Source organism: Mchenga conophoros, linkage group LG12, assembly GCF_057382185.1.
Source record: "Mchenga conophoros isolate Kocher_MC1m ecotype Shallow Benthic linkage group LG12, M_conophoros_male_GT1.1, whole genome shotgun sequence".
Lineage (NCBI taxonomy): Eukaryota > Metazoa > Chordata > Actinopteri > Cichliformes > Cichlidae > Mchenga > Mchenga conophoros.
Genome location: NC_140537.1, coordinates 20108590 through 20249434, shown reverse-complemented (window position 1 = coordinate 20249434; position 140845 = coordinate 20108590). Strand labels below are relative to the sequence as shown.

Below are 140845 nucleotides of genomic sequence, written 5' to 3'. Positions count from 1 at the left end.
TATATATATGTTAATTTACTTAGGAAAATTAAGAAAGGTTGATTGTATTTCGGTAACTGCAAGTACTGTTTTCTTTTTTTCAATAAAAATATTTTCAAAAAAAAAAAAAAAACTCAAAACAGGTACAAAAGACAACAGAAGTGCTCCAGGATGCTGGGCGCAGTGTTGAGCCTTTGTTATCTTGTGGCTACACAAGCCAGCAAGTACCAACGACCGGATTTGGTGTGTGGTAATAACAGGTAAATGAACTTTTTTTTTAAATTATTTGAATATATATATGAGTGCCTGTGTATAAATACACAAACAATACACACATGCTTTCAATTGTGTAATTTAAGTGATCTAGTAGCTCTGCTTTGGAAGTTCAGTTCATGCTAGAAATGTGTTTTGGAGTTTGTACGTGTTTTGTCTCTAGGGGCCACCGCATATATTTATATATAAACATATATAAATAAAACCACTTGTTTTTACGTTAGTAATTCCTTTTGTGCATAATTTTATATTATTGTTAATAATAAATTAATTAAAGCAACAAAACAACCTGAAGAGCCGGTTCGGAGCCGAAAGAGCCGGCTCTTTTTAGTGAGCCGAACCGAAAGAGCCTCAACCAAAAATCCTGGCCACGCCCCATCCGGTAAGATCACGCTCCAGAGCCCTATTAACGTACGGATCTAGAAAGAAGACGCTGCATTTTTAACTCTGAGGGAGATGGAGAATGAGCCTATTTCCAAAAAAAGTGGAGTGTGTTCCTTTAAGTACTATATTGTATATATTGTCAAAAACTAAAGTGTACATAGCAGTTGTTGCATCTTGTTTACTGTATCACTGACAGATAATTTCAAAGTCAAGTGAACGCTGCATTATAGTGAGATATTGTGTAATGTGAAATACTGTAAGCAAATAAATAAACTGTCTAATCCTTGCTAAACCTTTGACTCTGTTTTTTTTAATCCAACTGTTTTGCAGATGAACATAAAACATGTTGTTACTTTTAGTATTATTATTATCATCATCATCATTGTTGCACTAAATACATTTTAAATAAAGGATACTTTGATATACATTCTACTGTAAGGTTGGAAATGTGTTTTCTTCACTCTGAAATATCTTTTGAAATGCATTTTGTTTTGAAAAAAGATATTTTCAATTTCAAAAATATCTTTTTTTGAGCATCACAAATACAACATATATTTACCATATATTTGAAATATATTTTGGCCAGGAAAAATGTATTCTTTTACCGTATGGGCGTGCTGCCCCTAGTTAAAATATTATACTCATATTCTAGGAATACACGACTATTGCAGTTCTTTTTTTTTTTTTTCTTTTTTTTGCCTGTCCCATTTGGTTGTTTAGCCGTCAGAATTGTTGTCTGAAGACCAACAAGGATACCCAATGGATTTATTTTGCCAAATGGATCATCGTGGCATTGCCGTATTGGTCCATTTGATCGACCTTTGTTTTTATTATTTATTTTATTTTATTTTCAGTTGTTACAGACGGGACAGACATAAGTGAGGGATAGGAAAGGGAGAAAGAAAGAGGAAGGAAAAGAAAAACAGAAGGGGAGAGGGACAGTGAGAAGGGGGGGGGGGGGGGGGGGGGAATGAGCTGGTACATACCTGAGCGCCCAGCCCCGGACACCAAGAACCACCAATGCACCGACCCCTGAGGGCATCAGTCACCGGCAGGGAGTGTGGTGAGGGGAGATAGGCCTTGGAGGGCCTGGGAGTTCCCAGAGAGGTGGAGTCTAAGACCCGACCTGACATATAGACACAGACAAACAGGCACACACAGACACAAACATGCATTCCCACCCTCATGCACACATATACAAACACTCAGCACTCACCCAACGTAAGGATTGACATAAATGGACATGTACACACAATCACACTCCCCAAACATACTCTATACCCCGGGTCCAGGTACCCTCGCCCCCAGAGGGGAAAACAGAACCCAGACCCAAGAGATGTTACCCTTCCCCCCGAGGTGGAGGCAAGCAGACCGTCCCAGGCTCCGCAGCAGCAGGGAGGCCAATCGGACAGCCAACATCTCCTCCCAGCCCCCCCGCCCCGATAGCTAGCAGAGAACGGGGGTGTGTGAAGACCCCATACCTCCCTCCTCCCGCTCATGTGTAGTGTTGCTGCGTGTTGTTCTAAAGTGCATTTAAAACAAGGGAGAGCATGGTGCTGCTGCCAGAGAGCAGCAGGTGTTAGCACGGCCCCTCCCGAGAACCCTCAAGGTCTACATGGATTAAAAATTGAGAGGTGGGCACCGGCGCCAGAGGTAGGTTTGAGTACACAGACCGTCCACTGGACGCCGTTAACGTGCCCACCCTCAAGGCCCTATATATATGTGTGTGTTATGAGAGTGTAAGTAATGTGGATGTCTAAGTTGTGAGATAAAATTGAGGCACAGGTGGCCAGAAGGGGACCCTGGTGACACACCCGCACCCCAAGGCCCTACCTGTGTGGGTGAGTGTGGTGGAGCGGGAAGAGGGAGGTAGCCGGGGATGGGGAGGAAAAGGAGGGAGGGGAGGATCAAATCAAATCAAATCAAAATTTATTTATATAGCACATATTAAAAACAACAGTGTTGACCATAGTGCTTCACAGTCAATAAAAACATGAGACAGTTAAAACAAACAATAGAAGAGGACAACAAACAATAGGTAACAACGCAACAAGCTAAAACAGCCAACTAGACAGAATCAAAAGCCAAAGTAAAAAAATAAGTTTTAAGACGTAATTTAAAAGACTGGATAGACTCGGCAGTGCGAATATGAACGGGGAGGTTATTCCAGAGTCTGGGTGCCACGGATGCAAAGGGAGGATGCCCCTCCCTAGGGCCAGCTCCCCCGCTGACCCCAGTAGGCACCCCCGTCCTTGGACTATTGCAGTTCTTAAAGCATAGACAGACAAAATGAAAGCATTTTGCTTGTTTTTTTTAAGGGGGATGGACGTTAACATAGATATTTAGCCATAACACTACAATATATTCCCCACAAATCAAAGTCCAACATTTTCTTTATTTAGTTTTAATCAGGAACTTACTTTATTAACTTACATTACAGCAAATTTATGCATTTTGTCCACGTGTTTATTTTTCTGTTTTGCAGCTGGTCGGGAGGCTGGTGTTTATTCTCTGCTGCAATTAAACATGACTTGCGGTAAAGCTCTATGGAGAGGCTCGATGGACAAAAACATAAATATTACACATGTGGCCCAGAGAAAGAAGACTCGCGTTGTGAGTTTGCTAACCCTGTTTCCCTGCACATCAACGATTGCTGTTAAAGCAGAATTGAAGTGTACTGTTCAAACACAGGGATTTTAAGTGGCACCACAGTGGATTAAAACAAACAAACAAACATAAAAAAAAAGACATGTCGGTTTTTCCTGTGACTTTCATATTGTGGACAGTTAGAGCAAGGAATGCCAATTTCTCATGGTGAATCTTCAAAGACAGAGCAGAGTGGGTCTGCTTCAGTGGTGCATTCATCAGGTGATGAAAGCTGAACTTGTGTGAATTTCACTCTGGGTCTGTAAAAACTCAGATGAGCAATGTTCTGCCTGTAAAACATTGGTTGGTGTGTAATCCACACCAGGATTATTTATAATAAAAGCATTTTTTAAAATTGTGGATTTACTACTTTTCCTTGATTATTAAAGGACTACAACACCCAAACTAGTCATTACCTTTGCTTTAATTCTGAAATTTTGTTTTTATTATAGCGAAAGTAGTCTTCAGGAAAAGTTCTCCAGGCTTCTTGAAGGACATTCAATTCAATTCAATTCAATTCAATTCAATTCAATTCAATTCAATTCAATTCAATTTTATTTATATTGCACCAAATCACAACAACAGTCGCCTCACAGCACTTTATATTGTACAGTAGATCGTAGAATAATAGATACAGAGAAAAACCCAACAATCATATGATCCCCTATGAGCAAGCACTTTGGCGACAGCGGGAAGGAAAAACTCCCTTTTAACAGGAAGAAACCTCTGGCAGAACCAGGCTCAGGGAGGGGCGGTCATCTGCTGCGACCGGTTGGGGTGAGAAGGAAGACAGGATAAAGACATGCATTCAAAGCTCTTCTTTGGATGTTGGCTGCCTTTCCTTCCCTTCTCTGTCAAGATGATCCTACTATTCACTAATGTTGAGGTCCAGGGTTTGGGGAGGCCAATACACAACTGATAGCATTCCATAATGTGTTTTTCTATTTGAAGATGGTGGTGTTGTAAATGCTATTGTATAATTACGTTAGCACAATGGTGATAGGAAGGCCCCAACCCCGCCTTCCTAATGTGGGAGCCAACCAATAGGACCACTCCCTCCATGTCTGCGACCAGTGAGACCACAATCATCCCCATCTAACAAGGTACCGGTGATATGAGACACATATGTTGCTTTCCACTTGTATGCACAATCATACTGGGTCACAGGTGGTAAAGGGGAAGTCTAGTAAACAGGTCCCTGGTGGCAGGAAACTAAGTCCGTGGGTCAGAGGGGGCCAGCCGAGATTCAGTCTCTGAGCATGTTACATGTAGGACATTGGGTTCTGTGTTCCCTCTGTTTGGTTTCTGCCCATGTGTTCCTTCTGTTCTCTGTCTGTTACTGTGTCTCTGAGTCCAGTCTGTGCATTTCCTGTTTTATTTTGAAGGTCTGTGTCTTATGTCAGTGTGTTCAGTTTTGTGCTCTCCCTGTCTCGTCTGTGTAATCAGTGTCAGCCGTGTCTCCCAGCTGTTTCCTTTCAGTCCTGTTCACCTCTTGTATTTAGTGTCTGAGTCTTCCCCTGTTCGTCGTTGCGTCATTCTTCATTCTACTCTGTTTGTTCTGTTTGCCCGGTTTCCTGTCTGTTGCTTCCCCAGTTTAGTTAGTTTTCTGTTCAATTGGCAAACTCCCTATAAAGACGGGTGTTTTGACTCCACGTTTGTCTCTGTGAGTCCTGCTCTTGGGTGCCTGCCTGCCTTCACACAGGCATGACATTTTCTTCTTTTCTTTCTGTTATTTATCTTCCTTCGTTGAGTCTCTGTTTCCTCCTTTTCTGCTTTACAGTTTTTCACTTTTTCCTTTTTATTTGTTTCCTGTGTTTGTTCCTGCTGCTTTTATTAGATGCAAGCTCCTCTGCAGAAAGAAACACAATGTAGGACACATGTAGCTTTGAAAGATGGGTGCAACACTGACTGTCCAGCTCAGCTCAAAATTCAGTGTTTAGACATTTTTCTAGCTCTCCCATCTTCTTCTTCTTCATCCTCCTCCTCCTCCTCTCTTGGTCTCCTCCTCGAACCGCCTGGTACTGGGTTGGGGGGCAATAGCACAGGAGCATCCTGGCCATTGTCTCCATCGTCATCACTGTCATCTGTGTCACTATCAGGAACACTTTCAGTGTCGCTCTCAGATCCCTCATCTTCCCACCACCACCTCATTTCGTCCATTGGATCTTCTTCTGCTCCATTATTGTACAAGGGTCGTTCTATTTCTAGAGGTGGATTTCTTTCTCTGTAATCTCCTGCTCCCATCTCTGCTAAATGAATGACCAATGGTTGTTCTATTTGTTGGGGTGGATTTCTTTCTCTGTTATCTCCTACTCCCATCTCTGCTCCATTAATGACCAAGGGTCGTTCTATTTGTTGGGGTAGATTTCTTTCAATGTTATCGGCTACTCCCATCTCTGCTCTATTATTTTCCCAGGGTCCTGCTATTTCCTGGGGAGGATTTATTTCGATGCCTCCTACTGGAACATCAACTGCCTCCTCTTGTTGTGGCAGTTGATTATCAACTACACCAAGCAACTGATCGATTTCAAGCCAGGGGAACATCATGTGAACTGCTATAAGATTTCTCTGTTGCAGCCATTCCAAAACCAGCTCATCGACTGCTAGCCCTACACCAACATGGTTTTGTTCACCATCGTCAAGGTTTTGTGAGCCGCCTCTATCCATTTTTTGAAAACAGTCTGCTTTAATAGACTGGAGGAAACTGGTCGGTACAGCTGTCAAACTTTAGCTGATTGGTATAGAACTTTTAAAATGTCCTTGAAAAAGAGTTTAAATCGCTTTAGCAAACCGTTTAAAAACACGGAGCAAATGTGAACTAATCGCAACTGATTGCTGTGAGGAACACTGCGAACTAACGGCTATTTGAGGATTTTCAGAGATCAAAGTCAAGATTTTGATTGGTTATGCTTCGATCTGACTTTTGTGACGTCATCAAATTCGGTTCATTGTGGTGACGGTCAACGTTCTGCTGATGAAAAAATGTCGCCGGTGACTGAAACTAATAATCAGTCCGCTGTAACTGTATGCCAGGCGTTTATTAGCAGCCAACATGAACGTCCGTACACTCGTAACAGGAAGTACACATAACCCCTAGAGAGAACCACAGCGACACCTGCTGGAACTCTCCGTAACAGCAGAAACAGGAGGCAGTATGGACAAACATAACATTGCTGTTATCTACACAGGTGAAGCATTTCCCACAAAGCCTTGAATGAATTATAGTGACAGAAAGGGGCCACAAGATGGCGCCATTTTTCACGTAGTAGATACCGCCTGTTGGCTGTTTGGTTTACGTTCACACCACTCCATGAGTATTGTGCATAAAGTTTAAAGTTTTCCTCAGGCTCATGATTTTGTTTTCCTTTCTGGCTGAATTAAAATTAATTCATTTAATAAATGATGAAGAGATGAACGTCATAGATTTCCTTTGACAATTTTTGTGTTCCTACTCTTGTGACCTGTGATGGTATTTTTTTTAATGTATTTGTATTCTATTGCATTCTCAGAGTCTGGCCCAATAGGAGCGCTGAATCCCACTTTAGACTACCAATCGTCAGTCGACGGAAGTTTCGTCACCACAACAACAACATGTACCGGGACAGCAAAGCAGCCGGTAAGTCCGCTATTTTTTTATGGAAACTTGCATTTCTTTTATGTTTACGGTAAATTATAGACTCTAAGATGCTCCTGGACTTAGCTGAAATTACACGAGGCTGAATAGTTCATTCAACTCTTACTTTAGGGTAGGGCTGCTCAATTAATGGAATTTTAATCACGATTACGATCTGGGCTTTCAACGATCATTAAAAATGACTGAGCCGATTATTAGCCCCTCCCTTTACTCTCGCGCTGCTCCGTGTGGCAAATCGAGCGCACCTCTCTGCATTTCGAACACGCATCACAACAATTAGGAGGACCCGAGGGAAGCTCGGAAAGCTAAGCAGAAGTTGTTTGGAGAGGAGAGTGACTGCCGTTGGTTGAAAAGAGAGGTAAAAAAAAAAAACTTCAGTGGTGTGGAAACATTATGGGTTTGCGAAGTCAGACGTGGATCAAGTAGACATAGTGTGTAAACTTTGCTATGGTGTCATAGCTGCACCACAGAGCAACACTGCAAAGTTCACGAAACATAGATGTTTACATTTTTCATTTATTTTTTATATTGCAAACATTTGCACTGTTATCAGTATTTGCACACTATTTTATATTATTTTTTAAAGTCATTATTCAATACATTGTTATTGTTAACCCTTTAAATCCCTGTAGAACCGAGCCGCGTAAGCTAGCGCAATAATTTGTTTTGCATATGAAACTGGAGGAGTTGTACTTACATCTTATGCCATCAGCTTGTCCTCAGTCACGGTTTCCTTCCACATAAAGCTTTGCAAAAATTGCATAAAAAGCGCTTGCAGGAACAAAAACATAATATTTCAGAAACACGCTTTGCGTAACACTTCCCACATTGAAACAGACATCAGCGAAAACTGTCGCATGTCTGCCATTTCCTGTCCGAAACCGGAAATGACATCATTTTCTCGGAAAATGTAGGTTTTTACTTGTAGGCCTTAAAAGCCTATACTGGTGTTTTTATAAGTCACGTTTGACTTTTCTGAATAGTTTCTGGGATGCTTAGAACTCGAATTGCACTGCTGGAAATAGTTTATTTTGATGCACCTGCTGTTTTCTTTGCAAATTTGCATCATAGGATTGTTTTTTGTTTTTCCTGCAGTATATAAAAATTGCTATATCTCTAAAATAAAACTATGAAGACACTCAAAATAAATTTCCTGTTGTTGTAAACTATTTTTTGCAACTTTTTTGTATTTAAAGTTTTGAAGGATAAGCCTCTTAACCTTGGTAGAACCTCAAAATCCCATCCTTTCGTGAACCTCGGGACCAAAAAATGGTCCCGCCCCAAAAGTGCTCTAAAAATGTTATATATCAATATTTTTTTCTACTTTAAATTAGTCAATCTTTTAAAACTACTTCTGCTTAAAATATCCATGTCAAGTTTTAATTATATTTTCATTGTTTTAACCCTTTAAATCCCAGTTTTATTACATGAGCGCCCTGTTTTTTTAGCCCCAAAAAACAAAAAAACTAAATATTTTCCAAAAAAAACATTTGAAGTAATATTTGTTTGTTATTATAATTAGGCCTTTAGATGGACTAAAGATTGGCACCAACAGTCATTTCGATCGCCTTTTATTTTTTTTCCAGGAGCGCATTTCATAAAATGCACACTATCGACCACACCCAAAAAGTGCAATAAAAATATTAAATATTAAATTTTTTTTTCACTTTAAATTGGTCAGTCTTTTAAAACTACTTCTCCCTGAAATATTCATATAAAGTTTTAATTATATTTTCGTTGTTTTAACCCTTTAAATTACAAAAAAAAAAAAAAAAAAAAACTAAAAAACTAAATATTTTCCCAAAAAAACATTTGAAGTAATATTTGATTGTTATTATAATTAGGCCTTTAGATGGACTAAAGATTGGCACCAAGAGTCATTTCGATCGCCTTTTATTTTTTTTTTCAGGACCAGAAAATGGTCTCCAGGCGGCAAATGCTCCTCCTCTAGGCCGAAATAAGTGCATGTTGCCGGGGTAAGTCGCGACGATCACCGGGGCACGATCACCGGGGACTGCTTTTTCCAGCCCACACTCCGATACCATGTGACAACAAATACGTCATTTCCTGTTGACTAAAAAAAAAAAAGCACCCTCTCATGGTCCTAGGGACCAAAAAATGGTCCGCCCGATCAGCGGGCGAAGCCGCTGCTGCACGCCGGAAATGAGGCTTCATTTCCGGCAGGTCTGTCCAAGCAGCCCGCTGTTTTCCAGCAGAGGTCAAATGTGAAGCAAGGGCGCCACCCGGTGGACAAATAAAAAAATTACAACTCTAAGGCCTGTAGTCCAAAACGAAACCTAAGCTGGAAACCTGACGATCCCTTTGACCTTAATTTTTCTGGCGTGAAAAATAGCGTTTATAATGGGTTTCAATGGGGCACAAATCGGCCACGAGGTTCGATAGTGGATGTATGCCTTTTATTCAGCCATTTAAGCTCATTTAAAAAACTCAGACTGAAATTTTAAAATAAAATGGGAAAAAAATACATGTTTGAAAATTTGGCTATACTCCATTAAACACAGTGGAAATGGCGTGGAATTAAAAAACGGAAAGGCCACGAAATGGTCCCAGGTTCTACAGAGGGTTAAATTTCCCCAAGCAGAAATATATGTAAAAAAAACAAAAACGATTTTCAATTTTTTTGTAGTCTATTGCACTTTTTTGCAATTAATGTAATTACTATGGACTTAATGCAGACATATTATTAAAACATGGCCTATAACAGTTGTATTGATGTATAGCAACTTGAAATGCTCCCAAAAATGGCACTACAGCATGTAAAAAAAATAATATAAGCTCTGGCAGACTTGGTTCTATGGTAGGTCTTAAAGGGTTAAATAAATATCGTCAAATAATCGAGATCTCAATTTCAGTGAAAATAATCGTGATTATCATTTTTGCCATAATCGAGCAGCCCTACTTTAGGGTAAATGTTAGCTGCGCGGTAGCCAGCATCTAATGCATTACGCCCATTTCTAGTGTTTTCAAATGGCTACACCTGATGACGGCGACACTAGCAATTCGTGTTATAAATCCAGATGCCCCTGCACATCGTCAGCAGGCCGGGTGAGAAGTATGGTCTTCACCAAACCTCCACAGGAGCTGCTCAACCGAGTCGCTGCCTTCACTCAGGCACAGACGGTATCCACGCGCCTTCACGTCTGCAGTGCCCGGTGGTGCTTTCCGTGGCTCGTTACAAACGATGTGACATATATGAAGTCGTAAGTGTATCGTGTATTTAATATCGTACTAGGCAGATTTACTGCACTACCATTTACTACACATTTACCTGTGTATGGCTATTGTCAGTAAATGCTGCTCATCGTAAACTTTCTTTAAGTGTGTAACATTCACAATGATACTGTTGTTGGTAACGTGTATGATTCCAGCGTACCTGACAGGCACTATTGACTTTTTGTACACAGTTGATTATGTAAAGCCCCTCGCATTGGATTCATAATCAAGTTCACTGATTGACTGCCCTGCAGTGCTGTTTTCCTGTATTCCTGTTTCATCCACTTTAATAAAGTGTCCTGTGTTATAGTAACAGTGAGTTGTGGATTCACTTAATGAATGCCTAAGTTGGGCTTTAATCTGCCTTAGACTTACTGGTCTTCTTTGAATCAGCACCACAATAATCGTAAGGGCACTGACAAAACATGCAAGTATAAATAAATAAAATCTATTGAAAGAGAAATATGTTTGATATGTTTTTATTAAGTTGCACACAAATAGCATTCTCTGCCAACAGGCTCAGAAGACAAAACTGTATAGAAACTGTGGAGGCAAATTTCTTTTCTCTTGTATTAATCACATGTTTAATCATATCACATTAGTTATAGTAATATCACTTTCTCACTTTACGAGCACTCCCATCACCAGTTTACATGCATGTGGAATGTTAACACAGTGAGGCCATTGTAATGGGAGACGTTAAACAGATAGTGGGATGATCCTAGTGTTTCACTGGGATGCTCTCTCCACATTGCAATGTGTTTATTAAACCCACTTCATATCAAGCTCACTGGGTGTGTTGCAGGTTATTGTTAAAATTTCCATAACAAAACACAACACAGACCGGAACCACAGAAGCAATGTGTACATGCAGGTGGCAAACACAAGTTTTTGAAGTATTTGTACAACACATGCCTCTGCAACAGCTTCAGTGTTTCCTAGAATTGATTCGGAAACAATAACAAAGCTATTATCTATATGTTATGACAGTCAAATTTCCCCCAAATAGTCTTGGTTGAGGTCGAGTGACTGTGAAAGGTATATGATCACAACATTTTCATAATGAACTATTCAGTGACCCATCTTCAAATATTTAGTCACAGGACAAACATAATCTCTCATAGCATCTTTGTCATGATTTTACAACTCTTTGACCTTTGACAAGTGGACCCTAGCATGGCAGCAAAGTGCAACAATATCTCTTCGTGTACGGGTCAAGAGTTCAGGGTATGCATTTAATTTCTTGCATGTCTGTAAATGACTAGTACAATGGTATGAATAATCCTTCACATTTTACCAGTATAAAAGTAAAACAATTACATCGTCTCATCGGGGCAACCTAAAAGACTCCTTTTATGGCTAGTCTTTGCACATCATAATAACACAGAAGAGAAGAAAGCAATTCATTCTCGATTGCTGTTAATTCCAGGGGATTTTCCAACCGGTTTTGGTTATTGCATGTGCACTGATAATGCTTACTGTCCTGTCATTGTAAGCCAGTCAAAATACATAAATAACACATTGTGATCATGGTGAAGACCACAGACGGCAGTCCAGGCGTCCCGCACTTAGACTGACTCGAGCCAGTCTAAGTGCGGGACATTGTCTTAAAAAGTGGGACAAGGAATAGAAATGCTGTACAAACCCACATAAAGAGGGGCATCTGGTCACCTGGGTAGGCCTATAATAGATGTATTGGAGTCAAAACCACTGAAGGATTTTAAAAATAATTCTGTGCTGAACTGGGAAACAAAGAAGTGACTTCAGTAATGGCAACAATAGTTATTCATTTGTGTTTTAAAGGTAATACTGTTGGTTATGTGTGCGGGCACACACATCACACTGTGGACTCTGTGGAGAACAAATTGCGTTAGATATCACGAAATACGTTTAAAATTCGTTGGCATGCCAAGCAAAGAGCCCTTTAAAGTGAAATGCTGTTTATTTGCCATCTGACGATATCATGTGGAGTTGCGTCCTGCCACCTGTAGGGGCGCTGTTTTGGAAACCCCCATATGCGTCATATGCTCGTCAAATGATCGTTTGGAGGTTGATCAAAACAACCCCTTGATACCTGACCAAACAGGTTTATCCACTAAGTGGGGGATGAACAGCTGGGAAACAGCTGCTGACAGGATTACCAGGAAAAAATCGGTCTAATTTTAGTTGACTGTACTTTTTTAGTTTTAGACATGATTTACAGGGAAACAAAACAGAAAGGGCAGAACAGAGATGGGTGCACTGTGATAAGGAATTGTCATGATGACCAACAATGCGGTAACGAAATGATCCTCGGTAGAAATAAGGGTCTCAAAGTGTGCTAAGAAAAAAAAAAAGGGTGGGAATGGATGTTTGTATATGTGTGTGCCTGTATGTCTGTGTCTATATGTCAGGTTGGGTGTCAGACGCCACTTCTCTGGGGACATCTCAGGCCCTCCAAGGTTTGGAGGCCTATCTCCCCCTACCACCACTTCCCCTGCCAGTGGCGGACTCCCTCAGACATCGGTGCATTGGTGGTTCTTTGTGTCCGGGGGTGGGCGTCCAGGTACACACCGGCTCACTCCTTGGCGGCCGCTTATCGGGGCCTGGAGCCTGGGGCTCGCTCGGGCCACTTCGGAGGTGGGGTGCCCCCGGCCTCTTGGCCTGGGGCTCGGTCACTCAGGCACGGCTGGCTGCCGGCGGAGCTCACGGGCGCGTCACTGCAACCCCCCCTGGCTTCTGCTCCACGGCTGCTGAGTGAGCCCTCATCTGGGACTCTCCTCAGCTCTTTCTGGGACAGTGGCACGGCTGCCCCTCTGTTGGTCTTACTTGGTCTCTTGTGTTCTGGGGGCCTCTGGATGTCTGGAGTTTTGATCTCCTCCATACCTGCTTCATGCCCTGGAGGACGGGGCTGTGGCCCCCCCCCCCCCCCCCGCAGATCATTACATGAAGGAACCTTTTAAAAAAAAAAAACAAGCGCGTCCATGCTCACAGGTGTACACACGGGTGATCACACCCACAAACTACACCCTTTTTGGCTCCTACCTCAAAGCACACTGTGTTCTGTTGATCTTATGTGCTGCACAATAATGTTTAATATTTAGTATTTACTGTCATATTCCCATATATCATTGTGATGTTGTTTATTCTATTACTCTTGTTCTGTTCTGCTTGTTTTCTTTTTTCTTTCTCAGCAGGTGACCCAGGTGATTGATATATGCATTTTTTTCTTTTTTTCTTTTTTTTTTCTGCTCATTCTGTTGGTTTTTGTTTTTTGCCCTTCTCCCCCGTCCCTCTTCTCAGCTGTTTCTCTTTCCCTCTTTCTTTCTCCCCTTCTTTCCTCCAGTCAAGTCTGTCCCGTATTCAGTAAGCGAAAATAAAATAAACAATAAAAGGTGAATCAAATGGACCATTACGGCAAGGCTGGGATGGTCAATTTGGTAAAGTAAATCCGTTGGGCATCTTTCTTTGCCTTTAGACGACAATTCTGATGGCAAAAGAGCCAAACGGGACAGGCACAAAACCCCCCCCCCCCCCAAAAAAAAAAACCACCTTACCATTGCATCACCACCACTCTCAACCCTTCACACTAGACGGGTTGGAGCCATGCTTTCATATTTATGCCAATCCTGACTTTACCAGCTGAATATCACAGCAGACATCGAGATTCAGACCAGTTGTCCAATAAAAACTCCAGTGTTGCTGAGCCTGTGTGAACTATGATCAGGTTCCTGTTCTCAGCTGACAGGACTGACAACTCCTGCACCTCGGCTGCATACCACCTAACAGCAACAAACGTAGATCACCTTTCTTCCCCATTCTGATGTTCGGTTTCAACTTCAGCAGGCGTTACTGGCCCTACCTACATATTTAAATGCACCTATATGCAGCTTGTGATCGGAAGTTCAGATATTTTTGTTTACAAGCAGCTGAACAGATGCACCTAGTAAATTGGATAGTCAGTCTTTATCTTCCTGTTTCTCTCTCTGTTGCCTGTCAACAATAAAAAATAAAAGACTAAAGCAACTACAAAAAAATAAATAAATAAATAAATAAAAATGCTGCTATAACATTTTAAATACTTGACTGGAATTATATATATTTTAAAATTTATCTAATAAAATACATTAGTTTATATGACTGAGAGTCTCATAAACTTTAAGAATGACAGTCCCCCTTCCTCCCTTCTTGAGCTGTCACGGACACAGGAAATGCAAAGAGAGAAAAACTTCTATTGGAAACTTTATTCTCTGTAATCAGTGCAGGTAACATGTATTTGTCATGACAGAGTCCATAAAATGCTGATTTGTATGAATTACAGTTGTTCGTTGTGCCAAATGAAAACACAGATTTGCTAACTTGTTACACAACACATAATGAGAACAGTGAATAAAAAAATAAATACAAGATTAGTCAAACTTATTAAGATTCTATAGTATACATTTTTTTTCTGGTGTATGAATCATGTTAAAGTGTCCTCAGCCTCCTCTCAGACGGAAAAACATGTAGATGGTGCTGTGGTTTCTGACGTTGTAGTCCTCCAGTTTGCCACCCTGCATCTCCCGGCCTTCATGAATGAGCCTCTGCTGGCTCGCTGGCACCCTCTCTCTCCCCTCGACTCTGTTCTTGAAGTTGCTCACAGTCTCGTCGAGCCTGATGTCATAGGTGCTGGAGTGTCCCTTTTCATTTCTGAGGAACACCTGGATGGGAGCAGGCGGAGGAGGCTCGGTGACCAGCAGGGACACCTGGGAGCCGTGCTGTAAGCCGTAGTAGCTGATGGGTTTGGAGTCATCGTTGAGAGGGGTCTTCTGGCCGTTTATGAAAACCAGTTTCTGCGTCTGAGGGTTGACTTCCAGTTTCTTGTAGATTTTTATTTTCAGAGAGCCAACTGTGTCCTCTGGGTTCACGGTCAGAGTGTGGGACTCACCCAGCATGTTAATAGTTATATCCATGTTGGTTGTAGTCTGAAAGAATTCAAAATAGTCCATTAGAAAACACACACACTGGGGAAAAATGACTTTTCAGTTCTTTATCAGCTTCCTACCTTGTGATGACGTTTTCACTTCAAGTCTTCAAACGTGGAAACGTAAATGATGCTCGAGCAGCAGCTAAGTTGAAGGGCTCAGCCTTTATATACACTCTGCCTCAGCTGATCCACACCGTCACACTCACCTAAGGTTCGTTTTCCCTCTCTGCCATAACAACTTTCAGTTTCTATTGTCTAAGCATGACTTGGCTCTAATGCTGTAATTAAAAAGCCTTTCCTTCACAAAATCTAGACTTAAGAAAAATGCCTGGCCTGTGGAGTCAGTCTAAGTGCGGGACATTGTCTCAAAAAGTGGGACAAGGAATAGAAATGCTGTACAAACCCACATAAAGAGGGGCATCTGGTCACCTGGGTAGGCCTATAATAGATGTATTGGGGGTCAAAACCACTGAAGGATTTTAAAAATAATTCTGTGCTGAACTGGGAAACAAAGAAGTGACTTCAGTAATCAAAGAAGTGACTTCAGTAATGGCAACAATAGTTATTCATTTGTGTTTTAAAGGTAATACTGTTGGTTATGTGTGCAGGCACACACATCACACTGTGGACTCTGTGGAGAACAAATTGCGTTAGATATCACGAAATACGTTTAAAATTCGTTGGCATGCCAAGCAAAGAGCCCTTTAAAGTGAAATGCTGTTTATTTGCCATCTGACGATATCATGTGGAGTTGCGTCCTGCCACCTGTAGGGGCGCTGTTTTGGAAACCCCCATATGCGTCATATGCTCGTCAAATGATCGTTTGGAGGTTGATCAAAACAACCCCTTGATACCTGACCAAACAGGTTTATCCACTAAGTGGGGGATGAACAGCTGGGAAACAGCTGCTGACAGGATTACCAGGAAAAAATCGGTCTAATTTTAGTTGACTGTACTTTTTTAGACATGATTTACAGGGAAACAAAACAGAAAGGGCAGAACAGAGATGGGTGCACTGTGATAAGGGATTGTCATGGTGACCAACAATGCGGTGACGAAATGATCCTCGGTAGAAATGAGGGTCTCAAAGTGAAAAAAACCCTTACCATTACATCACCACCACTCTCAACCCTTCACACTAGACGGGTTGGAGCCATGCTTTCATATTTATGCCAATCCTGACTTTACCGGCTGAATATCACAGCAGACATCGAGATTCAGACCAGTTGTCCAATAAAAACTCCAGTGTTGCTGAGCCTGTGTGAACTATGATCAGGTTCCTGTTCTCAGCTGACAGGACTGACACCTCCTGCACCTCGGCTGCATACCACCTAACAGCAACAAACGTAGATCACATTTCTTCCCCATTCTGATGTTCGGTTTCAACTTCAGCAGGCGTTACTGGCCCTACCTACATATTTAAATGCACCTATATGCAGCTTGTGATCGGAAGTTCAGATATTTTTGTTTATAAGCAGCTGAACAGATGTACCTAGTAAATTGGATGGTCAGTCTTTATCTTCCTGTTTCTCTCTCTGTTGCCTGTCAACAATAAAAAATAAAAGACTAAAGCAACTACAAAAAAATGCTGCTATAACATTTTAAATATGGAATTATATATATTTCAAATCTGACGAAATCGCGTGGAGTTGCGTCCTGCCACCTGTAGGGGCGCTGTTTTGGAAACCCCCATATGCGTCATATGCTCGTCAAATGATCGTGTGGAGGTTGATCAAAACAACCCCTTGACACCTGACCAAACAGGTTTATCCACTAAGTCTGAGGGTCGACTGCCAGTTTCTCGTAGATTTTTATTTTCAGAGATTCAACTGTGTCCTGTGGGTTCACCCTCAGGTTAAGGAACTCACCCACCATAGTGATAGTTATATTCATTTTGACTGTAGTCTGAAAGAATTAAAAAATAGTTCTTTAAATTACACCCGAAAAAAAGAGTTTTCTGTTATTTCTCGCAGGCTCGCCCAGCTTCCTACCTTGCGATGGCTTATCGAGGCAAAACAAACGTCGGAAATCTTTAGGTAAACAATGATGCTCACACAACAGCTGATCAGCGCCCGCCCACTCACTTAAGATTCGTTTTTGAACTCTGATGTAATAACTTTCGGTTTCTAGTGTCCAAACATCACGCAGTGCTATGGTGCTTTTGGTATTTTGATCAGAGACTATCCTTCTTTATAAACAAAACAAAACAAAACACGTGTTTACGAGCAACCTACAAAGGGCGTGTTAGGTTAAGAAATATGGAAATCCCGATTTTTTTTTCAGATCTCTCTTTTGGTAACTCGGAATCAAATAAAGTATGATTCCGAATGTTCATAAAAACTATTTATGAACATTTCCTTTTCGCTTTATTCTACTGGATGTGTTGCGGATTATTTCAATACTGGAGAAAACTTCTGACTGTATATGTGCACTGAGACACACACACACACACACACACACACACACACACTGTGAAAATAAAACTGATTTGAGTCTACTTTTGATACAGACAGTTGTAACTGACCTCGGGTCAGCGGGAAGCTTGTTCCAATGACCACAGTAATGTCAGCACCCTCAGGACTCTTAATGGTGAATTCCCTTTCAGTAATGTGTATGTAAGGACTGGCTGCTGCATTCTGAACATGCTGAAGTCTTCCTACTCAGGATTTGGATAGTCTTGCCAATTCATTGGATTAAATTCTTTTATAAATGCAAATGTTAACTAGCTACTGCTAACAATACTCCAGTGTCAAACCACACTTCTGCAGCAGTGTAATATAAAGAGCCTTAGATATTAGCAATTTATTGCTGATGTAGCTCCTTTGAATTAAGGAGATTGGCATCAGCCACAATGTTTCATTTTCACTTATTAATTTATTGTTTCACAATGTTTGCTGCCAGTGATATATGCAGGAACAGACATCACATATATGATATAGTAGAGTCTGTGGGGGACTAAATTATGTAAAATTCCTACATTGTATTGATGTCACACCAGAAATGTTCTTTTTAAGATCTGAATTACATGGAAACACAACAGAATGGTCAGAACAGAAGATTGGTACTGTGGTCATAAAGGGATGGACATGGACAGCAACAGTAATTAGTTAATCTGTGGTGACTAAATGATGCAGTAATAAGGGTCTCAAAGTGTGCTAAGAAAATATCTCCCACTAAACTAGCAGTAACAGCTTGAACTGTTCATACAAGGAAACACTGATCCATGTTGTTATATCATTAACACCAAATTCTGACTCTGCTATCTGAATGTTGCAGCAGAAATAGAGACTCAGCCTTCCATTGTCTAATTTTAGTGAACATGTGTGAATTATAGCCTCAGTGTCCTGTTTTTCACAGACATGATTGATACCCGGTGTGGTCTTCTGCTGCTGTAGTCCTTCTGGCTCGATGAGCTGTGTGTTCATAGTTCTTCTGCATTAGATATTTGAGTTAATGAACAGCTGAACAGTAGCCCAGTGAGTGTTTGTATCTCTCTCTCACTCACTTAAATCACTTTTCTTCCACATTCTAATGCTCACTTTGAACTTCGGGAAGCCACCTTGACCAGATCTACAAGGTTTAAATGTAGATATTCAGTTCAATTCCATCTAATTGCTGCCGTGTGCTTAGCTGGTTCGTTATGAGCAATAATGCGCAGTCGAGTGGTGTACCTAATAATGTGGCCACTGAATATATTTCTCTTTCTCACACTCTGTAGCCTACCAGTGACTAAACACCAAATACTCTAAAATATTCAGCTTATGGTGATTTTTCAGAAAGTAAGAAGAGAATAGTTTTGCTCACATTTTTTGAAATCCTCCAAGATAAATCTTCAGGAAACATCTCGTATATAAATGTATCTAACTGTAATAAAAGCCAGATAACTGAGATAATACAACAGACTTATGTTTATTGTAAATCTGCTTAACCTGATCAATGATTTTCACATACAGAAACTATTGTGATTAACACTTAAACAGTGGACTGGAACCATCCTGCTGTTGTAACACTTGGAATACTCGACTTGGAAATTAAATATTAGATATTTTCTCTCTCTCTCTCTATGGCCTACCGATTACTAAATATCAAATGTCCAAATACTCTAAAATATTCAGTTTACGGAAATATTTTAGTATGTAACTTCTTGTTAAATTAAATTTTAAGACAAATCTTCAGGAAACAGCTTAATCTGACTACTATTGTGATTAACACTTCAACAGTGGACTGGAACCATTACATCCTGCTGTTGTAACACTTGGAATACTCGACTTGGAAATATATATGAGTGAGAGTCTCTTATAAACACTGAAACTGTGATTTTAGAACTACTTTTAATGGGACCCGTTTGTCTTGTGATCTTCACGGTATAGCTACAGCCCCCCCGGAGCTGACACAGACACAGGAAATGTTAAGACACATAAACTTCCGTTAGAAACTTTATTGTTTGTATTTAGTGCAGTTAACATGAATTTGTCATGACAGAATCCATAACACAGTGGTTTGTGTGACTTAAACACAAACTTTAACACAGAATGGTTAATGAACACAGACGGTGCAATCTGGAGGAATGTTTTTTTTTCTTCAAAATAAAAGCACTAATAAATTAAAAAAAATATATACAAGATTGGTCGATATCATTAAAATTAAATAACATGCATGGGCTTCCTGGTGTATGAATCATGTTAAATTGTCCTCAGCCTCCTCTCAGACGTAAAGTCAACTCGATGGTGCTGTGGTTTCTGACGTTGTAGTCCTCCAGTTTGCCACCCTGCATCTCCCGGCCTTGGTGAATGAGCCTCTGCTGGCTCGCTGGCACCCCCTCTCTTTTCTCGACTCTGTTCTTGAAGTTGCTCACAGTCTCGTCGAGCCTGATGTCGTAGGTGCTCGTTTGTCCCTTTTCATTTCTGAGGAACACCTGGGTCGGAGGAGGCTCGGTGACCAGCAGGGACACCTGGGAGCCGTGCTGTAAGCCGTAGTAGCTGATGGGTTTGGAGTCGTCGTTGAGAGGGGTCTTCTGGCCGTTTATGAAAACCAGCCTCTGCCTCTGGGGGTCGACTCCCAGCATGCTCTGGATTTTTATTTTCAGAGAGCCAACCGTGTCCTGTGGGTTCACCCTCACGGTGTGGGACCCACCCACCATAGTGATAATTATATCCATGTTGGCTAGTCTGAAAGAATACAAAAATAGTTCCTTATAATACAAACGCTCAGGAAATAAAAGACTTTTCAGTTATTTCTCACAGGCTTGCTCAGTTTCCTACCTTGCGATGGCTTATTGAGGCAAAACAAACTTCTCCGGAAACTTGAAGTCTTCAGTCGTGCTCAGGTAAACAATGATGCTCACACAACAGCTGAGCGGAAAGCTTCAGCTCAGCTCTTTATATACTCTCCCGCTCAGCTGATCAGCGTCCGCCCACTCACTTAAGATTCGTTTTCCATCTCTGCTGTTACAACTTTCGGTTTCTAGTCTCCAAACATCACGCTGCAGTGCTATGGTGCTTGGGGTGGTTTGATCAGAGACTATCCTTCCTTAAAAGCAAAACAAAACACAATTCGACCAACTTACAAATTAAGCCACGTGCAGCGGTCGTGCGTCAAAGGGCGTGTTCGGTTAAGAAATATGGAAATGTCGATTTTTGAGATCTCTCAGATTGAAATAAATTATGAATTTATTTCATTTTGAACACAAAGATATGCATTTTTTAAATTAACATTTCCTTTTTGCTGTATACCACTGGATTGCTAACTATCAGCAGATTACTATATCACTGGCAGATTACTAAAAATGAAAAAAACTTCTGTCTGTATAGGTGCACCGAGGCAGCAATGTTCAAGCAACAGAACTTGACCGAGAATCAGCACATTTGTAAGATTTCTTCATTGTTACTGGAGTTTATGAGAGCTATCGCTATGTTCAATGAAACTTAGCACAGAGAACTGTTCTTAGTTAATGCGGTGCATCGAATTTTTCCATAATTAAATGTTAATGGTAATTTTATTTATATGGCAAATGTCACAGCAATAAAGTCAATGTGCTTAACATAAAAGATATCATAGACATCATAGGCATCCTATGATGCCGTGATCTGAGTCTGCTTTTGAATACGCACACAGTTGTAACTGACCTCAGGTCAGCGGGAAGCTTGTTCCAATGACGACAGTAATGTCAGCACCCTCAGCACTCTTCATGGTGAATTCACTTCCAGTCATTCTGTGCTGAAATGGAAGTTATAGTGATGTCAGTACTGGGTAATGTGTATGTAAGGACTGGCTGCTGCATTCTGAACATGCTGAAGTCTTCCTACTCAGGATTTGGATAGTCTTGCCAATTTAATGTATTAAATTCTTTTATAAATGCAAATGTTAATACTGCTAACAATACTCCAGTGTTAAACCACACTTCTGCAGCAGTGTAATATAAAGAGCCTTGGATATTAGTAAATATATCCTTTGAATTAAGGAGACGGGCATCAGCCACAATATTTAATTTTGAGTTATTAATTTATTGTTTCAAAAATTTTTGCTTTCAGTGATAAATGCAGGAACACACGTCAGATCACATATATGATATAGTAGAGTCTGTGAGGGACTAAAATGTGTAAAATTCCTATAGTGTATTGAATTTTGCAGCAGAAATAGCGACTCAGTCTTATATTGTCTAATTTTAGTGAACGTGTGAACTATAGCCTCAGTGTCCTGTTTTTTACTGACAGGCTTGGACCCGGTGTGGTCTTCTGCTGCTGTAGTCCTTCTGGTTCGATGAGCTGTGTGTTCATAGTTCTTCTGCATACCTTGGTTATAAAGATGGGTTGTTTGAGTCACTGTTTCCTTCTTATCAGCTCAAAGCATGTTGATCATGTTTAAATGTAGTGACCTGCTGCTATGTGACTGGCTGTTTAGATATTTGAGTTAATGAACAGCTGAATAGGAGCCCATTGAGTGTTTGTATCTCTCTTGATCTTTCAATGTGTAGTCTATCACTGACTAAATGATTTTTCAGAAAGGACAGCAAGGAAATGTGTCAATTTTAAATGTTTATATCAGAGAATATTTTTCCGTGTTTTTCCTTAAATGGTTTAAGTTCTGTTTGCTGACTCTCTTCCATTAGACCATAGGTGTCAAACTCTGGCCCGTGGGCCAAATTTAGCCCGCAGCCTAATTACATTTGGCCCGCGAAGCCATACCAAATTACTATTAGAGCTGGCCTACTGGTATTATACAGCTAATATATATATTGTTTGGTATTAAGCTTTGCTTGTTCCATATTCCGTTTTTCAGCAAAACGTAAATGAGTCCATAAGAAAAGATTCATTCTTATATCTGGAGGAATAAATATATTTCAGTAAATATTAACGTTAGCCCACGACTTTTTTTCAGTTTTGAATTTTGGCCCACTGTGTATTTGAGTTTGACACCCCTGCATTAGACCCTGACTTAGTCTTCCAAAATCTAAGCTCTAAGTTTGTGAAATTAGTATTGTTATTATAATATTTTGTATTTAACAGGATGAACACTAGTTTAATGTCCAATAAACTTGCATAGCCAGAGACTACAGAGACTGCAGCGTGTTGTGCGCTCTGCTGAGAAGGTGATTGGCTGCAGACTCCCATCTCTGCAGGACCTGTACACCTCCAGGACACTGGGGCGTGCAGGTCGGATCTCAGCTGACCCTTCTCACCCTGGACACAGTCTGTTTGACCTGCTCCCCTCAGGCAGGAGGCTCTGGTCCATTCGCACCAGAACCTCTCGCCATAAGAACAGTTTCTTCCCCTCTGCTGTTGGACTCATGAACAATAACCATATGACTGTTCCCAGCACTAACACATGACCCTACACTGTGTTCACTGCATCATTCCATGTTTGGCACTGATCACCACCTGCACTCATGTATATATCTATCTACTTAGCACTTTTAATTCTTATTTTTATGTCTATTTAAGCGTTATATGACAGTATGTTTGCACTAAGTACCGCAGCAATTTCCTAATGTTGTAAACCTGCTCAACATTTGGCAATAAAACCCTTTCTGATTCTGATTCAGAAAAGCCTATATGGCACCAACAAACATACCATGTTTAAAATCACTTTTCTTCCACATTCTGATGCTCACTTTGAACTTCAGCAGGTCGCTTTGACCAGATCTACAAGTTTTAAATGTAGATATGCAGTTTAATTCAATCTAATTGCTGCCGTGTGTTTGGTTCATTAGTTACTAGCAATAATACACCGTTGAGCTGTGTACCTAATAATGTGGCTACTGAATATATTTCTCTTTTTCACACTCTGTAGCCTACCAGTGACTAAACACCAAATACTCTAACATATTCAGTTTATGGTGATTTTTCAGAAAGTAAGAAGAGAATAGTTTTGCTCACATTTTTTGAAATCCTCCAAGTTTGTAAAATTAAATATGAAGGTAAATCTTCAGGAAACATCTCGTATATAAATGTATCTAACTGTAATAAAAGCCAGATAACTGAGATAATACAAGAGACTGTTATGTTTATTGTAAATCTGCTTAATCTGATCAATGATTTTCACATACAGAAACTATTGTGATTAACACTTAAACAGTGGACTGGAACCATTACATCCTGCTGTTGTAACACTTGGAATACTCGACTTGGAAATTTATATGACTGAGAGTCTCTTATAAACACTGAAACTGTGATTTTAGAACTACTTTTAATGGGACCCGTTTGTCTTGTGATCTATACGACATACGGCCCCCCCTCCCCCCTTCCCCAGCTGACACAGACACAGGAAATGTTAAGACACATAAACTTCCGTTAGAAACTTTATTGTTTGTATTTAGTGCAGTTAACATGAATTTGTCATGACAGAATCCATAACACAGTGGTTTGTGTGACTTAAACACAAACTTTAACACAGAATGGTTAATGAACACAGACGGTGCAATCTGGAGGAATGTTTTTTTTCTTCAAAATAAAAGCACTAATAAATTAAAAAAATATATACAAGATTGGTCGATATCATTAAAATTAAATAACATGCATGGGCTTCCTGGTGTATGAATCATGTTAAATTGTCCTCAGCCTCCTCTCAGACGTAAAGTCAACTCGATGGTGCTGTGGTTTCTGACGTTGTAGTCCTCCAGTTTGCCACCCTGCATCTCCCGGCCTTGGTGAATGAGCCTCTGCTGGCTCGCTGGCACCCCCTCTCTTTTCTCGACTCTGTTCTTGAAGTTGCTCACAGTCTCGTCGAGCCTGATGTCGTAGGTGCTCGTTTGTCCCTTTTCATTTCTGAGGAACACCTGGGTCGGAGGAGGCTCGGTGACCAGCAGGGACACCTGGGAGCCGTGCTGTAAGCCGTAGCAGCTGATGGGTTTGGAGTCGTCGTTGAGAGTGGTCTTCTGGCCGTTTATGAAAACCAGCCTCTGCCTCTGGGGGTCGACTCCCAGCATGCTCTGGATTTTTATTTTCAGAGAGCCAACCGTGTCCTGTGGGTTCACCCTCACGGTGTGGGACCCACCCACCATAGTGATAGTTATATCCATGTTGGCTAGTCTGAAAGAATACAAAAATAGTTCCTTATAATACAAACGCTCAGGAAATAAAAGACTTTTCAGTTATTTCTCACAGGCTTGCTCAGTTTCCTACCTTGCGATGGCTTATTGAGGCAAAACAAACTTCTCCGGAAACTTGAAGTCTTCAGTCGTGCTCAGGTAAACAATGATGCTCACACAACAGCTGAGCGGAAAGTTTCAGCTCAGCTCTTTATATACTCTCCCGCTCAGCTGATCAGCGTCCGCCCACTCACTTAAGATTCGTTTTCCATCTAACAGGCTTTATAAACTGTTATAAGTTTCGGTTTCTATTCTCCAGTGCTGACTAATGGCTTACAGCATTACAGGTGTATTGATCAACACACCCCGTGACGCGTTTATGAACGTATAACCTAACAGGTTTATCAGCCAGGTAGGGGAAACACCGCTGGAAAACATCCACTGATACAAATCACAGGGAAAAGCTGCTCTCTTTTTAGCTACCTGTACTTTTTTGGGAGTGTGGATTGTATGGAATCAAAACAGAAAGGAAAATAAGCCATTATGCACTGATTAATATTGTTACAATAGATAGAGATCATCGTGTAAATCATAAATCAGGTGTGATAGAAGAAATACTTTAAATAAAGTAAAACACCTGGAGGCAAACTCCTGTTCTAGATGAGAATCAAAGTACTTGACGCATTAAAATGTCTCATGTGACTGTTATATACACTCACTCTCCGATTTATTGGGTACCCCTTGTTAGTTCCTGGTTGTACCCCTTTTGGCTTCAGAGCTGCCTTTGTAGTTCTTTGTAGCACAGACTCAAGGTTTTGGAAACACGCCGCAGAAATTTATAGTTAATGCAGTTTTGCTGGATGATTGCCTCAATGAGTAGTTGAAAAGGCATACCTAATTAAATGGCCAGTGAGAGTATGTATATTGCTCTTTCAAAAGCAGGGGTATCAAACATGTGGCCAAAGGGTCAGGACCACCCAGCAGGTGGTTCAGTTTGGTCCACTGAATGGCTTTGCATACAGGTTATTATACATTAGGTTCACTGGTGTGGCCCAGATGAGAGGAAACTGGGCTTTATGTGGCCCATGAGCCAAATTATATTTAACACTAATGACCTAGAATAAAAATCATGACAGCTTTAATCACAGGGAGAAGAAACACACAACAGTTTCTAAACAGTTACAAAAAAGTTTGAATACATGCAAATCTTAATATGTAAAGTATTTAGAACTTCCCAGTAAATGTACTGGAATTAAGAATTAATTACACACAAAACAAAAATATTCAACTACAAGAATCTCAAACTGTACTTAAGCACAGTTCATTTTATTCACTGCAGATCAAAATAATGTACTACCTTTGACCTCAGTGTCCTCATAGAGGCTAAATAAACCGTCCACTCACTATTTCCATAAAACGATACTGAAACTAAACAAAACATGGGCGGCAAATGAAAGTGAGAAACACAACTTGTACAAGTTTTTTTATTTTCCTGTTGCAGAAAAAAATGTGAAAACACACACATCACACCGTGTTTATGACTGTAGCTATGAAGGCAAGCTGGCCTCAACTTCATACACATCAAAACTCTGAGTTTTTCAGCATGGCAGTCCTCTCCTCCCCCTTAGGTAGAGGAATATTTCCTGTGGTAAGAAAACAAGCAATAGTTAAAGACCCCTGCAGGTACACAATGAATAACATAACATATTGGGTAATTTTATTAATTTCTCTACTCATTAATCCAGTCATACCATTTTTAAATCAACACTAATTGACAGAACCACAAGAAATTTGGGTTTTTATTACCTGGTGGTGCCACAAAATATTCTTCAACTGTGCTTTTTGAGAGCTGAAGCAGTTTTTCAGCACAGTCACCCTCCATCACAGCATCCTCCCTCAGGTACAAAACCCTGATTGTGCAGGGATAAAACCCAATCTTTAATCAGCATTGAAGCTAATACGTGCAAGTGAACACAGCCATTAATTTATTGACAGGTGCATACCTGACATCAACCCCAGCCATACCTGTCCTCCAAAACTGAATCCATCGGTTCAACCCCTGTTGTGTCAACGACATAAAGCTGGTCTGCAAACCGTATGGCTTTTTCCAAACAGGCCAGTCCCTGTTTGGTGCGAAAATCCACCAAAGCCAGTCGCTCCAGTTTGTCCACCAGGTCAGCAGGAATATGGGCAGGCTGTTAGATAAATGGTGTATTGCTTAGAAATGTATGGGTGACAGCTTACTTCAACCATCACTAAACTATGCCCAGTACTCTACATAATCATTGAATAAAGTCCTCAATCATTTATTCTCAGCCAACTTTATAATGACCAAATTTTTTTCATCAAGTTATTTTCCTCTTTGAAGAGTTTAGCTGTCTGTCACTGCTACACAGCTTTATCATATCCAAGCTAATTTTGTATGACATTGTTTTGATGTCATACAAAACCCTAAAGCCTCATGGCAACAAATAACTCACTGAAAAAAAAAAATTGTGGGATCTGCCCACTATCAACTAAACTGACATTAGGAAGGTGTTCAATGGCCAGTAATGGCCTAAAGATGAATGACTGAAATCTGTCAGCTAAATATCTAACATCTACTGTGGATTTCCAGACATTCAGTCATGACTGTACTATGCTGTGCTGTGCTGTGTTAAGGGGATTACCGGAGGAAGCTGTTCCTCTGGTACTGGTTCCCATGTTGCCACCTTTGGTATCTGTAGAAGAGACAACCTGGTAACAAGATTGAGCCACTGTTCAATAGAAGATGCTGCTATATTGGATATAGTGAGGGTAGCAAAAACTAAGTATATTTACTCAAATTCTGTAGTAAAGTAGTTTCTGAGATAACTGTACTTTATACCCCCACTTTCAGGGGTAAATGTTACATTTTTAATATTTATGTTGACATCTCTAGTTATTAGTTACTTTTAGTATGAAAAGGCAAGGCAGACCCTGTGACCCTCCTCATATGAAGACACTACATTTAGAATTTTCTGTGTGTAAATGAGAGGGAGACAGGTGTACCAGTGAAGCTGCAAGAAGCAGAGGTAGTGAAGGCAGATGTGTTTAAACACCTGGGGTCAACCAAAACAACGGACAGTGCACAAGTGGCAGGTGAAGAAGAGAGTGCAGGCCGGGTGAAGTGGGTGGAGACGAGTGTCAGGGGTAATTTGTGACAGGACAGCAGCAAGAGTGAAAGGGAAGCTGCTGTGATGTATGGTTTGTAGACGTTGGCACTGACAAAAAGTCAGGAGCTCAAGCTGGAGGTAGCAGAGTAGATGATGTTAAGATTATGTTTGGACCAGGATGGGCAGGATTAGAAATGAGAACAGCTGAGGTTGAGCAGTTTGGAGACCAAGTCAGAGATGCAATTCTGAGATGGTTTGGACATGTACAGAGAAGAGATAGTGGATAAACTGGACACAGGACACAAAGGGTAAGACTACAGAGAAGGTTCACATATACACCGAAAGAGAACATACAGAGGTTTGGTGTGATAGAGGAGGATGCGAAGGATAAGGTGAGATGGAGGGAGATAAACTGCCAAAAAGGGAGCAGCAGAAAGAAGAAGACAGTTCATTTTGATTAGTGGTGTTTTATACTTTGTCAAGCAATGTGGACTTTATTGTGTTATACTACAAAATATGCTCATTATCCCCATGTGAGGGGATAAAATACAAACAAACTGTAACTAACAACTTTCTGGTCCAACAGGAATTTTAGTTTATAGTTATCAGGTCCAACTAATCCCAAATAGCTAGGAGAAATTAAAATCACATCGCAAAGAAAAGATCTCTGGATCTAAAGAGCTTAAAATACTGTGCAACTTTCAAACTTTGTGACCTCTGACCTCTCATATTGACTGCGCCACCAAACAGCGGTAGCTTTCCTGCAGACTTCGCACATAAATGTTGAAATTATCAGATATATCGTCAAAAACCACGCTTAAGTTTTAATCGGCATGTCTCAATTAGAGGGGCTAACCCAGAGCCCTTCTCTAACACTTCACTTCAGCCACGTTTTAATGCTAATGCGTTGCACTTAATCAGGACTTTTACTTGTGACACATGTACTGTACCTTCTGGTTAAGTGGTTCAGAGCTGAGCAGACGCGTTGTATTTGCGCTGTGGCTCTGCGGCCAGCTGATTCTCTTGCTGTTTAGGATTGTTATTGAGTATCCATCATTGGGTAGCAGGCTAAATAACATCCGAGGGATTTTTACCGACACGCCACGGAATGTACGCGAAGCAGCGAGGCTAAACACGGACATTTTCAACACATCTAGCTGCCAGTCAGCTATGTCTAAGATGTAGTAGAAAAATTAAGCATTTCACTTCTAGTCTACTTTCACTAGGAAGGTAAGCTCCAGGATAACCTAGCTTCACATGCTATAGCTAGCCAAGGACCTGCTGTAGCTAGCAGGAAAAACGAGAGGAAGCGAGAGTTTGAAATCTGAACGTACTTCCTTGTTGGCACCGCCACACTTATTTTCTTTAGTTTATAAGGAATGAGGGTTTTAAGCCTGTTACACGTATAACACAGCTTAATAGATGCAAGGCTTAAATTATAACAATTTTAAAATACGAAAACGTATTAGACCTCAGTATAATTTTGAGTTAGCTTGCGACAGCCGTGTGTCTTCGCATCGAGCGCCCGGATAGCTCAGTCGGTAGAGCATCAGACTTTTAATCTGAGGGTCCAGGGTTCAAGTCCCTGTTCGGGCGTCAGTTTTTGTTTCCAGTTTTCAAAGTACTCAAAATACATAACGACCCTGCTGGCATAATAGCGGCGTTCTTTATCCTGTAAGGGAGCAAACGCGCTGAGAAGCTCGCTTTAAAAAATGAATGCAATGAAGCTGATTTCCACTAAGGTGTAATTCTTGACTTTAAAATCTGTATAGAGTCTCTTGACAAAATAAGTCACAATTTAGTCACCACCACAAATGTCACACCCTCAGGAAAAAAAAGAGCTCTTTCATTTGTAAAAACTTTCATGTGAAGTGAAAGTACACTTTCTTTCATTTTTAAGGGTTTTAGTATCAGGGAGTAATGAAAACTTAATTGAATCCTTAATAAGTTCTAAAGTTATCTAAGTCACAAGATGACATATTACACACTGATTCATTATTAGCCAATCAAATGCAAATCGGAAAGTGTGAGCACCTCTGTAAAAGAAGAAGCTTTGGCAGTTTGGAGCATTTAAGTGTGTTAACATAATACCAAGCAGCAAATGTTGATCTGGGAAATCAGTTAAATCAGTCTGGGAAGGGTTATAAAGCAGTTTGAAGTCAGTCATTCTATAGTGAGAAAGTTGTTGTCTTCACCAAGAGTCATCGTCCCAGCAAATTCAATGCAACTGTGCAATGTAACAAAAGGACTGAACATCTATCACTTGTTTGGAGGAGTTGAAGAAACCTCCAGAAGTCTTCTGGGTGCATTTAGTTTTTATTTTATTAAGTCCTGATACATAAAACAATTTAAGGGGTAATTTCTTTTTCACATGACTTCCTGAATCTTGATTTTTGTTTTCTTACTAATGAACAGAGCCCTGTTGGTATTTCTGCCTAATCAGCCCCCTTCACTTTGATTATATTTAGTAAAATGCACATTACAATTATGGAAAAATAATGATTCCATTTTATTTTTTATTATTAGAACATATACCATTTAATATATTGTATATATGACCTAAGTATAGAATTTGATTGTTTTACAATACACATTTAGAACTGGCCACAAAATAAAAATATCCGATTTACAAACAAAGCAGCATCCGAAAGAAAGAAATGGATGAATGAATAAATAAATACTTTGGCATAAATGTTACAATAAATTAAAACAGGCTTTCTGACAGCATTTAGCATTCACAAAGAAACACCAAGATTAAATGCAGCTCATCCCACCACACCCTTGAAACAACACTTGAAAGTTTTAGGCTTTAAATGATGAGTATACGTCTGTCGAATCTGCCAAAAAACAAAAAAATGCACTTTTAAAAATCTGCCATACGGTAACTTTCATTCTCAGCTCTCTGCTTAAACCATCCTCACACTGAATAATCATATGATCTCCGCTTTTCAGCTAAAATTAACATTTAAAACAGGCACCGGACAATACAGGACAACACAAGGAAAAAAAAATCAAGATGAGTAATCACAATTTAAAAGTTCACACTTGGTTCACTGGATAATGAAAAAAAAAAAGAAGTTAATCAATCCAAGCTTGTTTCTTTACACGAATCTCCGCTAAGACATCAATTGGTAACATAAATGTCAGATTATGATTTTACAAGATAATTTATTTCCAATAATTCAAACACGTTTTCTTCTCCCGGTACACCACAGTTAACACACATAACAAATAAAGACATACTATTTGGCAGACGAGGCAGTTCAAGAACACTGGAAACACCGTTGGCTAAACCAATAACGTGGTGTTAAAAGCTGAATTATCCTGAACACTGTGTGTGAAACGTAACTGGACTGGGTTACATTTTGGGCTCCAAGCCAGTGTCCTGAATCAGTCTGTAAAAATTACTTTTGCTTTAGGGTGTAAAGCATATTAAAAGTCTGCAGACATTCTTTCCTTCGTTAGAATAAGAGGATAACTGTATCTCTTTAATAGCTCTATCTTGTAGACGAAAAATAATCAATATAAACTATTATCACAATGTATTTTTCCCATAAATATAGTCTCTGGTTGAATTCAGTTCTGCTTTTTGGTTTGAAGTGTGCAGCTAAAACCATCTTTATCTGAAAATATTAAGTGCACTCGGACTAAAGTTGACACTTGAGGGATTTCTGAGAAAAAAAAGAAATATTTGGAAATTAAACAGCTTTACATTTGTTTTCACTTCAACGTACTGACAAATGTTAAGCGTAATATTCTCACACACCTGCTGACAACACAAACAACATCGAATAACATATAAGGATATAGTCAGTAAGGCTCATAGCAGCAAAATGATTGTAAAGGCTTCATGTATGTGTGAGAGCGTGCGTTCTTCTCTTGTGCTGCTACAGCCGGTCACACTTTGCTCGGAAGGAAAAGAAGACAAACAGCACAATCACTTGTTCTCTATCAGCATCTGCACCTTGCACACAAGATCTCTGGCCAGGGTCAAAATCTGCTTGATGTTGTGACGCTCCGCCATTTCTGAAAGGCACAAACAAGCAACAGCTTGAACATTTTTACCCGTGCAAGATTGCACAGATCGTCTCTGTAACTGTCCGTATCCGTGATGTTGTAACTTTTTGAAAACATGCTCAGAAAACTGTTTACACAGACTTTACACTCGCAGTCATCCATAACACACTCTGCATTTCATGCTCTAATTAAAAGTTTTTGTGGACATGACATTGTAAGTTCATGCTGGCAAGCAAATAATATCTCTGACTCATTTACATAATTGTATTCAGCTGCTCATAATTCAGTCTAAAGCGATTTGTACCTGAAAATGAGCCTCACTCCTCCTTAACCCTGGCTATATATTTTTTTTTTAAATTAAATTTTCACCTGAAAATATGTCAGCAACACCTACAAAACTACGAGGGCACGATGCCAGCCTTGCTCTCTGTGGATAAGACAAATCTGTGGGAGCGTTTTGAAATACAATATGAATCTTTAGTGAGCCAGAGTAGGAGTTGTAAATTATTTACTGTCAGTAAATAATGTTTTAAACCTCAAGAGGGAGCAATCCAGTCTCAAGATTCACTGTTTTAGCTGCAGAAGTTTATATTGAGCAGTGTTGCTCTGTTGTGGGACTTACTGCCCTTGCATGAATGTACATGGACAGTCTGAGGGCAGTGAAAGCCCAGCAGGCACAGAACAGAGCAGGCATCAAGGACAAAGCACTGATTAAGTCAAACATAATATGTAAAAGACAATCTCAGGTAGAGGAGGGCTGCAACAGTAACTGTAGGCAGTGTGCAACAATCTCAATAACAGTGCATATATTTGATTTGCCATTTGAATGTGTAAAAGGAGATATCAGCTGTGGCATCAGTTGATGTGTGCTGGCACTGGAATCAGCTGCTGTCACTGGGATTTTGGGCTGAGTGTAAGTTCATCGCCTGCCTGAATGTCCTGCTCCACAGAAATGGAGCAAAAACATGCTACAGCTATTTTAGTCAAAGCAGCAATCTGAGGCTCATTCACTGAATATCACGCTTGGCAACCCTCGAAAAATGATGCGTGGTTTCAAATACTGCCTGGTCCTGATACAGGGACCTGGAGGGGTGAAAAGGTTGAGTCTCTCTCCTGTTAAAACATGAGCATGAGACAAACAGGTTTTTGAAAACTGGATGGGAGAGGCTGCAATATTACAACATCTAATCTATTGTATGAGTCAGACTGTTAAAATGGTGATCTCTATATTGTAGCTGCTTCTTCAGTGTCTTTAAGATACAGAGCTAAAATTAATCTGCTGTAGTATACAGGCTGAATAGTAATACAATAACAAATAGATTAACTTTAATAAGTAAAATATCAAACATAAGGGGCAGGGATAGCTCAGTAGGTAGAGTGGTAGCCCCATGATCGGAAGGTCGGGGGTTCGACTCCACTGAACGGCTACCCTGAGGTACCCCTGAGCAAGGTACCGTCCCTACACACTGCTCCCCGGGCGCTGCACTGGCAGCTGCCCACTGCTTCACTGGGTGAATGGGTTAAATGCAGAGGAACTATTTCCCTATGGGGACTAACACGCACACTTTTAAGGCTAGAGGGCCAGAATTGGCCCAGCAAAGACTTAAATTTGGTCGACTGGACGGTTCTGGAAAATGTGAAGGAAGGCATAAATTTTCTACTCCTTGATTTTCATGAAATGCAAGGTATGGCTATGGTACCAATTTGAAAATCCTACGATGCTTCGAGTTATTGAGTTCAGAGAGTTGGATGTCCAGACTGCAATGACTGCGTGCCCGACGGGCTGATGACAATAAAAACTTTATATTTCATAATTATAGGACAGGCTGGGAAATAAGCTACTGGAGGCTTTTCTGTAATTTTACACATTTATCATGTAGAAACACTAAATGTTGAAATTGGAGTTCTTTTTCATATATTAAGACATCTCAGGGATTAAATGTTTAATTTAATGTCTTTACACTGACAGAAATGGAAGTTTCACTGTCTGGAGGATAAAAAAAAAAAAAAAATCTATCTGCAGTATTAGAACAAGGCAAAACAGAGTAATGTAATCAGAGTAGCATAATGTTAATATAAAACCTCATTAAACCAGATAGTTACTAGATTAATGTTGGTTTTGAAACTTGTTCTTGTTTTATTGTGCCAAATAGTCTTGCACAGTAATGTATATGTGAACTTCAGCTTCAAGGCTTTACCGTTGAAGAACTTAATGATGTCAGTGAAGTCCATGTTATTCTCCAGGATGATGTCCCTGTACACCTCCACCAGCGCCAGTGCAATGAAGAGGACAAAGTGACTGGAAGAGACATGCTTTGCTGCCCAGATGGTTTCCCAGACTGCAAACACGTCATCATAGACCAGCTCTGCAAGACAAAGCGCCCAAACAAAAGCTGAACTGCAGCGGCGTTCGGAGGTTTGGGTGGGAGGTGAGTTCGTGGAGCTTTCAGTGGATAGAGGAGACGATACAGATACAGCAAATACGATAATAGAAAGTACGGCTAAACTAGGGCAAACCCTCATTCTAAAGTACTGTGAATCGTAAATCCAGAACATTTAACGATCATTCATGCAAAATCTCCTCCAGCTGAATCTGCTGCTAACAAGCTGGCAGATTGTTTGGTATTTTATCCACAAGCAAGGCTTAAAGAGAGGAATCTTCTCTAATTGGTGCAAACTGTGTCAGGCTATGCTGTCACTTTACCTCGCTTGAAGTCTAGGAGAAACCAGCGGTAGCAGAAATAGAAGTGGGTGTAGTCTCCATTCTGGTGCATTAGCTCAAACAGCTCACAATCCAGGATCTATACCGAGAGACGGTCAAAGTAAATTAAATAATTATAAATAAAATTAAGACAGCAATTGTGTGAGAAAAACGTGAAGAAGAAATGGGGGTTTGTAGATGCTGTGTGACCTGGATTAGTGAGCGCATGTTTGCAAAGTGAGTGTCCATAGCTCCTCCGTGTGGAAAGTTTTGATTCATTCTCTTCATGAGTTCAGTGAAACAGCTGAAAGCCATGGCCTCTGACAGGACAGAGAGAGGAAGCGGGAGTGAAAAAATCGAGTGGGCAAACTCTTCTCTGCTGTTACATCAAATACTGTAAAAATACACCAAGTGTCAAAGAGGAGGGAAAATAAATAATGACTCAGTGTGTTGACTCACCATCATCCAGAATGACTAGAAGTGGAGCCAGCAGGTCGCACATTCCCTGCACGTAACCGATGTCAAGGTGCCTCCAGATATAGCTGTGAATATACAACCAAGAGAAGTGAACTTGACTCCACTTGGCTGCTTTTCTCTCTGAGCTGCACTAATGTCAACAGCTGTTTCCACACTCAAGTTGTAACATATAATAATCACCGTTTTTAGGACAACTACTCTGCAAAAGACTTGATCATATATTTTTCTCGGAAATTGGGGAAAAGGCGGAGATTTATTGAAATGTGGAAATACAGCATATGGAATAAAAACAGGGTTTGCACAGTTCTTACAAGCTCGCTGGACAGCATTATTCTTCAGCATAGCCTGAACTCTCTTAGGCAACCTGTGTTGTAATTTTTAAAGTAGTTTTCAGGAATAGTTCTCCAGGCTTCTTAGAAGACATTCAAGCCTTTCTTTGGATGTTTGCTGCCTTTTATTCTGTTTTCAGTATGCTCATATTCAGTATGCTTCGGATCACTGTCATGATGAAAAATGAAGCCACTGCAAATCAAATACTTTCCAGTTGGTATTTTTTTGGTGAATTACAAACTGATGGTACTTTTCTGTGTTCATGATTCCATCAGTTTTTCATAATTTCATAATTCCAGCACCACTGGCCCAACTATGAAAAGCCCTTCTACCTTGTTTTACAGAAGGCTGTAGACACTCATTGTTCTACCTCTCTCCTGACCTCCTCTGCATGTATTGATTGATATTAGGTTAGTGTTAAGGATCTTAACGAGTAAAGAAAAAATAAAAAAAAAAACATAGAAAAAACCCCCCAAAACACAAAAATATTTAACTGTTGCTCAAAAAAAAGTTCTGGCTTCTTTGGAGCAAAATATAAAGAAATGATGTGTGACTCAAGACTTTCGCACAGTACTGTATGTTCTTTCTCCAAAACGTGTTATTCTTTGTAATTAGGGCTGCTAAAACTGTATATATATATATATATATATATATATATATATATATATATATATATATATATATATATATATATATATATATATATATATATATATATATATATATATATATATATATATATATATATAGTATAAGAAGGGCTTAGAAAGGTGTAGATGAGTGGCTCATCGTGAGTGAAGGCATAAAGAAAATAAAGACGTAATCTGCTGTTTAAGAAAACGTCTTTTTTGTGTGTTTTCTTATTTTCAACTAGTTACAAGAAAGAAAAAAAAAGTTAGGCATGTACAATAGAAGCAGACATAAAAACTAGAAAATGCAACTGGAGAGAGAAAGAATGTGTAGCCTGTTAGCTCAACTGGCTATAAAAACATTTCAGATCAAAGTCATTTCTGCTGCACTGTTGGATTTTCTTTCCTTGGGTTACATCTTAGTGTTGTGATCATTTGTATTCCTGGCTTCGTAGCGTTATTGTGTCGGAAAATTGACAAAGGAAGCTCTCAATTGAATCTGAGTGAGTCATTCAGCTCTTGAAAAAAAGAACTGCCCACTGCTTTGTCTTATTGGTGTTCATCTTTTCACGGTGTTTAAATATGATCACAGTTATATATATGACGTTTATAGAGCATTTATGTAGTTTATTTAAGCCTAAACAGAGACAAATCCTCCATTCTTCTTCTATATCTTTTTCACCGCAAGAGCTCTCTTCAGGAGTAAAATGCTTAACGAATGACATCACTTTTTTCAAGATTTTGTCAAATCTTAACAGCCAATAATGACGAGAAACTCACGTTTCCTTTCCATTTTCCTTTTATTACCCTTGAGTGTTGCTCTCGGTGTTTTACCTGCACATGATGTTGCGTAGTTTCTCCAGGTTGGCAGGAGTAAAGTACCAGTAGTTTCTATCACAGCGCTGGACGTCCTTTTCAATGCGGTGCAGATTCAGTGTATACAGGTCCAAAAGTTCTTGCTGAAATAGATGAAATGATACTTATGTTTAAAACATAGTTACGGTCATTTGAGTTTATTTAATGTAAATTAATTTCATATCATATTGTCATACAGAGAAAGGACTCCCAGTTGACACTTGAGAGGTCACTTGGTTCTTTGTGTTTTCAGATGCAGCCAGAGAGTCAAAGGGAGGGTAAAGGCTCTCCATCTCCGGCTCCGACAGGTTGGACTCTGTGCCCTCTGGACTGAGCTTTCTTTGTTCCTCCTTCTGCCTGAGCTCTACGTGAGGGGGCGAGTTCTCAGAGGAAGACGAGGTTTCACAATGTCCTTTCCTGCTCCAAGGCACCATGGAAACTTTGGCTTTGGGGATCTCCTCCATTTCTATGGCTGAGGGAGACTCATCTGACTCAGTCATGATGTGAGGCTCATCTTTCTGAGTGGCACTGTAGGCTTCTCTTGCTTTCACCACTCTGGTGTCTGCTGAGAGAGTGAGATTTTCCACTTCAGGAGCCCCGGGACCTTTGAATATTTTCTCTTTCCCTCCTGTCACTAAAACCTCTTTACTCGTCTTTGATTCGTCCACTTCCTCCATCTTTTCCACATTCGCTTCTTCGGGTTTCAATGCTTTTGCCGCTTCTAGTGTCTCTAAAGATTGGTTACCTTTAATGTTCCTATCGAGGCTTTTATCTTCAAGCTTTGTCCCCGCTGCTTTAACAGCTTGTGACTCCTCGATATTATCTTTCATTTCAGGCTTTAAACTCGTCTTTTTCGTGTCTATTTTATCACCTGTTTCTGCAGCATGTTTTGAAGTTTTGGTCACATCGGAGGCTTTCTCTTTCTCCACCCTTTTGTCCTTCACTTCACCTTGCACCTGGCCGTCCTTTTCCAATGACTGACCTTCGCTCTCTCCTCCTGCAGGCTTGACAGAGCTCTGTGATGCCTGAGGGACAGCTGCAGGTCTCGGGGTTGTATCTTGTGCAGCGCTGTCCTCTGTGCTGAAGGAGCCGTCCGACAGGCCAGAGGTGATGGAGAAGTTGCGAGAGGAAGGATGTCCAGAGTCAGGAGAGCTCGTCCCGTTCTGCAGAGCTCCGTTGGGCAGCTTAGGCACCTGTTTGGTTTCTCCATTCTTGGGCTCCATCTCAATCTGGTCCACCTCCTCTACAGACTCAAACACCTGAAAGAACAAGCCAAAGGGAAGCAGGCTACTCCAGGGGAAGGGTTGGGAGGATGTAAAGAACTAGCAGGAGAGAAGGTAGCAGTGAGGAGTTTTGGTTCAAAATGCTGAGATCAAACGGACAGAGCGACAGAAATGGATGATAGAAATGCAACATTATCTTCACCATCTTTAAAAGACCAAAAGACTAATTTGACATCCAAATATTGCTGAGTTTGTGATACCTGTGTGCTGCTGCTGGAATCACTCTGCAGGCGAGCCAAACTCTGCCTGTCTGAGCTCTGGGAGGACTGTGATCGGAGAATAAAAGGCATGTGTGGGAAAAGAGTATAAAAAAAGCACAATTCAAGCTCCAAAGTGTAAAATTGGCATTAATGTTTAATTCTCCATCTTCTCTGTCATTGTACCTGGATGAATTACTAGTTTTGGTCACAACATACACTGGTCTACACCGAAGGTTACTGTGTTTTTCCTTTGAGTCTGCATGTGTACGCGTTGCTGTTTTACCTCATTGCTCACAGTTGAATCGTGATGCTTAATCTTCTGACTGTAACTGTCCATGCTTGCACCTGAGGAGCACTTCGCCAAAGCCGCAGCGTGCTGCTCCTTCTCTCGCTGGCGGACAATCTCCTCACAGCTGAGCCACTCCCCCATGGTCTGCTGGTAGCACACTCTGACCTGATCATCCACCTGCATGAAAAAGTAAAGGATGAAGGATCAGTGTTTAGGTGGAAAAGGCTTCTGGTTCAAAACCATAAGCATAGAAACTACAAACCTCCTTTCTCTCAGCCTCTGACATACCAAACTGGTAATGACCCAGCAGGAAAGGCCACACCTCTTTCCTCAGTGATGGCTCCACACCACCAAAGTACACCAGGCGCAGCAGCTCCTGCTCCTTGTAGGCCTAAAGAAACAAGACAGGCAGTTGATTAACTGCATATGTAAATAGTTCATCACTGCTTCAAAACAACACAGGTCACAGGCTGCTGGTGCTGAAATAGTTACTTCAGTGTCAACTGGTTTATTAAGAACAATCCAGTTTGCAGTGCTTGGCTAATAAACTATTCTTTTATTTTTAATTCAGACTCTCTTTGACTCCAGCAAATATAACAATGTTAAAAATAAGTTTGAGATTTATAGAGCCATTAGTCGCCTGTCATGCACACTGTCGAGAGACTAATAGTGTGAACCACTTTTTAGGAGAGGATTGATATTAATATGAAGACTGACTGAGTGATGGGGGATGCTGCTTGTGTGTGTGAACAGAAAAAAGGTAATATTAAGTTTGTGTTGCAGTAAGGGGATGTCAGAGGTGCTTACTGTGCAGTCTTTGAGGAAAGTCTGCCACACGTCTGCGGTGAGGCCTCCGGAGGCGGCACAGGGCACGTCGGGCGCCACAATGGTGTGATTTACGAGAGCTGAGAGGTGCGTACGCACTGTAGAAAGGTGACGGCAGTATGCCAGCCCTGGTTGACAATGCAGTTTGTTATTGAAGAAGCTAAAGCACGCCATAAAATATGTTTTCAAATTGAATGTGAAGGGATTTTTCAGGGTATACACTACGGCTCAGTCACAGTAGAGTAAAAATAGGACGGCAACCTCGCTGTGATGAGGAACAATCAGTGGTTGACCAGTGAACGCATTTCGTTTCTTTGCTGTTAGTGACCGGCTGCAAAGACTTGCGGCGATGCCCAGAGGTTGAGCTTGCAGCTTTTAATTGCAAAGTGATTGCACAGGTCACCGCGTAGGAGGCAAGCTGTGTCCTAACAATCGTAGACTGATTCAGTGAGTAGTTTTCTCATATGAATTTGTGATTTCTGCTGATTTATGAGTGAAGGTCGTTACGCACCGAGTGCGATGCAAAAAAGCGACATGAAATTCAGAATTGTAAGATCCAAACCTGTTGTGTAATGTATAGACATACCGAACACAAAATTCGCCCACAAAAGATGTGAAAAAATTGAAGTCAACATCGTCATGCAACCATCTTTTTCCCTAGTGTGACTGCAGCATTAAGCATTTACATACAGCCATAAAATGCCCTGGAGATGATCTGATACTTCATGTTGTCACATAGCAGCTTCAGAGGAGTCCTGCAGAAAGACACAACCCACATTAGTATGCAGAGAAAACACAGACAGCTATACACTATCATTAGACCAATTATTAAGTGCAGGTAATTCATATTCTCTCGAATATATGATAATCCTCTATCTAATGTAGAGTTCATTACTGTGTCGGGGCTGACCTTTTATAAAATGATAAACTGTTATGCTGCCATATAGAACAAATTAGCCAGCAGCCTGTCTTCTTTCCACAGCTCTCTACCATTTTATCTGCACAGCTTATCACCAATTCTCCCAACGCGTTCTCATTTCACTGAGGTAAATGTCACACAATTGTCTTCTGGGTAATTGCTGGGTTCTTGTATCTTGCTTCCATCCCCGGTTTCCTCTGTATTGCAGAGGTTGTCAGGTGCGTCAGGTGAATCGCAGCAGCCTTCAGGAGCTTCACAGTTCCCCGGTCGTAACACAGCTCTGTCTATCTTGGGGCGTGTTTTATCTCTCACCTCTCATGGTTGCACCCCTTGGGTGTCGCCGCTTCAGAGAAGCTCCCCTGAGAGCAGGAGGAACACGAGGACTTCCTGAGAGTGGGATGCCACATCTTAGCTCCCGGATCCATCAGATCTGGAGGAGTCACTGCAGCATGCACACAAACACGTGCCATCATAATCCCTTTAGAGCAGCATACTGCTGAGGCTTTCGAGAACAGTTATATTTGCACTTTGCAATATTTTTGCTGAAACACAATTATGCTGATCACTAGTGACCTGCTTATGCTCGATTCCTGTAAGAGCAAAGAAAAGGCGCACAAACAGAAGCATTTACGATACTATGATAATCGTGAGGAATGAAGCCATCGTGTTTGATTACATTAATATAGGGAGGAAGTTCAATTAAGCAAGCGCCTTTCTCAATTCGGTTGCCATGTTTGATTAGTTGTCCACTGTTCGCCTGATTAAAGGCTATTGTGTCGTGGTGCAGTAAAAGAGGTGTGAAGCATTGTGGCTTTATTGACACGGCACACCAATAAACATTTCCTGAGGCACAGGACAGGGCAGGAGGATATTAGACGCAAGGAATTAAAGCAAGGCAAAGCTGACAGATTGACAGACGAGCCAAAGTGTGACAGTGTTACAGCTGCTTCCTGTGAGTGAGGGGGATTCTTCAGGACAGCTGCAGGACTGCCTGGGTACGACCAGGGGCCCTGCTTTGGTAGGGCACTTTCCAATCGGTTGGAAGGACAGGGATGAAGTCAGACGGGGAGGATGAGTTACAGTCACTGTAACAAACAATCGGCAACATTTTTATCAAAATGCAAAGGCAGGGAGAAGCCCCTGGGCCCTGCTTATGTCTGATGACTCACCAAACTCTGACTGACTGTTTGGAAAGAGGATTCGGAAGACATAGTCCGTGGCCTCGTCCTCCTCCTTATCGGAGACCGAGTCTGAGGATCCAGATCCCTGAGGAACCCTCTTTCGTAGCTTAGGAAACACCTTTCCCTGCAACAAGAAAAATAACTAATGGCAATGACAAATATGCTGAACCGCTAAAGCCCAGAAAAGCCACCCCTGTGAAGATGAACCTGTTTAGTGTCTGTATGATTAAGCCTATTAATAGTGGCTGAACATGCGTGGGTGGTTCTCTTTCTTCAGTTCAGTTAAAGAAACATTAACAAAGCCATTCAAGGTCTAAGCAGACACTAATCCACACTCCTTCACCAGTATCTCTCCACACAATGCTTTAAAGAGGCTGTGCATCCATTTCTTTCACATCCAGATGTCTTTTCTTTATTGATTTATTGATCAGAGGAGACTGAAGCACACCCTAGCTCTTTTGTGTGGAAGAACACTAGAATAAATGATGCGTGCTGTGGGAGAGCCCTCCGTGCTGACCTTTCCCCTCTGCAACCAGAGTGGAGGATCAAGCTGGCCGTGGGGAAGGAGGCCATTCTCAAGGCAGGAGAGGAACTGGAGCAAATGACCTCCTTTAGGGAAGCGAAGTGGAGGTCTTTGGATCCCGTCTTGACTGACCAGCACTGCCGTCCCCCCACTGTCCACTACAAGGTAAACAGCAGATGTAACAGATCAACAGTAATAACCTGCAAACCCAGAGTTACAGTAGTGATACAATTTCACCCACCTTGCTGATGACAATGCAAATAAACTATCTCCTCTAGAGGGATTGTCATGGCATAGTCCCAGTAAACGCTGAAAAATATGGAGACAAAATGCTGTGACCCAGACTAGTCTAACCACAATACTAGATAACAGCGACACACAAACCCATTGTAAATATTTATGTAAATCCATTATTTTACAGCTGCCAGAAAAAAGTAGTTGGAACAATCAATTCATTTGGAGAGAGAAAACACCTCACAGGTATGACATGATTTACGAGTTCGACAGGTGTCTTTTACAGTGTCTCAGTCAATAAACCATCTGCTGGATGCCGGTGTGTGAATATCAGCCTCGTCAGATCAGCACCATTTATTCAGTGAGCCCTTGAGCAGCGCACAAACACACTGCATTATTCAGTAACAGCCAAGTGTTAGACAAACAACGCAGCGGAGAAGAAATAATGTGCTGCTTACACGTCTGTGTGGAGGCAATTTACATGCTAAGATCAATCAATCAAATCTTTTTTTTAAATATATAAGTAACAAGTTTTAATACACATGAAGAACAAATAAACATGAAGTCATTGAAAGTTATCCTCTTCACACGAGAAAAGAAACCAAACCAAATGTTGAACATTTCCTGTTTGAAAAGGAGTATTAATTCCTACCCAGCTCATCTTATATATCTGTTCACAATCTAATACAGATATATGCTATAAATAAATATGCCTGTCTAATACACAGATTCATGTTATTTTAATATATATGTTTTTATAAACAGATCTATAATTATTTAACTACACCTATACAAAAGTATTGCTTTTTTATAATAGTTACTATAGTTAAAATAATTATAATGACATATTAAAGCATGTGTTACTATAGAAGTTGGTATTATAAAAGTATTTCCAACATTTTACATAATGATTTTTACAGATAGGTAAATTTGCACCTGCGTTCATACTCCAAGTCTCCCACAGAGCCGTTCATGAGCTGATTGGGCGTCCACTTTAGTGTCATGAGTTCAGCAGTCTGGTGCAGAGACAGGTAACCTGGAATAGCCTCCATATCGTCCCTCTGAAAGAGCCACAGGGATTCAACTGAGGTTATGTTTGTAGGTAATAATAAATAAATGTAATAAATAATGCAAATTTTATCCACAGTTTACCCTGATAACACATAAAAGCAAAGCATTTATTAGTTTTGTGTGAAAAAGACAAAAAAAAAGAAGGAAGGGAAGATGTGTGCATTCACATTATATCACAGTGATGTGAGAAAAAAATCTGCTAGAGCGCTTTGATGACAACATAATATGTAGAGCAGCTTTTATCCAGGACGTCAATGTAACAGGATATACGTCAGGTTTTAAAGACTATCTCACAGCTATATAAATGCTGAAGTGAACAGAGACGGTTACCGGTTGTACGAGCACGTTGTTCTTGCCAAACAGTAGTGTCGCCCTGTTGTTCTGATGCAGCGACTCCACATATTCACGAGCTGATGGTGAGGGGGAGGGGCGCTCATCCATGCTGCTGCTGGAGTGGCGCTTCTGGATCTAGACACACACACACACACACACACACACACACACACACACACAAAATATATAAAATCAGATCAAAAACTCATGACTTACATTTATTCATTCATGTGCACCAATGCAGTTTCAGTCGTTCCCGATGTCAAAAACCAGTCTGATTTTGCTTGGAGCTAGAGCAGGGCGATATGGCCAAAAATATTTATCACGATATATATTTGAAAATTTGCGATAACGATATAACCGACGATATAATTGATGCGAGACAAAATACAACTCCACAACATTACTAGCGCAAAAAGACAACCTTCCATTTATTTTCACTTAAACAAGAAGCTGGTTTTTATGTACATTAAAGCTTTATAAAAATGTAACAGTGCAAATGCAAATTCCTTGCTGAAAGTTTAACCAAAAGGCATTTCCAGTAGAAATGGGCTGACATATCCTGAGCATAACCATGTATAATATCCACTGAAGTTAAAAAGAGGTGCTTTGCAACATTAAACTGCAGTGTGCAGTACGCATTTTTCGGACCATAAGGTGCACGGGATTATAAGGCACATTAAGCGAAACAAAGCAGTCAGATAAATCAAACTTTATTAAACTCATTCTTCTTGCTTCCTCCACTTCTGTACCATTGATTCATTAATGTTGAATTCTCTGGCAGCTGCTCTATTCCCATGTTGTTGCAGTATATTAATGACTAACCTCGTATTGTGGACGGATTATCTCAGTTGTTCTCCTGACTGAAGATTGGTCCTTTTACAGCATCCTGCCATGCGATTGCATTTGTCTCTAACCATGAGGAACCTTAACGTTAACTTTTATAAGTGGAAAAGTGTTAGTGTTCGTCCTCCAGCTTCACTGTTTATGTTATGCTAACATAGCTGTGTCGCTAGCGATCACGTAGCACATCATTATATACCAGCTAGCCCAACTTCAGTAACCCTACAAACGTCAATGCTGTTTAGTTTCCTGTCTTCATTTATGTTGGAAGTGATAGCAGAGCTGCACGTTTGATTTTTTTCAGAAATCTCTCGTCAGAACATGCAATATCATGCTTAGGTAACTAGCGAAACTAGCGAGCTAACTTCCGCTAGCTTCCTGCTAACTTCTAACTCCGTTAAATGTAATAACTTTTGTTTTCATGGATGCCTGGAAGTTAAACTTTATAGTTACACCTCGTAAAGCAGCAATGCTGATCGTTTTATTAAAGATGAAAGAATTTAGACAGTTTTTAACTCTAAGTGATGCTGCAGTGTTGTTTGACAGGAAGAATACGGAGTTTAGGACCCAGATTACTCCCAGATTTAAGAGCATCTTAGTCCGACAAATATGACAATAACAACGGCCGCTTGCATGTTCTGCAAAAAAATGTGCTTTGTTGTGTATCTGACGGACAAACACCAAACCAGTTCCACATCACTGAAGTTGCACCATTTTTACAAACCAATTCTGGTTCATCTGTTTCACTCAACAATCGGCCATGTGCGTATGAAAACAAAGGCACTGCGCATGCGCGTTTTACTCCCATTCTATCGCGATATTTCATTTTCCTATCGTTGCCTAACATTATACCGGTATTACCGTGAACGGTATAATATGGCCCAGCCCTACTTGGAGCACACAAACGCATCCGTAAGCACTGCGGCGTACAGGACAGGCCAAGTTGACCTGGTTCGCTCTTAACTTGGCAACTAAATAAATGTGATTGTCTGCAATACACTCTGTTCTTTCTCCTGGGACACACTGAGCTCCACTCATTGCAGCAATCTTAGCGAGGCCTCCAGACAGATAAACAGCATCTCAGAAGGGGACGGAACTGATAGTCTGCCGAAGCTAATATCAGCTCATATCTCAGCATAAATGGACACTATACATGTGCAGAGAAAAAACAAAAGAAGCCTGAAACTAACTCTGCTTTCACATCTGCTGAAAAATACAGCTTTTATTGTTTTGGATATGTTTACTTTAGAAATTTGCAGCAGAAAATGTAGTTTGACAGGAACAAATGATCATGAAATCTAAGTAAAACTTACATTTATGTTCTTTGGGAGCTGTAAAAGAAATACACAAGTGCAGACGCTTATAGATGGAGTGGAAATGGAAAGAGTTCATGAAAATACATTCCTTGGATTGACAATAGAGGATAAAAACACCTGGAAATCTCATACATGACATATACATAACAAAGGCTCAAGAAGCATTTCAGTACTGAGTGAACTGGACCACAAACCACTCCATGTTCTCTACTCTCCACTGGTTTTAGCATGTTTGAATTACTGTGCAGAGGTCTGGAGCTATACTTATCAATACTGCAAAAAAAAGGCCATACAGATAATCCATAATACTGATTATAGAGATCATTTAAACCCACTATTCCCAAAATCAAATAAATTTATGAATTTCACTGATCTGAGTCATCGCAATAAACAGCCTAACTCCCTGACAATATTTTGTCTGGTTTCTTTAGGGGGCACCACAGCAGCTCACCTGCCTCCATCTCCCCCTATCCCTAACATCCTCCTCTGTCAGATGATCCCTCTATATGTCCTCCTTCACTCCATCCATAAATCTTCTGTTTTCCTCCTGCCTGGAAGCTTGATATTCAACTTCTGTTTGTCCACCATTCCTCCTCTGCACATGTAAACACCATCTCAGCCTTGCTCTCAACTTTGTCTTTAAGCTGCTCAATCTGCACACCCCTCTGATGTCCTCATGACCAGGATGGATCTCAACATCTTCAGCTCTACCACCTACAGCTCAGCCCCCTGACTTTGTCAGTGCTATCGTCTGAAAACCATACTTTTGTCACAAATCACTCCTGATACTCGTCTCCATCCACTCCACCTCTGTCCACTGTCTTCTTCACCTGTCTGGTCCATTGTCAGTTGCTTTGGATGGTTGTCCCTGGATATTTAAACTCATCCACCTTCACTGTCTCACTCACACACGCCTCTACTGACATTCATTGTTCTTCTCTCCAGAGCATACCTCCACCTTTCCAAGCTCTCTTCCACCTGAACCCTACTCTCACCATGGATCACAATGTCATCTGTAAACATCATAGTCCACAGAGACTCAACAAATGACAAACAACAAATAACACTTACACACAGCGCGGGCCTCTTAGTAGGAGAATCCTGCCTGCAGAGGCCACCGTGGATACGATGTCGTTGTACTAACTCGTCAGCAGACGGGTCTGTCCAGAAGTGGTCAGCTGTCTTCATCTTTGTGTATTCCAATGCACAAGGTCCAACTGTTGAACAGTTTTGTTAAGCAACAATCTCTATGAAAATCAATCATTAAACACATTGTGTAATAAATAAAAGACAGAAGAGTGACTTCATGCATGTCCAATCATCCAGGTAAGGAAATCCCAGAAAGCTGATCCTGTTGATACGATTAACAGACTCAAGTTGCTGGGAAAGACTGAACTGAATTTATTAATCTATTTATTAATCTATCACTGGAAAGTATGAAGGTCCTTGCAATCCCTCAATACAAGCCTTCTTGTCTAGAGTGTGTATATTGTCTTGGACCTGTCAAGCAAAAATCAACTGAAAAAAAGTAATAAAACAAAAATAAAATGGCAGAAACGTTTTTTTTTTTGCTGCTGTCCTGTCTTGTTATTCAGTTCAAGGCCCCTTGGATTGATACTTGGACTCTCTTGGTTGGGGATAAGGGGACAAGCATGCAAGCATATTGATAGAGACAGGGAGCACTTCTGCCTCCAGTGAAAACAATTTTCACTGTTCACTGGTGGGAAACAACTGCGGGACTATGCCTGTGTTGCTGCACAGCAGATGTCAACAGGTTAACGTCTCAGCAGTTTAGCATTTGGTCACGAGGACAAGTTGAAAGAATATAAAGAGCAAAGAACAGTTTCCTTGCTTGGACAATGAGTAAATATAAGAAATGGTCTTGTAAAAAAGGGCAGGATAACATAACGTCCTTGTTCTGCCTACTTTTCCCTAGGTCATAATCTTAAATCTTCATGTAAATGATATTAAACCACCACTGTTGGTATAATTACCCAACAGAGATGCGAGGATGGGTCCATCTACAGGGTCCATGAGAACAGCCTCTTTTTCGTAGTATTTACTGAAAGACAAATATGAAAGGGGAATTATGCGGGAAGACAGAAATCTTGTAACTCATTTGGACAAGATGCTGTTTCCCATCTCAAATTACCTGCTGTTCTCCACCAGGTAGAGGACAATCTTGTCTAGCACCTTCTCAAAAAGAGCCGTCCGTATCCACAGGTTCTTGACTACAGGCGGGCTGAGGCTGGGCAGTCGGGGCATCTTGCGAATGCTGTCTTGACTTTGCAAGCTTTGACTTCGTCTGCAGAAGGGAAAGAGTTATAATTTTAGGAAGTAGACGTGTTTTTAAAACTCCTGAAGCAAAACCCCATCTGCATAAAACAAATACAGTGGCATAAGTAACTCATGAATAAAAATGCCTATAAACATGAATTATTTAGAAGCTTTTCATCATAAAAATAAACCCCAGCCCTTCAGAGAGACAGTCATTTGTTTTCAGTGCTTTCGCTGGAACAACAAACAGGCTTTGGTGCAAGCTTTGAAGTCTGCTGTGATGTGTGATATGAGCTGTGATGTGTGCGTCTCGCACTTTGTCTCAATGATCTGCTCGAGCTCCTGGGCCTTCCTGCACAGCTCCTCAGCTGGGGGAAAGCTTTTCCCCACCTTGGTGAAGAGTGCCGCGATCTTGTTGCTACGTAGAAAGCCTGCCGCTCGCCGCTTCAGCCCATGAAGGACACACGCCTCCACTGCAGCTGTGTGTACAAAAGCACGATGCCATTATTAGGGCACACTGATTAATAAGGTATGTCAGAAAAGCATAACAACACAGGACACGTGAATCCATCATAACAACAAAATCATCAAACCCCACAGAGAGACAGGCAAAATGTAAAGCAGAAAATGCTTCTGTGGCACAAAATTTTAAGTTTAATGTTATTTTTTTTATTATGTTAGCAAAACTCATTTGACTTTAAATAGCAGAAAATATTATTTTAGCATTTTTAAATCAGCCGGGACAGTAAAAATATAAAAAGAAAGCTCACATGTTAAGTTGTTTTACATACTTTGCTATTTACACGTCACATGGACGCACAGGCAGATTATGATGGATGGGCAGCATACTCTGCACCTAAAGCTTTCACATAAGAGTAACTTTACCTACAGCTGCATTAAATATTACCACAACTTTGATCGGCAATGACTAATGCAATTTTGACATCACCCAGAAATGTGTTTGGTAACACAAAATATTATCTTATGGGTAGCTTTTATCATTCATTCTCATTCAGCCTAGCAGTTAGCTGACAAATAATGTGGCTTGTTGCGCAGTTAATTGCACTAACAGTACCTTCAACACGTTAAATTTGGGATCCAAATTTGGTGTGAAATTGTTCTTTTGCATGTTACTTGGCAAACAATTAGCAGGCATCTGAGGATCCCCCTTGTTAATTAAGTTTGTGTTAGCTGAAATATCATCACTGGCCATTTATTTTTATACCTGGCTAGTTGATTGGACATTTATGATGTGAATCTCCCGATTCGCCACATCTCAAATGTGCACTATGCTACTGAGATGTGGGGACTGTGGAGGCCATTTGAGTCCAACTCATTGTCTTATTTAAGCAACCATTTTCAGGTGATTCGAGCTTTGTCTTCTTGCTGGGAGCAGCCATTAAATGATGGGCACACTTTGGTCATAAAGGGATGGACATGGTCAGAAACAATCCTCTGTGGTGATTAAACAACGCTTGGCTGATACTAAGGAAGCCAAAAGTGTGCCGAGAAAATATATCCCCCACACCTTCACAGCACCACTAGCCTGAACCATTGATACAAGGCAGGATGGATCCATGTCTCCACGTTGTTCATACCACTTTCTGCCCCTACCATCCGGATGCCACAGCAGGAATAGCGACTCATGAGACCATCAACCTTATTAATCTTCTTTCAATCACCTTTCTTGTGATGGTCAATCTGAATTTCAGCAGGTCATCTCGACTATGATGACTACATGGCTAAATGCACTGAGCTACTGCCATGTGATTGGTTCTCTGTTCTGTTTTAGTTTTACATATCGAAAGAGAAAACCAAGATGACCGTTCTAAAGCTCAAGTTTCTAAGCTGTACTCCACAACATAGAAGTTACTTTAATAAGTTAATACTGTGTATTTGTATAGTCTACATGTATGTACGTTCAGTGCATTTACACTGTAGAGATCTAGCATCTGTCATGTGACCTGTTTGTTTTCTTATTTGATGAATGACCATTTGCTAAACTGTTTTCCTGGTTACAATACACTATTAAATATGCCAAACCATCAGATAATCTTCCAGTTTACCCAGTAAGCGGCCCACAAGTTAAAGGCATGTGGACACACTTGCACAGTCACTTGACCGTGGCAAAGAATAAGACACCCCCCGTTCCCTTTCAGGTCTACGTGGCAGCGCCTGGAGCTGTGTTGACATTTGAGTCCTCTTTCAGGACTAATCCCGTAGCTCTGTTCACATGGGTTCAGGGGGAAGGCTGGGGTTGCCATGGCAACTCACGAGAGAGCGAGATGAGCAGAGGGAGGGAGGGCCAGCGCCGAATCATCGGCATCATGATCGTTGTCTTTCTACCATCTTCACCCCACTAAACACTGTCACTCTTTCCTTCACCCCACCCCTTTTTTATGGACTTTCTCTGTCACTGTTAAAATCTGGTTTACAAGATTTTACTCCAGCACAGCCATTAAAAGGCTCAGTTTTCCCCACCCTGAACATTTTTTGCTAATTATCCCTCACATCTTTCTAAGGGCAACATGCTGAATGTCATGACTATATTAAAAGGCCTCCAAATATACTTCATGCCCTTTACCCTTTCACCATTTCAGCTAAGTCGTCTCCGATGCCAAAGCTGAAAGCAATAAAGCTTTAAACCTCTACACTTTTGTGGAAGCTTATGTCACAATCTCTGCAGCATCACTTAAATTAAATCCTCTGCAATTACAACCAACATCTGTTGCAGAAGTACTCATAGTTTTAGAAAAAGGGAAACCTGTTACTCACTTTTTTCAATACTGGAATTTCAACTTCTTTAGTGAAGTGAATAGTTTTATCTGAACTATTTAATGCAATTACAATCACAAAAATCATGTAGTGTGAAGAAAATGAGCATCACATGCATGGATTCAGTCCCTAATGGTGAAAACAGCTAATACAGAAAATTGCCTCTAATCATCCTGTATCTGTGGCAACTGAGTGCATTAGGAGACTCTTGGCAGTGACACAGCTGAACAACACTTCGTCCAAGGCATTTGTGTTGTGGATCTCAGCAAATGAACGGGAGAGAGAGTCTGTGGGAATGAGTCAGCACGAGGTTCTAAAAAGTTATTAGCAGCCCAATTTCAGTAAGATTTGAGTTTTAAAACAGAGTTGCTAGTGAAATATTTAGAATGTGTTTGTTTTCCCCTTTATTTCTGTCACATAAATAATATCACACCACGAATGCTCGTATTAAACATCTCCAATAATGACGTAACCCCTGTTAACTTCAGCCTCCTCCTCTCTGCTCACTTTTAGGCATTTTCTTTCTACTGTGCGTGTATCCCTGATGTGGAAATCGTAGACACCTAACTCTGGCTGTAAGCTGAAAAAGAATACCCACCTGCTGATCTAACCTTCTTTTTCAGAATAGGAGTCAGTCAGAGAACAACTTTTTGGACAGTGAATGAACCGAGAAGGGTGCATTAACGGTAAACATAAGACATATGAGCATTATTTTGAACTGTCAATCATGCAAAGCTAGTCTTAGGGTCCAAGGATAATCTTTTATGTGATACTGCTGGCCTGACTGCTTATTACACTGTGCTTCTTTAAAACTGTATGGCAACAAAACAGTGTATGTGCGCTCAAAATACTTCCACTACCAACAGCAAAAGTGGAGGACACTTGTTGACAATCTTACTTTAGCTTCAGGAAGTATTTAACATGCTAACTGGTGCCTGTAGAGTCTGAGATGTAGCTCTTGGGTTTCTCTGATTACACAGCCTGACTTTGGGGGAATACCTGCTGAGAGGCCACTCCTGGGAAGATGTCTGTTTTGAATATTTTCCACTTGTGAATAATATTTCTTACTGTAGTATGATAGACTTCAAATTGTTTGGAAATAGATGAGAACCAACAGTTGTTCCTCATAAAACTGCCAAGCCCTTTGATTTTATAGAGGTGCTCACATTTGCTGATGATCATTTATTTTAATGGTACAGTGTTCAAAAGCATTTTATCTTTATTATGACATTTTTTTTTTTAAAATTCAAGTGAACAGCTTTTGCATTCCCTCTGCACTAACAGCATTTTAGCCTCTGCCTGGGCAGCTCATCACACTAGCTTGGGCTTTGGAACTTAATTGCTCCCCAGAGTTTTTTCTCCCATCTTCCACGCACTCTCACTCTCTGTATAGACCACATCTGAAAGACATGTAGTAGCAGGAGCCCCTACCCCCCAAAAAAACAACAACCCAGAGATGAGAGGGTCATCCTGCTGCTGAATTGCCACTGGTACTGGTATGACAGCAGTAGATGAAAGATGTACCTCAGACAGAACAGCAGCTATTAAATCAGGCTATTAGATGATCCAACAGATAATGTCCACAGTGCAGGCTGAGACCGTTGAAATGAAACATGAAAGCACCACCGGATACACATAAAAGGCACAACCCTGCCCCCCACAACACAACACAACACAACACAACACTGAGAGGTATTAAAGAAGTCTTTTAGCTGCACTGTAACAAAAATCTGAGCTCTGTGACAAATTATTTTCATAACCCTCCTGCAGAAAAATAAAACTACAAAAAAGAGATTTGGGGTAAGCTGATTACTGGATGGGAAGGATGTCCAACATTATTCACTTATGGTTGTTAAATAGGTTCAAGCTGTGCTGCAAATTCTTTTCCTACTATGATAATAACCCAAACAGGCTCTACACGGACATTATGAGGGAGTGAGCTTACATAAGAACCCAAAAAGGAAACAACATTGATTTCTAAATCAGCTTATTTTTGATTTCACATACCTCTAAATGAATTTCTTCAAACAATGACACTAAGAGGTAAGTCACTGTTTCTGCAGCGTCTAATTTACTTTTCCTTCTTTGATATTAGTCTGATCCAATTAGTCTGAGTAATGCAAGTGCGCAATTACAAGCCTATAGACAACACCAGTTTCTCTTTATTATCACTGGTACACCTCCTTGCACATTTTTTATACAGTAGTAGAATGATATCATTTACGCCACAGGCCTTTTTTTAATGGGATATTTTGCTTATTTAATATTTTTCCCTACTTAATTCTCTTCCCTAGTCTGAGTATTTACAGCCTCTGGGCATGTAAAATGAAGCCAGTGTGGGTGTGCCGCGTGCAGTTCCTCTAGTGGCCACACGAGGCACGCGCTAAAGTGGAAAAAAGTCAAGTCAAAGAAGTCAAAGTCAAGAATCCAATGTGAAAAAGCTTATCTTTAAATCAACAAAAGGATGTTTTTGTCTCTATAGATAGTTTTCTCCTTCACCTCTGTTAACTAGAGTCACTGAACTGGACTTCTCTGCTACATTTGTGCTGTTGGTGCTTTTGAAGCATTTTCAGTTAAATTATCTGACAAGTAATATGGCACAGACTTTTTGCTCCAGTTTTGGTGATTCAAATTTTAGTCTTTTGTTAGTCTCATCACTAATTAATTTCTCTATGTCGCAGTTGTACAGTTCATGGATGCAGCTTGCTACCCAGATTTGCTGATGACACCACCTTCTTTTCCAAATATGGCCACTGCTGGTTTATAAAACAAAAACAAACCATAACCATGGCCAAAATGCCAATGCTTGAGTCCAATGGGTGATGTCACGCTGGTGATGTCCATCTTTTAAATACAGTCTATGGTATTAACAGCTCTGTCTATCCCTTTGTTAGTTGTTATTCTGTCACATGCCTTATTTTCTGCCAGTGTTCAGCTTTATTCATGGTTTGATTCCCGGAGCTTCAGAGTAACTTTTTAATTTTTTTTACTTAACCTGTGTGTTTTGTGACATTTAAAAAAAAACCCATAAATACGCATAACTTGCTTTGTCCTGGCCTAACCAATCATCCCAAGAGTCAGAGTTTAGGTTCTAATCTGAACACCATTAGAAATTATTTATTTCCCATTAATAATGATGGTCTGTGTTACGCCATGCCTTTTCCCCCCCAACAGTCTTTGTCTTTGCACACAGCTAGTAAAAATATCACCTTTTCTGCAAGCTGAGAGTCATTTTATTCACACTTAAATCCACAAATATATCTTGTTATTGATTACAGCTCCGGTCTGAGCCAGACATCCGATGAGCGTGACCACCTGCATGTGGGCAGTGTGTTTCTCGCACTAATCATACTGCAATCCAGAAGTGTGATTTGGAGGCAAGAACAAAAACACTTGGTAAAGGACTGAACTTTAAATATCTCTTATTTGTACTGAACAATAAATATACTCTTGTGCTAAAAGTGTGTCACTGCCTGCTGTTAATGCAGTAGGCATTGACACACTCATCCACCATCCACCATCTCGCCTTGTGGAAAAACTAATTCTATAACACAGACCAATGGATAATTTCTTTGTAACAACCAAATTTTCTTTGAATGTACTGAACATCTCACTGTTATCAATAACTCTACATGAGAATATTGATTAATCTAATATTAATTAAAGAAATTAAATTCAGTTAGTGGCGTTGGAATGAGTGTAAATAGAATAGAATAATCCTTTAATTGTCCCACAAGGGGAAATTGGGTTGTAACAGCAGCAAAAAGACACATATACAAACAGAACAGAACACAGGGCATAGAACAGAAGCACTCGAAATCTTTACATATTTACATCATGGACAATAGTTACCAAAACAATACTGTACAGTTATTAAAATTAAAGTACAGATAAGTGGCAAACCCAGGTTGTTGTGTGCAAACAGAGCAGGATACTGAAAGATGTTTGAATAGTAAGAATATTTAGAATAACTTGAAAAGTACAGGTTGTGTATTGTACCTGTGCATTAAAAGTAGACATGTAACTTCCAATAAATTAGTATATATAAATTGAGAAACGTAATGTGCAAGTTATAACAGTAGCAGTTGTTTGGTTGAAAAAAGCAGAAAAAAGCAAAAAAAAAGCAAAAAGCAAAAAAGCAGAAAAAAGTGCAATGAAGTGGCTTAATGGTTAAGAGAAGTATCACTGCGATTGCTTTGTTTTTAATTTTGTCCTGTAATCAATAAATGACTTGTGAGATATAAGCAAGTATGATTTGTGTGAAGTAATTTTGAGCAAGGCATCATGTATAATTGATAATATTTTAATGGTTGAAATTAATCATGAGTTTTAGGCCACTTTTAAGAGAAACGTAAGATCAGGTTGTATAGTTCGACATTCAGAGCGAAAGATAAACAAGAGAAAGAGTTCTGAGTAACTTGACTGAAATAAGCTGACATTAAGCCGTTCCAGCATTACAGAATTACTTGGAGAGCAAAAGCTTCACAATTTGTTTGATTACTCACCACAAAAGGACACAATATGGCTGCTGTCTTCGTGGACAAATTTCCTGGTGACAGCTTCTTCCATAATCTGCTTCACCTGTCAATGACATGGCAGATGTTGGGTGACTCATTCAATAATATACCACAACAGGCAAAATTTGGTGGCACAGGAAGATAAATAGATATTTCAAATCTAATGTAATTTTGTGCATAAAAATGAGCTCAGTGATGAACTGGGGTTTGAAATTAAGGTGGGAGGGACACTGAAGAAGGAAGAATGCATGTTAAGTTGGTGGATGAGTCACCAGCTCTCATCTCAAACTACTGGGAAATGAAGGAGATATATTTGGGTGTGGAAGGAGAAAAGGGAAGGGATGGGAGTTCATCACAGACCCTTGTTTCTTACTTTTCACATCCAAATAAATCAAAGCCCAACTTGTTTTTTAAATAAGGATAGAGAGGGTCAGACATCAGAAATGGCTATTATTCAGGTTTTGTCATCTCTGGGATCTGTCCCTCTCTCTGATCACATGCCAACAGCTACAGTTAGAGCCATAAGATTTTGGACAATGACACATTTTTATAGTTGTGAACCACCACAGTGGAACTAAAAAACCAAACAAATCAATCAACAGACTGATGTGCAGACTTTCAGCTTTTAATCGAGGAGTTTAACAAAAGCATTGCATTAACTGCTTAAGAATAGCAACATGTTCTACACATACATGTTATCAAGGGAAATATGGATGAAAAGTGATTGGACATTTGTCTGACACCTGGTTTCATGACCAAGTGAGGCCTGTTGCCTCGTTATTCCACAATGCATTTAGTAGACAGATGACCCCGGGTTGACTAAACTTGCAATTGGTAGCTGTTCACTGGAACTCTCAATATGAGGTCCAAATGAGGGAGGCCATCATCAGGCTGTAACTACTGGTTACACTCAGGAAGAAGTAGGCCAGATTAGACTTTGTCAGAAAACATCTAAACCAGCCTGCACAGTTCAGAACAAATATTTGGTCAGATGAAATCAGGATGAATCAACTCATGATCTGACACCACATTATCTGTCAAACATGGTGGAGGCTTCGGCACGCACTGTATGTTTTCCAGTCGAAGCAGGTCACTACTGTTTATTGAACATGTGACTGCTGATAGAAGCAGTCTAAAAAGATGAATTCAGAAGTGTACAGGGCTATACCCTCTGCTCAGATCAGACAAATGCTGCAGAAATGAACAGACAACACTGCGCAGTGCAAATAAAGAGCAGCCAAAAGCAGACTGCAAAAGCAACCCAAGGTTTTCTCAAGGGAAATAAAATATTCTTTAATGGCCAAATCAGTCACCTGTTTCAGTCAAACAGAACATGATTGCCAAAGGCCAGAAAAACCCACAAACAAGCAACAACTGCAGTAGGTGGTTGCAGAAAAGGTATAACATAACAGTTAAAGGGAGGAAACAGAATTTGGTGATGTCCCTGTCTTTCTAGACTTCAGGTAGTCTTTGACTGCAAAGGATTTTCATCCGATTATTAAAATAATCCTCGTATTTAAAATGATGTTAGCTTGTTTAATTACTTTTGATCTTCTGAAAGTGGGGAACTGTGGGTAAAAATAGTTGTAATTCCAAACCATTTACTGCTAAGATTTTTGTTAAAGCTAAAAATCTGCATATCGATCACATAAAGATTGTATCCACTGTGGAGGTGCACAGAGGCAAAACTACAAAAAAAGGTAAGTAGTCGGATAATATAAGGCACTAACTGTATAGCCAATAGTTAAGATGATTGGGTGTATCAGCTGCTCTGGTGGCTATGGAGACATCCTACTGTGTGGGCACTGGTCTGCAATATGCATGGAAAGTATCAAGCCCTGGACACGGCCACACAGATAGCTGTAATTTCCTGTTGAAATGAGTCTGTCCACAATGACCATATTGCACTGCCAGGTTCACCCACTACACACAAAGACATTGACTTACGGACACACACACACACACACACACACACACACACACACACACACACACACACACACACACACACCTTCTCCAGCACATTAACTCTATATTTCGGTGGCATGGGCAAATATTTTCTCTGTGTGGCACTTCTGCAACTGTAAGGCAATGAAATTTACAGCGGGATCATAATATTTTCCACCAGATAAAGTTCTATCTTCAGATTGGATTTTCCACTATGGCACAATTAAATTGATTAATAATTTCATTACTAGTTTACTCACTATACATAAATGGATTATGCCACCTGTATTTTGATCTCACATTTACTGTAAGAAAACAGAGATAATTAAATCACTTCAGGTCATCCATTTGGCATTCAGATCTTTATTTAAGCAAACATGAGCTGTTAAAATATGAAGGCACACAGTACTTAAAGGCTGGCTATTATCTAACTATTACTACTGGCTATGAGGAATTTAAGTACTGCTGTTAATCAAGATGACAGTAATTTTAGCTACCTTACTGTTGATATTTATTCTAAGCATAGCATCTGACGTTTATGTTTATTGTTCATTTATAAAATGCTAATCTAGTTCTCAAACAAATGAGGTGAAAAGTGTTAACCTCTCACTTAAATTTGATTTTAAGTGAGAGGTTAACTATAATAACTGAAAAGTACTTTTTATACTTGAATAAAGTTACTCAGACATTTGGCAGTACTGGTAAGTTTATATAGTGATGTTTAATACTGTGCAAAAATCTTGAGTCACCCACCACGTCTTTATATTTTGCTTGGAAAAGGCTTTCCACAAGATTCAGGAGTATGTTTATGGGAATTTTTGACTATTCTTCTAGAAGCTGCAGGCAAGAACTATCCCAAGTATTTCATTTGTAATGACCATGAAGAATACAATATGGATGTTGTGGCAAATAGTCTCAATGAATTCTTTGTAACTGCTGGACCAAATTTAGCAAGAACAATCACTCATCCTGGGAAAGCACAGGAAAAACCCGATACACTGATTGACAGAAATCCATATTCTATGTTTCTCACAGCCGTTGATGAAAATGAAGTTCTTGAAATTGTCAAAAAATGTAAAAATCACAAATCTTTGGATTGTAATGATATTGATATGATAGTGGTTAAAAGAGTCATTGAGGCTATTATAAAACCATTTACATACATCTGTAATTTATCATTTCAAACTGGTCGATTTCCAGACAGAATGAAAAGAGCAAAAGTTATACCTCTATACAAATCTGGAAACAAACACCATTTCACAAACTACAGGCCTGTCTCTTTACTACCTCAATTCTCAAAAGTTCTTGAAAAACTGTTTAAAAACAGACTGGAAAAATTTATAGATAAACATAAACTACTCACTGAGAGTCAGTACGGATTCAGATCAAGCAGATCAACATCATCGGCACTATTAGATTCAATAGAATACATCACAAATTCCATAGACAAAAAGCAATATGTGGCTGGGTTATTCATAGACTTGACAAAGGCATTTGACACTATAGATCATGATATATTAATAAGAAAACTGGAACGTTATGGTGTCAGAGGGGTAGTTTTAGATTGGGTCCGGAGTTATTTAAGTGACAGAAAGCAGTTTGTGAAAATAAATGGTGGTTGCTCCTTATGTATGGACATTGCTTGTGGTGTACCCCAAGGGTCAGTTTTGGGTCCAAAATTCTTCAACTTGTACATTAACGACATCTGTAAAGTGTCCAAAGTATTAAAAATGGTTCTCTTTGCTGACGATACAAACATTTTTTGCTCTGGTGATGATCTGCAGAATTTATTGGAGGATATGACTAATGAAATAAGTAAAGTGAAGTTCTGGCTTGATAAAAACAAATTATCATTAAATTTGAATAAATCTAAACTGATGTTATTTGGAAATAGTAGTTTAAATACAAATGCAAAGATTCAAATAAATGGTGTTGATATTGAAAGAGTCAGTGAAAATAAATTTCTGGGGGTAATAATAGATGAAAAACTTAACTGGAGAGCTCACGTAAGATATATTCATTCCAAAGTATCACGAAGCATTGCAGTACTAAACAAGGCAAAACAGGTATTCGACAGAACATCACTTCATATTCTCTACTGTTCACTGGTTTCACCATACTTAAGCTATTGTGCAGAGGTCTGGGGCAATAACTATAAAACCACATTACATTCACTTTTTACTCTTCAAAAGAAAGCAATTCGAATCATCCACAATGCAGGTTATAGGGAACGATATAGTGAAATTCCAAACAGCACAAATTCTATTCAAAGCAAAAAATAAAGTACTGCCAGGTAATATTCAGAGTATGTTTTTTTTGAAAGAAGGAAGTTATAATTTAAGGGGTTTTTGTAACTTCAAAACAATGAAGGTACGTACTACAAGAAAAGGCTTTTGTGTTTCTGTTCATGGAGTGAAACTATGGAACAAACTGAATATGGAATTAAAGCAATGTCCAAACATAAAACTGTTCAAAAAGAGTTATAAAAATATTATCTTCTCGATCTATAAAGAAAAGGAAAATATTTAAATTAAGTGAATGTCTCTATTTAAAAACAAACAAACAAACAAAAAATTCATGATGTGATATTATAGTATATAGTATATCAGAAATCTGTTCACTATTTTTATTACAAATTATATCAGTAAGGAAGCTGACTAAATATTCACTGATAATTTATGGCAAAGGGGTGGGATTAAATAAGTGTATACTTCTTCCCACTCCCTTTCAACATGTAAATTAATCAGAATGGTTTTTTGTATGTAATTTGTATAGTATTTTTTTTCTCTCTTATTTCTTTTCTAAATGTACTTGTATATTGTTCACATGTTGAAATAAATTACCAATCAATCAATCAATCAAGCACAATGACCAAGCACAATGCAATTATTCAGATCATGTGGTGAACTCAAACACTGATGTTGGACAAGAAGGCCTAACTCGTAATCTCTGCTTTAATTCATCCCAGAGGTGTTCTTTTGGGTTGGACTCTGTGCAGGCCAGTCAAGTTCTTCCACACCAAGCTCCCTTATACATGTCTTTGTGGACCTTGCTTTGTGCACATGTGCAGTCGTGTTGGAACATCCCCAAAACCGTTCCCACAAAGTTCCACAAACATGAAATTGTCCAAAAATGTCTTGGTATGCTGAAACATTACGAGTTCCTTTAACTAGAACTAAAGGACTGAGCCAAACTCCTGAAAAACAACCCATAATCCCACTCTGCATTGTGCTTGGTGATGCAAGGCTCAGATGCAGCTGCTTGGTCATGCAAACCCATTCCATGAAGCTCTCTACACACTTCTCTTGAGCTAATCGGAAGGCCACATGAAGTTTGGAGGTCTGTAGCGATTGACTCTGCAGAAAGCTGGCAACCCCTGGGCACTATGCACCTCAGCATCCACTGACCCCGCTCTGTGATGTTACGTGGCCTTCTACTTCATGGCTGAGTTGCTGTCATTCCCAGTCACTGTCACTTTGTTATAATACCACTAACAGTTGACTGTGGAATATTTAGTAGCGAGGACTGGACTTGTTGCAGAGGTGGCATCCTATCACAATACCATGTTGGAATTCACTGACCTCCTGAGAGCGACCCATTCTTTCACAAATGTTTGTAGAAGCAGTCTGCATGCCTAGGTGTTTGATTCTATACACCTGTGGCCATGGAAGTGATTTGAACAGCTGAATTCAATGATTTGGATGGGTGAGTGAATACTTTTGGCAATATAGAGTACAACACTGCATTTCCTACCCCTATTTTTAAGACGGAGACTACAGGCACGAAAATGTAACAGATGCACAAACACTGCTAAGAAAATCTGCCAACTGAGCTCTCACTGTTTATGCAAGATGACAAATTAAATCCACAAATCTTTTTTTTTTCTAAATACTTGGACGACAAATGAACCCAGAAGCCTGGAATAAAAAAAAAGCAAAACAACTCACTAATTAGACAGCAGTCATTACTCAAACTTGGACTGTTCGCATCAGTAGCATTGTTTTCTTTAGCATCAACAGAAATGATTCACACTGCCGACACGCCAGAGAAAGTGGCAGTCACTGTGATGCACACCAGCTCCGTTAATGATTATATAAAAGCCTGCGTTCACGCAAACACACACACAAACGCTTAAAACACAGAGGGCTTTTATATGCACCAATTTTTTTTCTCAGTGCATCTGACACACAGAAAACTGACTGCTAACTTGAGGAAGCACCCTCCTCATCTCTCTCGTCTGGGCTACAGATCAGGCCTCTGAGGAATTTATATGGTAAAACGTCTAAGCACAGACAACCTACAGGTTTCTATGGAGACGTCACGAGTCTCACAGTGGATCACTTCCGCCAAAAGGACGCGCAAACATTCATTCATCTCTGAAATAAGAGGCTGAATGCGGCTCTCCGACAGCCACTATTAATATCTAGATGCGCCGTGTTGTCGTCATCTTGTTACTCTGGCATCAATAAAGCAGAAATACCACCCAGACTTTACTTTTTAAAGCAACCATATGTGCTACAATATCACCCAAGAAACAATATATTCTCACTGAGATTTAAGAAAAAACGGAAAATTTAGAGAAAAAAATGATTCATTTCATCAGCAAAGCACGATGAGTCTGCTTGAAGGCAACAGCATGAGTGATAAAGGATCTTTTGAGTATTCCAATTAACTCCTCCAAGAGCAGAGAAAGGAAATAAGAGGGAGAGAGAAAGCTCCTTGCATTAAAATCTCCATCCTACATTATTCATAATCACTAAGTCTAATGCTGAATGAAGGGAGCGCACAATGAAAAAAATAATTACTGTTATTCATGTTAATCTACGGCACATGGAGCTGCAGTTCTCTTATAAAGAGGTCCAGCTGAATCACGATTCCATTATGTGAATTACAGCTTAATACCGAATGAAAAGAGTGATCAGCTGTAAAAATGGCAGAGAATGTGATGCCACCATAAAGGTCAATATAACCAAAAGACAGCCCAAAACAGTTCCAAGGTACTCTAACCACAGGGTGGCTTTTCTAAAACGTCTTTCTGATGACGGCACCTTTACGAGGACGCTGTGGGATTTTGAAGCGCTGATTGTACAGTGTCAATATTCAGCCTTGACATGAAATAATTTTACACGACGTATCATTCGAGGTCGAGACAGGACAGCTTTAGAGGAAGCAGGGCCCTCCATTCACATAACATGGTCCAGTTTGTGCAGATTTGCCTCAACTGCCATACTAAACAGCATGAAGTACTGTAGTTCAGTTTGATTATAAGCAGTGTAGCAGCAGCGCACCTCAGCAAAGCCAGGTAATCCTATCCTATCGATTTAAAAGTGTCACTAGGGCTACTTTCAAAAAAAGAAAGGAAGATTTGGGATGTTGTGCAAAATGTAAATAAAAACAGAATGCACATTTCCAAATGTCATGAACTGACATTTTTTTCACAGAAGAACATGGAAAACATCAAATCTTTAAACTGAGACATTTTACTATTTCATATGTAATATTTGCTCATTTTGAATTGTTGTCTCTCTCCGGGTACTCCGGCCTCCTCCCACAATCCAAACACAGGCAGTTAATGGGGTTAGGTGAACTGGTGATTCAAAATTGCCCATAGGTGTGAATGTGAGTTGACTGGTTTTTTGTTTCTCTGTGTTAGCCCTGCGACAGACTGACAACCTGTCCAGGATGTAAACCACCTCTCGCCCTATGGCCGCTGGGACAGCCGCCAGCCTCCCCGTGACTCTGAATTGGCTAAACAGAAGAAAATGGATGGATGGATGTTGTCCCATTCTTGAATGACATAGCATTCTAACTGCTCAGCTGTCCTGGGCCTTCTTTGTTATATTTTTCCTTTCATGATGCATCAAATGTCTTCAAGTGGTTAAAGGTCAGGATTGTATGGAGTGCAGGAAGCAATGCTGCTGTAACAGCTGCTATGTGTGGTTTAGCATTGTCTCGGTGAAATGTGGATGGCCTTGCCTGGAAAAAAAAAAGTCATCTGGATGGAGGCATATATTCCTTTAATAAGTCACTTTTATACACCTTTCAGCATTGATGGTGCATTTTCCAGATATGCAAACTGCCAATTTCAGAAGCGCTAATGCACCCACATACCATCAGAGACGCAGGCTTTTGAACTGAGAGCTGAAAATAAATCGGATGGTCCATAAAGATTTTTACATTTTGACTTCTCTGACCACAGAAGAGTTTTCCAGTTTGCCTTAGTCTGTTTTTTTATGAGCTTTGTCCCAGAGAAGATGGCAGCATTATTATGGATTATGCTTATATACGACTTCTTCTTTGCGTCACAGAGCTGTAACCTGCATTTGTGGATGGCACGGTGAACTGTGCTCACAGACAGTGATTTCTGTAAGTGTTCCTGAGCCCCTGCAGTGACTTCCACAACAGAAATGTTCTGTTGTGGTGGTTAATGTGGTGCTGCCAGACAGCCAGAAAATCACGTGCATCCAATATTGCTTTTCATCATTGTCCCTTGCACACAGAGAGTTCTCCAGATTTTCCGATCTGTTGATGATTTTATGTATCGTATACGATGGGATATAAAGAGTCTTCACAATGTTACATTGAGGAAAATTATTCTGAAAGTTTTCCACAATTTCTTTTTGAAGATTCATGAGCTTTACCGCTCTAAAATGCTCTTTTTATATCCAATCATCTTCCTGACCTGCTGTCAGTCAAACTAATTAGTTGCAATTACCACTTACGTTTCCAGCTTTTAGTTGCCCCTGTAAAATTTTTATTTTATATTTTTTCATGAGAAAGTTTTTTTTTTTGTTTTGTAAATATAACATAGATATCTTTTCTATGTTCTACTGAAAATAATCAGATTTGCAGGTCATTACATTTTACACAGCATCCTAACTTTTTTTGGAATTGAGATGCTAGTTTTTAATGAAACAATCTCAGAAATATTAGTTTCTAATACAATAATAATATCTGATGTTTTCCCTGCATTTGTCCCTGCAAAATGAATGCATCAGCCCTGGATTAGTGCTGTAGCCACTCCATAATCTGCTTTGTATCTAGTAGCTGCTCACTACTGAGTCAGAGTCTCCGTCTTGCAACGTCTGTGAAGAACTGGTTCTTGTACAAATCCCTGAGACCAGGAGTATACGCACAAGCAATCAACACAACATGATGAAATTCACAGACCTCCACTGTGTTTGCTGCACAAACAGTTAAAGTGAAAAATCTCTATAAACAGTCAATCTCTCAGTCTATTCAGTTTGACTACCTGCAAAAGTTCTCACTTTGATTCATTTGCTTTTTTTGTCCTCAAAATGTAATTAAGCCAAGGCCAAAGCTCTATTTAGCAATTTCAAAGAAAGTACTCCGGATGTGCATAAATATTTACTAGATTCTTCCCTTGACCGCGCTCTACCTCTCCACCTAGTTTTATGAAATTCCGCTTGGTAGTTTTTGTACAATCTCGTTTATAGACAGGAGGAACTCAAGACCCAACAGTAAAAAATTAAACAGGAAACTAAATGACACAGCTCTTCAGTTTCTCTCCCTCTCTCTATTGCCCCTTCTCTCCTTTAGCAAACACAGGTGTGTATTTCTGTTTGTGTGCATGTGCACGTGCACACGTGATTTTCAAGAAGGCGGAGGGAGCAGCACGATCAGAGCGAAATGCAGCCAGACAGAGTGGGGCTCTGTATCAAAGCTGAGGCAAATAAGATTTCTTATTTAAAACAATTTTGCACCAGAAGGCAATTCAGCTGTCACAGACATCCTGCGCTCTCTGGATAATGGCCCACATCCAGGTATATTTGAGCAGACTGATGGCACAAAACCAGCTGGGCAAGGAGAGTGTGAGAACACACAGCATAGAGTCACCATATGGCACGGCCCACACTGAGTAATAAAAACCATAAACTGATGTGAAAATGGCACAGACAACAACAACAACGTCTATCTTTCCTTTCAGGGACTGAAGAAGTAGATACAGCTTTTTCAAAAATGTTATCAACAGATTTAATAGATGTAGCAAAAAAAGAAAAACCCTAAAAACCTCTGAATAAGTTTCCACTATCTCTGATTTTGGCCACTCTTCAGCTGAAAAATGTTGAAGGATGTCTCAATTTAGCTTTTATTAGACTCCTCTAAAGCCATCAGTTTCTCCTGATTGAGACATTCCTTAGTGGATTTCTATTGGGACCAGAATCTTTATCCTGCTGAAAGCTCCATTTCTGGCTCAGGTTCAGTTTTTGGATAGACTGACCCAGAACTCTGTGATATGACGCTGAATTCATAGTTGACTAAATGACTGTAGGCTGCATGAAACAAACCCAAACTATAACATTTCCATTTCCAATCAAAGTTGGAATGAGGACCTTCTCCTAAAAGATGTTTTTGTTGTGAACCAAACATATCTGCTGGGTACTTGGGCTTCCTCCCTCCATCCAGAAACAAGCATGTTGGGTTAACTGGTGATTCTAAATGGCTTTTGGCTGTGATCTAGATAAAGTGCTTTAAGTGGTTTGAATGGTGGGTGAAACTAGAAAAGCGCTACATAAGTACAACACATTACATTATTGATATTGTGGCCAAACAAACGTATGTGTATATATTTCCGTTCCTAATGATCTGGTCTTTGGTTGCTTTGTAAAACAGTAGCTTAGCTTTGATGCTATTTTTGGACAGCAAAGGCTTTTCCTGACAAAATTCCACACAGGCTACATTTCTGATTGCTCTGATTGTAGATATATGGAGTTTGACACCAGGCTCTGTAAGACCGTCAGCACGTCATGCAAAGACATTTTGGGTTTCTGAGGCTTCTTTTTGCATCTAATGTCCTGCCTGTGGGCTAAATTTGCTGGAGGGCAAAGTGAAATGTTTAACATCTAATAGTTTTCCTTGCAAATAATTCAGATATCTTTTTAAATCACTTGCCACACTCTTAGACATTCATCGGCACAGAGAACCTCAGATGTCAAAGATTTTAAAAGGACCTCCTTTACAAGCTTCCGATCACTGCCAGGATCAGTGATGCTTTTTTAATTATGAAAATGTTTTAAAGAATGTAAATTGTATGTGTCATTTGTTTGCCCATCAGCTCAGTGTGTATCCTGATCGAATATGGTAAAAAAAAGAAAGTAACACTTTCCACTCTTCTTTTTTCTTTTCAGATTCTTACATCATTAAAAATGCTGATCTTCATTAAAAAGCTGTCTGAGAATAAAGTCGCTGCTACGCTAACAAAGAGCCCCAGTGAAAGAATCTTTGAGAGGCCTTATGCACACAGAGAGCATATTTAATCATGGGAAGGGTCTGCTCTCCACAGATAAACACTGGAGAAGCAGAGGAAAACAAATCAGGCCACCGCCTCTACACTCTTCCTTTCACAACATTCAGGATGTGATGATTTAAAGGAATAAAGCCCAGTAGAGCATGAGGTAATTAGAGAGGAAAGTTAAAAAAAACATAAACACTTTTATCAAATGAAGGTTGAAAATGTCTCCATGCAACAATCAAACAGCTGTTACTGTCCCTCTTCATCTGAATATTCTTTTAGAGACCAAAACCAACAAGACTCGGAGGGTTTGGGTTATATTAGAAAGGCGTGGATGACACTGAGAAAACCTACCCTGTACAAACAAAGGGCAACAAAAACGCTTAACTGTAAAGTATACACCACTACAGGACAATGGAAACACAATAAGGTAACACACAGCAGTCTGCTAACAGACATGCACCTGTCATCTATCTCCAATACACTGGATGTGCTTTCGTTTTAGATTTCAGCTGTCAGAATGTTATCGCTCTACTGTGAATATTTCAACGTGTCTCTGTTATGATAAATCAACTTCCTGTTGGGGAGTTTTAGTTTCCTGCCAGTCCCATGTTTGGGTGGACGCAATTACGACCCCAGAAGCTTGCTGCTGATTTAAATAAGGTTGCTATGTGTGAAAGAAAGGGTGTTATTACTTTAAGGAAGCTGCTGAGATTTAATACATGTTTTAAAAAAAGGAGCAAAGTGGGGGAAAAAATGGTGCCACTCTTGTTTACCTTCAGCATCTATATGAAAGGAGGCTCTTCACAAAGGCACGGCCCATCAGTTTGGACATCTCACAACATGTTCACTTCCATCATGCTTCCACCATCAAGGCAAAGGTTTAGCCAACATGCCAATAGATACTATCTATTTTCAACCATTCCCCTCCATGACTGGTGACATGTAGGACATTTGGCTCTCGGACTTTAGAATTTCACCTGCAGTTTACTTTAATACTTACTGAGCTGAATGTAGTGTGCCTGCTTATCTTCAAGACTGTATAGGGGAGTGTTGGCGGCACAATCACCTCGACCGTTCATCATAATCTAATGAAACTCTATAACCTTACTAAGGCATTCATTTTGTGGAACAAAGGGCTTAACACTATGAACCATAAAAACATTAGCTAATCTAATAACACCTTCCTCCAAACAGATGCTCCTGCAGGTCGAGCTTTGCATCCCCGCACCAGCCTCATTAACACAGGCTTTATGTAACAGTCTAAACAGTCATTATCATGTCAGTGACATGTATGGAAGCTTTCATATACACAAAACTCATTACACACACACACACACACACACACACACACACACACACACACACACACACAGTTTGAGTCTAGAATCACCAAATGGTTTGGCAGAAGGCTGATGGTTTGCTGTGCCATAAACACAACAAACACTGGCTAAAGACAATCTGCTTCCTTCGTGCTGCTTCTCCACCCAAATAATTAGTGAGGTGCAGCACTACATCATTCATGCTGAGAACAGACCTTAACAAATTAACCAACCATAAACTGTTACTGGACTTTAATAACTATTATTAGTATTCTACTTTTTCTCCCTTACTATCAGCTTGTTTCCTGGTGTTTTTCTGGCTGAGGTACAGATGAGCACCACAGGCACACATCTGTAATCATCACCAGGAAACAGCTGACACGGTGCCAGCCAGTGTTTGTTAGGGATCACCTGGCAAGCCTCTTCGAGCACAGGCTGAACTGCAGAGCTTCATACGAACCAACATGTTTGTTTTTCCGACTCGATAACTGCTGAGCTGAAAACACCCACCTCCTTTTTGACGGTGCGCAGCAGCCGCTGACGGGTCTCTGCCTCTGAAACACAAATAAAATAAACCAAACAGCGCATCTTTACTTTCTGACACGACTCAACTTTCTCCGCGTTCCCAAACAGAGCCAAATGTTACTTAAATAAATTTAAATTAAAATGTTCTTTTGCTCCCACCTGCCATGATTGTTGCCATGGATCCTGTCTCCTGTCTGAACGCAGCACCCTCCCATCAGCTGCTTGTACAATGTGGATCACGACTCCACCTCCTCCGAGCACACGCCTCTTAAAGACACGCTGCGCTCCCTCCGGGAACGGGTCAGAACCAGGGGAGAGAAATAAATGTTCACCGAAAGACAGCTTTCTAGCCTTAAAATCGGAGTGGACTATATTATTTACGGATACAATCCGTATGGATACAACGTATTACAAACGCTCTTTAGTTACAAGAAATCTTAGCGACAATCTGACTCAAGGATAGTAAAAATAATTTGGTTTAACTGAGATTTTGGATGAAATCTATTACTGAAATTAAAACATGACTAAAACACATCAGAGCTTCGTTTTTGCGTAAATTTATCAGATGGGGAAATCTTTTGTCCTTACGCCATCTTGTGGTCAAAATGTAGAAGAACGGTTAAATTAAGATGCCAAACAAAACAAAACTAAAATTAAATTAAATTCTGGGTAAAATTATTATATAAAAATCAGTTATTAACATAATAAACAAATAAAAAAATAAAATTCATTGATTAACCGTAACTACTAAAATAATAAGTAAATAACTAACTAAATTAATGAATAAAATAAAAACAAAAGGCGCAAAAGAGAATAAAAAGAAATAAAATAAAATATATATGAAGATCCATTCTTCCCCTCATCTGTTCTACTGTAACACTCTACTGCATGTCAAACCAGATATGACTCTTCATTATTTTTCTGTAAAATTAAAAATAAAAAAAGCTTGAAAAACCGCGTCATTCTGCAACAGAAAATCCCCACAAAGAGTTATAACTCACACTGTCCAGAAGATGGCGACTGTGTAATATATATTTATACCCAGTGATTAGAAGAAAAATAACCAGCAGGTCCACGTGGATCACCATTTTTCACCTTTTATTTAAATTTTGCACTTACTTTATTTTTTTCTCATAGCATCCAACTCAGAACACATTAGAGAAACCTGCAATGTGAGTTGGAGAACCACAGTAGACTTGAGTGAACTATAGAGTGGGAGATCTTAAGGCCATGAGTCCAGCCACGCCTGGAGGACTGAGCTGTCAGGTGAATCAGGTGGTGAAAGGATGGAGTGATAACACAAGATGACAGACTGAGGGGACTGAGGGATGCAGGGTTGGGCCCCTTTCTCCCCCCATGTTGTTTTTCCTCACAAGCATCCTCTTTAACCCAGGATTCCCCGGCTGGGGTGACTCACACCTTTAGTTAATGTGAGGTAATAGGATGTCGTGTTAAGTGTCATAACAGGACTTCTGCCTGAGTAAACGGCACAGCACACCAAACTCCTCACCAGCTATCCTCTGCCTAATTAGCAATGTTTGTCTTTAGACCACAGCTCAACGCACACAAACATCAACACTCCACATTTATTTGCAGCCTTTTAGCGTAATGCTGTTCTGTATAGGAAGAAAAATGTATTTTAAAAAATGGACAGGTTCCTATGAATCACAACAAGGTGCAAGTGGACAGATCAAATAACAAATAACAGGGGTTGCAGTAAAACTTGATTTAAATACATTTTGATATAAATATACAAAACAGATGAAAAAGGTTAAATTTAGGGACTTTGTTATTTTCTAAATGACAACAACTCAAAGGATTTTTAAACCACACCAACACCAGCTTTAGAAATAACAATGCTGTGTCATACAGGCCTCTTTGCCTGTCAGCAGAGCCTCTGGCAGAAGCCAACATGCACATGTCGATGCGTGATTAGAGTCGACGTGCTCTAACAGACACCAGGGCATGTGAGGGAGGCTCCTGTCAGTCTGATGCTCTTCTGCACATGTATGCCAATGCAGATTGACAGGTTTGTATGTCTGAGAAGGCCAGTAATGTATGGTTTGTTGCTATGTTATTGGCCCTCAGGGGCCCCTACACCTCGGCTGGATAACCACAGCCTTTCCCTCCCAGCTTTTCTCCATCCTAGCTCTGACAATAATATTATCACTTGTATTATAACTTTCTCTGCCTCTCCCTCTCTGTCTATTACCCGGAGAGGTGCTAACTTGAAGGGGAAATAATCTATATTCTTCTTTGCTTCTCCTTTGATGTCCATTTAGCAGGAAAGGGCCAAAACAACAGTTATTAAACAATCCTTCTGCACAGCACGTTGCCCCAGCTTCAGGTGGGGAAGCTGGGCAGTAAACCATGTGACACCAGGCCAGACAGTGCGGCTGCAACTTGGTTCTTAAGTGACAATTTTATGATATTACTGGATGTCTCCTGTCCTATCCTGTGTCATATCCATTTCCCAAAGTAACTTCATTTGATGCACTCTCTCCGCTCACAGACCTACATGACCATGGCTCTCTGACTATCCAGTTAGTAGCCTTTTCAAACTACTCAGTGCTAAAAGCGGTAGATTTGATTACAAATTCATTTTATTAGGTTTCCCTAATCAGTGCAGTTAAGCTACTGTGATTCTATTTTGCTGTCTTCACCAAACTATATGATGCCACAGGACCAGCAAACCAAGATGGTCCAAGGTGCCGTTTATGGCTTTCTGTATTAAATCTGTGGAAGTTCAAACTGACCGATTGCACACTAGTTAAAATTACTGTTACACTGTGTCAGAAGCCTGTTGTTTGATTTAATCTTTCACTCATGTTTCAGGTATAAGATGTTGAAATCAATTTTCCTTGGCCTTTTTTTGCAAAAATAAAGACACTGATATCCCCAGAAAATGAGGATCATAATGTACCAATTCATCCAAATTCAGTCTTTATATTCTAAAGTTTGAGTTTCAGGCGGCAACAAATTCTAATTCATATTGATAAAAAGAGAAAATATGAGGTTGCAGAGTTTTGAATTTCGATGGTGTGACGTGCAAGAGATGACTTACACAGCGAAACTTCAACATTCACTTTACTGCACATCATGATGCGTTCAGGGGAAAGGAGTTTAAAAAAAATGTGAGTAAAGCTGCAATCCCATCAGTCTTTGCTGCTGGTGAAATTCAACCGTGTTCAAAAACAGGCCTCTCGCCTTTAAAGTGAGTTATCGCATTGATCAACTCTAGCATCGTCGCTTTAGAGTCTGTAAATCATCCTGGACGTTTTAGTTGAAAGACGGTTAAAAAGTGAGGGTATGATTTCTACTGACAGGTATCCCCAAGTGTAGCACCAACAACTCCTCCCACTCGACCCTGTCATCATCACAGGAGAAGCATCCTCCTCTCTGAGGAGCTGTTCCTCTGCCTGACTTTTCACAGTCCGGTGCCCCGACAGGACTCAGCGGTCATGGCCGGCAGTCTGACCCACCACAGCTCCCCGAACCCCGGCTATAGCACCAACAACGCGGTCCCGGTGCCGGTCATCACGCAGACGGAGTCCCGAGACAAATGGAGCAAAAAGATGGATTTTCTCCTGTCTGTGATTGGCTTTGCTGTGGACCTTGGGAATGTTTGGAGGTTTCCGTACATATGTTATCAAAACGGTGGCGGTAAGTAGGCTAAAGGTTTAAAAGCAGGTCGATCTATAAGTTAGGATGTGCGGACTTTGTTTGTAAAACTTGTTCTGTCCTCAAATGATTTTGATCTCACAGTTTCTGCTCGAAAAAGATGACAGCAGAAACTGTCCATGGTGCTGAAGAGAGCATCCATCCGTTAGAAACTCAATTAAAAAGTCTTTGAAATGCATTTGGTCTTTGTTTATAATTTCAAAAAATAAAAGAGCTTAACAAGTTCATATTAAGATAAGATTTTTAGGTCAGGGGACAAAAACTAGGAAAAGAATCACAGGACTATGTGGACAATTCTTTCTTTGCCTGCTCTAACAAGTGGGTCAGTTTCACTTAAATCATGCAGATTCACTCTTTAAGCTGGGATGGGAACCAAAATCAGGTTTAAGTTAGTGTTTTTGTCATTTACAAATGTCCTCAGATGTCATCTCTCCATGCAGGTGCTTTCCTTATTCCCTACATTTTGATGGCCATCTTTGGTGGTGTTCCGCTCTTCTACATGGAGCTGGCACTGGGACAGTTTCACAGAACTGGAGCCATATCAATATGGAAACACATCTGTCCCATTTTCAAAGGTGAGGCCTGAGCTGCTCGACAGATCATGTGCGGACAAAACACATTTTTTATTTGCAGCTACAAAGCTCTTTTCATTTCCTGGTGTGTTTCAGGTATAGGATACGCCATCTGCATCATCGCTCTGTATGTGTCCTTCTACTACAACACCATCATCGCCTGGGCCCTCTTCTACTTCTATTCCTCGTTCTCCAGCATCCTGCCTTGGACTAACTGCGACAATGTGTGGAACACCCCCGACTGCACCAACTATTTTGGCATGGACAACATCACCTGGACAAATGCCTCCAGGTCTCCGGCAGAGGAATTTTACACGTAAGTGCATGTAAGTGTGAGTAGCAAAAACCACATAGGTACACGGCTGTGCGGGAATCCTTGACACAGTCAAGCTGGTGGTTTTGTTTGGGAAATATGATCTTGTTGCTGAAAACGTGATGTTCCATGTTTTGTTTCAACAGGAGGAATGTTCTTGAGATCCACAAGTCATCTGGGCTGAGAGATGTTGGTGGGGTTCGCTGGCAGCTGATGCTTTGCCTTTTTCTCATTTTCACCATAGTGTACTTCAGCCTGTGGAAGGGCGTGAAGACTTCAGGGAAGGTAGTTTTTTGCTGTCGCTTTACTGCCACAACAATGGATGTTCTTTGCTTGAATCACAGATTTTATCTTAGATTTCTGGTTCTCTTACACCTTTGTTTCCAACTCTGATATATCGCCTTCCTCTGCACCAGGTAGTGTGGGTGACCGCCACATTGCCCTATATTGTGCTTTTTATCCTGCTCATTCGAGGCGCCACTCTGCCAGGAGCCTGGAGAGGTGTGGTGTTTTATCTCAAACCACAGTGGGGAAAGCTGCTGGAGACCAGTGTGAGTTGAAGCTGGGGGACCAGCTGGTTTGTTATAAATTATATAATTATTTAAAGTTAAAAACAAACAAACAAATGCTGTTAATTTAAACGATCCATAAAACCCTTGTTCTACGAGAATACGTTTTCAGTTACCTGTAGTCTCATTTGACATGTGTAAAAATTAAGTAAATAAAAGAATAATTTATTTTCACCGATGTGAGAAGAATCAATGCAGCCACTTTTTAGAGCAGCATTTTATCTATAGCAGGGTCATTTTTTTGCTAATATGAAAAAAGTGCTTATAACCTCTTAGAACTTTCACACTTAGCAGGTCCTGGTGAAATGACTCAAATAAGTTGATATTCTTGATAATTTTAACCAACACTGAGGAGAAATCCCAATGCATATTTAACTTGTTAAAATGATGACACTCAGACATGCAGCACAGCTGGATCTTCCAAATATTCATTTAATTCTACCCACTAGTCCCCTGAGAATCAGCCTGTATTTCTTTTCTATCTATCGCGCCTTCTCATCTTCCTTCTTAGCTCGCTGCTGTTGTTTGCAAAACATGTGTGAGTGCTTTGGTTAGAAGAGAATATGGATGAGATGAAATGAGATGCATAAATAAGCCACAGAGCAGGATAATAAGATGCATAATTGGTTTAGATTTTCTGCCATTAACAAAAGCCTCCCTTTCTGTCTCCCTCCCCGATATCCAACGCTGTCCTCTTCTTTTTAATGCCGAATGCGAGCTGCTCTTCAGATCTCCCTGCATACAGCTGTGTACCCACTGTACCACTGACACAACCAATCTCTGCTTGGCAAAATAAAATAAAATAAAAAAAAAAACAAGAAAAATTAGATGGTGTTTAATCAGTGACAATTTATTTTAATACTCTTAAATACCATAATAATCTACAGCATCCCAGAGCATTTTTGCCTCTGTGTTTTGTAGGTGTGGGTGGACGCTGCTGCTCAGATATTCTTTTCTCTGGGCCCAGGGTTCGGGGTCCTCTTGGCTCTTTCAAGCTACAACTCTTTCACAAACAACTGCTATCGGTAAGATCCCTCAGTGCCTGCTGACATATGAGACACTGAGTTATTGTCTGAAACTGTGGTTGTGGCTTAAATAGTAAAGACTGATGCTCTGGGTGAAATGCTGAAACCATTGCACGAGTGAAAACACATCTCCTTTTGAGCGTTGTGTTTGATTTTAATGACAAGCTTTGGAAACATTATCCCCGTAACGCCTAGTGTGTCACATTTGATACACTATTTGATACTATTTGAGTTTTTGAGACTTGAGGTTTTTGAGGTGTGATTTTCTTTTACCTCAGAAAAAAATGTGATAAATTGCACGATACAATTTTAAGCAATAAATTTCCAAAATAAAAAAATAAACCAATTTTTTTAAAAAGCTGAACATAGTGTGATACAAATTAAAACTCAAATATGTTTTTTGTATTTTAATTTCTCTTTTGTTTAACAAGAAAAAGTTAAAATGATTGGGAAAGAAATGTTTGAGAAAATATGTCATGTAAGATGCATACAATACAATGTATATACGTTTCCATAATCTCTTGATAAACAAATAAAAAAAAAAAAAAAAAAAACTCAAATATGCAAATTCCAGTTTTAATTTCTCCATGTGTAATTAATGTATTCTTTATTATCTGTTAATTGTAAGTTATTTATTCTATACTTTATAAGCAAACAGTATCTTGTCGGCTTGTTGGGTGTGTGTGAGCTAAGTGTCTCAGAAAAAGTTTTAAGAAATTTGTAAAGAAAACCAGGCGAAATGCTGAAAATGTCATTTCTGCCTCCGTCTGCAAACAGACCTGTTGTTTAAGAAAGTGTTTTTCTATAAGTAAGTTCAATGACTGCGCTGCTTCCTCCTCGGCAGCGACGCCATCGTGACCAGCTTGGTAAACTGTCTGACCAGCTTTGTGTCGGGCTTCGTCATCTTTACGGTGCTGGGCTACATGGCAGAGATGAGGCAAGTGGAGGTTGAGGATGTAGCCAGAGACAAAGGTCAGCAGGCAAAACAGTAAAACATTGTTTTAAATAAAATGTATTGTAACTATTATAATTACAGATACTCACTCCCATCTGTTCATGTTCATTTCTGTGCTTTTAAGGACCGAGCCTACTCTTCATCACCTACCCAGAGGCCATTGCAAACATGATGGGCTCGACCTTTTTCGCGATCATCTTTTTTATGATGATGATCACACTGGGACTGGACAGCACGGTACGAGATGAGAAACCTAGAAGTATTCAGTGCATGATGATTACTACCACAGATTCAAATTCATAAATTCAGTCCAATATTTCTTATTTCATGAACTTCAAACATCCTTACACTTCTCTACATGTTTCTAATGATAACAGCTGTCTCTGTGTGCTTCAGTTTGGAGGGCTGGAGGCGATCATCACTGCTGTGTTGGATGAATATCCAGATCAGTTCTATCACAGACGGGAACTTTTTGTTCTGTGCTTGGTGGTTGTCTGTTTTTTAGGCTCTCTGAGCACCCTTACCAATGTAAGTTACTCGTGTTTTATATCCTGATCAATCCCGAGAGAGCAAAAAGCATCGCCTCAATATTTTAAAACAATTACCTTCAATTATAATTAATGCTCTGGATACATTGTAGCAAATTGGAGTAGTGCTATCTACTGTCTGCTGCTCAAATGAGGGGAAATGAGTGCTGACTGATGATCAATGATTGTAAAATCTTACTGGCAGGGTGGTGCCTACGTGGTGAAGCTGCTGGAGGAGTTTGGAGTTGGAAGCTCAATTATTGCAGTGGGTTTCCTTGAGGCTATTGCAGTTTCCTGGTTCTATGGTAAAAAAAAAAAAAAGGAAAAAAAAGAAGAAATCTATTGACTAGTTTTCTGTTTCTTTTATCACCAGTATAAATTGGTGACCTATAAGGGATTGTATTATTTTTGCTGATTTCAGGAATCCATCGATTTAGCAATGACGTTCAGGCTATGCTTGGGAAAGCCCCGGGACTGTTCTGGAAAGTGTGCTGGGTTGCTATCAGTCCTGCGTTTCTGGGGGTGAGAGATACTCTGAACACCCAAAGGTTCAGTCGTAACGTCAGCGGTTATGCTGTATAAAAACGACAAGATCTTTTAGTTATCTTCACTCATTGTAAATACTTTAACACATAGTTCTTTGGGTCAAATGAGCATCATCCAGTTAAGCCACTCAGAGATCAGTGAGCTGTAGCAGACAAGGATATGAGAGAAAGCTCATTGCAGGATCAAAAGACAGCTTCAGCAGTGGCCTTTAAAGTTGAAGAGAGCAGACAGTTCAGTGCCCCCTCTGTAGATTAAATTCTTCTCTTTGTGAAGTAGCTTCCTTAAATATTTTCTAGCATGCACACAGACATATGCTGTTTGATACCCTAATCTCTTATTTGCATCCACCTATAAGGTTGTTGTCCTGATGACATTTTAGAATTAGAAATCTACACCAATAAGACTTCTTTTACATATTTTTAAATAATGGACTCAGTACAGGTCATATATTAACATATATGGAAATGCTGCGTATCCCATATCTTCTCAGTATATCATTGTGAGCTCCCTGCTGAAAGCACCACCCCTCGCACTGTTTGATTACAAGTACCCGGACTGGAGCATCATAGTCGGGTACATCGTTGGCTTATCATCCTTCATTTGGGTCCCAATCTACATGGTCTACAAGCTGGTGTGGACCCCTGGTTCCCTCAAACAGGTCGGTGGATGCGTGCAAAGTCCTGAAACTGTTTCTGATGCATTTTCTTCTAATCTAACCTCTGCTTCGTTTGCACGCGTCCCTTGTTTTCCACAGAGATTGGCCGTGTGTCTGAGGCCCGAGAGGACAATACCAGACATCCACGCTGAGAACCTCAACATGGCCACTGTACCATAGAGAGATAAACATCTCTGTGTGCTTTTAGATTGCCATTAAAACCACAGTTGTAGGTTTGTTTATGGCTGAACCTAAACATGATCTAACATTATGACTGATTACCAGTTAATGGTGTTGAACTCTCACTGCGTATGTACACTCTGTATAAAGGTAAATGCTGCTAAATTTTTAATTTTGAGAGGATTTGAGATACTCATATCTCTGCCCTATGTGTGTGTGTGTGTTTGTGTGAGAGAGAGAAACAGAAACGATAGAGAGAGAGCGATTCAGACCTGCGTCACCAGGATAGTTTAGAGTTTTCTCGTTTTGCTTTCTTGTGGTTGTACAAGTTAAGTGGTAAAATCTGTGGTCTCTTTTCATCTTATAAAGATAGATGATGCCAAGGAACATGGGAATATTTCTATATTTTATGTACGTTGTTGCTTTGCATGCTCAGCTTTACTAACAGTGGGATCATCAGTGTTGCAGTTGTAGCAGCAGTGAGGCTATCATAGTTAATCTCGGTTGAGTGAGTCATTTCGTGTTATTTACAACCAAAACCTGAGGTAAATAACAAAAGAGTGTATTACAGTGTATTTGATGTATTTTGTATTTAGACAGTAGGTCTGTAATACAGTGCTTGCATAGGATTTTAAAGGCAGCAGCTTGAAGAAGTCAAAGTTGAAAAAGTTGTTTTTTTCCCTACTAGTGTTTGCAGTGGAGGTAAGTGAGACTCTCAGACAAAGACCGTGTTAAAAGTGTAATCTTCTTATCATAACTGTGAGTGTATGTTTCACAGTTAAAGTAGACACTAATACAATATGTAAAAGAATCTCATGATTATTTTAAATGAGACTGTTGAATATTTTCTGGTCTTTGTCTGATAGCTTCATTTAACTCCAGATAGCCTATCTTGCCTTAATATGAATACATGCTATACTGTATTTGCAAAACTTGGAAAGGTTGTATTGATATCTATGGATTCTGTGCCTCTCCAGACAATATTTCCACTTTCTAATTTGAGACTGTTCAAATGTTTGTTTGCTTGTTTGTTTGTGTTTTGCATATAAATAGTAGCTCTGTTTTAGTGTTACCTTATCTGAAATGCTTTATCCTTTATTTACAATTAGGGAACGATGTGATGCCCGAGGTTGATGATTGTTCTGTGCTTTCTGTTCTCTTCGGTGTGGTTTCTGTAGACATGTGTGTGTAAATGAATTATAGCATAAATGGCGTATTTTATCGTTTGTACTCCTTTTCAATAGAACAGATTAAATGTGACAAAAGGAAGAAAAACACTGCATAAGATTTTTAAATTCCACTATTTATATCAAACACCCTGTGCTTTTCCTGAACTGTAATTTCCACATGATGATCTTCGTGTCTTTGTAATGGCTGTTGGCTGTCATTGTTCACCTCTATTAGATATTCTAATTAACAAGCTAATTTGCAACATCCACAATCCATCCACATACGGGCGAATAGAGCAGCTTAAACCTTCTGATCTCCTCAGGCCCTCACACTGACACAGACACACACACATGTACAATTTCCGCTAACGCTACCCTTCAGAGTTTTATCTGAGCACGGCTCCATCACGTCAAGGCTGACAGGTATGAAAATATACGAGAGTGGGAAGTGGTTTTGAAACATTTGATTCCCCAATGAGCTGCTGGGTGATGGACGTGCAGATCAAAGCCCTTTTGTGTCAGTGACTGCTATTGAAGTAGAGAACAGGCAAGCACAGGAGACACATAAAAGAGGCAACGCTAAATAGGTGGTTCTCTCCTGCTTGATATGGACAGCTTTAGAAACAGTATACATGGAAAGAATTACTGCATGAACACACTGTTAAACCCTCCAGTTAATGCTAATAATTCTAACAAGGGGTGAATAATAGAAATAAAGGAATAACATTCATTCATCACATGTGCAGGCAGTTAGACTTGACTGTACTCTTCTCTGACTTGTTGGTGTCCATTGTACATGGCTGTAGTTTCTAGTTGCTGATTTAACCAGTGGTGACACAAAATACATCTGACAGTTGTAAGAGATTCAACAACAAAGGGACTGATACTGGGTATTATGCTTTTCTACCACCGATTAGCATAAGCATTTTAAGCTAGCTTCTTTAGCCTACAGGTAGGCTAAAGAAGCTAAGGACTAAACCACCAACCTCCTGACTAGTAGGCAACACGTGTTATCTCCTGAGCCATCTATTTGTTGGGTTTTTGTTTAAAGACAAGAAGCAAAATCAACACAGGAGACAAAAGATAACAAACCTTAAAATTAAACAGGAAGTAAACAAAGGAGGCTGAAAAATACATGAATATTCACAAATACGAAGGCAGGAAACATAGTTAACATGGACACATGAGGACTGAACATAAAGTCAGAGACGAGGGAACACTGCAGGACAAAGACATAAACACAGAGAAACAGATAGGGAAACCACGATGATCAAAACTACTATTATACATGAAACAAATACATGAAAGAAAACACAGGATGAAAAACTGAAAGTTATCACTGGGGAGTTATAAGAAAAAAATGGACTCAAACACTCATAGATGCCACAAGAAATAAAGCTTGTAATCTACTAGAATAAGGAATGCAAAACTTCAAACACTTGTATTAACAATAAAAGGAATTAAAACTCCCAAAATAACCAAATTCCTCAGGCGGCGACCTCCCCAGCTCATTTACTTCTGATTCCATCCCCTTCCAGAGGGTCCTTTCACTTGCCTAGCCCTGATATTCACAGATGGCTGAGGTGATCCTAACTGCAGCAGATGGTCTGATGACACTTGGAGGTCTAACTGTTAAGCAACTCAACTGACTGATCATCTAATTTACTGCTGAATTAAAAAATACTTTCCACTGATTAAACTAAAATTTAATTTAATTCGGTTTCTATATTGCTAAGTCATGTCAGCTGTTATCTGAAGACACTTTGCATCGTACTGAAAAAGCTTTAAAAAACACACAATAATGATTTGATAATGATGAGTCCTTTTATATTTTTGTGTTAAGCTTAAGGTCATAACTTTATGATTTTAAATGCCTTCCATTACAATACAATTTCTGGCTTCATGCTATTATGAAATGCTGTCTTGTTGTGATAAATGTATCCAGGAAGCCTTCGATTTTACATTCAGGTCACCGTGACTGACATTTCTTAACACTCATTATGCCTTTCTAGCATGTAATCAACAGCTGTACGAGTTTGCAATGGTGTGCACTTGTCTATAAACGATGAGATTATACCCCAGTCACGCAGAGTAATTATATTAAAATATAACTTCTAGGAGCTCAACCTTTCTAACGAGCCTTCTTTGCTCTTTGACATTTCAGAAACTGAGAGTGTGAGAGACACCACACGACTGTTTTATGTTGCGGAGAAGAGAAAAGAGTTTGTACACTTTGTATTTCCACCATCCTGAAGCTTTCAGTGTCAGAGCTGCTGAGAGAGTCTACAGTTAGCTCAGCTTACTAGGCTGAGATGAATAATCTCTCAGTCTCATAGTTGAGCTGTAACCAGTCAAAGGGCTATTCCACGAAGCGTGTTCATCAAACTCAAAATTTTAAAAACAAGCTCAGAGTTGTTAATTTAATCCACTTTCGGGAGTAGGGCCTAGGGGAGACTGGGACAATATGTTCACACACAAGGCAACAAAGGGCGAGGGAGTTGGTGGGGACACAGCTGTAGACACCTACGTTACGTGTGAAAGATAAAAAGACTGAAGGAACAGAATAGGAAAGACTGTGGGGAGGATCTTCATCAATATGAAAAGCTCTCAAACGTATTAAAAACAATTCAAAGTACAAAATGCATGCGCTCCTTCGTCTTTTCCAAGACGTCCAGCTGAATTCTTTGCCGGGCCCATTCTGGACCCCGGGCCTTTTGTTTGACACCCTTGTTCTGGACAGTTTCACGATACAATAATCCAACGGCGTTAGGACCCAGATCCTATAGCGGAAGAAGAAACCCCTCGCTGTCATCCTCATCCTCCATCTCCATCCTCCACTGCTAAGATGCTGCATCTTCTCACACAAGCTGCAGTAATGTGCTTTAATGCGCTGGTTATCGCTCAGCCCGACGACTACAGGGTGGCCGAGAGAGCTTATGTGGTCCTGCAGAAGCAGAATTTAGGTGAGAACAAATGTGAGGCCTGTGGAGGGGCCGTTCAATGATCCCGACATCCAGGTGTAAGGTTCAAGGTGTTTATTTCTCTTTAGTCTCCAGCGACCACAACTATATACTGCAACAGAAACCTTTAAACCAGTGTAACCAGTTAACCCGTCGCGCTTGTCTGCCCGTTAGTCTGTTTTTATTGGCTGTGCTTGTGTTTTTGTCCTTACAGTCACACTGGGGAGTGTCCTGGCGGTGGTGCTGGTGCTGATGATCATTATGGCTGTCTGCGTCTACAAACCGCTGTCTCGTCGCTGAAATCTGGAGGACATATGAACCGAGAGACAATCCTGTTCTGTCTGCAAAGTTACACCCGCTCTGTTGCCGTAACCATGTGCAGATGGGAACCGACTGAGGGAAAAGCAGCTGCCAAAAAGCCCAGTGTGCGCAGTTAGTTTATAAACACAGATCAGGCGTAACTTTGTGAGCACTGATGGTGAATAACAGTGATTATGTCTTCATCATGGCACCTGTTGGTGAGTGTGGGCTATATTAGGGTGCAAGTAATCATTATGTCCTCAAATTTGGTGTGTTAGAAGCAGGAAAATGTGCAAGCATAGGTGTTTGAGTGAGTTTGAGGGCCACTTTGTGATAGCCAACTCTACTGAACATCTCCAGAATTGCGGGTCTCTTGGGCTCTTCCCGGTGTACGGTGGTCAGTTTCTATCAGAAGTGGTCCAAGCATGGAGGCTCACTGATGTATGTCAAGAGTAACGGCTGGCCAACTTGGCCCAATGCAACATTTTCACTAGCCCCCCCGAAGGTGCAATTTGAGCTACAGTAGCTCAAATTGCACCTTCGGGGGGGCTAGTGGAGTCCATGCTTTGATGGTTCAAGGCTGTTTTGGTAGGAAAAGAAGGACTAACGCAGTATTAGACAGGTGGCCATAATGCTATGCCTGATCAGTGTATCTTTAATGTCTTTAATTTATCTTGATCTCAGGTCAATTATTAATATAATTTAAAGTGAACACAGATACAGTGGAGATCAAACATCTGAGACTGGGCCTCATGTTTCCAGCAGAAAACTGCTTTACCACTATCACCTGTGTCATCTTCAGGTGATAGTGGCAAAAGAAACTGAATCACATTTTATGACTAGACAAAGATCGCAGATTAAAACTTTCCAGAAATTGCTCCATCTAAACCTCGCTGTTCACTGTCACTTAAAAGCAACTCCATCACAGATAAGGACATTTCTAAATAAAAAGTAGAAGAATAAAAAGTGCAGTTGAAATAACCACGCCTAGTCTGGTCTCAGAGGAGGAGCGGTGGTCTCTTGGGTTGGGTAGGTGTGTAAATGCGAGATTTGTGTCAGTAGCACAAGGGTATATGCAGAGAGAGAGAGAAGGATAACAGTGCATTAAACCCAAAGTGCTCTGGAGATGGATACTTGTACTGAGTTGATTCCACCCTGACCAAGGAGAACCACTGGTTTCATCAGAGACATCCTTCACCCTTCTGGTTTTGGAGAATATTATTACTGCTAAGGAGCCAACACACCGGGCTCGCAGGAACTACTTTAAGATGATACACATCACAAGAAACTCCTTGAATCATTTGCTATTAGCTGTTATCATTTTCAAATAGGGGGTAGATATTCTGAAATTCAGATTCATTTTTAAGGCTTTTTGGCTCCACTGCATATTAGTTTATGTAAAATTGCTTTTGTAAATAGAATGAGACAAAACTGATTTAAAATGCTCACCTAATGGCACAAGTAGTAATCTGGGCCTGTATTTTATAAAAAGAGAGCACCATGTGTTATTTATTTGGGTTTCAAAGCTGGAAATTTTGTGATTGGTTGTATTTTTTGTTTGATGAAAAGCAAAAGTTCTGCAAGCATTAAACTTTGAGATTAAAAAGTGAGAGCAAGTTATCATTGCTGTCTTTGTTTTGATCTGGTCATGACTGAACCTGATGTGCAGGATAAAATCAAACAGTAAATGGACTGGTTTTTATTTAGTGCTTTGTTACTCTGCGCACTCAAAGCACTTTCATACAGCTCGCCTCATTCACTCATTCATACAAGCACTTCTATGCTTTTTCTATGTAAGTACTTTCTATCTAAGACTCACACTCTGGTCATCAGTCCATCACAGAGTTCACACATAGAGACAGGCAACTATTCATGGTCACACACACCACATTAAAAAAAAAAAAAAAAGAAGCATGCAGTAATGGAAATAAAGTGCTTTTATTTCACAACATTTTGAAAACTGACACATTCTCTGAAACTTTCAACCTATTATAAAAAAAAACCTTACAGCTCAAATGGCGCACTGCAAAGATTTTCATTAAATTAACTAAAGCTACCATTTTCAAATTTGACTTTTCAGCAGTTTGGCAACTTGATCTTTACAGTTAGTAGCTGTTCAGCTGAAGCTTCTGATGCAGTCAGTCGCACAGACCTCTGATAAAGTGGTTGGTTGTCAGTAAAAATCATTGACAGTGGTTAATGAGTGTTACTTGGCATCACACAGCTGAGACACCTTGTTTTTCAAACTACAAAATTTTAAAGAAACTCATTTAAACAGTTTAGTCTGAGTTGCACTGCATATAAATTTTGCCACGCTTCAGCTCCACCACGTGTTATCAGAGCGAAGCAATCCTTGGCACATGCTGAAGAAAAGAAAAGGAAAAAAAAAAATCAAACCCCAACGTATGGCGCTCATGCTTGACCTCAGGGTCTGTGCTGCTATCCTTCTTCCGCACAGAGGTGTTGAGTTGTTCATGGATACAAAATGTAGACTGCCCTTTGGAACTACTGCTTCCCAGCTGCATGACTATTATAAATCCACAGACAGACTGGTCTTTGCTATTGCATTTCTGAATTGAGGTGAAGTTGCTCAGTGAGAATTTACAAAAAAAAAGAAAAAAAAGAAAAGAGAAGTCAATTTTCACCAGAAGCTCAAGACAGGAAAGGAAAGCCAACCACCCCCTTTATCCTTTTTGCAAAGAGATACTACACCATGCGGCTAATTTCAAATTTCTTTCAAAGCAACATGCTCTACTCCATCTGTAGAGAGTACATTCACAAAGTACAAGAAGACACATTTACATATGAACATCTGAATCAACCCAACAAACCTTTCCAACTTAACACTGGCATAGTGTTCTTATAGAACGATATGCTAGAGTGGTACCATATTAAAATCATTTACCTGGCTAACTTCTGTCAGTTTTACAGCTGATTAACAAAGTTATTCCAAAGCAAAGGAACAAAAACAAAACAAAACTGCTAACCCTGAGTTTTCTGCTTTTCAGTGAGTCCAATATCTTCAACCAAGTGACTATGTAGGGAGACTTTACAATGACAGCACTGCTGTGTTTGTTTGCCGGGGCCGCGAATATCACATTTGTGTGCCGACACTATATGAAGTCACCTTTGAGCAGTCAGTCAAACTTTTTTTGTTCACAGAACCACGTTACACTGACTCAACCCTCACCCGAGACAACAGTGACAGAAATACCTGCAAGTTGCCGCTGTGAGTCTGAACTGAAACAAAGAAACTGAATAAATAAAAAGTAGAACCCATCCAGAATGATCTCAAACAGTCCAGGAAAGAAGCGTGACGATGGAGACACTATACTGAGATAGAAATATACAAAAAAAAGAGTATACTCTTACCAAAATACCTTCTGAAAAATATTGGATACAGACAGTTTGATTTTGGCTGTGTAAGAATTATCTGTTGTAGAAAGAGATCTGCAGTTGCATAGTTGATGAGAGTGGTTAGGAAGGAAAACTGAGGTGTGGTGGTTGCTTTCTGGATCAGCAGAATTTGTATTATTATAATTATTATTAATATTTATATTTCCCTCTTATTCCCTTTATTTCTCTGTGAGCGAAAGCTGCAATATCCTCTCCAGCTCCTCTTCCTCTTGTTTCCTCATTCTCTCTTCTTCCTCTTGAGCTCTTGCAGAAAGCTCCATTGCTAGACGCAGGTCTGAATCAGGGCTAGAGGCAGAGGCAGAGCTGGGAGGGCTGGAGGTGTCTCTATAATCCACCAGCACCCCCTCTGGGATGCTCCTAGAAGGTCAACAGGATAAAACTGAGATTCACCTTTTTTCCTGTTGCCTTTACTGATGCTTACAGGCAGCGAGGCAGAATATCATCCTCACAGGTGGACACTGAACAGACTTAAGGTGCGCAGAATAAATATGTGATAAAGTTTGACTAAAAACACTACAAAACCAACCATGTGAATCCCTAGGCCTCCTAAGCTGCAAGCACCTTCTATTAAAACACTCAGTAACAGAGTTACTTGTAACACTGTTAATCTGTTCCTACCTGTCACTCTGGTTAATCGGCATTACATCAGCGAAGTCCCCATCAACATGATCCCAGAGCCCCTCCTACAAAAACACAAACACCAGGGGAAGTTACAGTCTTCAGCATGTGGGGAGGGGGGGGGGAAATTTGCATGAAAAAGAAGTTTGTATCAGTGACGATTGCTCTGACCTGGCCAGTGCCTTGACGAGACTCCAGGAGACTCTGATGGATGGCGTACTGTAAGAGCTCCTCATCGTTATTGGACACAGGCATGTGGCGGCTTCCCCCGCGACGGTGATAACTCGCAGGTACCTCAAACACCGAGGGACACACCTGGAAAGGAGGTGGTGCTGGGTAGGGTGGATAAAAAAAGTTTAAAATGACAATCGTGCGTTTTGTGTTTAAATATTCTGGATAAACCATCTGCTTTCCAACCTGCTGCTTCATCGTCTCCTGTGGATGTTGGTGTGGCTGCTGCTGATGTGTTCGCTTCCTCCTCAGTGCTGCATTTATTTACACTACCAAAGGTAATCTTGGCATTAAGCACATGAAACAGGGGAATCTCTGAAAGAGAGGGCCACATGAGATACCAAAGTGACAACAGAAAGGGTATCAGAGTGCTTCTGCAAATCCAAAATTTCTAGTGAAAAAAATAACAATAAATAAAAATCATAAAACTGCAAAAATACCTATTTTAACAGGAAATCCAGGAGGGAATTTCAGGGTTACAAAGTCTCGTAGTCTTGCAAAATGGGAACTCGTGCGAGCCATGAGGTCGATAATGGGGGTTACCTGCTCCACCAGGGAGAGGGGATGGTCCTCACTCATCCACAATGTTCCTTTGAATCTGCGTGAGAGGAGATTGCAGATAAAGTGAAACATTAAATTCCACAATACAACTAGGAAAATGAGTGGACTGGAGTTTAGAACACTTGAAATTACTTCTGTGTTCGAATGCTCAGTTCAATAGGACGGCCGATGTCTCGTTTCACAAGGTCAAAGTCGGGATCAAAGTATTCCTCTGGAGTGATCGCAGTGGGATTGTTGGCAGTTGCATATTCGAGAGTCAGGTCCTACAGAATGATGAAGTCGCAAAAAATAAGCAGGTGCATGGCAACAAAATGTATCACGTTTACAATAATGCTGAAGGAACAACTTACTCCTTGCGCATTTATGTGCTGCTCCACAGTCCCCAGTAGAGACTCCAGGATGTTTCTTTCACCTTTGGAAAGACCAAAAACAAAAGAAAAGCAGCCAATCAGCACTCAGATTCAGTTCTGTTATGAGTGTAAAGAAAAGTTGACTATAACAACATTCAAACCACTTCCCTGGCATTTTGAACTGGCAGCAGATTTCATGTTGTTTTGAAAGGCATCAACAATTAAACTTTATTATTACTATTATTTTATTTCGCTGACACTTTGGGTCCTTTGGGTTAGTGGATGGGGCATCCATGGATCTGCCTCAATCAGTCAGGGATACATGTCAGAGAGGACGACCCTGCCAGTGTTGGTGCTGGTGTTTAGGTGAGTGATACAAGGCAAAATAATAGCCACATTAATACTAGAGCGCTACAAAGCGAGATCAATTGGTTAGCGAGCTATGTCAAGCTTAAAGTTGGAGTTTTTGGTGTGACAAGAGCAGCTCTCGTTTTACCTGGCTAAATCACTATGGTAACTTGTGCTGAATGAATAATCTTGTGGGGCAAAGGTTATGTTTAGAGTTTCAGTTTAAAATATACCACGACTTCATTGATTCTTTTTTCTCCTCCCGAAGGGTAGGTGTATGGATTTGGTTCTTTTTTAGTATGTGTTTGTTAGCATTCTTATCAAGATACCTTTTTCTTGAGCTGATGTCATTTTGGTAAAAAAAAAAAAAAAAAAAATCAGGTCAAGGTCACACCAAGTGTGAAAAATTAATTGTAAAAACTTTATATTACCCACAATTTTTATAGATCATCTTCAAACTTCACATAAGTACCCAGGTTGCCTTCACCTTCATTCTTAGCACCAAAGGCTAAAGTTCACTGTGAAAAACGCATTCCAAGGAACCTGTCAAAATATATACTCTTAGAATATATCATGAGAGTTATATTCATATGAAAGGGCATGGAGGGAGCTATGAACCAAATACGACACGCTATGATGTCACAATGACACCATAACAGGCTGAAAACCGTGTGCTGTAATAAAGACATCATAAAACATTGAAGTTTAGTGTAGCCCTCGCCCTGCAGAAGGAGATCTCCCTGAGTGCTCTTGTTTACAGCTTGTTTTCTCTGCTGGGAGGATGGGGGAAGTTAAGTTATTAAGCCCTACCTTACTGATATAATGAAAGAAGCAAAGCTGTAAAATCACAGCAGGTCCCTTAAAATTTGCATATATTGTTTTGGCGATGCAGAAAACGTATAAGTGTTTTTATGCTTGCTTCCAATCTGCTGATAAGTCTCCTTTACACTGCAGGAATTGCAGCTGCTAGAACACACAACAAACACCAAAAATGTTTATTAAACTTAAAAAAAATAAATACAACTTTGATCCACTGACAAATTAAAGAAATTTCCATGTCTGCTTTATTTGTCTGTGCAGAGCCTGAAGCAGAAAGTCTGGCTTAACAGATCCGTTATCATCAACTAGGTTCTAGGTTTTGTGAGCCAGCTAACACAAAGAAAGCCCGGCTGTGTTGAGCTTCTTTCAAAGGATACTTAATAATTAATGCTGTCACTGATCAGTTCATTTAAACTATGTGCTGAAACCCCCCCCCAAAAGCAAACAAAAACAATATATATACTGAAATACTTAAAAACTGTACTTTTTATCCTGGCTTTCTCCTCGTCTGTAAGATGCTCCGTCCGTGTCCTGATTACCACATTTACATTGTTCACACTGAAAACCTGAGAAAATGACAAAAATACAATGTCAGGTAATAAAACCAGCACATTTTATAAACACATTCTGGTTTGATTTATAACTTCTCTATACCTTCGCTTCAAATCCATTGACTACTTCAGTTTTATCAGCTCTCCAGCCCCAAATGCCAGACTTAGTCCTGTAGGAAAAACACAAAACAAAAGACTGGTATATATCCAGAAAACATAAAACATCATAATAGAAGAGATTCATCGTTGTTCTTTAGATTCAAATACATTCACAATCCAACAGTGCAACAGCAACTACTAATGTAAGGATAGCTGAAGTAAGATGCCGTCTGTCACCTGTGTCGTCATCATCATTGTGATAACATGTCCTCTAGCTGGATGTTGAATAAACAACAAAAAAAAAAAAAGTACTAAATATAAATATTGCATTTAGATGCTACAGTTTCCAGAAGGACAGACAAGAAAAAGCTTGAATATCTCATGTAAAAATTCCATAATAACTCAATATACTGTTTAATAGAGAATCATCTACCCTGCTATTTTAACATGTTAGATTCTGGTTTGACGTGTTAATTTTGAAAAATTTAAGAATATTCCATGTAAGGCCTCAAAATATTTATTATCTTATACTACTGGAAATGTCATCCATAGATCAGAGGTGGTGATCATGAACTCTAATGGGTTACACAGTAACCTGGCTCAGGCAGTAATTCCACTGAAACAAGATGCCATGAGAAGCCAACTCTCGTGAAGTAGCATAGCTTTGGAGTTCTGTCGCAGCTTATCAAACAAATTTAGATCCTTTCCTGACATGAGGAAAAACAGGAACAAGGAGGAATAAATGCCTCTTACCTCTCAAAAGCAATATCCTTTGTGTCCAAGTAGGTGTTGACAATAGGAGTCGTCAACCTTTTTGCAACTTCCTGCTCAGCTGGCTGCATTGACTCTAACGTCACATCCTCCATTTCTTGGGATATGTTGAAGCGTTCGATGTCCACGACTTCATCATCATGGTTCACCTCCATCAGCTCTGCAAATGAATCTGCAGACACGCAGACAGGGAGTCGCTTAGACCATTTTAATCAAAACAGCAGCAAAGAAAACTCGTCTGTGTGAGGGAGTGTAAACACATGCCATCTCCTCTGAAGATGTAGCTTCTACGCCCTCTGATCCAGGTCATGTTCTCAAAGCCTAGAAGAGTAACATCCACTCGCAGCGAGGCGCCGCTTTTCCAGATGCGGCAAACATCACTCGGACAAACCCGGGACACGAGAGGAACTGCGAAACAACAGGATACAGAAACAAAAAGCATCCATACGTGAAAAACACCACTTAAGCAAACAAATACTTCACCTGCCATCAGGCAGGTATGTAGTTTTTCCTGTGTGACCTGATGAAGCCGCACAGGAAAAGTGTCAATCTTTAAAAATAGACTGCTGCTTTAAATTAAAAAAAAAAACAACTTTTGAAACCATCCCTCTTTTGCATACTGGATTTCTGATAAACTAGCTGTTTTTGCATGAACATAATACTATTTATACACTTGTCTACTTTAAAAATCTACTTGAAAAATATATATTTCCACTCACAAAAAAAAAAACAAAAAAAAACTTACTCCAACTGGTGAATTCCCATTTCATCTCCATATAGAAGTCTGGAGACTAGAAAGAGCAAAAGAAATGTTATAAATGTTTCCAGGCACACTTACAAATGATGACAAGCAAAAGGCAAAAATATATGAAGTCACACCACTCGGATCTTTGACAGCAGCTCAGGCACTCCTCCCAGGGCAGTGGAGGCTTTGAGGTAGTCTCTGCGTTGAAGCACTAACTGAACCATCTCTGGATCTCCTGTGCTGACTGCTTCCTGCAGCACTGCCCATAGAAAGTCAAGCAGAAACAAACCACTAAACCTTTTAATGCAACAGCATCCGTTTCCTGAGAAACGATTAACCATTAAAAACCTCAGCAATGAAATTAAAGACCAAAGAAACCATTTTACTGCTGTGGTAGGAGTTGATATTCTTGGATAAGTATATTTACAAGAAACCTCATCAACAGCAGATGACGGGTAGAGTTATAGACAGCAGGGATTGAAAATCAACCAACAAACCAATCCAAATCCTAGCCCTCCTTGTCTGTTATGTAGCTAGCTTCGTAACAAACCTGTCCAATTATTGGCATTTTCTTTAGTCACTTGACCGCCATGTCTCAGCAGGATTCTCACTGACTCCAGGTGCCCGAGTGATACAGCCAGGTGCAGAGGTGTTCGGCCTCTGGGATCCACAGCCTCGATGTCATTCTGAAAAATAATAAGGTGCCCGTTTAGATTAAATACTACCGAGCTGACATAACAACCTCCAAGCGATTACTATAACCAGTGCAGTCAACAACATGCAATTTGGTCATGGCTAACAATGATATAAAACTGCTGGAGTCAGTACAGAGGAATCATAATAATTGTATAGTTTGGATGTATAAGCCCAACAAGGGCTGAAAATTAGGAACAGCTATAAACTCTTTGTGCGGCACATCAGTTTCATGCTCTGTACTGGAACTATGTCAAACTGCATTGTCCATTTTAAGTAAATAAAATACACTCTCAAGCACGTATTGAGGTAATTATCGGCGTAGGGATGGGAATCTAGAGCTTATACTATTCATCGGATTATCATAAACCCCCCAAAACATCGAATCTTTTCACGACACATGGCATGTTTTTCCAAAAGTTGCAGATTGCACAACAGTGACACCAGACTCGTGATAGCGGCACTTTTTACACACCTGAGTCACATGCAAGCTTATTTCCCCCTACACTTTGTCCAAGCAGTGAAAATGAAACTGAGTTGACAGTAAAAACCAATCTGACCTATAAAGAAAATCAATAATGGCATTTGCATCAATAAACTCTTATCAATACCCATCCCTAACACTTCTTATTGTTTGAGCTACTGGATCTCTCCATTTTGAAGCTAAATAGCAATGCCGAGTTACTGTAGGTAGTGCAAAAATAAACAACAAATCTATGCATGCGAGTGATAAAACACGTACTGCTCTCTGTTAATCAGTGTATTTGAGGAATCCAGTGAAATGGGACAGAAGCTTACATTTTAACTGGAAACAAGCTACCAGTCTGTACCGGAAGACTTTTGGTTTTTTTTGTCTTTTAAAGCTTTCAAACTTATAGATGCGTAAAAAGCTGCGCTACTCAGTGTCATGTGTATGTGGCTGCCTGCGGAGCATCTGTAAACACCACTGGCCTTCTTTAACTGCCTGCCTGCGGAAATTCAGCAGCTCACTCCTGGCTTAGTCCGGCTAGCTGAGTATCGGTGCCAAAGTTACCAACCTCGCCAGTGGTTTTAACCAACCTGCGTTGATGTTAATAGCTGCTCCAGCTTCCTGTAGTCATTCTCCCACACTGCGGAATGTAGGGGAAACTTCACCCTGATGTCTTCGCTAATGTTAGCCATGGACATCTTCCTCTTTCTTTCAGTGCAACGTTAGCCACCCTCTAACAACTGGAGCCATGAGAAAAGCTGGGACAGCCACAGTAGTTACGCCAAAAAGCTTTGATCCATGCCTTTAATGTCTGACAGCAGCGTCGAAGGAATAACCAATCCGGTGACCAACTTTCCCCCCCAAGCCTTCCCCTAAATAAAACTTTTGAACAAGGAAGTGCCAGGAGTAGTTCCCAGCAACGACAGGGGTGTTCTATATAGAAACAGACTCGCAGTCCATTAAATATCGCCTGATTAAGGTAACCTAATGGTCAATTTTAAAGGAACACCTTATATACGGTTTACAAAAAATCATTTAGGCTAAAAACAAATGAAACAGCACTCGTAGTTAAAATCATCGCCTTAAAAAAATAATAGACAGTCCCAGTCTGGAATCAACCATTTAGCATGTCGACGTGGGGGTTGCAGAACCTTCATTGTTAGTACTATGACTAAATAAAGTGATTTCTATATTGTCTAACTTTGGTTCCCATATTTTGAATTCTTGAAATGTAGCGCTGCTATATCGTGCAGACATTAGCTAAACAAACCATGTAAATTCCCAGAAAGTTAATTGTCCTATTATGCCCTATAACATTGAAATGGGATTGGCAATATTACGTTTTGAGAGAGGGGGTGGATGCGGGTTAAAAATCTAAATCTGTACCGCCAGGTTATAATGTACATAACTTTTTTAAAAAATGAACTTTATTTAGAACAATAACAATGACAATCTCAAAGAGACAAGCGACATATTAAATCAATCAGAACAGAATCACATCTCCTGTACTATAATGTACATAACTACGCCTGCTAAATTTAAAGATAGTATATAACGTTGTATGTATCCGGCTTATTGTTTAAAACTTCACAAATCAATATTAATTAAAAACTCATCTGTCTCAGTTACGTTCGGTGCCTTTTTCTGCTCTACGCAGTCAAATTTTAATACATGATTTAATACACGTGACTGTTTTCACGTCTTGTATCTGGGTTGGTCACTTGCCGTTTTTGTTTTTTTAATCTAAAATTGCATCAGTGTTAAAGATGTACAAAGCGCGATTTAAAAGGCTGTCGGTAGGTGAACATGTATGGAGATTAATTTAAGACATAAAAAATACTACAGTGTACTCCAAGGTGAGTAGATCAAACTCACCTCTTTTAGGGAAAATTAAAACCCTGATTTTAATTTGTCAGGTTGTGTACCGACAAAAATGAGCTCCACAAGTATTGTGTTGTATTCATATTTCATGTTTACCCGTAGCTATAAAATTAGAGAATCGGAACAAATTTCAAGCAGGACTTATTCGTATTATTTTGAGAGGTTTATTTCCTGAGAGTCAAAACTATGGGCAAAGTAAACCACAATTATAGGTCACAGTCACAACTGCCTCTGGGATCGCGCTAGCGCTAAATGCTGCTGTCTAGAGGCAGAGGAGTAAACTACCAAGTGTGCACAGGCTAGTTAGCTAATCAGGTGGCTGCTCAGTCAGCTCACTTGCAGACGAGCGGCGTTGTAGCGGGAGGAAATGTTATCATGGTCATAACTCCAACTCTAGCAAAAAACGAAAAGGCTCGCAACGGTTAAAAGGAAGTAAGTACGATAGTTAGTTGTTGGATTGTTTTTAATTTGCTGGGTTTAGCTAACGCGGAAGGCATCTTAACGGAGTAATCAATGGTTAGCATAACGGACACAATTTCCTCTACTCAGTTTTAAAAGGCGTTTCTTCCCGAGTTGAGGATGTCTAAACGCCTGCGAAACACTGAGGTCTGCGCAGATTGCTGTGTCCCAGGTAAGTAAAACTCACACCATCTATGCAGTGTTTGTCTGTTAGCTGACATTTGGTGCTTAAGAAACACCCCAAATCCAAATAAATCCGATTAGCAGCGCTGGCAACACTTTGGTTTCTCTTTACAGTAATTTAGGGTATCCAGTTTACCTAGTTAGTATTCATATCTAACGCCATAGCTCCCTTCATGAAAGGAGTTTTTAGGGTGCCGTTTGGTTTAATAACCAACCAAAACCCTATTATAATTATATGATATGTCCCTTTTATATGCCCGTTATAAAATTAACTTTCAACTGCTGGGATTAACTGTTTCTCATGAGTAAAGTGCAATAAAAAAGGGGGCATAACAGTGGTCTTCTGGCACGATGGAACTCAGCTGAACTAAAGGTGTTAATGAGTAATGACTGTATTGTATTTCCTACTGTATTCATAAAGATTTGATTATTTAAAAAAGTCGCTGCATCATTAACCCAAATCTGCAGTCCGTGTCATCTGTAACCAGTCACTTGTAATGTAATAGAGTAAAAAAAATAGTGCTATAACTACTTATATGGCATCAGGGTACACGAGCACTCTCTAACAGAGCTTTGTTTTTCGGGACCAATGGCACCAAGCTCTGAGAGCTGAGCATACAATTGTTGTATTGTGTCTGAGGCTGTACTTACAGAAGTTCCACTTGTATAGAAATGACGTGATGCTGTTCAGCAGGCACAGGAAGCAAAACAGGATGCTGAGTGAATTGACCGTATACTCAATGCAGGAGAGATTTTATTTTTCTTCTTCTTGTGGCGACATAATGCACTGTAAATTAAGCAAAGTCTAATAATAGAAAATACATCGGTTTGTTTTGCATCATTCAGCGGAACGCAAATATTAAGAAGCTCGTCTGTCATCATGTCACTCATGTCATTAGTTAACCCTGAGCTCTCCTCAGCAGCTGCCCTGGATTGCCCCACTTTATGGCTGCTACCAGTTGTTGGGTGTGAATATTTTTAGCGTTTCAAGATGTGGTATTAAATTTAGCAGCACGTGCTGAGGAGAGCACTGAGACTCAGGAGGTCCTGAGGGACAGTTGTTAGAAAGAGATTCTGAAAACTCTGGGACCAGGAGCCACAATCTGTCCAGCGACCTCCTGCATCTGTTGCTCTTGCACTGCAGCTGCTGTTGGGATTTTTACAGCGCCTGTCCCGTCACTCTATCTGCTTGAAACTCAGTGGGCTTTAGTGTTGTATCATTTTACAGTGTTTCTAGTCTTGATGTTTGCTGTCAAGAAGAGTCTGTGCACAGATGGAAGACAACTCTGTGACTTTTGCACTGCATGAACCGTGCAAAATAGGCCAAGGTTAAGTAAACACATTTATTTTGGTCACAGAGTCATAGTACACTTTTAATTCATAGGGCAAAAAACACCACGCATTAGGTTAATATTGCAGCTCAGTTCTAAGATTATTAGTTCTTCAGGTATTTTCTTTATAGTGCTTTGAAAGAGGAAGCTGCTCTGTTAGTCTTCACTTCCTTTTTACGCAACCCATAGCTTCACCTAAATCTGCAGTCAGAAAGGCGATACATGACTATGAATGTGACCTTTTTCACAGCCTGTTTTGAGTTTGGCTTTTTCTTTTCTTTCTTTCTTGGATTGTGTTTTTCTTCATTAGATCTTAAAGCATCCACTCAGCATCTTGTGATATTATTATGTTTAATTATATAACATATAATACATTGTGATCTAGTGTCCAGAAATTTAATGAAAACGCCAACACCAACATTTTGTTAATCCCATGTGTTGAAAGCCAATGAAGATTTTTTTTTAAAATAAAATATATGAAATAACTATTTTGAAAAGCCTCAGCTATTTCTTCCAGCAGGACACTAGTTTTCAGCGAATGCCACTTGAGCAGGATTAAACAGCATATTTTTCAGGGACCTTTCTCAGCTATAGATAACTATATGTTTGTTTTCTCAGAGCGGGTCTGGGGACAGCTTTGTGCTAAGGGGTCCTCAAAATAATATGCTTTAACTCATAAAATCATGCCATAGCAATCAAAAACTAAATACCTTATACATATGGGGACTATTTACGCTATCAAAACAATCAGATTCTGTCGATTATTTCATTCTGTGGGATCTTTGGCCCAACTGAAATTCTTATGTTGTCTCGAAACTCCGATATTATCCCTTTCTGTCATGAAATCACAACTCTTTTTAGGGTGCTAGGAACCTAAAAGATAGTTGTCTTAAGCCCAATCCAGCTAAATCTGTCAGAATTATGAAGGATCCATGTAAAACGGTTACTTCTGTGCCTCTAAACATTTGAGAGCTCATTTTTGTAGGTGCGTAATGGTGTGTGTGAAGTACTGATATCACTGTGGCTTGGCTATAATTTTCAAGAGTCCTATGGCACAGAAGAATAAACTGTATTAAACTTTGGGTAAATTAGCAGTACTTGTGAGTAAGAACTATCAAATGATGTTTTTTCCTTGGACAAAAAAGCAAAATATCATAATTATTACCAAGTAAGCACCTGCCTGTAGTGGTCATCTTACAACAGCGGTAACAGGAGACTCTTTGGGTCCAGCTTGTTGTCAAAAGAGAAGCACTGAGTTGATTTGAATATGATAAAAAGAGAAAGAAAGATTAACTTCCTCGGCTTGATCAAAGTAAAACCAGTGAACTGCTCGAACTCCAAGATTATACTCTAAGTGCACAATTTATCTATCATAATTGTGACCTGGTTGTTTTCTGTTCTCGCTCAGAACCTCGCTGGGCCTCGGTGAACAGAGGCGTGTTGATCTGCGACGAGTGCTGCAGTGTACATCGGAGCCTGGGCAGACACAGCTCCCAAGTGCGCCACCTGACGCACACGCCATGGCCCCCTACGCAGCTGCAGGTAAATAATCCTCAACAGAAATATTTTGATCATTCAGCTGTTGCATGCATATTTATTCTGTTGGCTGTGAACTTGTCTTACTTGTAGTTTCTGTGCTTAGATGCTGAACTAAAGCCATTAGAACATGTTATACTTGGGTTTGGGTTAGTATTACTTCAGTTTTAAATTCAGTAGAGCTGTATGACATCAAGTGCAGCAGATCCCCTGAGGTGTATTGATTTTTGTCCAAATATAGCAAGTGCAGCACAGGAAGGGGATTTATTTATTTATTTATTTATTTATTTATTTTCCCCTCACCATTTGAAGGTCTAAATCAATATGAGAAATTATACACGATGCTTTCCTTTTTAATCTAACCTAGATGGTTCAGACATTATACAACAACGGTGCGAATTCAATTTGGGAGCACTCCCTTCTGGACCCTGCGTCTGTGACGAGTGGAAAACGCAAGGCCAACCCTCAGGACAAACTCCAGTGAGTCATAAATGTTTGGAAATGATTATGGAGTACTTTTTTGTTTTTTAATTAAAAAATGACAATGGACTCTCTTGCTGCTTTCTCATTCATAGTCTCTCAATGTCTTTTGTGTGTGTGTGTGTGTGTGTGTTTCATGGCATCCCAAAAGTCCAAACAAATCAGAGTTTATAAGAGCCAAATATCAAATGCTGGTGTTTGTCCATCGCATACCTTGCCGAGAGGATGACAGCTCAACAGCCAAGGATTTAAGCAAGGTGAGGAGAAATGGTTGGGTGCAGTGATCCACCAGGGAAAGAAAGGAAGCATGTTTTTGAACAGAGCTCTATTGTTGTGCTTTTTAAAGTCACAGTTAAATTTTTTTATTTCTTTTTTTTTTCCCCCAGCAACTTCACTCAAGCGTACGCACTGGTAATCTGGAGACTTGTTTGAGGCTGCTGACACTCGGAGCTCAAGCAAATTTCTTTCATCCTGTAAGACCTTCTGTATTTAAAAGTATCATTTCCGTGTTTTTGCATGTGTTTTTTTTTTCTGTCAAATTCTGGCTCATGTTCTGGCTTTTGTTATGTTGATCGTTGTCTTGGGCAGGAAAAGGGAAGCACTCCTTTGCATGTAGCTGCAAAGGCTGGGCAAGTATCTCAGGTTGAACTGTTGACCGTTTATGGGGCAGATCCTGGTGCTCCAGACAGCAGAGGCAAAACTCCCATTGACTGTGCAAGGCAAGCCTACGTGTTTATTATGTAAAATAATTATTTATATATAAGACAAAATATTAAGCTTAATTTGACTTTTTAAATATGGTTTTGTAGAGAAGCTGGCCACAACGACCTGGCAGACAGGCTGGTGGAAATTCAGTATGAACTAACCGATCGACTGGCGTTTTACTTGTGTGGACGAAAACCAGGTAAGCGGAGATGTGTCATTTAAAATAAATTTTTTTTAAAAAGCTGAAAAAGCAGCATTTGCTGCTGCTGGGTGAGCAGTAATGTGCAAGAACTCTTGATGTTTTTGTAAAAATAAAATAGTATTTTTGCACCAACAAAGTGATTCTAAGAGCTTCTGGCTGAAAGCTTGGCATATCCGAGCATGCTGTGCAGTGTGGACTTAATAATTTTGAGAAAACTGGACTAGTGGAGGGCAAAAGAAGAAGTGGGAGACCTAAAAACAGCAGACGAACAGTATCTAAAAGTCATATCCTCAAGAAATGTGAAACAATCCAGCACAGACCGGGACTTTTGCACAGTGCTGTAGGTGTTTTAGTGATGTGGCTCTACAGCTGATCAAATTTGCTTATGAGCTAAATACAGATTTTAAATGGTGATTAACAGAAAGTGAATACAGTTCCTGTAATTGCCCCGAAGGATTTTGGCACTTATCCAGAACTTTCGCGTTGTTCCTTTCAGATCATAAAAGCGGCCAGCACTTCATCGTTCCACAAATGGCCGACAGGTAAGAAAGCAGAAGCTGTACGTCAGTATGATGCATGTCTACCAATTAACATGCGCCTGAGTGAATGAGTTTAAGTTGAACTGAGCCAGCAGAGTGAATGCAGTGAGGCATTTAGTGATGGTTGTTTTAGTTGTGAGTCTTGTTCTGACATGAAGTTAAGCTTGCTGCAGTCTTTTAAACAGAGTGAGGGAAGTTTTCATTATTAACTCTAATTTCAAAGCAGAAAAAGAGCAGAAAAATACTTTTGCACGTCAAATGACACATGCGATCTGTTTTAACTGCTTTCATTTATTGGGATCAGGAACATGTAAGTATTACTGAAAATAAACTGCATTATAGTAGCAATAGACCTACAGACCTACGAATTTATTAAGCAATGTTCACAAACACAATTTTCTGTTTGCAGCAGTGCAGATTTATCGGAACTTGCAAAGGCAGCGAAAAAGAAACTGCAGTCTGTAAGTGTTTTCACTGTGTTTCATTTTAAATATTCTCCCCTGAAGTTTGCTCAGGTGTGATTTTTCTTTCTTTTCTATTTAATGTAGCTCAGTAATCATTTATTTGAGGAGCTGGCCATGGACGTGTATGATGAAGTGGACAGGCGAGAGACTGATGCAGGTAGAGTTTTACCCCTTACCAGAGGACTCAAATGCATCTATAGTGGTATTCACACGCACTCTTCAACACCTCCACTAGCATTGCAGCTGTACTCGTGCCTTAAACAGCACTCTGCTCATTCTCTGCAGTGTGGTTGGCAACACAGAATCACAGCACGCTGGTCACAGAGACAACTGTGGTTCCTTTCCTTCCTGTGAATCCGGAGTATTCATCGACACGAAACCAGGCAAGTCAGCTGTGCAGAACACCCCTGCAAACGTGGTTGTGTTGGTTTTCTCTCTGTTGTTACCTTAAAGGTTGTGCATTGTTTGTGTAATTTCTTTGTGTTTTTTTTTCTTTCTTTCTGTGTGTTATTTAGGGGCGGCAAAAGCTTGCAAGATTTAATGCACATGAATTTGCAACTTTGGTCATTGACATATTAAGTGAAGCAAAGCGCAGACAGCAAGGGAATCCGATAGTCAGTCCCAAAGGTCGGTGTCTTCTTGTTACTTTCTTCAAAAATCCCCCCGACACCCGAGTCTCATGAAGATACAGAGTAACAAAACAAGTTGTTTTTTTTTTTTCTTGTTTGTCCTAGACAACGTTGAACTTATCATGAAGAACGTGGCCGTCAGACACTGTAGTGATAGCCAGGACAATGACCAGCCTGACTATGATAGTGTGGCATCTGATGAGGATACAGATCAAGAGCTCCCATCAAGCAAAGGAGACAGGACCAAGGTACCCAGACAGTATTTTCACAAACTAAAACCCTGAATGAAATCTCTTTTGCATCATTCACCTCTTTGTTTTGTTTGGCATGTCTTTTACAGAGCCTGGACTCGGACCTCTCAGACGGACCCATCACTATGCAAGAATACCTGGAGGTGAAAACCGCCCTCTCTGCCTCTGAAGCAAAAATCCAGCAACTCATGAAAGCAAACAACAGTCTGAGCGATGAGCTGAGGCTCATGCAGAAAAAGGTACCCACCGCGCTCCACCCGTAAGATCACTAACATCGAGGGCCGGACTAGAAGGGGCGGGGGCACAGCGGTCAGCAGAGCACTTCTCCTGCACAGTGCGAACGCTCTCTGGTGTGGAGGCCCAGCCTGTGTTTAGTAATCACGGCCGAACCACCTGAATAGGAATGCTCTGTGGTACGATAAGGCTGCTGTGACACCCTGCTGGTCCACCCTCTGTTATGGCCAGCATGTTCAATTTTCAGAGTCTGAATGTAAACCAGAGATTTCTGTTTTGTTTTTTTTTCCTTTTTGTGTGTGTGTGTGTTTTGGTTTAACACCAAGGTCACTTTTCCCACCTAATTTATAAATTAAAGTTAAAGCCGGTCTAATGTTACTAACAAGCATGTTTGAAGAAAAAGCATGATATAATTGATGATGGTGTTTTTTTTGTTTTTGTTTTGTTTTGTTTTGTTTTTAATCCCTTTGATAACACACAGTGACTAACTGAAATTGTATGTGTGTGCCTTGCTTTGTCATATATACTGTGTTTACTGCAATGAATGTTTTTGGATGATTTCCAGCTGTTTGGGGGAACATACTTTAGCACATGTGGACTTTTTGTTTGGCTATTTTTCACAGAACACCTCACCTTATACTGTTAAACTCAACTGATGATTTAATGGGAGACATTTGAGATTTATACAGTTTTAGCTTGCTAAAACTAAACCAAATTGGAAGTTATTAAGTTACTATTTACTTATTTGGTAAAGTAAACCTGGTATAAAGTTTACCCAGGGTAAAGTAACAGTGATGTTACAATGTTGTCGTTTTACTTTTAGAGCTGATGAAGAGCATCTAGAGCATTCACGTAGCTGCACTCAGTCTGCTGTTGTTTCTCCCCCTGCAGTAAACTGTAGCACACAGCATCATTTAGATAAAGATGTAGTGGAGAAAACGTGCAGCACTGTGGCTTTTCTTGGCTTACTGTGGTTGTACCTTGTAGTTTCAAAAGTACAAATGTTTCTTATTTTGTTAGCTTTTTATATTTAAATATCAGTTCATGATCACATAAGCACAATCTTTAGCTTTATCGCTATTAATCTTCATCACAGTTTTAAAGTAGTTGTAGTATTTAAGGCCAGTGTATTCTTGATCAAATGTTGATGTTTAGAGCATCCCTGAATCCCTTTATAATTCCTGAGTCAGTCTGTTAGTGCTGTAAACCTGGAAGAAGAACCGTGGAAAGCTTTGGATTTCTGCATTGGTTAAGCTATAAAATGTGGTCCGATAATGATCTCAGTCACAGGTATAGACCAACACAATGACTCTCCACAAATGCAACAAAAATACACAAACTGTTGTATTTTTCGTTGACACCGAGTTAGCACTTACTTCAGGTTTGGGGGGGAATAAGTGAACTCTTTAATGTTATTGAACTTCCTTTACCAACCATAGTTTCTAGCGGGTGTTTCCTGTAGCTTCTTATGAGATTTGCACAACATTGAGGAATTTTGGACAGTTTCTTCGGAAGTTCATCAGGATTTCTGGAAGAACAGCCTGCATTGGGCCGTGCTACAACATCTTATCTGGGTTAAGTCAGATTCTCACGTGATCTTTGAAAAAGGTGGGGAAACAGGGTAAAGGTTTCTGAGACAACTTCACCCAAGGTGCAAGAAGAAGAGCAAACATCTGAAAAGGTTGAAGCTTTTTCAAAAACTTGAAAAACCTTGTCCTCTTTTTCAATTAGTCTGTCTCCATTGCCTTGTTAAGTCATTCAACCTCAGCCTCCAGACCCTCAGGCAGCAAAGCATTCCCAAACCATGATGCTCTCTTCACCATACTTTTTCTGTTTAATTTAAGCCAAATTGTTTTTTCATCCATGCTTTAGTAGTATTTTCCAGCTTTGTCCACCTCTAGTCCTCCTAAACCTCTATAGTCCTCCTAGATATTGTTCATAGACTGACTTGGATCACGTGACTTAAAGTACTTCTGGAGAAATCTGTGTCATAGAGGTTCACTTACTTTTTCCTGCTTATACTGGGAGGGAGTGGTTTTTTGTTTTTTTTTTGGTTTCGTCAGATTGTGTTGGTCTATAATTGTAACTTGGGTGAAGATCAGACCATGTTTATTAGTTTTTCATGCAGCAATCATGATTATTCCAAAGTGTTCACAAACCTTTCCTTGCAGCTGAATCTTTGACTTGAACTGCACCTGTGTTTCTTACCTGTACAATGATCTTTTGCTTGCTTATCTTGAGCTTTGCACTGATAGGCAAAAAGAATCCACCCAAACCAAAATTCATGTTATTCCTTTGATGCTGTTTCAGACGAGACCTTGAATTTGAATTTCCCTGCACTATAGATACTTAACTACTGGATACTGTCGTCAAGTAAACAGAATCTAAAGCTGTTTGAATATGAATGGCAATGGTTAGTAATGATTAGTGAAGGGTACTCAGCAAGACACTTTTCTATAGGAGGGGTGTTGTGATGAAAATCTATCAGAGCTTTGAGCGAGCATTCTCTCCATAGCTATGGACTTTTTTTTTTATAATTCATTCATAGTTGTGAAAACAGCTTCAGGTTTTGTATATTGGTGACGTGCCAGAAAAGAACATGTTTCAAACTCTGTATCTGGAAAGATTGGTGGTTTCTGCCAAATTATAACCTTGGCAGTAGGAGCGGCAACAATCTATCAAAATTTAAATAGATAGCAATCTAGAGAAACAGTGGCATTAAAGCGCCCCTCTTAGTGTATTACTGACATCTCTTCCAGCTGCAATCTCTGCAAAGCGAGAACACCTCTCTCAGGCGGCAGGTCACTACCAATATCTATCAGATCCCCAGCGGTACAGACTACCCTGACCCCTCCAGTCCCTCTGCCCTGAAACGCCGGCAGTCTGCACGGGCCAGTCGGCCCATGTCTATGTATGAGACCGGCTCAGGCCTGAAGCCCTATCTCCCTAAAGGGGAAACTCCCTACTCAGAGGAGGGAATCCCCACCCTTCAATCCTTCCCAACTCATGTAAGTAAGACCTGTTCCCTGCTCTCCTTTGCCATTTCCACTCAGTGACTGTCCCTCATGTCTTCATCCTGTCTGCAGACATTTTCCCCTGCCTGTGTTTGTGTCTCTCCTTACTCATTTTCCACTACGCACGTTTTATTTTGTTTTGTTTTGGTTTTTTTTTTTTTTTTAATTTTTGGCTTCTTCAAAGACTGACTCATTAAAAACCACAATGCGATGCAATGTTAGATAGAGCCAGAGCAATCGCAATATGTGTCCAGTTTAATAACACACACATCTGCAAACATCTGTTGTTAATGGGAGTGCTGCCTTTTTAATTTTTTTGCTAGACAAGACTTAGTTGTACACGCAGAAACATGCTGTCATGGTTTGTGTTGGTTTGTACTGTGTTTTTTATGTTGATAAAGTATTAAACTGCCATACAAATACTCTGTGTTTTTGTAATGCACCATACATTTACACACTCACTTTAACTGTCCATCTGCTCTGTTTGGTTTTAATCCAAGCCTGTGACTTATAGTTTCTGATATTTTTTTCCCTTTATCAGCTCGTTTCCAGGCTATTCAGTGATATTTTTTTTTAAAGCACTGTACACCGAAAGGAAACAGTGGAGCTCAGGGAATAAAAATAGGAGGATTAAGCTCCATTGCATTGTCTTTGTACTATTGATTTATCCTAAGCTAAGAAAGACTTTTATTATTTTGAATTCAGTGCTCACGGTCTTTGCACAGCTTTGCATCGACTCCAGTCCATACACAGTATTTTTTTAATATCCATTCAGCTTTTTTGTAAGTCCGTATAAACAGGTCTTTTCATTTTAAGAAATCTGTGTGTGTGTGTCTGTGTTACATTATGATTTGAACCCTGTCTTTAGACGGAAAGGGGCGCTTTTGTGACCACCTCTTCATCCCTTCCCTCATTTCCATCCACCTTGTGTTGGTCGAAGGACGACAGTGCTCAAAAGGTTAAGTACATCCTAACTCGGTCTGCGTCTCGCGGGACGCCGCAAATCTCCTCGGAGCCCAATTCTACCCGTTCATCCTCTGTTCTCCTGCTCTTTATCTGCCCTGCATGAGCCATCCTTCCATCGGCTGTCCTCACCGCCAGATACCTGCCTTCATCAGCATCATCCTCATTGTCCTACTAAACAAATGGAATTTGTGGGGTTTTGTAAAGGCAAAACCTCTGCGTCACTGCTGAGCATTGAGCAGAAATCTGTGCTTGTCATGCAGCGCTGCTTTTTTTGTGTTCTAGAAACTGGTATATGAGATGATATTAAAGTATTTTAGCAATCTATGTGAAGACAAAGGAAAGAAATTGCACATTATATATTGTTTTAGTTGGACTTTTTTTTCATTTGAAATACTCTAAGAATAAGACAAAGTTTCCTTCTGCCCTGTTTCTTACAAAATCTTAGCTACTTTGCTTTTACTTCTCTGACAACCAAACAGTGGAAATCTGTGAGTGGTTTGCAGTGTGAAGCGATTGATCATCTGCTAAGAGGACAATTTATGTAAGCATGAGATAATCCCACAATGTGCTGCATTTAGTATTGCATGCACAGAGAGGATTTTGCTCAGACTCTTGAACGCAGACTGTCAGAGTATGAACATGTTGTGTAGTACAGTGAACTTCCTGTTTTTTTTAGATGTAGCGTTGAGTGTGAATTTGCATAAAGTTAAGTCACGCTATCAGATCACAGCAAACCCTATATGGTATGAAGATAGCGTGCCTATGTTGTGTGGCATGCACCACTGAGCTCTGACTTCACATATGCAAGTGTGGGCCCTCTGGGGTTTACTTGTCTTTATTTTAGAGGAGAAAAGCTTGTGCCGCACTTGTAAAGTAACGTTTTAGGGTTTGTTGCTTTCTGTGTGGCTGTTTTCAAATGTCACATGTAAATCCAGCCTTGCTTTGGCATTTCAAGAGGTTTCATAAGGTATTAGGAAAGGTAACAAGTGTCATACTAATGCAAATAAATGATATGATCTCAGCATAATCTGCTCTACTAATGTGAAATCTTTAAACTGTAGATGTGCTTTTGCTTTACAGCTTTACTGGCTTGTTTGATTCAGTCCTCTGCATCACCTTTACTTGTTTATACTCCACTTTGATGTGGCTGTGCAGTTTCTTGTTGGCACAGCACACAGATGAGTCTTATGTTTTTGCTTTTTAGATGAAGAAAATGTATTTTCACCACAGTTGCTGCTGGGTTTTGCCGTGAGTAATACTGGATCTCTCTCATATTGTTCTTTCTTCCCTCCCAGGCTTCAAAATTGGAGAAGCAAAGCAGCATGCCAGAAAGTGACTATGACAACACGTTCAATGACTCGGAGATGGATGACTCGGGGTAAGAAAATCACCCAGAAGTCAGTGAGGCAAAGTGGTCTTCATGTACAGTTCAATAGGAAAAAACAGGTTTTTGCAGGGGGCTTGATTTGTTGTTTGGGTTTTTTTTTCACCCACTTAGCAGGTTCTGCAGGAGAGGGAGGCTGAGGAGCAGTGGCTGGCTGGGGGAGGGTAGCTCTATCCCTGAACTTGATGATTTGGAGATGGACTCTGACCCCACGCTTCCCAGCACAGAGGACGTCATCCGCAAGACCGAACAGATCACCAAGAATATCCAGGAGTTGCTGCGAGCTGCTCAGGAGAACAAACATGACAGGTCAGAATGAGATGAAAGGTTTTTGGGTTTTTTTATGAGTTCTGCAACTGATTTATATATATATATACAGTGGGGCAAAAAAGTATTTAGTCAGCCACCGATTGTGCAAGTTCCCCCACCTAAAATGATGACAGAGGTCAGTAATTTGCACCAGAGGTACACTTCAACTGTGAGAGACAGAATGTGGAAAAAAAAAATCCATGAATCCACATGGTAGGATTTGTAAAGAATTTATTCGTAAATCAGGGTGGAAAATAAGTATTTGGTCAATAACAAAAATACAACTCAATACTTTGTAACATAACCTTTGTTGGCAATAACAGAGGTCAAACGTTTACTATAGGTCTTTACCAGGTTTGCACACACAGTAGCTGGTATTTTGGCCCATTCCTCCATGCAGATCTTCTCGAGAGCAGTGATGTTTTGGGGCTGTCGCCGAGCAACACGGACTTTCAACTCCCGCCACAGATTTTCTATGGGGTTGAGGTCTGGAGACTGGCTAGGCCACTCCAGGACTTTCAAATGCTTCTTACGGAGCCACTCCTTTGTTGCCCGGGCGGTGTGTTTTGGATCATTGTCATGTTGGAAGACCCAGCCTCGTTTCATCTTCAAAGTTCTCACTGATGGAAGGAGGTTTTGGCTCAAAATCTCATGATACATGGCCCCATTCATTCTGTCCTTAACACGGATCAGTCGTCCTGTCCCCTTGGCAGAAAAACAGCCCCATAGCATGATGTTTCCACCCCCATGCTTCACAGTAGGTATGGTGTTCTTGGGATGCAACTCAGTATTCTTCTTCCTCCAAACACGACGAGTTGAGTTTATACCAAAAAGTTCTACTTTGGTTTCATCTGACCACATGACATTCTCCCAATCCTCTGCTGTATCATCCATGTGCTCTCTGGCAAACTTCAGACGGGCCTGGACATGCACTGGCTTCAGCAGCGGAACACGTCTGGCACTGCGGGATTTGATTCCCTGCCGTTGTAGTGTGTTACTGATGGTGACCTTTGTTACTTTGGTCCCAGCTCTCTGCAGGTCATTCACCAGGTCCCCCCGTGTGGTTCTGGGATCTTTGCTCACCGTTCTCATGATCATTTTGACCCCACGGGATGAGATCTTGCGTGGAGCCCCAGATCGAGGGAGATTATCAGTGGTCTTGTATGTCTTCCATTTTCTGATGATTGCTCCCACAGTTGATTTTTTCACACCAAGCTGCTTGCCTATTGTAGATTCACTCTTCCCAGTCTGGTGCAGGTCTACAATACTTTTCCTGGTGTCCTTCGAAAGCTCTTTGGTCTTGGCCATGGCGGAGTTTGGAGTCTGACTGTTTGAGGCTGTGGACAGGTGTCTTTTATACAGATGATGAGTTCAAACAGGTGCCATTCATACAGGTAACGAGTGGGGGACAGAAAAGCTTCTTACAGAAGACGTTACAGGTCTGTGAGAGCCAGAGATTTTCCTTGTTTGAGGTGACCAAATACTTATTTTCCACCCTGATTTACGAATAAATTCTTTACAAATCCTACCATGTGAATTCACGGATTTTTTTTTTCACATTCTGTCTCTCACAGTTGAAGTGTACCTCTGGTGCAAATTACTGACCTCTGTCATCATTTTAAGTGGGGGAACTTGCACAATCGGTGGCTGACTAAATACTTTTTTGCCCCACTGTATGTGTGTGTGTTTTTTTTTAAACTTTCGTTTCCTTGCTCTCATTTTAAACCTCAAGTTCCTCCTACATTCATAGCTACTCTGTTATAATTAGTTCCATGTAAGCCCTGTCATTTCCCCCTTTTTTTTGTCCTGCTCTTGTCACTCTTCCTCCTCACTCTACTTCCTCTCTGCTCCGCTGTTATCATGTTGTTTTGGTGTCGCCACCAATCACTCCTGCCATCAGACCATGTGAGCGTGAAGGTGTGCGTCGGCTCAGGCACAGCCTGGGATGTTTCAGCACTCTGGTACCCTGGGCTGAGAAGGCCCCCTCTCCCCTTCAGCCGCTCAGCCTCCGGTCCCCCGACCCCACCTCCTGGTACTCTGGCTTCTGTCCCTGCCTCCCAGGCACAGTTTTATTTTCCTCTCCCTCAGACACTTTCTTCTTCTGGTCTGCCTCACCTGCTAACAAGCTGTCTCTTTTTCTGTCATATTGTGCTGCATGCTTGAGTATGCCGAGTTTCAAACATCAATTCATTTCATGTTTTATCTTCAAGCGCTGACTTTGCTTTAGTTAGGTAAAAAAGGTAAGGTGCATCTGTGCAGTGACTTATAGCTGACAGCATATTTGTTTTTGATCTTGACGTTTTTTACTGTAGAATTAAAGTGCTGTTTACTTACAAGGTTTAAAATGTCTTTTAAATGGCATGTTTTGTAGGTAATCTGTCGATGATGATGGTGCATGGTGTGTTCTGAAAACTAAATTGCACCTCCACTTTGTGAAGTAACCTGATTGCAGTGGTGATTAGCTAATTGATCATTCGTATCACTTTTATAACCATTGTATTTGTTACTTTCAGTTTACTTTCTGACTGTGACTTCAATCTTTTCACCTCACAGCTTCATACCCTGCTCAGAAAGAATACATGTGGCTGTAACAGAAATGGCTGCCCTATTTCCTAAGGTAAATAGATTTTTTTCTTGCAAAGAATGGATCTGCTAATTGTTTGTTATTTGACACCTGGATGCACACTGCACCCCGTTTCTGAAGAGGCCTGTGAGCAGACTTTTTCTATGTTTATTAAGATCATTTAATCTTCCTCTGCAGAAGCCGCGTTCAGAGACGGTGAGAGGCTCTCTGCGCTTGTTGACCTCCAGTGCGTGCAGGCTCCAGGGCGAGTGCCGGAAGGCGGTGCCTTCGGAGGGCTGCCCAGGACCGGACATGCAGCTGGTCACCCAGCAGGTCATCCAATGTGCTTATGACATTGCCAAGGCCGCCAAGCAGCTTGTCACCATCACCACAAAGGAAAATACCAACTAACAGCACTTACAGGGCTGCAAAGAAGTCAGCATCTCAGTTTTGTTTTTATACGCATTTAGTTATTTTATTGTTTTTGTTTTTTGTATATGTGGTATATGCATGCCTTGTTTTTTAATTATTTATGAATAAGCATTGACAATATTTAAAGACAAAGTCTTGGTGTCAAGGGAAAAGTCAGAAACTTAGCCAGCTTTTGTAGAAGCACATTTTCTGATTGGGGGGGGGGGTGATATGACTTTCCAGCTAACATGCTGGGGAAATAGCTTGTTCTGTCTTTGATAATTAGAATTACAAAATATCATTAAAGAGTTAATGCCTTGCATTAGGACAAAGAGCACAGTAAATCGATATGATACTGGTCAGTGTTATCAAACCAAAGCCATGCATGGATGCTGAAAAACCATAAATGAGCCATGAAATCGTTATCATTGGATGCTATTACAAACACTCTTGTAGCAAAAGGAGCTTCCTCTAATATATTGCACTGTTTAAGCATCACTACACTGTAAAGTTTTAATATGAAAAAAGGAAGAAAAAACGAGCGTACGGTTTTGTTAGCTTCCATAAGTTGAAGACTTTACGCACATTTCAGTTTCAGTGCAATGCTGATAATGTTTGTTACACTGAGGGGAAAAAAAAGTTATTAATATGACCTGCTCCCTGCCCAAGTGTAATCCAGTCTGCAGTGCACTTACTGCAGCTATTTATGTGTGCCCATTTGTCAAGTCAATAAATGCAAGAAACACTTGTTCAGGGGCCAAGTTATCATCTTCACCAGCACCGAGATGTTGTTGCATCAAGTTAGGATTATTTGGTGTGTTTCTAATAGGCTACCCATTGCACTGTACACTACAGCCACTCTTGGTGTTAATATTTAGTGCTAGTAACCATACTGTATGTATGTCCATGTGTATTGTGCTCCGTTCTGTTGCTACTAGTTTTGTGTGTAATGTGCAACATATGGGATCCTGTAATACTGTGCTAGCCAATGTTCATCATCGCCAGGTGTTGCAGATTTCATTTTCCTTCTGAAATCTGTTCTAAGTAACGTCCATCTCTGTGCTTGCATGGAGTGCAGGGATGCGTGATGCAGCAGAAGGTGCATTTTGGGGAAATAATTATTTTCTAAATAAACTTAATTTATAACTATAACTGGTTGTGGTTTGTAAATACAAAATGCTCAAATGATTTGATTGCAACAGCTTTAATACACACAGAATAGAAAATTTATAGACATTCAAGAGCTCTAAGAGCAGAGACGAATCGATTCGAGTCCAACAAATAGAAATTAAATCAATATGGCATGACAGGAGGCACATGTGGCCTACTTTTCTTTTCTTTTTCTTTTTTTACGTTTTATCCTTTCAAAGGACAAAGTTTTCTTTTGGCTGTTAAAAAACACTAATGTACAACAAAAGTCAAATTCCACTGCAGGCCTGCTTCCACAGGATGTGTTCAAAGACTGCAATGGGTGAGAGCTTTTATTTTAACTTTAACATTGGACGTTTTTGTCCTGAATTTGGACGGAGAGTTTCTTTGTGCATCTGTCACTTTGAAATCATTTGACAACACATAATGCTTCATGCTCAGTGTTGACCAACAGCGTAATTACTGTGACAAATGGCCTTTAAGTCTTCACAGGGCTGTTTTAAAAAGCATGAAATATCCTTTAAGGCTAATTCCTAACAGAAAAAAATACAACAGCTCATGTTCGGCTTCACTTCAGTCTGGCAGGTCTCTCATGTCCAGGCTGATCGTGGCCTGCTGTGAATCTGAAAGAGATGGTTTCAAGCATATTTTAATATTAAAGAGCAATTTTAAGCTTGGAATCATGAATACGGCTGCCTCACTCTTCTTTCACCTTGTCCTGGTATCCTTTCTTGGCGATCCTCTGCATCTCAAGCCTCAGCTCCTCTTCTTGGATTCGAAGGGCTTCCCGTTCTTCCTCTTCCTCCTGTTCTTTCCTACACCGCTCCTCCCACTGCGCCTCTTGTTGCTGCTCCACCTACATAACATGAAAACAAACAACTTCACATATGATTTCTTATTTAACCTCCTAAGACCAAACTCTTTCATGGCATGCAATTTTAATTTCTCTTTGATATTTGGGCTGATTGGGACCTGATGAATGTAAAAACAAAGATTTACCAGATTTTTTTTTTTTTTTTTACCTTTTTTTGTTTCTAAGAAAAATGAGAGCCACAAATGAGGATATTCGTATAAAATTTCGATCGAACAGTAGCAGTATAATGTCCTCGTAAGTAGATATCAAGGCCCTTGTAGAGCAAAATTGAGTATTTTGGTCTTAATAACCCAAAATGTGATGTCCACATATGTGGACGCCAGGTCCTAGGAGGTTAATGCATAGTTGGGGAAATAAACCTGAGAACCCCCTCCCATAAAAAACAAAATAAAAAGTATCCAACCTGAGCATTTATCTCTTGCATCCGCGCTGTCCTTCGGCCCTCTTCTTGCTCCTTTTCCCGACGTCTGAATTTCCTCTCCCACTCAAGCTCCTTGATAAGCTCTTCTCGTCTCTTTAGAGATTCCTCCTGAGCCTCACGGTTCTTCTGTATTTTCAGCTCTATCTGCTGCTGTCTCTCCACAAGCACCTTATCAAAAAAGACAGGAAAAACCCAAAACAGGACAACTTGTATTTGAACTCACATCTTTAAGCTTTACTTCAAGTTTTACTCCAAGAGAAATTTACCTCATGCATGAGCCGTTCTCTGGCTTTCCTCTCTTTCTCCCACTGAACTTCTCGTTTCTCCCAAACATGCTGAGCTTCTTCCCTACGAACAAATGGGATGCATTGATTTGTATTCACAGAGCCGCACGTGCGCCTTTCTGGAGAGTTGAGGCTTACTAAATCTTGGCGCTCACCTGTGTAAGACTTCAAACTCAGCTTCCCTCTCACGCTCCAGTTGCAGCTGCTCTTCAATCACACGTTTCATCCAGGCTGCATCAGCGACAGCTCTTTCCCTTCTTGCAGTCTCCAGCCTCCTGTCCTCCTCCTCTCCTTCAAGCAAGGCTGCCAGGATCTTACGATCGGCCTCCTGGTGTCGTAAAAAGGATTTCAAAGAAAAGGTCTGGGGAAGTTATCTGGATGATCACACAGTAAAATCTGCAGGTAAAAAAAGTATTTACCAGTTCTTCCTGCACTTGCTGGGCTCTTCTTCTCAGCTGAGCTCGATACTGACGGATCAAGAAACGCCTAGTGCAACATGAATCCCATATGTAAAGTACCTCAGTAGATTGAAATATCATACCACTCTTTTTGTTTGGTCATCTGGAGAATAAGCTTCACATACCCGATCTCAAACTTCTTCCTCTGTTCCTCCGCCTTCCTCCTGTCCTCCTCTATCTTCTCCAGCTCCCACTGCTGCAACAGTAGAGCCTCTTGCTCCTTTTTCAGACGAGTGGCCTGTAAGAGAAAAATAAAAAATAATCTTGTTTACAAAAAAAAAAGCCTGCAAAGGTGGTTTTGCACAGAAGAAATTGTTTGCTGATGCTCTGAATACCTCTTCTTCTCTCAGCTTCAGTTCTTCCATCTGCTTGCGTAGCTCCTCCCCTCTCCTACGCTCCTCGTCTTTCCTTTTCTCCTCCGCTTGTTTGATCCTCTCCAGAGCTTCTCTTCTGGTCCTCTCGTACTCGTTTTCAAAGCGTCTCGTCTCCTCCTGGTACGCCACTTCTTTCTGCATGTTTGACAAGCTGGGTCACTTACAGTAAGTGTCAAAGCTTTCTTAATTATGCACCACCTTTGAGGGGCTGACCAGAGTAGGTTGCGGCCGTGATACTGTGCTCACAGAGTACACGAACACTGTTCAATTAAAAATAGATGTGTTACATAAAAACTTGGCCACATAAAAAGATAATGACTTGTGGGTCATATGTGTCAACACCGGCCTGAGAAGGGCTATACTATGAAGTACTGAAGCAACTTCTTCAATACTGGCTATCAAAGTTATTAAAACACTGAAATGAACATAACTGACTTTGTCTGGTGCCTGGAATGATCCACCTACCTGTTTCTTCTCAGATATCTGCTCCTGCCATTGGCTGACAATGTGATCTTTATGTAATCCTGACTCCAGCTGCAGACAGATTGAAAGAGTGAGTTGTGACAAAGCTGAGACAGAGATACTGATGACCTTGACCCTGGGTGGAAGGGATACCAGAACATTTCTTTTTCTTAAGTCAACACTGGAATCAGGTTAACAGAAAGTCATGGAATATCTGCATCACAGGCCATATAGGTTTCCAGATCAAATGGATGTCTTGACAAAAAGTGTCTGTTTCCTCTACTTGGTGAACTCTCTAGACGTATGGGGTGGTCACTAGATTCCTGAAGCCGTCAAACACTTCATCAGTGGTAACACCTCGAGGTCTGAGGTATGGGGCTCGGCAACTTGTCACATTTGCATCAATAGTTTAAACTTGCCTACCTTTCTCAGCTCTTGGTTGTTTCTCTTCCAGTGCTCCCTCAGCAGCTCCTGTGCAAGCTAGGCATGACAAAAAAAATGAACGGGGATTGCAAACTTACATGGCACAACACTGTGGTGAATATTTATGGGGCAATATTCCACCAACTTTCTTTCTTCTGTCTTCTCTTGCCGTGCGAAGCTCTTCACTTTTTTGCACCAACTGACTTGCCAACGTGCTCCTGTCGGGCACCATCTCTCGGAGCTCTGCCTCAAGTTGGTTTTGCTCCTCTTGCAGCATTACCCTGAGTCGATTCCTGCGCTGCTCCAAGCTGGCTTTCTTTTCTTCCTTCAGTCTGTCTTTATGGTATGCTGACATACTGAAAACAAAAAGAAGAAAAATGCTTGGGTAAAAAAATTAAATAAATACTAGCATTTTTGTCAACTGATGACAAAGAGCAACACAGTAAATATAATAACATAAGGCTATTTATCTATTTTTTAAACTAATTTATACAGACAAACAAATATGACATACATACATATATATATGTTGTTACACAGATTTAAAGGAAGATACACTATGGTATACTCACAATACAACAAACAACTTAACACTACTTCTCTTAGCATACCAGCATATTCTAATAGGCCAAAGAAATTCATGAAAACATTTATTTATTGTAATTTCAGTATTTATGGTATTTCCAGGATGTTCCTGGCTTTACCACATTGGATTCCTGTAGGTTTTAGATTTTAAGATTTTTCTGCTCCCAGCCTGAGATGAGACCAATCTGGCTGTTGTAAAATCGAGACTTCAACATAAAGGTTAGCCTAGTTTTGCCATAGGTAGGGAGTAGTGTCAAGTACTATCACTTTTTTTATAACACAAAACTTATATATGACATGGCGTGATTACTTACAGAGCCATCTCCGAGGGCAATAAAGGAGAAACAGGATGATAATGCTGGAGTACGTTATGGCAATCATGTAAAATTAATGACAAGAAAATGAAAGGAGGATACAAAAATAAAATCACCAAATATAAAGCAATGTGTAGTTATTTAGTTGGATTGCTTCAATATTTGTGTAACGTTTCGGAGACCGTGTGAGTGAGAGCATCTATGCTGGAGGAAGTTACCTCTGCTGGTAGGATTGACGGGAGCTCCACACCGTCTGTTTCTGGCTGCGGATGCTCTGCTCTCTGAAGTACTGAGCATGCAGCTCCCACTGCTGCCGCCACCGGGCCTCCTGCTCCCGCTGCCGGGCCAGCTGGTCGGCCAAGACCCGAGATCGACTGGGCACACGGGTCGAAAGTGTCGGCAGAGCCATGAACCTGAACAGTTAGCACAAATGAAAGCTTGATATTAAATTTGCTAAAAATAACAGTGCAGACATAGTTTCATTAGGGCATGTAGCCAGTCAGTATGCACGAATGCAGACATCACAAGTCAAAGGTCTCTTGGCCCCATCATATATTCACTAATGCTGCTTTTTTAAAGTAACTAGTTACTTAACAAATACTGACGCCGAAGACAGCTCAATATCTCCACTGTTATAGGTGATCTGCCCATGAAAAAATTATAATTTCATGGCCATAAAGAAAACAATAAGAACAAAAGACTACCAGCTCCAACTACCCGTCTGCACTCGGATATAAGGAGCGTTTAGCTACACCGATAGCAGCCACTTTACCTCTCGGTGCTACCTTGGATTGCCTCCCCTTGGCTTTTAATTAAAAAAAAAATCGACGTTTTGCTTTCAAACAAGGAAAGCTCAAATTTACTCACTACAGCTTTCCTTAGTTACCGATACATACACTTCCTAGTTACTCATACGCTACGGGATGAAGTGAAGGTCAAACTTAGTTAGCGGCGGAAAACGCGAAACGCATAATTGGAAGTTTGTTTCCGCCACTGAATTTTCTTTGTCTTTGTCGTCGTCGATAAGTCATGATTTTATGTGATTATCTCTTTGGTCAGTGTGTTGAAATTTTGTAACTTTCCTTTAAATTTTCGTTAGATATGATTCGACACATCTATCTGATACTACCACTAATACTATTACTACCACTGATATTAATAATATTAATATTAATTAGAACTTACATGAAACTAATAATTAACAATAAGAACTAGCAAACCTACTCTGCAAACTAAACTATATTTAACACAAAATGTTAAAACTAAAAAGGACTAAAATAAAATAATCTACGTAAAATACCAAACTGCGGAGTTCATGTGTGATACTATTTTGTCTGTCTCTTACAGTAAGATATTACATAGTTGTTATATGCTTGCACGAATCCCGGGATAACTATAACTAACTAACAGATAAACAGATAAATTAAGTGGAACCAAAGAGCGATATTCCACCAGACTCCATTAGTTGGCAGCAAAGCAGCACATGCGATTAAACGCAGAGGAAGACCAGTGTCAGCTGATGGAGCACATCAGGTGCTGTTTACTCTGGACTTGTTTCTTCTGTCTGGTACCGTTTATCCGCCCTCTTACCCCGGCAGGTGGCGATGGCCCGGACCTATCACTAACATGTCGATCACATGAGCTCCTCTGCAGCCAGGAGTTCAGTGTAGGTGACTTCCATGTGTGTGTAAGAGAGAGAAAGAGAGATGTGTGTGTGTGTGTGTGTGTGTGTGTGTGTGTGTGTGTGTGTGTGAATAGATCTGTCCGTGTGTGTGTGAATAGATCTGTCCGTGTGTGTGTGTGTGTGTGTGTGTGTGTGTGTGTGTGTGTGTGTGTGCGTGTGTGTGTGTGTGTGTGTAAGGGTGAGAAAGAGAGAAAGAGAGAGGTTTCTCTATGTGTGTGTGTGAGAGAGAGATTTATCTGTGTGTGTGTGTGTGTGTGTGTGTGTGTGTGTGTGTGTGTGTGTGTGTGAATAGAGAGAGAGATGTCGCTCTCTCTTTCTCTCTCTCTCTCTCTCTCTCTCTCTCTCTCTCTCTCTCTCTCTCTGTGTGTGTGTGTTCTCCTCCTCCTATCACTGTGAAGCTGCAGTGGAGGACTGACAGCCTGTTGCTATCATTTCAACAGTTAGGAGTGTATCCGGACTAAAGAGATGGCTCTGCTAATGGAGCACCAATTCAGACAGCTGCCAGCTGACAGACAAGTGGAAACAAGACCGTTTCTGGAAGCTGTGTCATACCTTCCACCATTCTTTGGTAAGTGAAGTTTCCACAGTGTAACACAGGGGAGACTACATTAATGGGACTGCAAATGAAGTTGTGAATTTTAAAAATAGATGACAGCAGGGAAAATGTATAGTTGTGGTGCTTTATGATTAACCTCTCAAAGGCTTCCAGATTAATGCCACGGACCGATCGTGCTTTATACTTCCAGGACTGTTAAACTGGTCCAGTAGGCACAAAATGTGCAGTTTACGTTAAAATTACCACCCATGCAATGGACGTGTTTTTTTCCACTGCTGTGAATCTTCATTTGGAATTTGTCTGATTATTAAACACTGAACTTGTGGTGAGGATAAATCTGTCACAACACTTCCATCTCGTTTAACAAAACGATGTTGCTCTTCCTAATGATAATCTTTTCTGGATCGTGTTTCTCTCCACCAACCTGTCCACAATCCTTTAGCATGCATAATTTACTCCACTGGCCTGGATTTTAAGTTGTGAAAATTGATTAGTACGGTGTTGAGTTCCCCATGCCCATTCACCGGTGCCGCAGTGCGCCAGGGCATCTTTGTGCGGCTTCATTCTCTATTAATATGCCAAAGTCCCTCCATTGAATTTGCCACGTGAAACCCTTGAGATGAACCAAGTCTGATGTCGATATTAGGCTCTTTCCTCCTTGTCACCATTATTCTTCCTGACCCAGAAATTTTTGAGCCAACTTTCCTACAGGCCATTACCATCCCGCACACTCATAGTACATTCACACAGGTGTCTGAAACTCTCTTCCCTAATTAGTGTCCTAATAGACTTCACTCCACTGGCACATTCACTCTCCTGTTAGTCTTGTTTCAACACACCAGTGTATTTTATTTTTATTTATATCTAAATAGAGACTTGTTATTTAACCTGTAGTAGTAAAAGTTAGTAGTAAAATGTCATCATGGCTTTGCCTCAAATCATTCTGAGTCATTTCAATTAGTAAGTTTTACTTTATGCTTGTTATTAGTAATAAATAATTAGTAGATAAATAATTAGTTTCAGAAGTCCAATATTTAGTACAAAAACCTTTTCCCCGTGGAGTGTATGGAAATTAAAGGGATCTGAAACATTAAATGATGCCATTAGTGTTGTGGCGATGCATTACACTGCATTGCACAATAGAAAAGGCTTAGTCATGGGTAGTTTCCAGTAACAGCTCAAGAGCTAAAGGCTGTCTGTTGTGTTAGCAGGTCAGCCATGAACCATGGGAGGTCCGCACTCGAGATGTCTTGTTGTTCATTATTACTATTCACTCAGCATCGCCTAATTAACAGATACCAAATGAAAACAGTGTTATGTGTCTGATACTCGCTGTCCAACAGCAGATTTTTGTCACCGCAGACATTTTGACCTGTCACTGGTGGGAAAACAAAGGAAAAACACTTTCTTAACGAATGTTCACTAAACAATCCTGCACTTTATTTATTTATAATCATAGTTGTAGAGTCAATGCTCACCTGTCACCCTACAACATACCTGCCGTGCAGCACTGATGCAGGGTGCGGTCAGAGGTTACACAGGCTTAAAACTTTTAACCAGAGGGTGCAAAAAAACCACTGGCAGTTTGCACATGCTTTTTCCATCATTTTACTAAAGCTATATCATTATTCACGAGGGGTCGCCACAGCACACAGCTCTATTTATTTGATTTGGTAGTTTTCAGTTCTTTTAAAAACCAGATGCCTGATGCAACTCCAAAGGGATTTGTGTCTGCTTTCAGAAACAAATCAGGGACGAATGTGTAAACCACTTAGATTTTTAAAGACATTACTGTTCAACAGTCTACAAGTACGGACAGGTCAAATAGCAAACATGGGATTAAGCTCTTGGGATTCCATTGTAATCTTGAAGGACAGCTATAATTAAAAAAATCTAACTTCTAAAGGGGTTGTGAGATTGTTCGTAAGTCCCCACAGATGATCCTGTGCATTCAAACTGGAGTTTAAGTCAAGTTTAATACAGATTCAAATTGAGCTTTTGTGTTAATTAGTAGGAGATGTTGATTACCTCCAAAGAGAATGTTCATCATCTCATATGAGCTCCGTAGTTTTTGTTCACATGTGTGGGGAAATAAGTTTTGACTTCTTTAATTGCGAGTCACAGCCTGTGTAAATATTCCTCCTCAGACTGCCTCGGCTCTACTATTTTCGCACCGATCAAGGCTGACATATCGGGTAACATCACAGTAAGTATGCCCCTTGACTTCTACATTGCTAATGGATGATACAATGATACAATAACTGTTTTATTTAACAGAAAATCAAGTCTGTTTATGATAGCAACCCCGGACGGTTCAAGACTCTCCAGCAGATTTTGGAGGCAGAGAAGGACATGCATGGAGGAGAATGGCCCAAAGTTGGAGCAACTTTGGCACTTATGTGGCTAAAAAGGTGTGAGAAACTCTACATTTTAGACCAGGGGTGTCAAACATAAGGCCCAGGGGCCAGAATCAGCCCAGCAAAGACTCCAAGTAGGCCCGGTGGACAATTTTCTAAAACATGAAGGAGGGCATATATTTTAAACTTTTAACTATATTTTAAAATGTTGTTTTAAAAATACTTTCAACTATCAATTTGACATCTTTTCCTGCTGATAAAGAATCCCCAACAGCCATTCATACCACGGCAAAAGTTCTGCTAGCACTCTGAGCCCAGAGTGCTAGCAGAACTTTTTCTGTAATTTTACACATTTATCATTATAAAAACTGAGATTTTCTATTGAAACAACACTTCTTCATCTTTTATTAATATATCTTAGGGACTGACTGTGTAGTTAAAAGTCCTTACATTGACAGAAAGTGGAGTTTCACTCTTCTGTCAATGCCACTTAATGTGGCCATCGATGTAAAATGAGTTTGACATCCCTGTTTTAGACTGTTGTGCTGCACTTGCTTCGTCAAGCTGAGAAAAGTCCTCGTCCATAATCACTGTGCATGTCTTCTTGTCCAAAAGGGGTCTAAAATTCATCCAAGTTTTCCTTCAGAGCCTGGTGGACGGTGAAAAGGACGAGAACAATCCAAACCTTATCCGAGTCAATGTCACCAAAGCCTATGAAATAGCACTTAAAAGATATCACGGCTGGTTTGTGCAACAACTGTTCAAGGTGCATTCAAAGTAGCTACAAAAATTTTCTTTATACAATAAATGTGTCATAAGCTCATTAGACGCGTAGGCTTGTGAGTAAAATCTGTGCTTGTTCTTATAGGCGGCTCTTTTTGCTGCTCCGTATAAGTCCGATTTCCTGAGAGCCCTCTCCAAGGGTCGGGATGTCAAGGAAGAGGACTGCTTGGAAAAAATCAGAAAATTTCTCATCAACTTCTCTGCAACTGTTGATGCTATATACGACATGTACAATAAGATGAATGCTGATCTAGACTACACAGTGTGAATGCAGGACTTCCCTGCGTTTTCCTCAGTGGGAGTGATGTAATCATTAAGTCGTTTATGTTCAGCAGCTCTGCAGTCCGCATGTTTAAAAGACAGCTCACTGTGACAGAGCATAATATTCACTTCCGGCTTTGCTGGTGAATCTTTTCCTCAATCTTATTTGATTCTGGGACGAGAAATCCAAATATAGCTATAAAGTAAATATTGTTTTTACATAACAATTGCATTTCTTTACTCTGTGTTTGAACATTCGTGTTGCATTCAGGTTTTAAATTATTGTTGGGTGTTTATATCTATTCTTATGAGTACTCAGTACACAGAAATGTGTTAGAACTATACAAAGTTAACTTAACCAGACAGGACCAAGACGTTAATGTGTGGGATATCTGATGCTGACATATTTAATCAGCCTGTAACAAGTCATCACAAAATATAAGATTAATTATGAATTAGAAAGTTTCTAATCACACGGAGGAAACAATATAAACTGGGAAACGGTTTAATTTTGCCATTATAATGGGACTGTCATAGTGTCATGCTACCTTTAAGCAATATCTCTCTAACACAGGGCTCTATGGTAGTTACACTGAAGTGACTACAGAGAGAGAAGAATCCATATGTTTCAGCTTATCCACCAAACACTGTCTGTGATTGGAGTTAAACTTAATCATTACCTGCACTACAACCAGCAATCACTATCATGACTTCCAGTATTTAGGGCTCCTCTCTCTATTCCTGCTCTACGTGAACATTCTCTATTGCACACACCTGTTTGTGCCTTAAGCTGGAGGTGCAGCTCATTTAAGCGACTGTGTCAGCTTTTCTGTGTTTGATTGTTTTTATTGTTTTATACGTCCGTCACTATTAAAGGCAAAGTCTGCCTAACATATACTTAGCTGCTATGCTAAGTTGTGCTGTCTTTCTAAAGCAGTGCTTCATCAATGTTTCTCATTCTAAAGGTGCTTTTTACCCTTTAAGCATAATTTTAAAAAGCTTTTTCATTCCAGTTTTTGACATCTCTAAAGGAGTAATTTCAAGTAAATGTCAAATGATTGATGAGTGTGGTGTGTCTTCTTGCATTATGTTGCAGTGTGTGTACTGTACAAGAAAACGAATATTGTTCTTTCATATTATGTATTAAAAAAATGACAATTTGTGTGATTATCAATGAAATTATTTGTCTTCTTTAATTTGTTCCCTATCATTGTGTAATTAATGTGTGTAATTAATGTGTGTAATTAATGTGTGTAATTAATGTGTATTGTTCAACCCCCATTTCTTTATATTTTGCTTCTAAGAAGCCAGACTTTCTTGTCATTTTTTAAAAGGAGGCCTTGAGCAATAGTTCTCCACGCTTTCAGAAGGTCTTTCAAAGTTTCTCTTTAACCATTGGCTGATTTTTCACTCATTTTCAGTCCAGTCCTTGCACCGTATCATTTTCAAAGGAGTGCTTTTGTTTGCTAAACCACTTAACACTGACCTATGACCTATTTATGCATAAAAAAGACACCCGACACAAGGGATGAGCCAGTGTTGTCGCTCCACCTAAAAGACAACTTGGGAAAGAAACTATCTTAAATTCTATCTTTAGGAACTTGTCTACTACCAGCCTGTCACAAAACATATAATTTCTCCCTATTTCTTTAGCTGAATTGCTGAAAAATGCCAACGCTAACACAGTTTGATAGGCATGAAATAGTATTTTTGCACCAATAATGTGATCTCAGGGGAAGGGTGGCTGTCAAATAGGCATTGTTAAGGAAGAGAAACAGAGAGCCAAAATTACACAAGAACTGGAATGAAAATCAGTGGCAACAGGTTTCATGGAGTGACGAATCTAAATGTGACATTTTTAGTTACAGTAACAGAATCAACTTACTTGGATTTCCTCACCGGGATTTTTTTTTAACATGGATTAAGATACAGGGAAGCTTGGCTTTCCAGGTCATGTTGAAGAAAAAGATGGCCATTCCAAATGCTGACTTTCAAACTCATTAGAATTTTATAACCTCAGTTTTTGCCTTATATACTGTGTTTCCACGTTTAATGTTTATACTAAATCGCTGCACTTGTTTCCAATTTTTCTAGCAAAATATAAAAGAAATGAAGGGTGGCTCAAATTTTGTACTATACTAGTAATGAAATACTTTTTGATAGTAATCTTCTCTGTGACCACCAACGACAGTTTTGTTTGTCAATATTTTTACAATAAGACATCTCTATTTTTACAGCAATCTCAGTGCTTGGGCTAACCTTAAATGCTAAAGCTTTTTTACATTATGTGGGGGTCAGTGATAAACTATACACAGTGAAGCAGCTTTAAAAGCAGTAAATCACAACATCAAAAGAAGTGGCTCTTTGTTTTGATAACTGCTCAGACATTCTTATTCTTTTGTATAGCGCCTCATGTTCCTTTTATTGGTCTTGCCACACCCTCCTCATAGGAATTTAGTAAACTCTTCTCCGCTCCATTGTGCGAGTTTGAAGAGTGGAATAGAGTGTCAGAATCTGACAAACTGCTGCTGTGTGAAGGTATGTTGTTTCAGCAGTGCATTCATGTGTTTTTGGCACAGAAAACCAGGTTAACAATTAACTTAACTTTCAATCTCTGCTTTGGTTTAGCATAAAATTAGATGCCTTCAAAATAAAATGAAAATTCCAGAATAGTGTGGTGCAAAAGAAAACAAGTGCAGTGATTTATTGAACTGTGTGCAAATATTCATGGAAATACAGCATATAAGGCAAAAAGCAGACTTTGCACAATTCTATCAAATTTACATTTTTCATCATTGACATGCTGAAAATTGAAGCTGTTGCCAATCAGATGCTTTCCAGATGGTTTTGCAGGGTGGATCAAAGTCTGACTGCACTTTTTTGCTTTCATAATTCATCAGTTTTGACAAGATTACAACATCCCGGCCTGAAACGCACCAAGTTTTTCTGTGTTTTACAGATGGGTGTAGACACTGTTGCACCTCTCTCCCCTGACCTCCTCTGTACATTCTGACAACGATGATTTGAACCAAAAATTTCACATTGAAATTCAGTACTCCATAAGTCCTACCCAGTCCAGTTCTTGTATGATTTGGCATACCTTAGCCTTTTTCTCTCTCTTTCCCTTCCATAAGAATGGTTTCTTGACAGCCACCCTTTCACTGAGACCACCTTGTTAATGCAAAAATACTATTTTGTGCCTGTCAAACTGTGTTATCTTGACATTTTCAATAGATTCAGCTGAGTAAATCAGCACAAATTATATGTTTTGTGACAGGCTGCTATTAACAAAGAGACTAAAGATAGAATTTAAAATAGTTTCTTTCCTAAGCTGTCAAACAAAACACTGGTTGATCCCTTGAGTTAGGTGTCTTTTTATGCATGGAAGGGTCATAGGTCAGTGTTAAGTGGCTTAACAAACAAAAAGCATACTGTACCTGTGAAAATGATATGGTGCAAGGACTGGACTCAAAAAGCATCCAATGTCCAAAGCATTTTTTTAAAAAGACTTTCAGAAAGCCTGGAGAACTATTGCTCAAAACTACTTTTAAAAAATGACATGAATTCTGGCTCCATTCTTTATATTTTTGCTCACTGTAACCAAAATATAAAGAATGACTCCTGACTTTTGCACAGTAATGTTGATATGACAGAATGAGAGGTACTGTAGACATAAAACAAACAAACAAGGAAACAGATAACGTCAGCTCGGAACTGTTGTTTATGGCGGTACAAGAAGAGGAGAAAATTCCTGGTGCACCATAGTGGCTTGTAATGGCATGTAAATTGTGCTCAGGTGTCTTTGTAATTCCAGGAAAAATCCGGAGACTTCAGTGAAGTCAGCCTCGAGCGGCATTGGAGTCAACACCTGGCGGCCACACGTGGTACTTCACCTCAAAACTTCCGTGTTGGCTCCTGCTTTGAGGCAAGGATGTGGTCACTTTGTCCCACCCAAAGTTTGTGAAAGCGGCCGTTGTTCTGTGAGACTTTAGGGCAACTGTTTTAGGTAATTCACTTTCATCTGGATGCCTGGAGTTGCATTAAAGCAGAAGATGCATTCAAGGAGCGCACACTAGATCAGAGAAAACACGTCCAAACGTTCTATGGGATAAAGTTACGGAGCAGGCTGTAAACATTTCTAAGAAAATGAAAACTGGATTTACTGGTTAGAGGAAGGTAAGGAATATGCCATACTCTTTAACGGCTTCTTCTGCTAAAGAAATTAAAAAATATATATATTTCACTGTATCTGTGTTAGCTGAATAATTAATGAGAGTTGCGCACAAACTTTTTTTTTATAATAATACCTTAGTATAGAAAAAGTGATATGAATTTGTATGTTCATTATTCTTCTTATTAGTTTTCATCATAATTTATTTTTAACGTCGTTTTTGTGCTTTTAAAAATATAAAAATATTTTCCCGTGTTCTTTTATTTTCTCACTTATGAATAAATATAAAAGAGATGTTTGTATTTTTTACGCTATTATCTTTCGAACTCTTAAAATGTATTTCAACTAACGACTTACTCAAAATCATAATTCTAATCTTGTTCTTTTGCTTGCTCTTCTTTCCTGCGCTCGTTTGGCACAGTCCTCACGCTCTGTGGCTCTGGATAATGTCACGTTAGCTCTGGCAAAGCAGGAAATCCCACATCCCTGAGGGGACCCTCAGTGTCACTCACACTGAGAAACTTTTAAAAATGAATTTCTACTTCTCGACCCCATTAATGGATGATATGAGCCTTGGATCAACTTGATGTTTTATGATCCCATCCTATCACTAAACCCTTAGTAAAGCAGTCTTTGCTCTTCGTGTTTCAGTCTTCTAATAATCAGGGGCAGCCTTTTGTTATGCCTGTCTTTTTACCATCAAATGCCCACTGAGGTGTAAAGGCATGATAATCCAGTGTGTCAAAAGGGGCTGTGAGTCATTTCTCCTGCTTCAGTGGGACCCCAGGTTTCTTGTTTGTATTGCTTCTTTTACAGCAGAGTTTGGCTTAGATTGGTTGGCTGTCTTGAGCAAATTCATAAAGACCTGTTTTTTTTTTTTAAAGTCCATGCTGCACAAAGTGTGAGAGTATGCTGCAGCTGTACTGTGTGTGTGCATGTGTTTTGCATAGAGATACTATAATACAGTTGTGGTCAAAAGTTTACATACACTTGTAAAGAATATAATATAATGGCTCTACCGAGTGTCCCATTATTTCTAAAACTCTGATTTTTCTCTGATAGAGTGATTGGAAGAGATACTTCTTTGTCACAAAAAACATTCATGAAGTTTGGTTCTTTAATGACCCTATTATGGGTTAACAGAAAAACGTGATCACATCTGCTGGGTCAAAAATATACATACAGCAGTGCTAATATTTGGTTACATGTCCCTTAGCCATTTTCACTTCAATTAGGCGCTTTTGGTAGCTATCCACAAGCTTCTGGTTGAATCTTTGACCACTCCTCTTGACAGAATTGGTGCAGTTCAGTTAAATTTGATGGCTTTCTGACATGGACTTGTTTCTTCAGCATTGTCCACGTTTTCAATGGGGTTTAAGTCAGGACTTTGAGAAGGCCATTCTAAAACCCTTATTCTAGCCTGATTTAGCCATTCCTTTACCACTTTTGATGTGTGTTTGGGGTCATTGTCCTGTTGGAACACCCAACTGCGCCCAAGACCCAACCTTCATGCTGATGATTTTAGGTTATGTTGAAGAATGTGAAGGTAATCCTCCTTCTTCATTGTCCCATTTACTCTCTGTAAATCACCAGTTCCATTGGCAGCAAAACAGCCCCACAGCATAATACTCCCACCACCATGCTTGATTGTAGGCATGGTGTTCTTGGGGTCAAAGGCCTCACCTTTTCTCCTCCAAACATATCGCTGAGCATTGTGGCCAAAAAGCTCGATTTTTCTTTCGTCTGACCACAGAACTTTCCTCCAGAAGGTCTTATCTTTGTCCATGTGATCAGCAGCAAACTTCAGTCGAGCCTTAAGGTGCCACTTATGGAGCAAGGGCTTCCTTCTTGCACGGCAGCCTCTCAGTCCATGGAGATGCAAAACACGTTTAACTGTGGACAATGACACCTGTGTTCCAGCAGCTTCTAATTCTTGGCAGATCTGCTTTTTGGTGATTCTTGGTTGACTCTTCATCCTCCTGACCAATTTTCTCTCAGCAGCAGGTGATAGCTTGTGTTCTCTTCCTGATCTTGGCAGTGATGAAACAGTGCCATGCACTTTATACTTACAAACAATTGTTTGCACTGTTGCTCTTGGGACATGCAGCTGCTTTGAAATGGCCCCAAGTGAATTTCCTGACTTGTTCAAGTCAATAATTCACTTTTTCAGATCCATGCTGAGCTCCTTTGACTTTCCCATTGTAGCATTTGTGGGCGTTTGTATCCAATGAGCCCTATTTAACCTGTCTAAGAGAAGTCACCAGCTGTAGTCACTCATAATCACTCACAAGAAGTTAAGAGGCCACGCTATGAAGCTCAGTTCACTGACAACTTTCTAAGTCATCAAAATTGCTAATTCATGTTGCTGTATGTATATTTTTGACCCAGCAGATGTGATCACTTTTTTCTGTTAACCCATAATAAAGTCATTAAAGAACCAAACTTCATGAATGTTTTTTGTGACAAAGAAGTATCTGTTCCAATCACTCTATCAGAGAAAAATCAGAGTTTTGGAAATAACGGGACACTCAGTAGATCCATTATTTAATATTCTTTACAAGTGTATGTAAACTTTTGACCACAACTGTATACGCATCTGTAATAGGAAAACATTCAGAGCATTCATTTACTAAATGTCCCGTGTTAAACAGGAAGGTGGTGTGATTCTGCCTTCTAGAGAAAACACGCTCAACCGACCAATGGGAGTCAAGACTCGTACTGATGTTGGCATTGCTCCTTTTTTAAAGTTTTCCATACATTCCTCTTCTAAACACAGACACTCTTGTTGTATCACTAGGGACATACCGATGTTTCGTCTGTGCTCTTGTGCCACTGTTTCACTTGATGCTTACTTTTCTTTGCTCTGCACAGCGCCCACATGCTTCAGCATCATTTCCAGTTTCCCCCCGAAGAGGAATTTGGCACATCATTGTGATAAAAGGGATGAATGAGGTACAGAGCACTCCTAAATGCATGATGTTAAATCTACTTTACGCTTTAAATGTGGATTTCAAGTGCCACTGTGGTAATTGCAGTCTTAATACATCTTCTCTTTAGTCAGAATAATGTGTTGCTGAGTGCAGTTTGCTCATCATATTGTCTAATGTTAAAAGCACTGCTGTGCAGCGTTAAATAAAACTGGCATATTACAGTTTAATTTAACCCTGCACAGCAAATGCCATATAAAGTATTTAATCTGGGTTTTTTTTTTAATGTATTGATCAGTATCTTGGGATTTTTACCAACTTGTTTTTTAAAATTGCATGTCTAATACCATTTCATACAGACAGCATATAAATGGGAGTCACTGACGCCTTTCTAAGGCTTTTACCCTTCAGCAAGCAGCTTTGCGATGGTGACCACTGGAGACTGTGCTTGTGTCTTATATCCTCCTTCCTAATGTGACCTCAGAAAATGGTCAGGTCCACTATAATTAAATACAGCTCAGCTCTCTCTCTTGTAATAGTAAGCAAGAGCTTGAAATAAAATAATAGTAATAATGAAATGACCAAAGATCCTTATCAAATATTCTAGCTGGGACTTTCTTTATTAATATATTAGAAAAAGTTATTTTTCTACATAAATAAACAGATTTAATATTTATCTTTTTGTTTTAAACAAGACCTTTGTGACATTTAAAGAACCTGCTGCTTCCTCACAATATTTTTATCATTTGTATTCCAGGGGCGATCTGCTATCTTCAAAAGGCGGCACCTTGCCTTGCCCAAGGCCAACACCATCAGCTCTGAACCAACCAGAGACACTCTCTCGGTGGATTTGGGAGACAGTGAGGCTGCTCAGCCTGAGGGTGATGGAGCCTTCCCTTTATCTGAGCTCTCACACCTGTTCGAGAGCCAGGATGGATCCCCAGCAACTCAGGACTCGAGTCAGGAGTCAATTCTGGAGCCGGCCCAGCCGGGCCACCCCGCAGACAGCAGACAGTACCTACGGATGAAGTTCCACGGTGCTTTCAAGAAGGGCATATCCAACCCGATGGACCTCCTGGAATCCACCATATATGAGTCAAATGTGGTTCCTGCTCCCAAGAAAGCACCCATGGACTCACTCTTTGACTATGGCACCTACGGAAGCTCAAGCAACCAGAAGAGACGCAGAAAGAAGCTCCCAAGAGGGTGAGAGAAAAGATCTAAGCTGTTCTCAAACTGCAACATTTGTGTGCTTCCAGGAAACATGGAAAATGATTCAAATGATTCAAACATCTCGCCTTAGGCGTTTACCTTTCTGTCGTTAAAATATACTGGATTTTTATCCGTGGACAAAAGGGCTAGTTTGGAAAAGTTTTGTCATTAAAAACAAAATCCTCCCACATTGGCCACTCTGCAGACAGAGGTGTGCCACATGAAGTGGTGCAGTTTGAACACATAGAGACGCACTGTGTGTGAAGCACAGTCCCTAAAAGCCAACAGAGAGCATGTTGTTGTTTCCCCTGCAGCCGCTGAGGTAATATTAAGGCTGCTGTCTGTTCCTGGCTGCCCTACCTGCCCCATACGCACAGAGGTCTATTTATTGGAGCAGTGAAGGCTGTTTGATTGCTTATATAGTTTGTAAGTAAAAAAAAAATCTTAATGTTCTATCAGTGAAATATTAAAAATTCACTGGTTCACAGGGAGTTCCTGCTCTTGTTGGATCATCAGTTCAGTTGGAACATGTAACGCAACGTAAATCCTGTTTCTGTGTCATCTCAGTAAAACAGAGGCATCCTGTGACGAGAGCCAGAGCTCTGATCCTCCAAAAGTCGTGAAAGTATTCAACCGCTGGCTTCTCTTCGACTGTGTGTCACGTGGAGACCCCGCGGAACTCGAGGGCCTGTTGCAGTACCTGCAAAGTAACAACAAGAGGTTAACCGATGAGGAATTCAGAGGTACGTTTTAAGATGCAGTTGATTCATATTTGTTTCCTACTCTTTCTAATGTTTTTGGGGTTTTTTTAAGTTTTGTCAGCTCTGCGCTCAGCTTTGTCCTCCGGCTCCTTTGACCTTTTGCACTTCCTCGCCTCTCCCTGTCTCTATCTGGTTTTGACTCTGACAATATTAAGAGGAAAAGGTGGAATGACGTTAGAGTCTTTGTGTGACCCAGTGCAAAGCTTCCTGTGTGTGTCTGAGGAGCTTTATGTCAGGCAGCACAGAGAAATCACAGCAAACTGTGGCCTCTGTGAGAGAGTTTAAATAGTGCTTTATTTTTAGGCTCAGAATCTCATAATAGCTTGTTTAAAAGGGCTTGTTTGACCCCTGTCTTTAACAGCCTGTTACTGTAAATCCCAAATACTGATTTATTTCCCAAAACTTGGGCTAATTTATCGTGTACATGTTCTGGGGTGTACTACAGCACATCTGATAGGATTGGGGTAGCCTTGGATGCTGGAGGCCTAAAGGGGTATTGGAAGCTTTTGTATCACACTTAGATTAGATTAAATAAAGAAATAAAATCCCTTTCTAAACAAAATATGTCTGGATTAAAGTCTTTTCTTTTTCTTTCTGGTAAACTTTTTTCTTTCTACCAGAGCCATACACAGGTAAGACATGTCTGCCAAAAGCTTTGATGAACCTTTATGGCCGTCAGAACAACACCATCCCAGTGCTGGTGGACATAGCAGAGAAGAATGGGAGTCTCAGAGAGTTCATAAATACGCCCTTCAGGGACGTCTACTACAGAGGTATGAAAATAATCCCAAAACGACCACATGCAGTTGCAGAAAATGCATTTGTGCTTTAAATTAATGTGAATTTTGCGGTTAGTATATAGGGCTGCTGTCCCTTCTTCTTGCCCTGAGTTACAGCTGGCAGGGGAAAATGTGTTTATAGTTAATATGTTTGCAATGTCTTGGAACCCTGAATTGGAGAAATGGTGAAGTAAACAACAACTGTTTACAGTCCAGACACCATTTGTTTGGCTTTCACTCCTTACACTGTTAGCTGTGAGACAGTAGCACCTTGTGACAAAAAATGAGTTGTTAGGTCACTCAGTGTAACCTCTGAGCTTTTACTCCTTTTTGCACTTTTGGGAAATATTGTAGAAGACAGTTACTAAAACTTTGAGCTCCTGAAAACCTGTCCACAAACCCAACCCTTACTCCACATTGATTTAATTAACACAAAGCAGTGGTATGACATAACGTAATATTTCTTCTGCTGGGTTCGGTGGCGTTCTCAGGCCAGACAGCGCTCCACATTGCCATCGAACGACGCTGTAAGCAGTATGTGAAGCTGCTGGTGGAAAAGGGAGCTGACGTTCATGCCCAGGCGAGGGGACGCTTCTTCCAGCCCAAAGACGAGGGTGGTTACTTCTACTTTGGTAAAGACCTTTGTAAGCACATAAAAACTTATGTGCTTCTGTTTTTCTACTTTTAGCGCACCTATTCCCAGTCCCAGTCAGCCACACATACAGAGTCCTGGAAATGCATATAATCTTTATATAATTGGGAGGTTTGTTTGAGGTTTGTATGACTTCACCGGTCACATTTTCAATTTCCACTCTCACTGCTTTGCTCATAAGCGGTTATTCAGCTTTTTTACAATGCAGAATTCACATCAGCGCAACGCAGGAGCTGCCAAGATCAAGTAGTTAACGCATGGAGTATTTTTCTGGCAAATAAACAGCTGTTTCCATGGAGAAATGAAGTGACATTTTGGCAGAGCCAATACACTCAGGGTACTGCTGTGGTCCAGCGGTGAGCTCCACCTTTACCTCTACCCAGATTTTTTTGACATATTGAGGAGCTTTCATTAGTCACGCTCTGAAAACACATGAAAAGACGAACCTTATGTCAGCTGTTCAAGGACTGCATCCAGTGAAAGGTGTCTGTGTCCTGCATTTGAGAAATGTAAACATCCTCTGCTGGTGCAAAGCACCTCATTGACCTGCTAACAGCAGTAGGGGAACTACATCAGAGCCGGTAAAGTAAACCCAACACTGCCCTCTGCTGGGTAATGTTCAGATTTTACTAAGGGACAGCATATAACAGGTTTGACATCAGCTGTGTGAAGTACCCAGAAAAAAATGTCTTTATATACATGTTATCATTTTTAATTGCAATCGAACAATATAAATGATGCACATTGTTTTTCTCCTAAAACGTCAAAAGACAAGTAGATTTGCTACATTATGGGCTCTATTTTTACTTTTATTTAAAAATTTTATTGTATTTTTTACCCAAACCAAATTTAAAAATTGTCTGTATGGTCACAATCGAGCATCACACTCCTTACTCATCAAACAGGGGATGATTTCTATTTGCACTTAGCATGGCTGTCATTCCCAAATCCCAGCGTGTCCGGGCACAGTGTGAGTAATTTGCTGCGGAGCTTTGCAGTGAGGTGTACAGGAACCTGGCAGGGCTGATGGCTAATGGGATTTAGACTCACGCTAACACTCTGCATGCACCCGTGCAAATCCATGAAGAGGAGCGTTTCTATGCGGGGTGACAAAGTAATCTGTCACCCATGGCAACGGCTCATTTTCAGCAGCTGCTTTTGGCACTCTGGCCCCATTGCGCCCCTCCCTCAAACAACTGCTAATTGTGCTGTTTTCATAGGGGGGATTTAAGTCAGATCTTTGATCCATGTTTTGTATGCTTTGCAGGGACATACAGACACCAGCTACAGTTCCTAATTAACCCTCCTGTTGGTTTGCTTATTTTTAATCTGAAATGCAGCTTTCCTAATAATCTCCTGTGATTTCAGAATTAAGTGAACACACACACACTCTGTCTGTTTGCCCAGGTGAGCTGCCTCTCTCTCTGGCTGCCTGCACGAACCAGCCTGACATAGTGCACTACCTGACGGAGAATCCACACAAGAAAGCTGACCTGCGACGCCAGGATTCACGTGGAAACACGGTGCTGCACGCGCTGGTGCACATTGCAGACAACACCAAGGACAACACGCGTTTCCTCACAAAGATGTATGACCTGCTGCTAATCAAGACTGCCAAGCTTTACCCAGACTGCAACCTGGAGACAGTGCCGAACAATGATGGCATGTCGCCTCTCATGATGGCTGCCAGATTGGGCAAGATAGGGGTAGATAAAATGTTTTAAGCATCATTTTCACTTATTATAGAAAGTCCAGATCAAAGATGCTTAGGCCACCTTGTTCATGTTCCTCCAGATTTTTCAACACATTATCCGACGTGAGATCAAAGACGAGGAAGTTCGTCATCTGTCCCGTAAGTTTAAGGACTGGGCCTATGGTCCAGTGTACTCCTCCCTCTATGATCTCTCTTCACTGGATACATGTGGCGAGGAGCCATCTGTGCTGGAAATCCTTGTCTACACCAGTCACAATGAGGTAAACAAAGACAGTATTTTCTTAGTTTTTTTCTTTCAAAACTTGAAATTAAGGTTTTTGAGCCCACCGTTTGATTATTAAAACATCTAAACTAAGCATAAAAAATACACGGGAAACCTGGCACATTGTATACATATACAAATATCAGGATTTATTTATGTTTTTATGTTTTCATCACATCTATTAGCATCATGTTTTTGGTCCTCTGTTGTCAGAACCGCCATGAGATGCTGGCAGTGGAGCCCATCAATGAGCTGTTGAGGGCCAAATGGAAAAGGTTTGCTGCTGTCACTTTTTACATCAGTGTGTTCTCCTACCTCATCACCATGATCATATTCACCCTGGTGGCTTATTACCAACCAACAGATGGAAAGGTAGGTGTGAAATGACTGAAAATGACTTTTCAAGACACCACTTGAATATTCTCATTTATCATTGCAGGGATTTAATTTTATGTTCTGTCTCATGTATAAAATACAATGTATCCTCTGCTATAGCAGCAATTTTATGTCCCATATTTGCTCAGTTCTGCACTAACAGGAGTTCAGTGCTCTACATTATAAGAATATTTACTTTTTTGGGGGTGCGGAGGATCTGCTTCCCTGCCAAGAGGCAGATAAGGAGATTGATGGCATTCTCATATCTTTACAATAAATATTAAGCTACAGGCAGCTGACAGTTATCTTTATTTAGCATAAGCAGGAGGGAAACAGTGAGCATACCTCTATCCAAACTTTGAAATGTGAAACTCCAGAGTAAAATGTGACAAATTGAAATCTTACGGGGGATTACATGCTAATACTAAACTAAGATAAAAGCTGCAGGCTTGGGGTTTATTCTGATAGATATAAGATTGATAGCAATCTTCTCATCCAACTCTCAGCGAGGAAGTGAAGCCACATAGGCCTCCAAAAAGATAAACTAATCCTTTAATTTTTGGTCATAGTCACTTTTTTCCTTATAAACATTCTGCATATGATGCTTTTCTTGTGTGTTTTGCTAAGATGTTCAGATGTTCTTCCTTCCAGCCTCCATACCCACGTACCACATCGTCTGACTACTGGCGGATGGCCGGGGAGATTGTCACACTGGCATCAGGAATCTTCTTCTTCCTCACAAATGTTAGTGTGTGCCCTCCGACCTCTTGTTATATTCTGACCATCGCTTGGTTGATGCTTTCTCCCAGTCTCTTTCAGCCTGTTCAGCAGTGTTGTTGTCACTGTGGAAATGTTTCTCTCACTTTTTTTTTCTTTTTGCAGATTAAGGACCTCTTCCTGAAAAAGTGCCCTGGGGTGAAGTCTTTATTTATTGATGGATCCTTTCAACTGCTGTAGTAAGTCTCCATCCTCTGTACTCACAGGCTCTGATCCTCACCTCCGCTATATCGTTTGCTGGCTTTTACCCGAGGCAAATTTCGCATCCTTTTAATTGAGTCATCTAATTAATTTGTCAGCCTCCTCGCTGGCATGTTTTATATTTTAAATCTTTAATTAAACCCATGATCCAAACACAGAGCAGAGGATGTCGAGCATCCTCTCTGAACTGTGTTGATTTAGATCATTAGCCGTGATGTATACATTCTGTTAAAATGCCAAATGCCAGCAGTCGTATCTTCCTGCCATCATCCCTACTTCAGTATTACACAATTCACCAGTGATACTGGTTTACTGACAAAGTTATTCTCTGTCCTCTCTAGCTTCATCTACTCTGTATTGATCATAGTCACAGCTGCTCTCTACCTGTCTGGCATTAAGGCCTACGTCTCTGTCATGGTGTTTGCACTCGCCCTGGGCTGGATGAACACACTTTACTTCACCAGGGGCCTGAAGCTCACGGGCACCTACAGCATCATGATACAAAAGGTTAGACTGTGAAAATGGACAGCTAATTAAAAAAATGCAAGACATCCAAAGGCTTGTGTGTGTCTTAACATTTGTTTTCTTCTTAGATTCTTATCAAGGACCTTTTCAGGTTTCTGCTGGTGTATGTGCTCTTCATGATCGGTTTTGCATCAGGTAAGCTACCGGGACAACAGCACCTTGAAAAAAATTATACAATCGTCACACTTTTAGTAACTGCTTTCAATCCTTATGATAATCACACATTCTGCTGGCTGTAGCATCATATTTATAATAATCAGACTGGTAGAACTTGCCTCTCAGGTTAATGTTCATGTAAGTGCTCACAGACTCTTAGCCAACCTGCCTTTTGTTTCCATCCCACAGCCTTGGTATCTCTGCTGACAGTGTGCCCAGTGTGTAACGGTAGTTGCCCAACCGACCAAACAACCTACCCTGCATGCAGGGACAATAACACTTTCAGCACTTTCCTTCTGGACCTCTTCAAGCTCACCATTGGGATGGGAGACCTGGACATGATCTACAGTGCACAGGATCCAGTCGTCTTTCTCATCCTGTTAGTTACTTACATCATTCTCACCTTCGTGCTGCTACTCAACATGTTGATCGCTTTGATGGGGGAGACAGTGGGTCAGGTCTCCAAGGAGAGCAAAAAAATCTGGAAGCTTCAGGTGAGTCAGTTGTTTGCGGAAGCCGACGAAAAACGAGGCTCATTTAAACATATAATTTAACTGGAAAAGAAATGAAAGCCTTATAACTGCCAGCAGGGGGCGACGCTTCTGCTAGCATAAACGAGTTTGATTACATAGAAGCCAATGAGAAAATAAACTTCCTGCACTCTGGATTTTTGACTTTCCTAACACATTTGTGGTCTCAGTGTCTACTGACAAGTTTTATTTTAAAGAGCATGATGATTATTTAAAATTATAGAACCATAACTTACTGTAATACAAAGCACCTCTGTCTGTGTCTTTCTTCTTTTTATTTTGTCTGCCCGCTCCTCCTACATGATCAACCAGACTTGAGCACAGGTGCATCTTAGGCCCCTGAAGGTTCTTATCTAACTCAGCTATTAGCACAGCATCATGTTGCCCAGTATCTGCCTAGCAACAGACTAAAATGCTTTCATTTCCCCCGTTTTTTTTTAATTTCTTTCTGTTTGGACTACTGTAGCTCACTTTATGTGGGGGTCAGTCAGTCGTTGCTCTCACGTCTGCAGCTGGTTCAAAATCCCGCAGCACAACTCATAACAGGAACTTGTAAAAGAGAACACGTAACAAAGTACTGAGATCCAGGAGGAAGCTCAGAGCCTTTTCTATTGTTGCTCCTAAATTATGGAAAAACTTGCCCTTGCACATTAGAGCGGCCCCTTCACTGTCCACTTTTAAAACATGTCTTAAAACCCATTTTTTATTCTTTGGCTTTTGACCGTAGTGAGACTTAGTTGTTTTTTTTTTTGTTTTTTGTTTTTTAAATTAAACCGTTTATTAACTAACTAGTTAATTATTTTACCTTTTTTCTTCTTTAATTTGGCTTTTATTTTTATCTAATGTAATTGTATTATTTAGTAATTTAGTACAGCACTTTGTGTCAGCTGTGGTTGTTTTTAAAGTGCTTTATAAATAAAGATGATGATGATGATAAAATAACCTGTTTTAGCATTTAGGCACCTATAACACCTTATATGACCATTGTATCATTTTTCATTTCACCAAACTAATGTCATATTTAAATCCAGAAAATGGTGTATATTATTACACCATCACTTTACTTGGCAACCACCTAGCAACAAGCTCACACCTGTTTTTTGGCTTTAATGTACCTACAACACTTGATGAAAGCACTGAATCGTATTAAATTCACACAGTAACGTCTCATTCATATCCAGAGAAGTTGAATTATACATGCATAACAACCACCTAACAACGGCCTAAAATGACCCATGTTTAGTGTATGAACACCTGCCACCCGTATTTGGTTACTTTCCTCGTTGTGATTAAACATATCAGTATGCCAACAGCACAAACGGATAAAACGACACGGTAGCATGGGCATACACTGGTGGAGTCAAATAGATGACAGAGTTCAGAATATGACTATGTTGTGATTAAGAGGGCTGCAGCATCCCTCAAACGTGTCAGTGAGATCAGGCTGCAGTTCATCCTGTGGAAATCTTCAGTTTGTGAAGCATATAGTTGCCAAAGATTTATTCTCTAGACATAATGATAATAACATGTACAAATTTTTTATGGCAAACTATCAAGAACTTCTTGATATTTATTTATACATAAAACAGGGACAATAGATATTAACATTGCTTTAAACAAAAATGCAGCTGATGCAGGAGTTCGCTAGTTTGCAGACCTTGTCCCTGGTTAGACACAATATGTCAATACAAATATAACTCAAAAAGCAGCAAATAATAATAATATTGATAATAATAACAGACAGCATCTACTACAAGTAAATCCAGCATTTAAGAACAATTAACAGTGATAGAAGACCCATTTCTGGGATCCCAAATGTACTTTTTTTAGGCTATAATTTTACCTTTACTTTAAAACTTATGAGATCAGTTCATGTTGTTATTTTTGGTGGCAAAGTGCTCCAAATCTGTGAGTATTTAACTGTAAACGAGCACTGACAAAATGTTGTGTTATATTTCCCTAATTTACAACCACCAGTAATTAAGCTGCCCTTGTGGTTACAGCTTTACTGCTGAATTTCAAAATCTGCTTTGTTATGATAGTTTCTGTTTACTTCAAATATTTTTCATAATTTGTACTCCCAGTGGGCAACGACTATCTTGGACATCGAGCGCTCGTTCCCGGTCTGTCTTCGCAAGTCTTTTCGAGTTGGAGAGATGGTGACGGTGGGGAAGAACTATGATGGCACATCTGATCGGCGCTGGTGTTTCAGGTGATCTGTCTGATTCGTAATCTGTGCCACTCAACAGCGCCGGCGCTACAACTAAGAAATCTCATTGCTAATGGGGTCCTTTTATGTAATCAGGGTGGACGAGGTTAACTGGTGTCACTGGAATCAGAACCTGGCGATAATTAACGAGGATCCGGGAAAGAGTGATACCATCCAAGCCAACGGGTTGCAGCAGGGCGTTAGAGCTTTGAGGAGAGGTGAGAGATTCTCGTTGCATTCTCGTGGTTAAATAAAAAGACAGATACAATGTACACTCATCTGGACCACACATTCATTTAATCTTCCTTGTTATCGGCCTTAGATCGCTGGTCCACAGTGGTCCCGCGGGCGGTGGAGTTGAGCAAAGGCTCTCAGTCTCATGATCTCGCGGTGGAGATGGAGCTGCTGTCACCCAGGCACTGATTCCCGCAGATGATGAGTGCTGTCCTTGTGATGAGGAGACAGCAGAAAGCCATCAGCATCAGTGAAATCACTCTGCAGGGAACGATTTGGCCAATAAGTGTACTAATTTGCACGCGTCTCCTGTGCCTTTTGTTCAGAAAAGCTGTCGCGAATATAAAAGCAGCACACTCTGTGTAACAGGACAGACGACATGCAGAGACACTGGATAAAGAATTGCCGAGTTAAAGACATTAAATGCTGTTAGAAACTAACCCTGAGACCAAAAAAGGATAACAAAAAATGTGTTTTGTAAGCAGGGAGCTGTAATTTGTTTTGTCACATAAGAATGGAAAATCTCAAAAAAATGTACTGTACCTCCACTTTTCAGACATCAGTGTCAGAATACTCAGGGATATAAGAAAGCGAGAATATTTCAGCATTTACAGTGCCGTATACTTTCGAAAACACAATCGTAGCAGGCTAGCAGAAGCATAATTACAATATTATTGCATTTTTTGTGATAGTAATAAAACTTTGCACCTATATTTACAATAAGAGATACTTCTTTATGAAAACATATCAATAAATATTTATAGACTTATAGAATAGAACTTTTTCACTTTTAATTTTCTTACTGTGTTTTGCAAAGTCCTCCCCCGTGTGTTCTTAATTACGCTCCACATGCTGATTTAAATGTTCATTTTCTAAAGTGTAGGGGAGCAGTGTCTGCAAAGAGGACACATCTATTATAGAAAGTCTATTTCTTTCCATTTTTATATGATATTAATTAAATAGTTTCCAAACTTTGACAATCTCAGGCTAGGAATTCCAGCTTAGGCAGACACAGCCGTCATTTGGACTGAAACACTATTTACATTATTACACGTATACAGAGACATTATTCTGAACATGGTGGGCATGATGAGCAGGTTATAGTTGTCAAGCAAGTATGCAAATGGGAGACAATAGCCTTCCGTGTTCTTTTGCAGCTGGGGTATTTGCATAATCAACTCTCAGTCCCTCCATTATGTACTTCCCCTTATTTGCTGCAGTGTTTTCATTGCAATTGGCTCCTTGCCCTATATAGCTTGTTTTTAAAAACACTGCTTGTTTGTGTTACTGCATTACACAACAGCTGATGGGCTGTACATTTCATTTTCACTTATTCATTACTGTTAAAAGTCACATTATGTTTACATTTCCAATCTATGACTGTTCATTTTTATACTGTTTGTACGTTGCTGCACAGAACAGTAAACACTGACTGTGTTTTATATGTTGTTTGTCTTTTGGGTGCTTTTTCTACAGAAAATACTTTCCAGTTAGGTTTTGAATGATTAAAAATCCATGTTGCTATTTTACTCCCAAAGGTAAATAAAACCTGACATTAGACCACAGTGAGTGAGACGACGGTCTAATGTGGTTTAATCCATCTGAGGAAATGCTGAAAGGATTCCTTTTCTTCTGTGCCAATAATTGCTATCAGTTTATGACTTCTGTTGTTTAGTTTGCATTTAATAATAGTCCCCAGCCACTTTATTAGTTACACCTTGCCAGTACCTGATTGGACCTCTTATGTCTTCAGAACTGCCTTAATTTTTAATGCGCAGTTTCAACAAGGTAATCTTCAGAGATTTTGGTCCATGTTGATATGATAGCATCACACAGCTGCTGCAGATTTGCCAGCCGCACATCCATGATGCAAATCTCCCAAAGGTTCTCTATTACATTGAGATCTGGTGACTGTGGAGGCAGTCAGTAGCATAGTGAGCTCATTATAATCCTCAAGAAACCAGTTTGAAATGATTTGAACTTCATGACATGGTGCGTTATCTCGCCGGAAGCAACCATTAGAAGATGGGTACACTTTGGTCATAGAGGGATACAGATGGTCAGCAACAATACCAAGGTAAATTGTGAGGTTTGAACAATGATAAGGAGTTCAAAGCATGCCAAGAATATATCCCCACCCCATTACATCACCAGCATCAGCATGAACCATTGATACAAGGCAGGATGGAGCCACGTGTTCATGCTGTTTATGGTAAACTCTTATCCTACTATTCAAAGGTTGCTGCATAAATTCAGACTCATCTGTTTTTGCAATCTTCTTTTGTCCAAATTTGGTGAGCCTGTGCAAATTGTAGCCTTGGTTTCCTGTTCTTAAGCTGACAGGAGTGGCACAGAATGCGGTCTTTTGCTGCTGTAGCCCATCTGCGTCAAGGTTTGACGTGTTGCACATTCAGAGATGGTATTCTGCATAGCTTGGTTGTAATGAGTGGTTATTTGAGATAGTGTTGCCTTGCTATCAGCAGGAAGCAGTTTGGCCTCCTCTGATCTCTGACTTCAAAAAGGCATTTTCACCCAAAGAACTGCCACTCAGTGGATATTTTCTTTTTTCTCTTTCCATTCTCTCTAAACTCCAGAGATGGTTGTGTGGGTTAATCCCGGTGAATCAGCAGTTTCTGAAATACTCAGACCAGCCCGTCTGGTACCAACAACCATGCAATGTTCAAAGTCACTTAAAGCACCTTTCTTCCCCATTCAGATGCTCAGTTTGAACTTCAGCGGGTCATCCTGACCATGTCTGCATGTCTAAATGCAGTGAGGTGCCGGGAGGTGACTGACTGATTTGCATTAATAAGCAATTGAACATATGTGCCTAACAAAGTGGCCAGTGAGCATATGTAGTTAGGCTATTATCATAATAGTTATAAAGAATATTCCCTTTCTTTCCATGAAAAAAATACAATTCTACAATCTAAGATCTGCATTATCTACAGTGTTTTAAAATTACATAAAATGTATACAAAAGTCAAAATGAACCTTAATTTTCATAAACTCATGCAGTATTCCTGACCTCTGCAATCCTCATCTGCATCACTTGCAGTTCCTTCTCTGGCCTGCTGATGGCTGCAGAGCTCTAAATTCCTCTACCGCTGTTGCAAGTTGAGATTCCAGTTGACAGAGTGTTAGCCATGTCTACCGTTGTGACTCTAGGGCATCTATATATAGTATATTTTAATTATAGCTGTAAATAATCAATTGTGAGGGCTAACTGTTATAAAAACATATGGTAAAGTGAACAGAATGCGGTTCGCCAATGAAATATATTTTCCCACTGGACCTCAGGTCTTATTGATGC

General features: G+C 40.2%; 11 protein-coding genes, 2 long non-coding RNA genes and 1 other non-coding gene across 31 annotated transcripts; 7 read left to right on the top strand and 7 right to left on the bottom strand.

Moving 5' to 3' along the window:
* Positions 1–5790: 5790 nt before the first annotated feature.
* LOC146562527 (uncharacterized) lies at positions 5791–10340 on the top strand. The gene is made up of 3 exons (XR_014894543.1): positions 5791–5925; positions 6792–6898; positions 9896–10340. It is a non-coding gene; the product is annotated as an uncharacterized LOC146562527 (long non-coding RNA).
* Positions 10341–14358: 4018 nt separating this feature from the next.
* LOC146562526 (polyubiquitin-like) lies at positions 14359–16016 on the bottom strand. Its single transcript, XM_085294337.1, has one exon. The coding sequence runs from the start codon at positions 15115–15117 to the stop codon at positions 14608–14610; it is 510 nt and encodes a 169-aa protein (XP_085150463.1). The 5' UTR covers positions 15118–16016; the 3' UTR covers positions 14359–14607.
* A 3502-nt stretch (positions 16017–19518) lies between these two features.
* Positions 19519–20503, bottom strand: LOC146562525 (polyubiquitin-like). The gene is made up of 2 exons (XM_085294336.1): positions 20357–20503; positions 19519–20263 (listed from the first exon to the last, which is right to left on the bottom strand). The coding sequence occupies exon 2, from the start codon at positions 20251–20253 to the stop codon at positions 19789–19791; it is 465 nt and encodes a 154-aa protein (XP_085150462.1). The 5' UTR covers positions 20254–20263; positions 20357–20503; the 3' UTR covers positions 19519–19788.
* A 3376-nt stretch (positions 20504–23879) lies between these two features.
* LOC146562524 (polyubiquitin-like) lies at positions 23880–24864 on the bottom strand. The gene is made up of 2 exons (XM_085294335.1): positions 24716–24864; positions 23880–24622 (listed from the first exon to the last, which is right to left on the bottom strand). The coding sequence occupies exon 2, from the start codon at positions 24610–24612 to the stop codon at positions 24148–24150; it is 465 nt and encodes a 154-aa protein (XP_085150461.1). The 5' UTR covers positions 24613–24622; positions 24716–24864; the 3' UTR covers positions 23880–24147.
* A 1225-nt stretch (positions 24865–26089) lies between these two features.
* On the bottom strand, positions 26090–29210 carry gatc (glutamyl-tRNA amidotransferase subunit C). Of its 3 annotated transcripts, none has more exons than XM_085294331.1 (5): positions 28706–29187; positions 27291–27341; positions 26647–26816; positions 26428–26531; positions 26090–26264 (listed from the first exon to the last, which is right to left on the bottom strand). In XM_085294331.1, exons 1-5 carry the CDS (start codon positions 28895–28897, stop codon positions 26203–26205), a joined length of 579 nt encoding a protein of 192 aa, XP_085150457.1. In that variant the 5' UTR covers positions 28898–29187; the 3' UTR covers positions 26090–26202. The 3 variants fall into 3 exon arrangements, with proteins under 3 accessions (XP_085150457.1, XP_085150460.1, XP_085150459.1); XM_085294334.1 differs by lacking the exon at positions 28706–29187 and adding an exon at positions 28110–28645 and having other exon boundaries at positions 27291–27357; XM_085294333.1 differs by lacking the exon at positions 27291–27341 and having other exon boundaries at positions 28706–29210.
* Positions 29211–29278: 68 nt separating this feature from the next.
* trnak-uuu (transfer RNA lysine (anticodon UUU)) lies at positions 29279–29351 on the top strand. Its single transcript has one exon. It is a non-coding gene; the product is annotated as a tRNA-Lys (tRNA).
* Positions 29352–30240: 889 nt separating this feature from the next.
* sgsm1a (small G protein signaling modulator 1a) lies at positions 30241–68671 on the bottom strand. 5 transcript variants are annotated; one of them, XM_085294327.1, is made up of 26 exons: positions 68557–68671; positions 68383–68426; positions 55339–55414; positions 48375–48537; positions 47934–48086; positions 47776–47843; positions 46853–46998; positions 43620–43757; positions 43155–43279; positions 42226–42293; positions 41979–42142; positions 41450–41585; positions 41222–41365; positions 40593–40722; positions 40052–40116; positions 39344–39489; positions 38799–38927; positions 38531–38713; positions 38248–38313; positions 36962–38086; positions 36744–36868; positions 34933–35015; positions 34684–34793; positions 34477–34573; positions 33971–34138; positions 30241–31781 (listed from the first exon to the last, which is right to left on the bottom strand). In XM_085294327.1, the coding sequence occupies exons 1-26, from the start codon at positions 68573–68575 to the stop codon at positions 31693–31695; spliced, it is 3960 nt and encodes a 1319-aa protein (XP_085150453.1). In that variant the 5' UTR covers positions 68576–68671; the 3' UTR covers positions 30241–31692. The 5 variants fall into 5 exon arrangements, with proteins under 5 accessions (XP_085150453.1, XP_085150451.1, XP_085150454.1 ...); XM_085294325.1 differs by having other exon boundaries at positions 68383–68590; XM_085294328.1 differs by having other exon boundaries at positions 36962–38023; positions 68383–68590.
* A 3164-nt stretch (positions 68672–71835) lies between these two features.
* slc6a4b (solute carrier family 6 member 4b) lies at positions 71836–78675 on the top strand. The gene is made up of 13 exons (XM_085294324.1): positions 71836–72060; positions 72519–72653; positions 72747–72966; positions 73110–73248; positions 73380–73514; positions 74454–74557; positions 75402–75529; positions 75637–75749; positions 75909–76040; positions 76245–76344; positions 76461–76561; positions 77076–77243; positions 77340–78675. The coding sequence occupies exons 1-13, from the start codon at positions 71859–71861 to the stop codon at positions 77418–77420; spliced, it is 1758 nt and encodes a 585-aa protein (XP_085150450.1). The 5' UTR covers positions 71836–71858; the 3' UTR covers positions 77421–78675.
* Positions 78676–81386: 2711 nt separating this feature from the next.
* On the top strand, positions 81387–83465 carry LOC146562519 (uncharacterized). Its single transcript, XR_014894656.1, has 2 exons — positions 81387–81552; positions 81764–83465. It is a non-coding gene; the product is annotated as an uncharacterized LOC146562519 (long non-coding RNA).
* A 222-nt stretch (positions 83466–83687) lies between these two features.
* On the bottom strand, positions 83688–92600 carry ankrd13a (ankyrin repeat domain 13A). The gene is made up of 15 exons (XM_085294323.1): positions 92112–92600; positions 90910–91045; positions 90494–90618; positions 90360–90405; positions 89879–90022; positions 89597–89786; positions 88848–88914; positions 88678–88759; positions 87027–87088; positions 86809–86939; positions 86556–86713; positions 86302–86430; positions 86056–86216; positions 85885–85949; positions 83688–85623 (listed from the first exon to the last, which is right to left on the bottom strand). The coding sequence occupies exons 1-15, from the start codon at positions 92217–92219 to the stop codon at positions 85425–85427; spliced, it is 1803 nt and encodes a 600-aa protein (XP_085150449.1). The 5' UTR covers positions 92220–92600; the 3' UTR covers positions 83688–85424.
* A 1031-nt stretch (positions 92601–93631) lies between these two features.
* On the top strand, positions 93632–110214 carry git2a (G protein-coupled receptor kinase interacting ArfGAP 2a). 10 transcript variants are annotated; one of them, XM_085294317.1, is made up of 22 exons: positions 93632–93834; positions 93952–94033; positions 96784–96917; positions 97279–97391; positions 97543–97648; positions 97778–97864; positions 97980–98110; positions 98201–98295; positions 98795–98840; positions 99247–99298; positions 99386–99458; positions 99587–99684; positions 99817–99928; positions 100036–100178; positions 100271–100420; positions 103175–103423; positions 104298–104387; positions 105691–105773; positions 105897–106088; positions 107989–108120; positions 108642–108705; positions 108850–110214. In XM_085294317.1, the coding sequence occupies exons 2-22, from the start codon at positions 93982–93984 to the stop codon at positions 109060–109062; spliced, it is 2415 nt and encodes an 804-aa protein (XP_085150443.1). In that variant the 5' UTR covers positions 93632–93834; positions 93952–93981; the 3' UTR covers positions 109063–110214. The 10 variants fall into 10 exon arrangements, with proteins under 10 accessions (XP_085150443.1, XP_085150436.1, XP_085150435.1 ...); XM_085294310.1 differs by lacking the exon at positions 107989–108120 and having other exon boundaries at positions 93634–93834; positions 99250–99298; positions 105894–106088; XM_085294309.1 differs by lacking the exon at positions 107989–108120 and having other exon boundaries at positions 93635–93834.
* Positions 110215–110250: 36 nt separating this feature from the next.
* tchp (trichoplein, keratin filament binding) lies at positions 110251–116117 on the bottom strand. 3 transcript variants are annotated; one of them, XM_085294318.1, is made up of 13 exons: positions 115997–116117; positions 114625–114819; positions 113653–113863; positions 113508–113564; positions 113088–113156; positions 112584–112757; positions 112374–112486; positions 112210–112276; positions 111946–112118; positions 111773–111854; positions 111489–111674; positions 110924–111067; positions 110251–110834 (listed from the first exon to the last, which is right to left on the bottom strand). In XM_085294318.1, exons 1-13 carry the CDS (start codon positions 116032–116034, stop codon positions 110802–110804), a joined length of 1542 nt encoding a protein of 513 aa, XP_085150444.1. In that variant the 5' UTR covers positions 116035–116117; the 3' UTR covers positions 110251–110801. The 3 variants fall into 3 exon arrangements, with proteins under 3 accessions (XP_085150444.1, XP_085150445.1, XP_085150446.1); XM_085294319.1 differs by lacking the exon at positions 115997–116117 and adding an exon at positions 115179–115316; XM_085294320.1 differs by lacking the exons at positions 114625–114819; positions 115997–116117 and adding an exon at positions 114407–114614.
* Positions 115941–121214, top strand: gltpa (glycolipid transfer protein a). The gene is made up of 6 exons (XM_085294321.1): positions 115941–116072; positions 116531–116658; positions 118794–118852; positions 118924–119057; positions 119619–119769; positions 119872–121214. The coding sequence occupies exons 2-6, from the start codon at positions 116556–116558 to the stop codon at positions 120052–120054; spliced, it is 630 nt and encodes a 209-aa protein (XP_085150447.1). The 5' UTR covers positions 115941–116072; positions 116531–116555; the 3' UTR covers positions 120055–121214.
* Positions 121215–124003: 2789 nt separating this feature from the next.
* On the top strand, positions 124004–138974 carry trpv4 (transient receptor potential cation channel, subfamily V, member 4). The gene is made up of 17 exons (XM_085294306.1): positions 124004–124223; positions 127090–127170; positions 127903–128351; positions 128925–129100; positions 129739–129891; positions 130389–130529; positions 131957–132255; positions 132344–132523; positions 132739–132897; positions 133552–133644; positions 133783–133856; positions 134220–134385; positions 134472–134538; positions 134749–135053; positions 137174–137301; positions 137395–137516; positions 137621–138974. Exons 2-17 carry the CDS (start codon positions 127162–127164, stop codon positions 137719–137721), a joined length of 2622 nt encoding a protein of 873 aa, XP_085150432.1. The 5' UTR covers positions 124004–124223; positions 127090–127161; the 3' UTR covers positions 137722–138974.
* The last annotated feature ends 1871 nt before the right edge of the window (positions 138975–140845 follow it).

What these genes read in the sequence shown, in the direction of transcription:
- LOC146562524 (XM_085294335.1), bottom strand. Translation starts at nt 24,612, where the DNA reads ATGGATATAACTATCACTATGGTGGGTGGGTCCCACACCGTGAGGGTG.
- trpv4 (XM_085294306.1), top strand. An exon ending in TCTTCTTCTTCCTCACAAAT is followed by an intron (nt 133,645 to 133,782) that starts GTTAGTGTGTGC and finishes TTCTTTTTGCAG; the next exon opens with ATTAAGGACCTCTTCCTGAA. An exon ending in GATCGGCGCTGGTGTTTCAG is followed by an intron (nt 137,302 to 137,394) that starts GTGATCTGTCTG and finishes TTATGTAATCAG; the next exon opens with GGTGGACGAGGTTAACTGGT.
- git2a (XM_085294317.1), top strand. Translation starts at nt 93,982, where the DNA reads ATGTCTAAACGCCTGCGAAACACTGAGGTCTGCGCAGATTGCTGTGTC. An exon ending in CTTGTGTGGACGAAAACCAG is followed by an intron (nt 98,296 to 98,794) that starts GTAAGCGGAGAT and finishes TGTTCCTTTCAG; the next exon opens with ATCATAAAAGCGGCCAGCAC. An exon ending in TCCCCCGACCCCACCTCCTG is followed by an intron (nt 108,121 to 108,641) that starts GTACTCTGGCTT and finishes TTCACCTCACAG; the next exon opens with CTTCATACCCTGCTCAGAAA.
- slc6a4b (XM_085294324.1), top strand. Translation starts at nt 71,859, where the DNA reads ATGGCCGGCAGTCTGACCCACCACAGCTCCCCGAACCCCGGCTATAGC. An exon ending in TGCAGTTTCCTGGTTCTATG is followed by an intron (nt 76,345 to 76,460) that starts GTAAAAAAAAAA and finishes TGCTGATTTCAG; the next exon opens with GAATCCATCGATTTAGCAAT. An exon ending in CCCCTGGTTCCCTCAAACAG is followed by an intron (nt 77,244 to 77,339) that starts GTCGGTGGATGC and finishes TGTTTTCCACAG; the next exon opens with AGATTGGCCGTGTGTCTGAG.
- LOC146562525 (XM_085294336.1), bottom strand. Translation starts at nt 20,253, where the DNA reads ATGGATATAATTATCACTATGGTGGGTGGGTCCCACACCGTGAGGGTG.
- ankrd13a (XM_085294323.1), bottom strand. Translation starts at nt 92,219, where the DNA reads ATGTCCATGGCTAACATTAGCGAAGACATCAGGGTGAAGTTTCCCCTA. An exon ending in TGCTGTCAAAGATCCGAGTG is followed by an intron (nt 90,406 to 90,493) that starts GTGTGACTTCAT and finishes TGCTCTTTCTAG; the next exon opens with TCTCCAGACTTCTATATGGA. An exon ending in CTACATCTTCAGAGGAGATG is followed by an intron (nt 89,787 to 89,878) that starts GCATGTGTTTAC and finishes GCGTGTCTGCAG; the next exon opens with ATTCATTTGCAGAGCTGATG.
- gatc (XM_085294331.1), bottom strand. Translation starts at nt 28,897, where the DNA reads ATGTCCGTGTTTAGCCTCGCTGCTTCGCGTACATTCCGTGGCGTGTCG. An exon ending in CAGAGGAACAGCTTCCTCCG is followed by an intron (nt 26,817 to 27,290) that starts GTAATCCCCTTA and finishes TTTATCTAACAG; the next exon opens with CCTGCCCATATTCCTGCTGA. An exon ending in ATATTTTGTGGCACCACCAG is followed by an intron (nt 26,265 to 26,427) that starts GTAATAAAAACC and finishes TTCTTACCACAG; the next exon opens with GAAATATTCCTCTACCTAAG.
- gltpa (XM_085294321.1), top strand. Translation starts at nt 116,556, where the DNA reads ATGGCTCTGCTAATGGAGCACCAATTCAGACAGCTGCCAGCTGACAGA. An exon ending in ACATATCGGGTAACATCACA is followed by an intron (nt 118,853 to 118,923) that starts GTAAGTATGCCC and finishes TTTATTTAACAG; the next exon opens with AAAATCAAGTCTGTTTATGA. An exon ending in GCACTTATGTGGCTAAAAAG is followed by an intron (nt 119,058 to 119,618) that starts GTGTGAGAAACT and finishes CTTGTCCAAAAG; the next exon opens with GGGTCTAAAATTCATCCAAG.
- LOC146562526 (XM_085294337.1), bottom strand. Translation starts at nt 15,117, where the DNA reads ATGGACTATTTTGAATTCTTTCAGACTACAACCAACATGGATATAACT.
- sgsm1a (XM_085294325.1), bottom strand. Translation starts at nt 68,460, where the DNA reads ATGCGCTGTTTGGTTTATTTTATTTGTGTTTCAGAGGCAGAGACCCGT. An exon ending in TCTGGTTGCAGAGGGGAAAG is followed by an intron (nt 41,586 to 41,978) that starts GTCAGCACGGAG and finishes TTCTTGTTGCAG; the next exon opens with GGAAAGGTGTTTCCTAAGCT. An exon ending in TCTAGTCATTCTGGATGATG is followed by an intron (nt 34,794 to 34,932) that starts GTGAGTCAACAC and finishes CTGTCCTGTCAG; the next exon opens with AGGCCATGGCTTTCAGCTGT.
- tchp (XM_085294318.1), bottom strand. Translation starts at nt 116,034, where the DNA reads ATGTTAGTGATAGGTCCGGGCCATCGCCACCTGCCGGG. An exon ending in ACAACCAAGAGCTGAGAAAG is followed by an intron (nt 113,157 to 113,507) that starts GTAGGCAAGTTT and finishes ATCTGTCTGCAG; the next exon opens with CTGGAGTCAGGATTACATAA. An exon ending in AGATATCTGAGAAGAAACAG is followed by an intron (nt 112,758 to 113,087) that starts GTAGGTGGATCA and finishes TCAAACATGCAG; the next exon opens with AAAGAAGTGGCGTACCAGGA.